The sequence below is a fragment of the Coffea arabica genome, chromosome 10c (genome assembly GCF_036785885.1).
Source record: "Coffea arabica cultivar ET-39 chromosome 10c, Coffea Arabica ET-39 HiFi, whole genome shotgun sequence".
NCBI lineage: Eukaryota > Viridiplantae > Streptophyta > Magnoliopsida > Gentianales > Rubiaceae > Coffea > Coffea arabica.
In genome coordinates, this window is record NC_092329.1 from 46944858 (window position 1) to 47089036 (window position 144179).

Consider the following 144179-nt stretch of genomic DNA (forward strand, 5'->3'; position numbering starts at 1 on the left):
TGGGCATAAACGAGTTAAGTCAGGCACAAAGACTATCCTGCTCAAGTTCGATACAATAATTTACTAAGAAATTGATTGTGACTTCAAGTCAACCTCGACTTCAACTATTTATAGGGCAAGATATGTAAATTATACAAAAAGATGAGCATTAATATTTGTCCATCTTCTAATACCTTTTTAGTTAATACTATTGCTGAAACTGAGGTTAGCAACTAAGAGGTTCAATAATCATCAGTTTGAAGCTGAAAAATCATAATTTTCAAACAATATTGGTGACAAACTCAATGTAGCTTATACTTTTTATTCCTTTTGAAATCAATACATGCTGATCTAGTTAATCAATTTCGTTGTAAAATAAAGGAATGCGGGATTGACAAATAATGGTTCTGTGCTTTCCAACCTAACACAGATATCAAAAAGCAAACCATACACAAATTCGTGCTGCAAATGCATGAATTCCACGTGAAGTTTATAAATAATATAAAAGATATCCACCATATGGAGAAAAGATTCGGTGGTTGCCATTAATTTCCATTGCTTTCATCAATAAAGCTTGGATCTTATCAACAAAAACTAAGAAACAAACATCGCATGTGTATATGCTTACTGCATTCTTTTGCTAAATATCAAGAGGTCTATGAGTCAATTTACTATATATAGGTGTGAGGACTTTCTGTTTATTTCCATGTCCTTATCCAAAATAAATTAAGTTACTATCGAATTGATACATATCCTAAGATGTCTTAAGATACATCCATCTCTAGGTAAAATTCCAAAAATCTGTATCCACTTAGTAATTTGGCAGCACTAAGTACAATGCTACTCCAAACTAGTATCTTCCTTAACTTAAATCCCTGATGTTAGTTCAATCTTACCAACCAGTTTCATTATGTATAATCACTTCAATTTAAAACCCATCAAAACTTTACACCATAATGTTGGAGTTTCAAAATTTTGAGGACATCAGCAAAAGTAATATCAAGAAACAAAGAAGCCACCATACATAGGAAAAAGAAAATATTGTCCCTATAAACTGATCTAGTTAATCAATTTCTTTGTTAAACAAAGGAATTCAAGAAAAGCATTAGGAGCAAAGAAGTGCCTCAAAATAGAGAAAATTGAGTGCCTCAAAACAGAGAAAATTACTGTCATTAATATTTACATTCTACTAAATTGCTTCAACCATAGGCAACCTATGTCACAAACAAAACAGTCAATTGAAGTACCATATATTTATTGCTATAAATATGTTTCTAAGAACCTGAAAGGTTAGGATTAATGGAACACGATTGCTATTACATGTCAATTCTAGTTGCTTATGCTTCTTTGCACGAAAAAATCACAATCTTCTTTAAGAAATAGTTGCTATAGCTATGCTTAGAAAGAGTTTCTATTAGTTATAATCACTGCTTTTGCATAAAACTTCCACAAGTCAGCACCAAATATGATCTTTGTCCATTATGCAGTTATACATAACCTTCAAATTGTTTGATTTGTCACAAATTAATAGGAGGGAAACCCTAAAATGCTAATATTCAGGTATAAAATTGCAAGAAATCGTTTTAAAAGAATGAAAAAAGAAATCATACCTAATGCAGGAATGCACAGAGCAAGCAGAGAGCAACGGCCTGTATTTTCTTTCTTTGAGCAAAAGTAGAACGATGGTAATTGGAAAACCCAGCAAATTGCACATGAAAATCCATTCTTTGCTTGATCCCTAGGTTAATCTATGGTTGAAATTTCAGCAAGTACAATTGAAAGGAAAGAAAGCTTGCTTTGGCCAGCAAAATTGAAGGAGAAGGGCTGAATGAGTCAGTAAAGTCGGTGAATTAGGGCATGATGAAGTCTATAACTCAATCACATGTCAATCGACTGGCATTTCTATAGCTCAATCACAATTAGGGCTTAATGAAGTCTATCCAATGGCTAGAAATATAATATAAACATAGTAAGACTAATCTAAGGGAGATGGATTTTTTTTTTTTCGTAGCGACACATCTAGTCTAGCCTAACCTACTCCTACTCCTAAAAGGGGGGACTTACTTTCTAAGAGAAGCGACTCTAGGGAGTAGGCCTATAGAGTCGGGGGAACATGACGGGGACTGAACCACCATCAGACCAGACGGATGCACTACTCACCCGCATGGATTTAGAACACTCCTCGTATTGGGCACAATGATGGGAGGCAAGGTTTGAACCCTTGACCTAAGGGAGATGGATTGGACAACATTGATTTTGATGTTGTTTGGGAATTTGGGAAAGGGAGAATGATTTTGGATACATATGTCATTAAAATTTTGTCCAATTGTGATTTAAGGATAGAATTGGCATTTCAGAAAAATTTACTAGGCTTTCTCAACTCTTCGTCCAAATCAGCCAAAAAACGAACAAAAAGTTTTTGTCAAAAGAAATCTCTTCAAATCAGACGATATCCTTTCATTTCTTGGGGTAATGAAGCTCGCAAAACAACAGAAAAGTTTCCCTTTATCACACTTCCTTTTCTTTTCTTATCAAATCCCATATCCCAAACTAGCTGTTAAAGAGTCTTCGTGCTCTCTCAAATATAAAATAAACTCGCCTTAGATAAGTTGGCCGCCTGACCATTTCATTTCTTAGGGTAATGAATCTTGCAAAATGATAGAAAAAGTTTTCCTTTTTCACACTTCTTTTTCTTGTCTTGTCAAATTCCATCTCGCAAATTAGCTGCTAAAGAGTTTTCATGCTCTTTTAAATATTAAACCAACTCGCCCTAGATAAATTGGCTGCTTGGTGAAACTTAAAATGCAGATCGAAACTATAACCTATGCACTTACAGTAAAATTCAAAAAGTGTCTCTTTAGTTTAGAGGTGGAAACTATTACCTCTGGTCCCTTGACTCATTTGGGCCTCCATTAGATAGGAGATCAGAGTTTCAAGTCTCTCTGCACCTGCAACAGAATCCAAACCCGAATGATGTATTTCTGATTTAGAAATGAGAACCACTATTTCTGTCTCTTTTGACTCATTTAGACGCTCCCTTACTCATTTAGGCCCTCCTTTAAATAGGGAGTAGTATAGAAGTTACCAATAGATAAAAAAATAAATAAATAAATATGAAACGCGCCTTTTACAAGTTCCCAAAATTTCCCCGATTGACCTTTTATTATCAAATTAAAAAGAAAAGAAAATTAATAACAAGTCCCCAAAATTTCCCCAATCGACCTTTTATGAATCGCGCTCTTTTGACTGATTTCCTAACAAATTAAAACGAAAAGAAAATTAATAACAGCCATTCTACTGTCTAGTCTCCCCGCTAAATCCCCAAGTAAAACCCTTCTCTTTACCCTTTTTTGCCCCATTTCTTGAATCCCTCTTTTCAAATCCCTAGCTTTTTAATTCTAGTTCCTCATCCTTCAGGTTATCCGGGTCACTTTCTGTTGATTTTATTTGTATATAGAGACTGAGGGAGTATATATTAGCGGCGACAATGGCAAAGGAGAAGCAGGAGGAGGAGGAGAAAGCGAACATGGAGGCTCGGATACTGGGCGGTCTTCAATCCCGCCTTCAGCATTTCAGAGACAACGCTTCGTACTTCTCTCTTTCTCTGCATATATTTATTCGTTGAAACTCGTAGAAACGCATCAGAAACTAATTCTTTGTCAAGCATCTTGCTTGCTTTAGACTGTGATGTTCAAGAAAATAAAAGGGTTTCTTTTATTTAGCGCTTATCGTTACTCGAATTCATCAAATATGGCTAGCTGGTTCTTGTACTGTTACTTGAAGTAAAAAGGCTCTCTCTCTCTCTCCAATGGTATGCTGTGTCACTTTTTTGTTGACATAATTGTTTGTATTAGGAGGACTTTTGGGTTGTCAGAATTTAGTATTAATCTCATTAGGCGTTTAGTTAGAAATTTTTGCTTGATTATTCTGTTGTTTTTGTAAATGTAGTTCCTTAACTCTGGCGGGTATTCGGAGGATTTTAGAGGAAGACTTGGGGTTTGAGAAATATGCATTGGATGTGCATAAGAGTTTCATAAAGCAGTTCATTGAGAAGGTAAATCTGTACTACCCTATTGGGGTGTAACCGGCAAATTGTTATCTGTTAACTATTCTTGCGTTTGCTGAACTGAATTTCATGGGAGGTTTGTAGCAATATTGGTTGGAAGCATTTTTATTTGCGTCTTTGAACTATTTGTGTGAGTTTCATAAGTATGTCAAAACGTCAATTTTCGGCTTTTCTAGTTTAGTTTATATTTATTTATTTTTCAGAGTTTACATGTATATTTGTTTAAGTCCACAAGGGTGGTCAGAGAGGAGAGGTGGTTGGTTTGGCTTATATTGTGTGATGAGATTGTTGGAATGAACCAACTGTAAAATGGTTAATGATGAACTGCACCAAGAGTCTAAGAAAATGGGGACTCCACGGTCCTAGTTGGCACTAACAAACAACCATTTGTGCATTCCGCTTTTTACCTCTATTGTCTGCTCTTGTTCCTACTTATTGAAATCCTTTCAGTCTATTCTGTGCATGGTTAATAGGTTTTAATTGTTCTCTTAATTTGCCTTGAATGTGTCCACCTCTTTCTTGCTCCCTATCTCTATAACAACATAACCATACTCTTGCAGAATATAAAAATAGAATGACATCAAAAGTTTCTTGCTGCTTCCCTACTAATAGCTGTTTTATTCTTCAAGTAGAGCTAGCTAAAAATACCCTTCTGCTCTCTTAGAGGCAACAGTCTACACTAATCAATCCTTAGGGCAAATTCCGTATGCAATTGGCCAGTCTTTCCAGTGTTAATTACATCTTACCCATGTTATGTACGCATTGTAACTAGGGCCTCTAGTTTTTGCAAATGACTTTTGACCCCCTGTAAATGGAATAAACAAGAAACTGAAAAATGAGAAAATGACCTCTGTTTCAGATTAGACTAACTACCTTTTTTTTGTTGGGGCGGGGGGTTTGTGTTTGGGAGTGGGAAAAGGTAACAATGAAATAAAAGTATAAAGAATCTTCTGCTTTTGTATCTATGTCATATATGTTACAAGTTTCTATTCTTGATGCAGAATCTTTGAGCCTTATTAAAATATCTATTGGGCCAAAGCTCTTTGACATTAATACCAACTGCAAAGGTAGTTTGTCGTTCAATTTGCTATCACACTTTATTAGCACATGTAGTCACTTCTAAGATTTCTTGGTAACCTTAAGGGTGAAGATCTTTCTATTGAATGACAAGGTGATGCAACCTAGGAATATACTTCATTGTGAAGTAAAATTGACTAGTGCATTACAATGTACACCATCTCTATAAAAGGAGACACAGCTTATTGTAGTAGAACTTTGACTGAATTAAGACTAGGTTTTGGGTGCCTTTGGGAGTTGAGGATTCGAACGGAAAAGAAAGGGAAAGAAGAGAAAGCCTGATTTTCCTTTGTTTGTGAGTGTTAAGTAAGAGAGAAAAGAAAGGAAATGGGAGGATGAATAGTGGGTAAAATTTTTCCTCCCAAATTGGAGAGAAATGAAAAGAAAGTTGGAGGAAGCTTGTAAAAATTTTTAAAATACCTCTTTTATCCTTAAAAATGCTTTGAACAAATATTTAATGACTTTCATATCCAAAATCATTCCACTAATTCTCCAAACTCCCAAACAACATAACAATCCTTTCTCCTCTTCTCTTCTCTCATAACTTAAGTTTTCCCTTCTTCTCTTTTCTATCCTAAACTCCCAAACTTAGCCTTAGATTCCATTTCTTCTAAGGAGTGATTCTTTACTTTTGCTACGTGCGACCTAGCAAATTCCAAGTGTAAGACTATGTCTCCCTACTTTGCTACAATTGTGTAACTTCCTTTATTTAGAATTGTTTTCTTGGTTATTGCTAAAGTTGGACCTAAATTCTCTAATTTAATGACTTGAATACTCTAAATACTAATAGTTGGACCCAGACGTCAATTGTCAAAATCCTAAAATTCCATTGGCAGATTTTTTTCATAAACTTGCTTGATTCCTACCTCCTTTGTAAGAGGATATACAAAAAACATTTTAAGCTACTGCATTCTCTTCAAAGTATGCTTGGCCCAATTATGACATCAATATTCCACTTCCCCTACTCCGTGTTACATTGCCTTGAATATGGTGTTGAGAATGGGTATGCTCCAGGTGTCAAATCCATTAAATTTCTTAAATTAGGATGTGATGACTGTAACATAACTTGGGAATGGGTGTTGGAGTGTGTCCTGGATTCTTATTTGCGAGTAACATTTATGCAAGTATGATGACATACAACTAGCTTTAAATGTTCTATGACTGATGTTTAAAAGTAAATTGGTATATTTTAAGTGTACAAAAAGAAGAGGTGCTTACAAGCCAAGGTAGCAAAAGAGATGCAGATATGGCCTTAATCAATATTAAATTCTAACTCTTGCATGGACGGTTGTTTCAAACCTTTGCACCCTTCTCTTTTTTTCTTTTTTTTTTCCCTTTTGTTTTCATTGCATGTGACATGTGCAAAACTTCATATGGAAGTATCAGAAAGAGATTCCTGACAACCTGTGTCATGTCTGATCCAACAATGGTACTATGGGAAGGATAAGAGTGTATGTGACTTAGCTGACTCTCCTTCTTGATGTACTTCTCTAGCCAAAAAAAAAAAGACCACCATGAAAAGAATAGATAGATAAAATTAAAAAGACTAGTAACCATATTAGCAACTTCATCTGCCTTGCTGCCCTCAGACTTTAATTGTTTTAATTATTATTGAATGTGTTTTATTTATGTCAATTTGTATAAATTGAAAGTTGTTGAAGGATTTTGTTTGCTGTTAAAATGCTAGAATTTGAATGATGATGATGATTATGAGACCAAGAATTCAGATAGCCACGCAGAAAAAGAAGCCAATTCATCTGTAGGAGAAGCGACAAAATCTCCTGAAAAAGAAGACTTGGCTAGAACAAGCCCTAGTGATGAGGCAGAAAAGAAAGAAGACTCCCCAATAATGGGAGTTTTGACACCCAAAACTGAGATGGTTGACTCTCAAGGCATTGAAATTAGTGAGAGCATGTTAAAGAACGCCATTTGGGAAAGAGCAGATTATATTAGATCACAGTCTGAGTATGTATCTTTCTTAATAAGTGGATAGGTATCCCATTCTGTACTAATTGCCAAATGGAGTATAGAAGTTAGTAGATTATTGTGCTGTACTCTGCACTTCTATTTCCTTTTTGTTGTTTGATGTCAATGATGCACTTCCCTAGGAAACTTACTTTGGCTGGAGCTCGCCGGTTTTTGGAGGAGGATCTCAAGCTTAGTAAAAATGCTCTTGACCCATTCAAAAAGATTATACGTGAGCAAATAGAAAAGGTACTGGTATCTTTTCAATGCCTCTCAAGCTTTGTGCATTTTTGGGCTCCCCATTCACCGAATTCCTTCATTTTATAGGTTTTTGATGCTAATGATGTTTCAACATCAGCAATGAGTGCTAAGAGGAAAAGTTCTGGAAATTGTCAGAGTAAAGCTGCAGAAAGCACTAGTAGTGAAAGAAAATTGGGCTCTATAGACGATGAAGATGATGATGAACAGCATAAAATGAAATCAAGTGGAAAAACCGTTCGAAGAGTTGAAGCTAAAAAACTTGACAGGGAAAAGAAACGTAAAAGACCTGAGAAGAAAACTGATGTTGCTGTCAAAAATCAGAGTAAGCTAGTGAAAAGGCATTCAGAGGAAAGCAGCGATGCTGACAATGAAGGAGATGTGTCTGAAGATGGTGAATCTCAATCTGCCAAAAAATCTGTAAAGGTGTTTTCCCTCCTCTTTTATATGCATTTACTTCAATAATCTTGTGCTCTCAAATTTATAATTTTCATAATATCAAAAAATATTTTTTTTGCAGAAGAAAGAAGCATCAACTCCTACATTTGGGAAACATGTTGAGCATCTAAAATCAGTAATTAAAGCTTGTGGAATGAGGTAGATATAATGTTTAGATTGAGATTAATTTCCATGTCTAGCTGAACTCTTAATGCTGTTACGAACTTCTGACAAACTTGAACTCCCCTGCTTCGTGGTCCCGCCACCCATCCAAACTAAAAAGCATTGCACCTACAGTTTATAAGAAAGCAAAGCAGGTACCTGATGGCAAACGTGAGGCTTTCTTGATAAAGGAATTGGAGGACATTCTCGCAAAAGAAGGGCTATCAAAAAATCCTTCTGAAAAAGGTGAAATTTTGTAGTTTTTTTCTTACTGACCTTGGTTATTATCTTGCATACGAGATTTCTTTGAAAGATCTTTTAAGGTATTTTGGCTGCAGAACTTGAACATGCAAAATCAGCTTTTTATGTTTGAAGTCATCAAGCATCATCATCACTGAATTTGTTGCAAAAGCACACCTTGAGGATGTAACATTAGATTGTGATTTGTATGTACCTACTAGCTTGCAACTTTGAATCTTTCTGTCAAGGAAAAACCAAGGAGAAGAGGGGGGGGGGGGATCACCTGTACGAGACTGAATGGCAGGGTGAGTGTTGCAGGAAAGGTGAATGTGTTGAAAACAGGGAGAAAGGGAGCTAGCTGCAGGTTGCGTTGGGTAGTTGTGTCAAGGAGGGGATAGTTGGAGGTTGCAAGAGTTGTGGGGAAAGTGAGTTTGACACCTGTGAGGAGCTGAGGACTTGAGGAAAGAGCAAAAACTACAAAAATGGGGAAAAGTGGAAGATACATCATAGAGAAGGAAAAAAAATGAAGATTGGCTCACTTGATTCTTTAATGATGGACGTATTGCCCCTAAACTTAGCAGAAAGAGGAAGGTTAATGAAGATGATTATCAGGATGACTGATATACTAAATTTTACAAGTTAGACGGTAAATTTGTTACAATAAATAGTGACTAGAAGAAAATTGCTGTAACAGTTGGACCTTTAAGGTCTTTTTCCTTATTTATTATGCTGACTTTTGTCTCTAGTTGATGACCTGCAAGCTACTCTAAATATAATTAGTGGATCTTTATATCTAACTTTCCAATTACACCATTTGAATTTTGTTGCAGAAATCAAAGAAGTCAGAAAGAGAAAGGAAAGAGCAAAAGAGCTCGAGGGTATTGATCTTAGCAATATTATTACTAGTTCGCGAAGAAGGTCAGCCATGAGCTTTTTGCCTCCTCCTAAACCCCAAAAAAAAGAAAAAGTTCGAGATGATGCTGTTAGTACTGATAAGGACAAGGATGCTGTAAGTGATGACAATGAAAATGAAAAGCAAGAACAAGAAAAAGATGGTGATAATGCTGTTAGCACTGATAAGGACGAGGATGGTGGAAATGATGACAAGAAAAAAGAAAAGCAAGAACGAGAAGAAGACGAAGAAGGTGATGATGAAGAAGGAGAAGAAGATGGAGATGACAGTCAAAGCGAAGATTTTAACGAAGGTATGCTCAATTGGCTATATGAGATTCTTTTGTGTCTTTGGTGCTGAATGTAGCTCAATGACGTAATAGGTGGGGAGGTATTTTCATATTCCTCTATTTGTCAGATTTATAGTTTGGCTACGAATCTTTCAAAAAGCCATTGCTATAAATTGTTACTTGCTTATGTTGGAAATACTGCAATTTACTCTGGATGCAATAGATCAGGCTGTCAACAAGAGCAATATAAGAAAAAAAAAATGTCCTGATGTTTGACATGGTAGAAAGTTTATGGTTTTCGAACAAAAGTGAAACTGTCATCTAAATACATGGTAAGTGCACTATAAGTTTGCACTTACCGTAAAAATGTTCTAATCTTAATCACCTGTAAGGAAACATGATAATTTATTGAAATGAGGGCCGTACCATATCCTTTTTGGGGAATGTACTGGATGACATACTTCTATATCTTTCTTCTATTATATACATGCAGTTGTGTTTAGAAGTCGAACCAGAATTATTTTGCTTGTCTATTTTATAAAAACATGCATAGCAAAAGATTAGAACTAAGTCCTTGGAGGTTTTTTAACTTGTTAGCTTTGGCACCCTGAAGTTGTGATGTTTTTGTTCCCACATGTTCTATTCCTGTGTGTTCTTAGCATGTTCACGTTCTTGGCTCCTAATGTGCAAAAATGTGGAAAATATTTGAGCGTCTCTGGTCCAATAATAATAAGACTAAACATTAAGTTCATATGGCAATGATTTAACAAGATAAGACCATTTGCGCATATGACTAGACAAGACTTTCAGGAACTGCACGAGACATTAACCAAATTTGAAACAATACCATTTATTGATATGGTGTGTTGTATTTGTTACTTGCAGGTGATGAGGACAGCGATTGAATAGGCATTGTTTACCTGTATGTAACTCTGACAAGAGCTGAAGATTGTAGAATTAGGAGGATCAAGGGGCACAAACAATGGTTAATAGTTGTTCGTGGTAATTTATGGCCAAGATTGGCCCGATATCCTTCTTTTATGTGCAGTTGTGATGTACTTGTGATATACAGTTATTCACAGAGAACATAAAGTCCCATCAAAGTGACGAATCGAGACCAAGTTCAGTAGCTTGTACAACTTGTGCATTGTTCTTTACTATGTGTGAAATACTTTGCATCACTATTCAGGACCATCCAACTGATGATTGGCCTTGCTCCGCTCCCTCACTCGGAGTATCCTTTCTGCTGGTTAATGTTTGCTCTAAGTTAGTTTCAGGTTTCGCAACAGGTGACCTTTGATCGAGAGTGCAGATATCTGCTGTAGGATTTGTAAGTTTATCTTTCTAGTGTATTGGTCAAGAAATTTGTGTGTTGTTGAAGAGGGTATGTGGAAACGTATTTGCTTTAGTTGGCTTCTCGTTAATGTGCTGGCATATTTCTATGGTTCTTCATCTGGGGGGCTGTTGTCTATCTGCATGTGGGAAAAAGTGTCATTTCCGCTCTCAAACGTAAAGCTGTCAATAGGCCTTATATGAGTTGAGTTTCGGGCAAGTCCAAGTTTGGCTCTTTTAGGTTCATATTCAATTTCCATGATATTTGGGTTTGGCACTTACTTGGGCTCAGCTCAAGTTCAAAAATGATACATAATTGCATATAAAATTTTTATAAATTTACATCATTAATACATGTAATTACAAGGACAAAATACACAAAGTATCCTTGTGGTTTGCTCGAAAGTTACGAAATCCCCCTAAGAAGCCTCTCCTGCTTTGAACTAATATGGAATGAAAATCATTTCGGTCCCGAATGGATTCGCAAGCCACGGAATTAACGAAGGACTAGCACCGTTACTTGTTACTCTGGGGGCCTTTCTTCTTCTTTTTTTTTTTTTTTTTTATTTTTGAAGCAAGTTGCCCTAGAGACTTATTGACCCTTGGAAATGCTTTGAACTAATAGCATCTTCGAGAATGGAATGGATTTTCCCTTTCTGAAATAAGTGTTATCAAGAAATACATAATTTATTGTAAACTATATATAGAATATATACATAACTTGAAGTGAAAGGTTACATTTATTTATATATGTTGGTGCAATATATATCACTTATCGGCAGATAGATAATTGGTCATATGGTATTGATAGGTACAATTTATAACTTATCGACAGGTAAGGTAATAGCCTAAATTGATAGATAGAAACTTATCGACTTTATTTATTTGAGACCAATACGGAAATAATTGGCTGTATCACAAAGAACTCATGAGCTGTAGCAGGTGAAGGTGTAAATCGACAATGAATATATTGGCCACTGTGCTTCTTCAAGGTTGAGAAAGCTGCTAGGTGTGTGTGGTAAGGGTTATAATGGAGATCGACGATGATGACCAACATTTATATGCTCATCAATACGTGCAAAGGCGTGCTGGCATATGTTCATCGACATAGGTACCAATACAAAAAGATGTTTGATATGATCAATCAAGTACCTATAAAGAGCTGTTGAAGCTGTTGCTGCGCCAGAGGAAGGACGTATGCATCAGCGAATGGCCCTACAAGTTAGGAAAGTGATGGTTACATTTAGAGAGGAAAGTGATGGTTACACTTACATTATCCCTAAAATCCCATGATGGAATTAACGTGGACCATGAAACTGGTGAGTTCATCAGAGGAAAACATTCTTGGTTTTTGAGGAAACTTACCATTATAAATACCAGAAGATAACATTAGATTGACACAAGGGACAGCCTATGGAAATCAAGCTTCAAGACCCAGTTGAGGATGATAAAGGATTGGGGGAGATTCACGTCATCAAAAGCGTCAACGCTTCTAACAGAGTGGTCTTAACAAGACTAGACGATGCTATTACCAGGCATTCACAGAAAATTTGATTGTCTTCTTTTACTTTTTATCAACTTTCCTAGAACTCTTAGCTAGATTTAGGATTTCTCAAAGCTTTCTTATTTTCATGCAATCATCTCTTTCTACTTCAATGTTTTTAACCAAATCAATTTTAGGTTCCGCAAATTTCCTCGGTTATATATGAATTCTCTCCTATTCCAAGCAATCTTCACGAGTTTCACCAGCATACTCTATATTTTATATAAGTTTTTCGGCTTTAATTTACCTCTCAGCTTTCATCATCAACATCTTTCTAATCGGTTACTCTTGACACGAATTTCAAGTCCTTGAGGCTATTCAAGACGAGGAGACGATCAGTAATCGTCATAGAAGTCAGCATAATCAGCGCACTCTCATTTTCACTAAAATCAGTTAGTTCATAAGATTTTTCTAGCATAAATCAGGTGGTAAGCTATCGACAACATGCTCATTGGTAACCACTGCGCGCTAAGCTCAGTGGTCACCAAGGTGGGTCTTAAGACTCTATTTGAGCTGTAGGTAGGAGTTTAAATTTCACCTGCAGCAAAAAAAAAAATTCAAAGGTTGTGTCAAAATACACCCTTGGTCTAATAAGGTCTGTGTACTTACTAACTCCTAACACAAAGTCTCTTTAAGTTCAAATCTCACTTGCAAAAAAAAAAAAAAAAAAATCTAAAAGTTGTGTCAAAAATACACCCTTAATCTAATAAGGTCTGTGTACCTACTAATCCCTAACACAAAGTCTCTTTAGGCTCTCCTTCTTTTATAGTTTAGAATAAATAGGTTATCTAATAGTTAACGTCTACCCGGGGGGGGGGGGGGGGGAAAATAGACAACATGCTCATTGGCAACAATTCGGAGGTCGGAAAAAATCAGTGCAAACAACCTTTCACTTGAATCGGTGCATGTCAACCTTGTAAGAATACAGGGGACATCATCTCAGTTTTGATTTTAAATTTTTTGTATCGACGACGGCCATGAAGATTACCATATGGATGGTTGTCTCGTGACGACCTTGCTTCCCTTGATAGTGGGACAACGACCCTTCCCCATTTTGCATCTGCTATCCTCATCATTTCTTTCCAAGAGCAACATGATTACTCTTAATAGACAATGTGCTGAATTCTCCAAGACAAATTATGGGGTGAATGATTGTTAGGCTTGTGTTGATATTGATTTCTAGGCTATTAGACCTAGTTCATTACTCTGTCCACATACTTGAATAATCAATTGTGTGCTCATAATCACATGAGAATATTGCACTTCGGAATTTCAGACAAATAAGATCACAAGAATGGTTAATGATGAGAATTTACTTAATCATGGCAGACTAGTAGTTTCATTCCATGGACAGGTGATTTCTCTTGAAAATCAAATTTATTCCCCTAACAATTATATCTCCTCCCTGTAATAAATCCTTGGAGTTCGATTCAGAGAAATGTTGCTAGAATGAAAAAATCCATGGGTGCAAATGAAACCAGAACAAATTGGAAAAGAATATTAGAAGAAAAAAAAAACCATAAAAAATCAAGTAGTGTTTTCTCACACATGAATTACGTTACTATAAAAAATTTTCATGCCATATAGATGGAAAATGTGGAGGATGTAATCCCATGGCTAATATAGGTGGAATTAATATGGGCTAAATCCATGTTGATACTGCCTCAAATACCCAAGAACTTCCATCTTTTTTTTTTAATCCCTGTTTATTCTTAATGCCCTGAATTTATTTTTTAACATTGTTTTATTTCTTTTTTTTTTTTTTTTGCTTTGTAAAAGCTCTATATTTCTCTTTATTCATTATGTATATGTTCCAAAGTAAACGTTTGTGTTGAATTTCACTCATCATTTTCCTTGTCTCATTGAATCCCAAAGATTAATATAGATGTTAATCTGTAGGCTGATGTAAGGGAAGCTATGCTAAACAATAAAAAAGAGTACAACTAAATTACAATTCATAAAAATTGGTAACTGTGTTTGGTGAACTGACATGCTATTTTTGCGCATAGTAAAGTAGTAGAGATTATCATGGAGAGCTTGTTGGGAAGTTGCCAGGATCTACAAGATTTCTTATATAGTAGCAAACATTAATATAGTAGCAATAGATATGCCTTATTGGAATCAGTCTTGTTTTTTCCTTTTTTTTATTGGACAAAAATACTACAAACTGCATATACAGCCTCATTCTAAAATATTTAAAACGGTTTGTCTAACGGGTGCCCTATAGGGCTCATTAAGATATATTTCAGGTATTATATTTTTGAAAATATAAAATTAATTAGAAAAAGTATATAAATGCAAAAGAAGATGATAATTGTTAGTATATGTATATATATAGTAGGTTACGTGAATGTTAAGTGTGTTAATATGTGTTTTTAGAAAAATTCGATTTAAAATATGGAGATATTTAACTTAACCAAATAGGTTCGGCCACTAATTAATAAAGCTTCTAGACTCGACAAAGGCAAAGCAAATAAGTTGGGTCCCATGGGATTTCCAATTTCCCAAGTAGTGCCCAGCTAAATCTTCTTTTTTCGGAATAACTGGATTTAGATTTAGCTCCCCATTTAGATTTAGGTCCCATCGTATAAATTTCAAGCCTGTCCCACCCAAATTACTTTAGACATGAGTAGTTTTGTTAGGAATTGAGATCCTTAGTCACCATCATATATCTGCATATAAAGTAGGGGTCTCTTGCCATCATTAAGTACTCTGCTAAGATTTGGGATCTCTTTTCATCATTAATAAGGAATGCAAATGAGTTGAATTCAATCGAGCTACTCATGATCTTGTTCGATTAAACCTCGAGATTGAGGGTGTGTTTAATAAAGGGAAAATCGTTCAAAACGTCCCTCACATTTTACAAGATGATTTTTTTCGTCTCTCACTTTTAAAAGTGTAATTTTACGTCCCTTACAAATTCATATTGACCAAATTTGGTCCTTACCTAGGTTTCCGACTAGTTTTTTGCCGGAATCCATCACGTGACTTGCATATGATTATTTTTTAAGGACAAAATTGTCAAATCAAATTTTTACATAATCTGATTCATAGCCCCTCACATTTCACAAAATGAATTTTTCGTCCCAAACATTTTACAAAATGAATTGTTTCGTTCCTCACATTTCGAAAAATGAATTTTTCCATCCCTCACATTTTTCAAAATGAATATTTTCATCTCTCATTGATCATGTGTATGAATAGTTTTTTTTTTCTATAAACCCACGTATATTTGTGACATTTCTCTTTTGGTAATAATTTATTTACTGAATTGTATAATAAGGTCATCTAATTAATGGGTCCTAACTCGAATTTTACTCGTTACTTTTAAGACCAATAGTTGAATTACTTGCCTTTTAATTGTCTTAAAATTTGAAAGTGCAAATCCTTTATTTCTTTTGTCATACTTTTCTTTTGTTTATTTTTTCTGTCCAAATTTAATTCAATATAAACATTCGATAATATTTAGGATTAACTGTCTTCTTTATTTTCAAATTTTGAGTAAAAAAATGAATATAAGTGAAAAACTAACAATTTTTTAAACTCATGTGTATATCTATTTGATTTCACTTGAGCAGTACGAATACTATGTAATATATCTCTATTTGATTTCACATGCTATTCGTACTGTTCAAGTGAAATCAAATAGATATATATATATATATATATATGTACATGGATTTAAAAAAAATTATTCACACACATGATCAATAAAAGATGAAAAAATTCATTTTGAAAAATGTGAAGGATGAAAAAATTCATTATGTGAAATGTAAGGGACGAAAAAATTTATTTTATGAAATGTGAGAGATTATGAATTGAATTATATAAAATTTGATTTGACAATTTTACCCTTAAAATATGATCACGTGCAAGGCACGTGGTGAATTCCGACAAAAAATTAGTCGGAAACCTAAGTAGGGACCAAATTTGACCAATGTGAATTTGTAAGGGACGTAAAATTACATTTTTAAAAGTGAGGGATGAAAAAAGTTATTTTACAAAATGTGAAGGACTTTTTGAATGATTTTCCCTTTAATAAAATTGAAATCTGAAATTTGAAATCTGAAATTTGAATCCATTAAGTTATTGAATTGTTAAGTATTAAATCTAATATATTTGAGAGGACATCATATTCAGTGATAAGTGAACATCACTTAATTTTGAGAGTAAGTTTTGCCTAGAAAATTCAGTGTCACTTAATTAATTCAGATGTTCAATTTTTAGTTATCAAACAGTTTGAATATATTAATATCTGAATCCATTAAATTAAAGTACCGAATTGGGTTATCAAACAAGGTCTGAGTTCATGTTGACCTCGAGCTTGAGTTAAAGAATACTCCTGATAAGTTTGAATTCAAACCTAATATGTGATATTCAAAAACTCATTGAACTTAACTGAATTCAATCATGCTGCAAATTTAAATTACATTTTTTATTTTTTATCTTTATTAGTCTCAAAGTATATCTAATCCATTGTTTAAATTTATTTAGAATATTATTTGACATCATTTATACTCGATTAAGCTTGGTTGAGCACAATTAAACTCAACTAAGGCCCTATTTGATAACTCAATTTAGCACTTAAATTTAATGGATTCCAATATTAATATATTCAAACCGTTTAATAACCAAAAATTGAACATCTGAATTAATTAAGTGCTACTGAATTTTTTAGGCAAAACTTGCTCTCAAAATTAAGTGATAAGCTATTCACTTATCACCAAATGTGATATGCACTCAAATATATTAGATTTAATACTTAACAATTCAATAACTTAATGAATTCAAACTTCGAATTTCAGATTTCAAACTTTAGTTTTTAGATTTCAGTTTGGGAAATTTGCCAAATTGGTCCCTAACATTTTCCAAAAACACTTTTTTAGTCCCTAACATATAAAATCAGCCAAAATGATCCTTCACATTTAAATTATGAGCCAATGTGGTCCTATTGCTCGTTTTTGCTCATTTCTCCGGCTAAAAATAGCACGCCCCCCTCACGTGGTCATTTTTTTAGGGGCAAAACCGGAAAACACATTTCATTACCGGTTGAAAGAAGCCATCTTTCCTTCATCTAATCACCTCACTAACCCTTAGAAATTGAAGAGGGAAAATACAGTAGCAAGAAATTGGGAAGAAGAAGCTGACCTTTGAAGAGTAAAATGGATCCAAACGAGCGATGTCTTTGTGGAAAGGAACCCATCATTGTGACTTCTTGGAAGCCTGCAAATCCGGGGAGAAGATTCTATGGTTGTCCAAATTATGGAGTAAGTTTTCTTGAAATTTCAGGTCAGTTTGGGTTTGGGATGTGGGGTTAAAATTTGGTCTTGATATCTGATGTTCTTCGTGCATTTTAGGTAACTCGGGCTTGTGGCTACTTCAAGTGGTGTGACCCGCCAATGTGTAGTAGATCTGTGTCAATAATACCTGGTCTATTAAGATCAATCAACCGACTACAAGCTGATCAAGAACAGAGAATCCGAAGAGAGAAATTGCTTTGGGCTGCTTTGGTTGCCTCTTGGATGTGTACTTTGCTGTTGTTAATAAGCTGGAATTAAACAAAAATTGGAAGATAGTTATTGGTGGGTCTAACATGTTGTTTTAATTCTGTCTGGGTTTATCGGAGGATGTGAATGCAGTAAGCATGTAGCAGCATCCAAAATATGAGGAGGCTTTGTTGTACCTGCTGCACTTTTGTTAATGGTTGTGTAATAGTAACAGCAGCACTTTTGGCAATTATTGTGTAATAGGAAAGGCTCATGTTTGTACCATTAACAATTATGAATGCAAAGCTGCTTTTTGGTCAATTGATTGTCGGAAAGGGAAATTTGCTAATGTAAAAGTGAAGATGATGAATGACCATGTCTCTTAACATTGAATTTGAAGACAATAAGCTGCAGATACACTCAAATTTAAACATCAACAATTGATAAGAATGGATGTAAAAAAACTGAAAATTTGTCGTCAAGACTGAGAATCAATCCCTTAGATAATTAAGGTGCCTTTTGCTCCATTTTCTACTGCGCATTGCAAATGTAATTCAGTGTATAACTCTGTTCGGAGATTTCTTTAGTAACTTATTGCTCATGACTAACAATTTCACAGGAACAAATATAAAATTCCAGAAACTGAAAATTCAAAACCTACAAGATATTGTTAATGAAAATTTACTTGCTTTAGACTAGCCAAGAACATAATTATACCTGTCCAAAATACTTAATAGAGGGAAAAGAAACTTGGCCAAACTCAGTTCCACAAAAGATGAGAAGCCAAGATGCTTTTTACAGAAGTGCCAAAAACTAACAGCAAAATATTTATAGCAAAAACTAACAGCCAAGATGCTCTTTACAGCAGTGCTAAAGTCTCAGCTCAAGTCGTAATACATGAACTATAATATCCCAAAAGCAAAATACAACATAAAAGTTGTAACTAAAGCCACCAAAAGATGCTTAAACAAGCCACCAGCACTTTAATTTTTCTTTTACTTTTCACTGGTCTTTGAAGATTCATGTGCCTGCCCTCGAGAAAGCTCTGCAACAGTGGAAGTGCACCTGCCTTTGGTGTGACCATATTGGTGGCAGATAGAGCACTTGTACTTGTACTTCCCAATATTCTCCATCTTGACAATTTTAATGAAGGCTTGTTAGATAACATAAAGGTAAAATATGAGTATTTGACAAGCAAAAGATGTTTATGATACTCACTGGAGTATTTGCAGCAGTAGAATGGTTTGATGTAGATTGTTGACTTCCCAATGGTGCATCTGCCATGAGATCCTCAGACATCTGAGTATTTGACGTAGGAACTGGAGGTGTAGGTGTAACAAATCCATGTGAATCAGTCTCAGCAGAGGCATTTTGTGTCTGGTTTGGACACTTCCTACTATTGTGGCCAGTCTTGTTACATTTTCGACACTTATACACCATCTGCCCAGTTCTAGACAGCTTTTGCTGCTGCTTATTTTGCTTTTTACTTGATGCTGGTTCATCTGGCTCCCTTCGTCTAGCCTTTCGTGGTCTACCAGGAAGTTTTATGTTCTCAGGAGGTAGCACGGGCGGCATGTCAGAATTTTTCCACATGTGCTCAGCATTCATTGGACTTATCATGGGTTCATATGCCCTCATGTAAGCTTCTTTGGAGTAGCAATTATGTACAAACTTCTCGGGTTCCTCTCCAGTGTCACAAATTGCAGCAATGGCATGTGCACAAGGAATGCCATTAAGATCCCACTTTCTACAACTACAACATCTACTAATAAGGTCCACAGTATACCTATCACCATACATGCACCTAACTTCAAATTTCCAGTCCTTGGAGTGGCTAGGAATGCAGTCATTTGCAGCAAGCTTATTTTTCTCCAACTTTTTCAGAATTTTAGGACATATCTCCCCAGTGTATTTCTTTATCCATTCCCTTTTTTTTTCTATCCTAACCATTAAGTAAAATCTAATGGTCTCCAACATGTCAAGAATTGGTTTCTGCCTAGCATCAAGGATTGTGGAGTTAAAACTTTCACACAGATTATTCAACAAAATATCACATTTCACACTTGTTCTAAAATGTGATCTTGTCCACTCCTTTGGATAAGTATGACTTACCAACCAATTGTAAGCACCTTCATCAACCTCTTTTAGTGACTCCATCAATCCAGCAAATCTGTCCCTATAAGAAGCTCGTGCTGCAACCCATATCCTTTCCTTGAGAGCTAGGCCTGGATGTTGTTTTTTGAAATTATTATACATGTGCCGTACACACATGCGATGCTCAGCCCCTGGCAGTACCTCTTGAATAGCTTGAATTAGCCCCTGTATAAATGAAATAAAAAATCAAACATATATTACTGTCACTAAGTATTATCATAACAACAATTGAAGATAAAATTAGTTATATATTACCTTTTGCTTGTCGGTTATAAATGTCCAAATGCTTTCATCAATAATTTCAAGGTCACCCTTTAGCTCTTCTACAAACCATTTCCAAGAGTTCTTATTTTCAGTCTCAACTACAGCATATACTATCGGAAATAGTTGATCATTTGGATCAATACCAACGGCTGTGAGAAGAACTCCCTTGTGACAGCCTCTTAAGTGACATCCATCAAGACCTACAACATATCTACAATCCTGCAAGAACCCTCTTTTACAACCATCTAGACACACATAGAATCTCTGAAACTCATCATCACCTTCATTATTCTCAGTTGTAGTCATGAACACATTAGAGTCAGGATTTGCCTTTTGAAGTTCTTCACAGTAGCTCCAAAGTTTGCTGTATTGGGACATGACATCACCATGTATCATCCCTTTAGCTTTTGCCCTTACCTTATACCCCACATTAGGTGTGATACTAACTCCCAAGTCCTTGTGGACCTTTATCATAAAATCACCTACATTAAAATTTGGGTTCAGCCTAATGTCCTCCAAATACTTGTTGGCCAAATATGTCACACTGGCCAGGCCATGATAGGTTGTCCTACCACAAGTGTGAGTCAGCAGCATGCTTTTGATTTGGAATGTCACTTTATCACTCCTAACTGAGCAATATATGTTCCACATGCATCTCTTGCCTCTACATATAGCTTTGCATCTGTTTGAATCATTTTTCTTAAACCTGATTTTTCTTCCATACTTCACTCCATGTGATTTTGCAGCATTGATAAAGTCAGTCTTACACTTAAATAACAACCCAAGTTCAAACTTTGGGTCATCCATCCCTGTTGCAGGATTGAATACTCTAAACTTCTTTTTGTCCATATCATTACTTCTTCCTTCATCTTCAGAACTCTCATTGCTGTGCAGCCCATCATGTGATGAATTATCTGACTCCTCCATGCTGCACTCATTATCTTCTTCATTAACAGCAGTTTCTTGTACCTTTTCTTTACCTTTTTTTGCTGTCTTCAACTGTTTAGCAACATTAGCCCAATCTGGAGGTATTTCACTAATAGATTTCATTAGCTCTTCCTCATCACTTATAGCATATTCGCTATCATACAAACTCTCGGGATCACTTGAGACAATATCCTCTATGATCTGCTCCTTATTTTTTTTGAATGACTTTTTACCTTCAGCCTTTCTATTTGATGTCTTCCTTGACTTAGTTCGTGCTCTTCTTCCTTGTCTGCTACTGCCATGTCTTTCATTTTCATTACCATCAATTTCTGTAGCTCCATCAGTTGCATGTTCACCTACATCAGTTTCTACAGCCTCAGCAGTCTCATATTCAGCAGCATCAGGAGTTTTATCATCAACAGCATGACTTTTTGTAGTTCCTCCACTCTCATGTTCAGCAGCATGAGATGCACTTTGGTATGATCCACTCCTGCCACTAACACCACTCTGAGCAGTAACATGTTGATGGCCAACATCCTTTCTCCTCTGCTGCATTTTCAATCTTTTTGCAGGTGAAGTTCTCTTCTTCGCAATCTGTTTCATCCTCTTACCAGTACGTGAAGGAGTTCCTCCATCCATGTTAGAGTCTTGAAAACCACCATCAGTAGCTGGTGTTGGTGTGGCCACATGTACAGATTTTTCTTGAACATTCTCTGGTGTGGCCACATGTACAGATTCTTCATTATTTCTGTTACTATCATGCCTTCTTCCTTCTTCATCAACAGCAAAATGAGGCAAATTATATGTTCTTCGATGAATGAAGAACACATCAACTAACCCATACATACTCCCTAATTTAGCCAATTCAGCAGCATCATCCTCTTGCAACACATACACTAATCCATCTGCCATATTCCTACCAGGAATCAGGTAGTAGTAACCCACTGTATAAGGCTCAAATCCAAGTTTATTAGCTACTTCGTCCAACTTACACAGAGACCATTTTTCTGGATTACAACCATCGACTATGTCAACCGAACCCCCTACATAGTCTCTATTTCCTGTATCTCTAAGTTCACCTCCAAAGTGTATACGAATAGAAAAATGCATCTCATTGGCCCCTGTCAGCCATTAAAACGACAATTACTTTGGACCATGACAGAAAGGTGGAGCCTTTCATAATAAAAATAGGGACCACAGCAAAACTAAATAAAAATTGGGGACCACAGCAAAACTAAGTAAAATAATGAACAATCTTCAATTAATTAACATAAAATACAGTTCTAAGCAAGATTCGTCAACAATTGTTAACCACATTGGTAAAAAAAAAAACTTACCGTAAGCCTTTGTGAAGTCCCATTTTCCCGATTCATTCTGCATCTTTTCGAAGATTTTCTTTACGATTTTGTGGCCAAACCTTCAATCTTTTCTCAATCACACCTTACAGGTTTGTCGTCGTCATCATCGGTAGTACATTTCCATGTTATGCTTGTTAATTTGGGGATGCAATTAGGGTTTCTTCGAACTGTAATTTTAGGGCCAAAGGTGAAATGTGTATTTTGCTAGTGGTCCCTTATCCTTTTACCTTCAACCGGTAATGAAATGTGTTTTCCGGTTTTGCCCCTAAAAAAATGACCACGTGAGGGGGGCGTGCTATTTTTAGCCGGAGAAATGAGCAAAAACGAGCAATAGGACCACATTGGCTCATAATTTAAATGTGAAGGATCATTTTGGCTGATTTTATATGTTAGGGACTAAAAAAGTGTTTTTGGAAAATGTTAGGGACCAATTTGGCAAATTTCCCTTTCAGTTTTATCAAATACACCCTAAGTCAGATCTAATTGATTTGAGTTTGAACTCAAATATGATAAAATAAAATCACACTCGAACTTAAATATTTTAACTAGAGTATAGCTCGAGTTGTTAACTATTCGAGTTCGATTTAACTCAACTAAGCTCCTATGCGGTAATTATTAGACACAATAAAAGGGCTCCATAAAATAAAACTTTTAAATGCAGTCAAAGAAACAATAAGGTATGCCATTCAAATACAAAGTAACATAAGGGTCATCAATATTTTGAAAATAGGATCGGGTTAGCTGGTTCGACTGTGGGCCATTCCTCCGGTCCAATTCAATGGTAAATCCAAAAATTCAATTGAATCGATTAAATTCGATCATGAACAAGTAAAATCCAATTACAACCAGGAGGTTCAATCGGATTTCACATTTTTTTTTTTATTTTTTAAAGGCATGCTTTCACTAATTATAAAGTCAGATTTTCACTAATTTAAAAAAAAAAATTACTAGTTTCTAACTCCCAAACTGGCGTAAGACATATAGATAATTTATAATTGTCTAGCCTTTCTTAATTACATGTCTTTTAAAGGCGTGATATTTGATGGCTTATTACATTTGGCGTTTCCCTTCATTTGTTTGAATCACGCACACCCCAATAAATACCGTCCTACGCATATGCACACAATACATATTCGCGTGGCTGGTCAAAAGCATTCATATATGAAATTTCGCGCCACTACTCAGAAAATCATCCCGTGTCACTACAATTAATCTTTTAAAAATTTTTTTATATAAGTAAAAAAAATTCAAATTTGTGATCTCTTACTTATATTCCCTACTTTTAAACCACTCAACTCATCCCTCCCCCCACAATTAATCTCAACACACTCTGGAAAGACATGGCAGATATTTAGCAAGAACTAGTAGAGAGAGAATAACTATGTATTCTTCTTGGATCAAGGCCAGAGCGTTGCATTGTTTAATTGGATTTCAAATTTTTTTTATTTTTAATACTAAAATAAATAAAATAATTAAACCTTTGAACCGAGGTTAAACTGGTCAAACTGTGAATTGAAAACTCTTTTGGTTCACTTTCCGATCCAAATTTAAAAACATTGAAAGTCATGGGTTTAAGTTTCATTATATCGGAGTTGTTTAGTCTAACTATATGTTAATAATTCTCGAACCATTTGTGAATTATTTTCCAATATTGTTCGGTTGTAAGTCAGTGTGTATTGATCTTACTAATATGAGCTAATTGCAATAATATCAAAAAATATAAAAATAAAAAAGTTAGAATTCGGATTTGATTCCTTCTAATTCAAACCCAATTAAATTTCCTTTCGAAATAAAAGGTTGAAAAATTCTATTCAAGATACCCCAATTCTAATTCTAGCCCTGCAATTTTTTTGCATTCTGTAGACCTACTGGGAAATTTAAAATTTTCAACCTAGCAATGAAAATGTATTTTTGAATTTTCAACCTTCATTTTTTTAATAACCTCCTATTCTTGAGAAAAGATGGATTGGATAATTTAAAAATAAAGAGTATAAATGAGAGATCTAAAGTTAAAATCCTTTCACTTGTGAAAAAAAAAAAAACATCGTATCCCTCCCTCATTGTGAGACCGGTAGGGGGAAGAACTTTATGGGGGACCGTAAATCAACCCCACTGGTTTTTGAATGTTGACCCTGACCAACACAATTCAGTCATTTCTGGTTCATGTTATGAAACAATTAAAAGTATGGATGTCCCTTTGTATTCCCAAGAGGATTAATTCTTGATTTATGGTTACATTATATATAGAAGTTACAATTCATAAATCCATTCATGTAGTGGAGAAACCGTTTCATAGGTTTCTTCATATTATTGTAGTAGTGGGTGTTTAATAGGATTTATGTACCTTTGATCTTGTAGTACCTATATATAGAGGTACATTTGACACCCTTTGGAAGGACTTTTGTATCTTGTTGAAATATAAGGATATCATTCACTCTTTCTCTAATACTTTCTCAATTCCTATTGTAGTATCTTCATTTTATTAGTTTTACAACACGTTATCAGCACGAGTCTTTATTTTTGAGGAAAAGGTGAAAACGGAGCCTCTATCTTGAACAAAAGTGAAATACAAGATTTTGCCAAAATTCTGTCTACATTTCTTCAAGTAACTTCTGAGGTAAATTTCTGATCCATAAACTTATTTCAATTTCTTATGGCTAATATTTGAATTATCGCAAAATACAAGTACCTACTGTTGAGCAACCACTAAACACAAACATATATTGTTTGACATCTTTGAAGTAATATTTCTCCTTTCAATTCTACTTATTTATCTTTATAATTATTTGTTATAGATACTTATATTCTGATGCAATGAATTTTGGAGATGCTATTATAGAAAATCAATTATATTTGAGAATCTACTTGTCCTTTGAAATACTTAAAGAAAAAGATTCGACCACCTGAAAATGGTCGTTCTTTAATGAAAAGATTTGGCCACTAGAAGATGGTCATTATTTCAAAGCCTGGTATGATAAATTTATTTATGGTTGCAAGTACATAATTCGTACATAATTCTGCTATGTTTAGAATTATTTCTTAATTGAAAATAATATTCTCTTCATATTTCTCAAATATCTTCTTGTAGTAGCAATATTGAGAGAAATTTTGAGAAGGATTTTGTACTTATTGCATGCTAATTCTAGTCCATTCCCAGAAGTGAATGCGACTAAATTTCAATTTATTAGTTATGGTTGTTGTCATGATTATGATTTTGGTAAATATATATTTTACCATGACAAGAGAAAAAGTTACCACTTGAAGTGGGATAATAATGATAAGGACACAAAAATAAAGGTCCTAAAGATAAATGTCCCGAAGTACATTTGACGAATCAAAATTATAATAGCATTTTCACATGGCCAATTTCTTTAAACGCCCTGAAGGTGTATGATGATTGATTTAATTTATGACAATAACTGACTTTTCTTCCTGAAGAAGAAATGAATGTTAAATATTTGGGATCAAAGGATTATGGTGATAATATTTGTCCCATAAGAATTATGATGACAATGATATGTGTCTCATTAATAAATGCTACTATATACACTATTTTTCAACAAAAGAGACACACAATCAGTGGTAGTGCTTAAGTGATTGAAAGCTCCAGAAGAGCCACTGATATATTTCTCTCTGTAAGAGAAAAGTTTATAATAAATGAAGCACTATTTTTTACCATGTCTCGAAGAATTTATTGAATTTGAATATCCGTTGAAATGGATATCAAATTGAGACATTAAATGAGACAATAATAAAGATCATATTTAGAAATCAAGTGAGATAAAGGTTAATTATATTATAATAACCATTCGAGAGAGAAATGGTTATCGATATAGTTGTCTTTATTCATATTTTGATTTATAATCATCAATTGCAGTAAACCAGAAGTTTACTGATCCCAATGGATATATGATTTGACAAAAGTGAGAATATTTGAGAGCCGACAAGTATTTATACATACTCCCTTTATATTATATATGGCTCCAAAAGAAATTTAGAATTTATGTCGGGTATGAATCACTTTTTACGATTAAATATCGTAAAATATTTGATGAGTGATCTATTAAATGATTTATTTATTCTGATGAGTTACGATTCCCGACATTAGGGGGAGGAAGAAATCAACCCGAAAGGAAATCACCTGAAAAATTGGATTTCCTCGATTCTCATACAAAATAACGTGAACTGGAAGTTCAAGAAATTATTCATTTGCAGAAAATTGCAAACCAGTTGTCAGATATATTATCGACTCCAGAAGAGTTATTAAATCAACTGTTCCTGCAGGAAATACCTTGATTAAAATTGATGTTCCTGAAGGACATGCACAAGTGCTACAAATAAATTTAAGGCCGGCCTACCTAAATAAGGTATAAATTGATTTCAAATATCTCCGGAGATTAAATGTCATGACAAAATTCAACCTCTTGAAGAGGTTGCTCCTGAAGAGCCAACTTATGAAGAGAATAAAATTATAGAAAATTTAATTGCAGTCTAATAAAATGTAGCACTTGATATTATAGAAGTTGATAAGGATCATGAATCTAAATCGGTTGATGAATGTCGGTATAGAAATGACTGGGCAAAGTGGAAAGATGCGATCCAATTTAAATTGGATTTATTGATTAAAAGAAAAGTTTTTGGACTTGTAGTCCAAACACTTAAAGGTGTAAAGTTAGTAGCTTAAGGATTTTCACAAAGACTTGAATTTGATTATGATGAAACGTATTCACCTGTAGTGGATGCTATCACATTTAGATATCTTATGAGTTTTGCAGTATATGAAAAATTAGATATGCGTCTAATGGACGTCGTTACTGCATATTTATATGGGAATCTTGAAAATGATATTTATATAAGAATCCCCGAAGGATTCAACATGCCTGAAGCATGCAAATCAAATTCTAAAAATATTTATTCTATTAAATTACAAAGGTGTTTGTATGGATTCAAACAATCTGAACATATGTGATATAACCGTTTCATGAATGTTTAGCTAAAGAAAGTTATGCAAATGATCCAATATGTCCATGTGTTTTTATTAAGAAAAATGGATCAAATTTTGTGATAATTGCTGTATATGTTGATGATCTAAATTTGATTGGAACTCCTGAAGAGATTCAAAATAGTGTTGAATATTTGAAAAAAGAATTTGAGATCAAAGATTTTGGAAAGACAAAATTATGCATTGATTTACAAATTAAGCATTTGAAAAGTGAAATTTTTATCCACCAAATTGCATATACCCGGAAGGTATTAAAGCGATTTTATATGGATAAGACACATATATTAAGTACTCCAATGGTCGTCAGATCATTAGATCCTAAAAAGGATTCTTTTAGATCGCAAGAGAAAGATGAAGAGATACTTGGTCCTGAAGTACCATATCTCAGTGCAATTGACAAAGAATATTGGAATGCGACGATTAAAAGATTTCAAATGATATTTGCATCAGGGGAAGAAATTAATACACAAGAATAGTGTACTCTTTTTCCTTCACTAGGGTTTTTGGTCCCACTGGATTTTTCCCTGGTAAGGTTTTAACGAGACATATTCTTTGTGTAATGGACATCCAAGGGGGAGTGTTATGAAACAATTAAAAGTATGGATGTCCCTTTGTATTCTCAAGAGGATTAATTCTTGATTTATGGTTACATTATATATAGAAGTTACAATTCATAAATCCATTCATGTAGTGGAGAAACCGTTTCATAGGTTTTTTCATATTATTGTAGTAGTGGGTGTTTAATAGGATTTATGTACCTTTGATCTTGTAGTATCTATATATAAAGGTACATTGACACCCTTTGGAAGGACTTTTGTATCTTGTTGAAATATAAGGATATCATTCACTATTTCTCTAATACTTTCTCAATTCCTATTGTAGTATCTTCGTTTTATTAGTTTTACAACAGTCCAGGCATTTTTGGTTCCTATTCGTGTAATTGGAAATCTACTTTCATGTCTCCGAACCACGGTTCATCACACTGTCTGCCTTTAGCGTCGTTTATAGAAAGTACAGCAGAGAGGAAAACCGCGACGAGGAGGACATCTTAGGTAATGTTTGGCAGCATTTTATTAATGTGGTGTTTCATTAAAAAGCCATGACATATGTTTTCATAACTTTATATGAAATTTTCAGGAAATTCAAACTTTGGAGGAGTACATTACCTGAAATTTGCTGGATAAACAATTTGCTTGTTCTCAATTGATTTTGATTTTGACAAAAGATGATTCTTGAAAAGCCAAAACTTAAAATCCAAAAAGCATGTATTTTGTAATTCCTTAGTTTGGTTTAAAAAAAATCGAAAACTAAAAGAAAAGTAGTAGAGAACATATTTTCTATTGTCATGAACTAAGAACAGATCTAACCAATTAATTGAGAACAGGTTCATAGATAACTAAAAGGGATCTTTTAATTAATTTTTTGAGAACTATATTTAAGATTTACTAAAGCAATTGAATAATATTAACAATTAATAAATGAATTTATCTAGCCGATGAAGCCTTATTTTAATGACTAAAATTAATATCTCAAGAATTAAATATTTTAAATTCAAATATCCTCTTTTTCCTCCCTACTTCTTAACTCTCACTAGGGGTGGCAATCGGGTTGAGTTTGGGTTGGCGGGTCGGATTGAGACTCGGATATAACAGGAAATCCATTGACCCGAACCTGACCCACCAACCTGAAATGGGTCAGGATACCTGACAAGAACCCGAAAATTTCGGGTTGGCGGGGGTCGACCCGAAACTTAATTTTAATTTATTAATTTATTACTGTAATTTCTAATAAAATCAATTTCTCACAAAATTAATTACATAATCAAGTAATAAAAATTTAAATAAATAATTCTAAACCAAATCTAAAATAAATTAAACACCGTAAAAGTGTTTTATTCCAAACCAAATATAAAATAAATTAAAACAGTATAAAAGTAAAATATAATATAATATATTATTTGTCCAAATATAATAATTTCAACTTCACACAAGTTAAATAAATTCATTTAGAATTAAGTAATTAATGCCTTTGAAAAAAAAGAATAACTTAGTTTAGTTAGATAACATAATTTTTATGTTTATTAAATTATTTTTAAGTCGTAAACGGATCATATCGGGTCATATCAGGTCCCCCACGGATTGACCCAAAATTGACCTGTTTTCTTTTCGGATTCGACCCGATTCTGATCCAAACCCCTGAAACTTCAACTCAAACCCATTAATTTTGTGTTATGTTTGTGTCGTATTTTCGAGTTATGTCGGAAATTGCCACCCCTAACTCTCACCTTTCCTTACTATTGTATTGGAAAAGAAAAATCTAGCAATTGATTTGATTGTCCTAGTTAGCTTATTTTGTGGTAAAAATGAAATTAAGTAAAGGAAAGTCTTAAATAGAAAAGAAGCCACAAATATGAGCATGTGCACTATGGATGGAAAAATGCATTCATTGATAATTCACCCTTAAAGCCTTGTTAAAACAACCCTTAGCTAATTATAGGCACTTTATGTCCACCAATATAGTTATACTGCCTACATATAAAAATACTCCCGAAATGTACATTTATCAAATTCTTCCCTTTTCTTACAAAGGAATGCCTAATTGCCCTTTTTTGAATTATCATTTTTTTCAAAAAAATTTTGCGTGTTTTGCGAGCTCATTTTTAGTTACTCTTTTATCTCGCATTTATTAAATTGGTACAATATATTTTTTTACAAAAACTTCAAAAATGGCAATCTAGATGGGCTCAATTCACCTTATAAATCCATATAATTAGTACCAAAGAAAATAATAATCTAAAAAAAAGAAAAGAATAAAGACATTGCTCTCGATTGCTTTAGATTTTATAAAATCTAATTATAGAGATAATCAGAATTAACAAAAACTATTCTTTGGATTATTATAGATTTTAAATTTCTTTAATCATTAAAAAATCAATAATCAAAATATAAAAATAATTAAGAATATTACAAAAACTAATTATTCAAAATTAAAATTTATTATCACTTAAAATAATCAAACCAAGAAGGAAGTCCAAAATGTTACTTGAAGTAGTACTTCCAAAATCTAACTTCGTCCGAGAAAAGCGAGGCCAAACATGCCTTAGTAAAAGGGCCAAAGAGTAGGACCATGTCCCGGAAATCGAGACCGAAGCCAGCTGACCACTGTCCCCTCCACCCAACTTTCCTTTGTATCCTTCCCCTTCCTCTTCCGCCTCCTCCTGCTCCATTACACCCCGAGCCAAAAACCCCCCAAAATCCTCTGGCCCTCTTCTTTCCCCATAGCCAAACCCACCCCAAGAAAATTGAAGAGAAAAAAGAAAACGAAGGCAAGCACAAATTCTTCCCTTCTCCAAGTCTCCAACCAAATCTACCTGACCTCTACCACGAAGCAACATCCCCTTTCCAGAACCAAAACTTACCCAAACAACCAAAAACAGCACTCAAATTTAGTTCACTTTCCTAAGCTATTTTGCCCTTTCAAAACAACCAAAAACCTATTTTACCATTCTAACAAAACCAAAGAAAAGAAGCCAAATCAAACTCAAACTTTCCAAAATCTCATCTCTCTTTCCTTTTTCCCCCTCTTTTTCGCCCTTCAAATAATTTTTACAGGCTGCGACGTCGTTTCAAGTTTCAGCTCTTCTGTTAATATTACCATTCCTCAGTACGCTCCACAAATGCCTACAAAGAAGCCCAAGTACGACGCCGTATCATCTCTGCTCTTCATCTTTCTAGTTTCCTTTCCATTTCTCGTCTCCTCCAAGTCTACGATAGAGCCTTGCTCAAACTTCGACTCCTGCTCCGCCGTCGTCGGCTACACGCTCTACACCGACCTCAAGGTCGCCGAGGTCGCGTCCCTCTTCCACGTCGACCCCATTGCCCTCCTCACGGCCAACGCCGTCGACATTTCCTACCCGGACGTCGAAAACTACATCCTCCCGGCGAAGCTCTTCCTCAAGGTCCCCATCACTTGCTCTTGCGTCGACGGCATCAGAAAATCCACCTCCACCATTTACAAGACTCGCCCTTCCGACACCCTTTTCAACATCGCCGATGATATCTATGGTGGGCTGGTATCGGCCGACCAGATCAAGGAGGCTAATGCTAACTCCATCTCTGACCCTTCTGTGTTGAATGTGGGGACTTCGCTTGTGATTCCATTGCCTTGTACTTGTTTCAATGGGACGGATAACAATCTTCCGGCGGTTTATATGTCGTATGTTGTCCGGCCGGTGGATACCCTTTCCGGAATTGCGTCCAAGTACTCCACCACGCTGACTGATCTCATGAATGTGAATGCTTTGGGCAGTCCATCTATTAAGGATGGCGATATTCTTGCAATTCCTCTATCTGGTAAAGATTTTGTTGTTCTGTAATTTTTCATTTTTATTTTTCTATTTCTTATTTTTTTCGTATTTTTTCCCTTTTTGGGTTGACGTGAAATGGGCTAGAGCTATTTTTATCTGGGATTTAATGCTGAGAAGTGAGGACCATGTGGGGAGAACAAGTGAATGTACAATCTTTAAAGCGTTAGGTACAACCTTTAAAATGTTGTACTTTTTGCTTGAGGAATGGCACCTCTAAATGGGGAATTTAGTGTCTTCGTGTTAAACTGGGGTTCAGTTAGAGACTTTCATGTCCTTTATGTCTATTTTTTTGTCAAATTTTAGTTGGGTTTTATGATGTTATTATCTTCTTGATTAGTATTGGAACTACTGGATGACCAATTAAGGATAGATTTTTTTGGGATTTTTTTCCTTTTCTTTATGTAATATGAGTGCCCCCCTACCCCAATATTCTTGTAGTTTTGTTATTTATATTTGTTGCAAGTTATATCCCACAGTATGAGCATGGAGCACCCCGGTAAGACCCCTCTTCACCCGAACACCCCCCACCCCCACCTCCCCCTCCCCTCAAAAAAAAAAAAAAATCCTTTTAATCTTTTATAATTATGATTATAATTATGACAATGGTAAGCTACTGCTTTCAGCTTGTTCATCTAGTTTCCCAAAGTACGCATTGGATAATGCCCTGTCCGTACCTAACGGGAGTTATGCTATTACTGCAAGCCATTGTGTTCAATGCAGTTGTGGATCGGGGACTCGCAAGTGAGTGAATGATTTTGGGACATAACTGAATATCTTTTGCCATTTCTGGGAATGTGATTTGATTTGCTTATGCATGAATCAACTTCTTGCTTTGGGTTTTCTGTAGTTTATACTGCACGCCAGCTTCATTAGCAGTTTCTTGTTCAAGCATGCAATGCAAAAACAGCAACCTCATGCTTGGAAATATAACAATGCAACAGACTAGTGCTGGTTGCAATGTGACTACTTGCAGTTATGGAGGATTTGTAAATGGAAGCATTGTGACCATGTATGTCTCTCAATTGGCTCCATGTTTCGGAGCATACCTTCCGCTTCCTTTTTTCTCTGATTCTCCATGCTTTTTTATATCAGATTGTAAAATTGTAGTTATAATTATTTGATTCCCTCTATTATGTTCTGTTGGCAGATTGTCCTCTTCCCTTCAGCCTCGTTGCCCAGGTATAGAATGATATGATACCCTATTGCTTTGCAGTGGTTTGGTTTTTTGGTCCAGTTTTGTATGTCAGTGCACAGAACTTTGCACAAATTCTTTCATTCACTGTGATTTTCATAGCCACGGCTCTCCTTATGGCAAACAGTAATTTCCACCGTATGACAAACAGCATGACTCTTAATAGAATGTTTATCATTTTGTTAGTTGATTGTATGGTGCTTAATTACATTTTTCTGCTTATATTTATGATTCCTTCTGCATACTTCATTTACTTCTTTGGGATCCCTAACATGTAGGACCACAGCAATTTCCACCACTCATAGATCCCTCATCATTAGTTGGCCAAGACTCTTCATTTGCACCAGCTCCTTCACCTTCTGAAATAGCAGGTGCTCCAACAGTTCCAATATCTTCAGTGGTGCCTTCTACTGGCTCTACTATACAATTTCCACCTGCTAATGGCCCAGCTGGAAGTGCTGGAATTGCTACTTCTGATTCCTCGGTGGTGAATCCTTTAGCAGGTTTTCCTATTACATTTCTCTTAGCGTTGTATCTCAGGAATTTGTTGCCACTTGGGTTGTAATTTTCTTTCCACCCATGAGCTATGAGATAATGAGATCTTATCTTTTCTGTCTAATGCACTGTGAGATCCAATGAACACTTATTCAAACCATTTCTTTGTAGTAAAACAGCAATTTTTGAATGACCAGTGTGCTTCTGGCATTTCTAATTTTTTACCTGCTTTTTATCTATATCTATTTGAGTGTTTTAATGGAATGGCTGTTGCTCTTGCTGTAATATGTTGTTGAAATCTTCGACCAGACAGGCACTTAGTTGATTCAACTGTAGTATAATGAGACTAAGCTGCGTCTTATTAACTGCTTGTGTTTGTTTTAGAAGCGTTTTCCATTTTTCTGACATGATTTTCATCAGACATTTGCTTTCTTTTTTTGTTTTCTTCTTTTTTTTTGGGTTGTCATGTGTGTGTGTTTTTTGTTTTTTATTTTTGGGAGCCCTGGGGGGGCGGAGAAGGGCAAGAGAATACACAAGTAACTACAGGATTTAAATAAGTTATTCTGGGAAACTTTGCACCCCTTACATGACCGAAGCAAAATATCCCAACTAAACTAGGTGCGTTGAGAAACTCCGAGCTTGGCCATGAACGTGCAACGATTGGCCTTTCTAAACTCATGCCTGTACACATCTGATATGCCCGAACACATGCTCATATGGCATCATTTCTTCACTATAATCCTCCATTTTTGTACCAGAGGTCTCAACAGCCAAAGAGTCCAACACTTGAAAATGTGCGGTTTGCTCGATCCTCAGTGTATGTATTACTGAGGAATGAAGAATAGTCCGTTCTGTATTCTTGGATCCAACGGTCCATTGGCGAACATTTCTGTTTACTGCCTGTGGAGCCGAGTCCAAATTACTGAACATCTTGCATTTGATTCTGCATTTGGCTTTCTAATGTTTGGTGAAAAACCAACACTTGTCTTGGTCTCCTGCAAATTTCCTCCTGTCCTTTGGTAGAATAGTGCAATTTGTTAGTCTGATTTGCCATTCTACCAATAGACCAATAAAATCTCTTGATCCCACCCACCCACCCAAAAAAAACCAAACCACCTTCTTTTTTATTTTGAAATGGGAAATAGTTTTGATGTTAGGCAGCAACGAAAATTAAGTTGAGCCATCCTTTGCTCATTCTTTCCCTTTTCTTGTTTGAAAGGGAGTTGGTTTTTCCGGAAGAGGAATTGGGCGTGCTACACTGTCCAAAATCTAGGGAATGCTGATTACCATTCTTTATAAAGAGCAATTTAGCTGGCTAGTGGATGACACTTGACTGCCTCTAAATTTGATGTCATTCCTTATTTTGAATGAATCATTCACACCGGACGAGTAATTCCATTAAACTGTGGATCCCATGTGCGAGAAAGGACTTGTTGATCTTGTGATAAAGAATTAGCTAAACTAATCTATTATTTACAGAGCCTAGTATCCTGCATATATTCCTTTCAACCAAGCATAATAATAAAATGATGACTAGTTATCAGAAAAAATGATTTATTTCAAAGACATCGCGGTAAAAGGAGACACCAGTTAGGTTTTTCTCCGTGTATTCTTACCAGCAGCAACGAAGCATACAAAACTACCTTTCCTAGTTTACATCAATGGATTTGGGGCCCTTTGCACATGCAGAATGTAGTCTGCCTCTGCCTGAGCAAACAAGAAAAAGAAAAATGGGGCTATGTGCATTCTGAGGTTTTTTATTTTTCCTTTTTCTAGGACTAAGTTCTTACTTTTAAACATTTTTTTAGGTAAATCTTACTTTTAAGATTCAACAAGCAAAGAAATATTTGTCAAATTGTTCCCTCCACTAACACGATTCCTCATAAAGGCCAGCTGATCCACGAGTAGAAATACTGCCAAGGCAAACAATAGTAGTGTCTCGAAATCCAGATGTATAATTCTTATAGTAAATATTTCACATCCACACGCACAAAATGGAGCCAGAATAGTCTGACAAACCATGTAGATTTCTCCATGACGGTTCATTGACACAATAAAGAGAGAGCCAAATGACATTGAACATTGCAAACTTACAGAAGCAATCAAATTTACAACATACTTACATTTTCAAAGTCAATTGAAGAGAGCCAATGATCAGTTCCTTGTATTTACAGTTGTTCAAAGCAAATCCAAGGCGGATTCTGTTCCCCTTAAAGTCAAGGAAACAAAACAAACTTCAGAGAGCTTTAAGGACAGCCTTGCTTGTCGTGTGAACCCCCATTGCAGCTAGTTTTAGTACAGCTCGAGTTCTGTACAACCTGTTACAAGAAGTTCCGATGAGCACATCTTCCTCCACAACATAAAAGTTGCTTCCAGTTGTTCAAATAGCATATCTAGTATGGGCTACCATATATGCCATATACAAGAATCATAAGGCTTCAGCAGATAAAAGTGCCCATGATATACACAATCAACACAGCATTTGTGAGTGGCAGACTTCAATCAATTGATTTACATACACGTAAACATACCAGGCTTTGAGAAGCAAAAAGAAAAATAAATTTACTTTTTTCTGACTTTCACATGAAATTTACTAGAGGACGAAACTAATCCTTAATACCCTTAATGGCAAACATGCATGAAGCAGATGGAGATGGGACTCGCACCCAGCGATAAACTGGCTGAATGAGACATGCAATGCAAGTGGTTAGTGGTCTAAGGAAGATGTTCAGATGGCCAATTGTTTAACTAGATAGACTATGATCTTCTTAAGCTAAAAATTTAGTTTGCCAATGTACCTGGAGGCTAGGCTAAAGTCCCTGCTCCGACAATTTTTTTTGTTGATTTAATAGAAAATGCGGTAGGAGTCCATGCCATACAGCCCAAACCCCAAACCATCTTTGAGTAATTCCCCCCAATAATGCTTAATTAAATTTCAAGGAGAACAAAAGCTATTTAGCCTAACTTCATGACCGGAACCGTTCATCAATTCTGATCACAACCACTCCCCCCCCCCCCCCACCCCAAAAAAAAGAAAAAAAATTGCTGACCAGAAAGTGAACAAAAGAAAACCACAAACAAAAGAAATAAGACAGATTAACATTCTAATTAAGACCTCACCCTACAAGAGCAAGTCCCCAGGTGGAGAGGGCATAAAACATCTTTGCAGCAGTCCATATGTGTAACATCTTATCCACCTTGTTGAAGCCTCCCAAAGCTTTTGTGAGGGCTGCAAGTAGTTAATTGAGAACCACAAAAAGGCAGCTGTTACTGACAAATAAAATAGCAAATAGCCAAGAGGGGAGCAAGACAAAAAAGAAGACCTTCAAGCAAAATGTTGAAAATTACAATAAATGACAAAATCAGGACAGGGATTCAAAATATACATAACAAAAGGACCACAAAAATAAACATCAAAATATCAAGCTACTGCACAAGGAGAATGGACAACAAACTACAGCAATAAGGTGCATTAGACAAAAAATTACTACCAACCAAATAAAATGCAGATGAAAAAACATAGGCCAACTGATCGAATACTTCTAACCAACTGAAACATCTACAGTCCCACTAACAAGGAGAATGGACAACTAACTACAGCAATAAAGGTGCATTAGACGAAAAAATTACTCACAAGCAAATAAAACACAGATGAAACAACAAAGGTCAACTTATTGAATACTTCTAATCAACCGAAACGTCTACAATCCCACTTGCTTCCTATATTCAAATTAACCTAGCAAATATTACAGTGTGTGAAACCTCCATAAGGCCATGATTCATGGTTAAACTAGATACATGCATCTATCACTTGTCCTTGAGAAGAGCAAACTACACAAGTCTTTCTCAGCACTTGTCAGCAAACTCATTGTTCTTTATTTTCACTTTTCCTGGATCTATTGCCCTCTCCAATTAGAAAACAGTGTTGAATCCCTTTAGAATAACTTCATCCATTCTTCTACCAAAGATAAAAGTTAAAAAAAATAAGTTCAAGAGCTTTTCATTCTTCAACAGCTACAGCAAAAGCTGTTTTCAGGGCCAATCTATTCTTTTTAAATGCTTTACATGCATTCTCAACAGACGGCTAATACACAAAATCAAGACATTTGCCAATGCCCTAAATCCTACTGTTCAACAAACAAATAAAAAGTCACCAGTTAAAGGTTTAGTTAAATAGCTATAAATTCATCACAGACTCCTACATGTTTAATCATGGCAAGAACACATGCATAGTATGACAAGCAGCTGAGCCAAAACAACTAACAAACGTAGCAAAATCGCAAGTAAACATAGAAATTAGGATACAGAAATATACCTTTCTGCAGCTCCTGAGGAGTCAAGTCCTGCAATTCAAAGCAAGACAAAACAAGTAAAATCAACTGTACCATCAAATAACATACCATTCGACAACTAAAATTCTAACAAAAAAAGTTTTAACTAAAAAACCTTAGCTTTTGGATTCGAAAGAATGCATCTAGCCATGAAATTCGCAACTCCATCTACAACATGTTCCTCACTAACAATTACATAATTCTCATTATCAATTCCACTTTCTTCTTCAATATTACTAGGAGTCATCTCGTCGGTGACCCAAACCCACCAACTTGGCTCCTTCTGGTCTATATTTATTAAAATCCCAGCTGCCTCCAAATCCACCTCTAACAAATCAATTCCAAAGTCAATAAAAATTCCAAAAAATACAACAAAATCCTCAATTTAAAAAATACAAAGAAAAACCTGAAGCCTCATCGAAGGGAAATTTACAACCAGTGCCCCCAGATTTTGATTCAAGCTTATTCAAAAAGCTTTCAGAATTCACAGCAGATATAATTCGATCATGAAGCTACCAAAAAAAAAAAAAGAACAAAATATAAAAATCAAAAAGTTCAAAAATAAAACACAAGATTCAATATACGAAGATAATTATATACAATTTCAGACTTACATCGGAAGGACAATTTTGTAATAAAGAAGGGGATTGGGAGATATTCTCCAGAAGTTTGAGATTCCGTTCGAGTAAGGATCTAAGCCGCCGATTTTCCGATTGTAAAGATTCCAATTCCTCTTCTTCTTCTTTGAATTTTTCTTCGCTCAATTGAGGGCTCGACCGCGTCGTTTCGTCGTGGTGGCTAGGGTGGTTGTGGTGGTGATGACAACATTCCATGGCGGTAAACGCCACGTCCGCCACTTCCAACACCGTCTTCGTTACCTCTAACGACGGGTGACCAACCATATTTTGTCGTTTTGGCGTTTTTTTTTTTGTTTTTTTCAGAATATAAGCTTTTGGCTATGGAGTTTAGGAACCCTTTGATCTAATAGCGTGGAGAGTTAATCAATCATTGAGGATTGTAAGCTTGTTAAAGGCGAGGTATTATTTGCACTTCCATTCCCTGAGCTTTAGTAATATTACGTTTGTCCCTCGAAATTAAGATGTACACATTTGCAATCCATAAGGTTTTGGAATTTATCGTCTGATCCTTAGTCCTAACAATTAAATATCATTTTAGTCCTCTAAAAGTAGACCAAAGTGTCAATAGAGTCCTTGAAAATAAAAATATCTCAATTGAGGCCTCTAAAGAAGAAATTTTGTTCCAATTAAGTTATCCCAACTAACACTGTTTATGCATGTGTTTTAATAATCTTATGAGGACTTTTTCCCGGACTATCCAAATTAGCATAGCCAATTTTTCAGACATTTTGAGGAAAAGTGAAGAGGTTGGAATCGAGATCTAATTTTAGGATTCATGCTCAAGACAATTTTCTCAAGAAAAAGTAAAATCTTGTTATTAACAAATGAAAATTTTAATTAGCATAGCATCTAATTTCTTTATTAGTAAACTCATAACATACCCTTACGAATTTAATAATGTTACTTTTCCTTCAATTTAACTATTATTCAAAATAGTTCATGTTCCTATTGTTTGGGACAAAGGGGGAGCAAAAGACCAACCTAGTGAAATGTTACTAAAAAGGGTGAATTCCTTCGGTCAAGATTCAGGTTGGCCATGTAGGTAAGTTCTCGTAACCAACTACTCTTAGAATAGTTAGCCACCAAAAGAATTTTAAAACTCTACTTGGGTGTAGGTCAAGGGATCAATTCTCTTGCCTTGCATTCTAAAAAATCCAGATTTTTTTGGAAAAGTTTGCCAACAGGTGCGTAGGCACCAATCTAAATCCGTAGTGGTTTAGTCCTCTCCGAATTTCCCTTAGACCTCTTTAGATCCCTCTCCCCCTAGTATAGAGTAGGAGTAGGTTTAGAAAAGATTTTATCGTCTTTTGAATATATATATATATATATATATATATATATATATATATATGTATATATAGGTATGGTCTCGTGGCTTTTTTTTTTTTCCTTTCAATGACTAATTGAATGTGCAAGTTTAATGGATTTAAACCTACTTTGTCCAATTCAAATCTGAATTGGAAAGGATGAATGTGGCAATAGAGCTGCTTTTGGATGATGGTATTGCTGCAAGAGGTAATGGCATATTATGTGTGTGATTAGGAACATTAATGGGGCCAGGTCCGGCCCACTTGGCCAACAAAAAAGTTTGTTAAGTGTGAGGACCCAAAATTTATTTTCTACTTCGTCTTATTTTTGAAAAAAAAGAGTTAATTTATATTTTCTTTTATTTTACTTTACTTGTCTATTTACTAGCCTTAATTTGATGGTGATTTTAAAGGTTAAGTCAAGATTTTTCTCTTTTTCCTTTTATAATTTTGAGGCATGTTAAGTTTCGTAGGGTATTATGATAATTTGACCGACTAGTGAGATGTGCGTGCTATATTTGGTGGATAAGAAGGAGTGTTGTGCAAGAGAGATTATGTGATTATAAGTGTTAAGAATTAATTGGAAAAGTATAATATATGATTAGAAACACAAGAGAGACAAAGAGATGGGAATGGAACCTTACCTTGCCATTTGTCACTCATCCCTCAAAGTTTGACCAAGACCAAGTTTTTTTCTTTTCCAACTTGAACTCTTATCATTTCACTATTTTTTCTTCTTGTTCCTTGACCTTGGACGAATTTGGGGAGGAGAAAGAGGGAGAAAACCACAAAAAAATTCAGCCTTGATTTCTTGAGAAAATCGACGTGAAACCCTAATCCACTCCGATCAATCTTGAGGGAAGCTTAGAGGTGAGCCTTGGTGGAGTTTTTTAGGAGGAAGAACAGCTCTTGTCTTGCCATTTCTCTTAGAGTTTGAGGTATATCACTAACACGTATCTCTTTTCCTTCTTATCTTGAAATTTAAGCAATATATGACTTGATTGTGATGGATTTCATGGGAGATTCATGGTTTTGCTTAGTAGGTTGCAATTTTCAACTTTGGAATGTATTGGTCAGCCTTGATATGAATGTTTTAGTTTTGATATGAGGTTGGATATGAAATTTTTAGCTTTGATATGAGGTTTTCTAGCTTCTATATATGATTTTTCAGCTTTAGTGGTAAATTTCCAGCTGTAATAGGAGATTTATAGTCTTGGTATGCAATTTTCAGCTTTGAGAGGCAAAATTCCAGCCTTGATGTAGTTACTTGAAACTTTATATATATGTGGAGTTGTGATGGATTTGCTTGCCAAGAATATATGTAATATGTCTCATGACATATTAGTTAATATTAGTTATATGATATAGTGCATTTGCCAGAAAGTGAAATTTTTGATGGAGATTTTGCTGGAAAATTTCTATTATGGCTGGCCGAGAGAGAGAGAAGGAATTTTAGCTTTCTTTTTAGAAATTTTGTGGTGATTTTGACATAATCTTGTTCAAGACATTTGATCTTGAGCTAAAACAAAGAGGTTTAAGAGGGAAAAAACCTAGTTTTCCAAACTATTTGCTTGCTGGAAATTTTCATAGGAGGCTCTGCGCAATTTTGGAAAATTTGTTATAACTTCGTATCGAAAAGTTAGAATTGCGTTCCGTTTGTTGCGTTTGAAACTAGACTCATAGAGCTTTTAATGGTATAAAATTCAGGGTTTAGTTCAATTTTTATAAATACCGACAAATCTGCAAATTTCTTGAAAATCATGACTGTTCTATTTTTTTTTTTTTTTTGTCGAAACGATAGATGTCCTATAACCTAATCTAGCCTAGTCTAAGGGGGAAGGGAAGGGGATTCGATGTGAGTACAGACTCCATCGATGAAGGTCAATTAAGACCGCCACAAATTGTGGCAATTTTGTGGGAGGCAGGGATTGAACCCCTGACCTCCAGCATCACCTTTAATGGTGATGACCACTGGACCAAATGGCCAGTGGCATGACTGTTCTATTTCTTTACTTGTGATAGCAGTGAGTTTTGAACTGAAATTTGACTAATCTATGAACTGAATTTCATGAAGATGTCTTCTAAAACCTCTTAGTGATTCGAGTCTATTTTCTAACGGTGTAAGTTTTGTGCTTTTTCGACCTACGAAACTGAAGGTATACCTTTTCAAAGAATATCACCAAAATTGGGAATTTTATCAAATGGATTGAGTAGGACTAGGAAAACTTTAGAAAGCTTTTCTGGGTTTTAAACCTAACTTTCTTTGATTAAATCCTGCATATTTTGAATTGAAATACTTAATGTATATTAACCTTAGCATACATGAATATTTCACTTGATTTGAACTTGATAAGAACTTGATTTAAAGAAGAAACCGTGGCCTTTTTGATCTTCCAATATTAGGATTAAACCTGTAGCTTCTGTAGTTGCTAAGTGAAGCTTCGAATTTCATATTTTCTCATCATCTTGGCTTTGAGTAGCTAGATTCATGATGGATTACATGATCATAGGATTTGAGCCTATCCAAGAGGACGAACCAGGGTTGAAGTGAAACGATTGCGATTAAGTGGTGAGTGTTCCTTGCATGTTGTGCTTTCAATGACTATATGGAATGTTGTGAATGTTTGCTTGAATGTTAAATGCTTTTTAATAATTGTTAAATGAATTTTTAATGGGTGAGTGTACTTTATTGCACTCAACCTAAGTGAATGTGAATTTTCAATGATCAAATGATTGAATGTTTCTTGTGTATAAATGTAAGTCTTTGGCTGAACTGAGCCCTTGCCCTTCATTGCCAGTTGACTCGAGCTAGAAGCGGACTCAGTCGGACGGCTGATGACCCTGGGACAGTGTTAGGTATACTCGAGTATGACCACAAAGTACTTACCAGTGAATGAAATGTAATGACTGAATGATTAACTGAATGAAATGATCACTGAAAAAGTTTTCACTTTCAAATGTTTTCAAATGTTGGAGGTATAAGGAGAAATGGACGGCGACTAAATGACTGAATGAATGAATGGCTCCAAGTGAGCATGTATCCTTTCAATAATTGAATGTTTGCTTTTTGAATGACTGCTTATTACTATGCAAAGTGTGTGAAGTGTTAAATATAATATTTCCGTGCTTTACCTACCTGACTGCTTGTTTAGGAACCTCACTGGACTTTTAACTCATTCTGTTTGTTTGTTTTCCTTACAGAAGTGGAGGTCCGGAGCAAATAAGCTTGAACTAGCGTGTATAGCCCTCTTGTACTTGTACTTTTGGTAAATAGAATGTATTTTGGATATTTGATGTTGTATTTTACATTTTACTTTTGGTTTGTAATTAAACTTGAATTATTAGTTGAATTGTAGAACTCCAATATTCATATGAAGGTTTGAACGGTGATATTGAGAATTGATTGTAGTGAATATAGTGAGTCCTGACGAGACTTTGGTAGGCGGTCTGCCAAACCCTTGGGTTCGCCTTAGAGGGAGGTGGAGTCGGACATTAAGCTTACTCTTTGATTGGGTCAAATAGAAGTTGAATGTAGATATTAGTTTCTTTTGGGTCTTTTTCAATTCTTTACCTCTAATTACATTACCAGTCAAGTGTGTTGTTAAGGTGACTAAAGTTGATGTTGGGTTTAATTTTCCCTTTCTTTTTTTCTACTTCTTAAATTCCACTATTCCTCTACTAATGAAAAATTAAAATAAAAAAAAAGTGTGTTGTTGAGATTAATCACATTCTTGTTAAACTACATAACTATTACATCATTTACTTTCCTTTTCTTCTTCCCACACTTTAAACTCTTTTCTGTTATACTTTTTCATTAACTTTATATGTCTAATTCCTAGGGGTGGGCAAAATTATCCACTAATCTGAAAACCCGCCATATCCGATTCGATCCGATCTGAAAATTAGGATATCTGATCTGTATTATTCAATTGGGTCAAAAGAGGGTCGAGTATCCGCTAAGATGTGGGGCGGGTTTGGATCACAAAATTAAAAATGTAGATACTCGACTCGCCCCCAGATATATATATTTTTATTTTTATACGTATACTGTAAAATAATATTTTTAGAGCTAAATAAGTAATTTCATTAAACAAATTGCATTACAAATACGAAACTATAGTTTATTTACAAAATTCATTTGTAGAAATCATGATCTTATGTTTTATAGAAAATAATTTAATTAATGTGGAACATATATTTAAAAAAATATGCTACTTATTTCAAACATTTATTGATTTTGAATTCTTTAATTTTTTTCTTTTCTTGTATTCTCTTCGCATGCTTGTTCCTTCGTCAGAGACCTTTTTTGAGAAAAAATCTTTATTAAATTCTAGATGAATGTGTAAAATATAAAATTAAATTAGTATAAATTATTTTTAAAAAAAATTTAAATGATAAATGGAGTGGAGTGGATACCCGTTGACCTGACCCTATCTCAGCGGGTACCCTATAATCGGGTACTCACAGATATGTAGGGCAGGTGAGGGTCAGAAAATGATTGACCCGCAAGATGGAGATTGAGTCAGCCAAATGATGGACGGGGTGGGTACTTAACCCACGCCCACTCCTGCTTGTGCTATAGTTTTGGCAATTTAGAATACCAACTTTTCATGTGGTCCTTACAATACTTCTTCCATTTTTTCGCTAGTTTTTGTAACTAGACTCGACATAATATCATTTTAACCATAAACTGCTTTCGATTTGGTGCCATACTATCTTGCTTTAGCACGCAATCATATGTCACACTTGAATGGTTTATTTCCACTTTAACACAATTGTGTTAAATATCCATTTTTTTAAACAAATTAAAGGATGTCGAGACGACTTGATGTTTATATAATCTTTTTTTCTTTTCTTTTTCTTCAAAATTATTGTCATGTAGTTATTAACTCCACAAACAATAAATGGTGAAATTTGGACTCTCATATCACATATAAATTTTTGTTGTAACATGTATAGAATTACTTATACTATATAAAATAATATAAATATTTAAAGCAATTTAGTTTATAGAATTAGATCTATGTAAACACAATTTCCTAACAAAAGGAGTCCATCGATAGTTGAGCGGTTTAATGGATATGTGGCAATAATAGTAACAACAAGAGTTCTTTTTTCTTGGAAATTATTCTTTTTTAGAGAATTTGTAGAAGAAACGAGGAAATTATTTTATGATACCTTTTTTAAAGTGGAATATTTTGGATATCGACTTCAAAACCATTTCTCTGATACACACAAAGAATGGTAACCTTTTTAACGGCGAGGTTGTACTTGTACTCCCCTCTCCTCAAATTTAGTAATATTATATTTGTGCCTCTAGTCTTAAAAATAGTAACCTTTTTAATTATGAGGTTGTATTTGTACTCTCCTCTCCTCAAATTTAGCAATATTATATTTGTGCCTCTAGTTTGAGATATATATAGTTTACAATCTTTAATGTTTGAGAATTTACAATTTGATCCTTGCATGTGACATTTATATCTGACCCTTTCAAGTTAGACCTAATAATTATATATTCTTTTGTAACAAGCAAAAATATGTTGTCAAATAGTTATTAACTCCATTAACAATGTGTCTCTACAAATACCATACACTTAAAATTAGTCTCTTGAATTATGAATCGTTATTTTTTGTAAAGTGCATAAAAATTTTCATTCCTTGCAAATTTTAATTTACAAGTTTGGATTCGTGTAAACATAATCCCGTAAATACAAGGATTTAGTCAATCCTTGGATGCCAAGATAGTAACAGTAGGAATTAGACTTTTTAATGTTTTTCAACTTTTATTCATCAAATTCAAATTCCATTTGCTAAGAAGATTTATTTTTTCCCTAATCTAATCATAAAGTTTCTAAAGCTATAGAATATGTGATTAGAAATTTTTGAGGAAAAGAGAGTAAATTTATTATGGAAAATATGCTATAATAGTAGGCATTACATCAAAATGAGCCTCTTCTAGTTAATACTAGGCTCTAAACAATAAAAATCATGTTTAGCAAGAAAAAAAACCATCCACATTGACTTAGAGAATTTTTGTACTCTTAGAAAGAGGTGGATGCCATACTTCATTACAATAACTCTTAGAAAGAGGAATTTTATATTTATATCGAGTTTCATAAAGTTTAATCTAAATAGGTCCTAATATGAGTCTTGGTGGCTTTATGAGAAAACCCTCAAAAGTAGCTTTTTTTTTTCCTATAGTTTAGAAGCTACAAGCAAATCTTTTTTTGAGTTATACCATCTTAACATTTTTGTTAAAAAATGCAATGGATCATATTTTCAAACAATTGAAAAAAAATCTCTCAAATATTATCAAACTATCAAATAACTCTCATGTAGTCCTTGCAAATTTATAATAAAGGAGGCAATCAGTATTATGTGTCTTCATTCCTTTGCACCTGTAACAATCATTGTGGATGTTTGACATTCATTTAGTATGAATTTACGTTTTTGGCAAGATATTCTAACAACCTTTCCGAAGAAATAATTTAACCTTTGGGGGAAATTTTAGACTCTAGAGATTTTTTTTTTTTTTGAAAATAGCCTTTTCTGTATCCTAAATAAAATGATGTTGTACTATTTATAAGTTGATTTATTTGCATCAGACTCTACTATTCAAATTGGACTGAGTAATTACTATTTGAATTGAAATGCATATCAATTCTTCAGCCAAGATGGCAGAAAGGTATGCTATAGATGGCAGAAAGGTATGCTATAGGCGGCCTCTCTATTTTGCCCTAAAAATAAACTTTCAATTAGTTTAGTTTTCCCACAACCTATGCTTTCATGATCAATTAGATCCTAAACTTTTCCATAAGTTGAAAAGACTAGTATGTTTGTGATCATTTGAAATCATAAGGTCCTGGGATCCATGAGTTTGTCCAAACTTTTATCTGATTGTCATCTTCTATTCTCCAAGGAATACTTTGCATTAATACTTCTTTGGCCTCTCAAATATATTTTCATCCACATGAAACATCAAAACATTCACCAATTGCAAGAAAAAATGATTAAGAAATATTTTCCCCAAGCCTTGAAAAAGTTGGGAAGGAGGGGAGTATAAGTGAGGGGTCTTGGGTTCAAGAGCTTCAACTTACACTAAAAAAAAACTATAAAAAAGTTGGGACAAGTTTGGATTCTCTAACCTTGCTTTCCGGTTAGAGAAAAGTTAAGAGTAGAAATATTCCTAAAAATGAGTCATCCGGCAATCTTAAACCTATAAACATTTTTTTCAATTAATTCACCATAGAGCACGATCACTCCCAGTATTGTCATTTCACCAAAATTGTCAAATAGTGAAAGTATACTCTTTAGATGTTGCATTTGGCCAAAGAACATAGATATCAAGTGTTGCATTTGACAAATGAACATAGTCAAGTAAGTTGAATTGGCTTGTGCAATTCCTTTCATTAAAACTTCTTTTTCAACCAGCGAAAGTATTATTTTATAACCATTAAATCACTTATAAACTCTCTCCTAAACAAGGCTAAAATTTTCTTTTTTCTTTTGATCATATAAGGATGGGTAAGATACTTTTGAATCTCATCATTTAACTTGAACTGTACACTTGTTTTCTACCACTAGGATACAGTTGAGGAGGTTTTGAGAAAATTAGATTTAATTAACAAACGTTAAAAGATTTGCTACGAAAATTTTGAGAGCAATACTCACAACATGAGTGATCAGTGGTTTCTCCTTCTCCATTTTTACTTTGCCTTTTCCTTTGATCTCCCTTAGTCCTCCCTCATTTTTTGTAGCTAAGGTAAACCAAAATAGCATTCTTGTTGTCTCCTTTGACACAATCTTAGTGGACTAGATTGGGGGTGATTATGAGCTTTTCTGACAAGGTTAGTCAAATTTAGGTGTTTTAACAAAACCAACAAACAAATAAAATACAAGAAAAATTAGCTTAATAAAATAAAATTACATGGTAAAAAAAGAACCAAGTTAATAGCGTCTTATGCTTTTATTTTTGTATTGCTTCAAATGATTCATGATTCAATGTTTGTGGGTGTTTACTTGAAAAATCATATTTGATTGTCCCTTTTTTTTTAATCTTAAGCCTAACAAACCTGGGCAATGGTATATTTGTTAACATGCAGGTTTCTCATTGCTACTTTGGAGGAGCTGGTTTGCCATTATAACTTCATGCGTAGAAAGGATTATGGTCGCCAAGGGAATTATTATTGCATTAAGTATTTGAATCACTTCAAAAATAGTGACCATAAGTGCTTGTGCCATGCTTCACCTAGTTCAAGGAGTGGCTATTACTTGGGCTTTACCTATGTCAACCTAGTTAAGTATCTTTAGTTAGTCTTAATTTAGCTTTCTGAGATTTATTATTGTGCTTTTCTTTTTTGACGAGTGTTTCTAAGCTTATTATTGACAGTGCTTTCCTTTTTATAAGTGTGCCTGTGTTGAAATGGATGGAATTTAAGTTCAACAGATACATTTGTTGTTTGGCGTTTCTCAATATGTAGCAAGTAGCTTTCACATACTATAATGATTATGATAGCTTTAGCTTCTATACTCTATATCAAAAGGAACTAATCAAGTTCTCGATCTTCCTTAAAGGAACTTTGGATATGAAGGTAGTATTTTTGTGACGACCTTACCACCACTTAGGGCGAAACCTAGGATTTAGCGGATCATCTGCTTGGCTCTCGCCAAGACTCACTCACTCATATTAACTTCAGAGATAACAATTCATTAACTAAAGCCATTAACAATCTATCTTACTTAAGCACATCCCAAAAAAAAGTAAAGTTATTCAATCAATTCACTAAGTACAAATAGGATGGCAATTTACTTAAAGCAAGGCTTCAACTCTCGATTTCACTATTCTCCAGTTCCACATTTCCAACCCTTATTAAGGAAAACAAACTAAATGAGTGAACTTATGCCCAGTGAGATTCTAAGAAAACAAGTGATCTTAAACACACAATTTCACTCATTCAGTAATATTAGAGGAATAACCAATCAATTAATAACAGGATAATTCGTGAAATAATTCTCAACAAATAGCACAATTAATATCAAAGGATACGATACTGATATGGACTCTAGAGGTGGCTCCCGTTTGTTTCCAGATGTAGCACTTAGCTCCATTCAGTAATTCATTGTACAACTTCTTACAATCACTTCACACTCCACCAATCTCCTCCTTATATCCTCCAGAACAATAAACAATCCCTTACAATCATTAATCACTTCATAACTCCAATAGGCGCCTCAATAAGGGTACCAAACATTTCAGTGCCCAAAATCTTCCAGTCTACTCGACCAACCGCTACTAGCTCGAATAAACTATCCAATAGTGGGGTTTAGACCTAGTTCAGCCATTCTGATAAAGTACACAATCGGCTTACATTCATGCACAATTCCAGTAACAATTAGGCATTTATCATTTTCACAATTTACTTAAGTCGAGTGCAATAAAGTATACTCTCGCCTTTTAGTAAAATAGTAGCAATTGTCAATTTTCACTCTAAACAATTCAAACATCAATATTCCAACAAGTATCCGTCAACTAGGCACATAACATTTATCATTCATCAAATATTCAATCATTACAAACAAATGTAGAACACTTACCCAAAGTAATTTGAATTCACTACTCGGTGCTTGGACCCTCCTCCGGTTCTTTCTCAGTTCCTGAGATAGTTATGAACTTATTAGTTTATTTATTATTTTCCCCAATGGTGAAGTTAATGTTCACTTGATGATTTTAGCTAAATGTATATAGGGGCATATAGGTATAGTTCGAGATGTTTAAATGCATACTTATATAGAGGGTTTTAAGATGATCTTAATATTTATCTTATTCTACTACATCAAAGGTTCAAAGTTCAGGTAGCTTTAATCTTTCAAGCCTTAAAGTTCCATATTTTACAAAATAAAGTAAAGTATACTAGTTATATGGCAATTTACATTTTATAATGAAGATTGTGATTTAGGTTCTAAGGATCATTTAGAAATAAAAGGATCATTTTAGAAATCAAAGTTCTAAATTGATAAATTTTCTAGAGATTGGCAGCTTAGTATTCCTATGAACTTCCTTGATTTCGTCCTATATTTTGGATGAATTTTCACAAGTAAAACTGTTAGAAGATGGTTTGAAGGGGTTTTGGTCAGTTTTGGGTTCAAGTTCCATTTTTGAATTCAAAGTTAAACTCAAAACCTAAGCATTTGTTTAAAATGGTTAGAAATAGTTTTCCAGCAATGGGTAATCAAATTTCTTACTTTAGTTTGCTATTTCCTTACTTAAACTTCCTCAAACTAAATGTATATTTTATGATCATTCAGTTATAGATCGTTTTTGGTTAAGATTGAGTTAAAATTTCTAAAGAAACTTAGGAATACAATCAGAATCACTCAATCAACCCAAATCTGCCAAACAGTTTTGCATGCTCAACCAGCTCCCATTTCTTTTCTAATATTTAGTCTTTTCCTCCCAAATCAGGACAATCACAATGTACAGAGTAAAACGGAGGAGTAGGGATATTTTTTGATCAATATATACATAAATTTCAGGTTACAAGATGAAATCTAAGCTTGGGAAAACATAACAGCATTCTCAGGTTCAAATTTGAAGTTTCCAACCGTATATCTTCACCAACATTTCATTTAATGGATCAAACATCAACCAAATTCAACATGTATTCACATAAACATTGTAATAAGATTATGTAGCTTCGAAATCCTGCAAAACTTCTCATCAAATTCTAGTTTTAGACCAGAATCACGGTTGATGCTCCATCGGACCGGTTATCAAGCTAGTATATAGTTTATCAGTCATTTTATCCTCAGTTCCGCCTCATTAATCGAATTTTCACCAAAGAAAACTTGCATACAACTATAAGTACAGCATACATAAGGTACATAACATGATCTTCCAGTCAATTTCCACCAAAATACCCAGGTCAAAACTAGAAGATTCATCATTGGCTAAGCTGAAAATTTTCCAGCAGCCATGCAGTCCTCCAAACAAGAATTCCAGCCACAAAAGTCAAGTTTTTCACCATAAAAACTGATATGCTTGCTAAGATTGAAGTGTTTTAAGATATATGGAGTTAAAATATGTCAATTTACAACCAAAGTTTTAGATATAAAATTAGAAAAATCACAACTTCTCTCCCACGGGTTCCAACAAAAAATTCCAACAAGTTTCTTCAAGTTTTCATCCAAAGTCACCAACTTTCCAGTAGATTCAAAGTTAAAACATACTATATATCATATAAAGAAAGAGATAAGACATATATCATGAACTCTTAGTAAAATTCCTCCAAAATTTCAAATGAAAAACTGTGAAACTAAGCTCTCTTTTCCCCTCGGGCAAAGCTGGAAATTTCCAGCAAGAAATCAGTCTTCAAGTAAGGTTTTCTCTAGAAAAACTCCTCTTTTCTTCACTCAAATTCAACATGCAACACGTACCTAGGTATATTGAGAGAATGGATGGTGTGGTTAGCAAATTTTACCTCTTTTACCCTGCAAATAAAAGCTAGAAATGCAGAATCAGCTTCACCCCATTCCCTCTCAATTTTCAAGCAACAAGTTGCCCAGAAAGATATCCAGCTTTTGGATGAACTTTTCTCCAACTAAACCTCTTTTTATTGGTTCTAATTCAATCTAAGACATCACTAACTAAAAGTAGAAGGAAAATGAAGAAGAACTTAGTAAAGTACTGCTTATTTCTTCACGGTTTTGGGCTAAAAAAATTTCTGGTCTCTCTCTCTCGGTTCCCTTAGTTAAATAAGTTGAAGTTGTTTCTTGTTTCTTGGATAGCGTTTCACGGTTGAAGAAGGATGGAAGGGTCTCTCAACTCTCTCTTTCTTTTTCGATTTTAGAAGTGGTCAAGACAAGAAGCTTCCAGGTTTCTCTCGGTCTCTCAACTCTCTCTTTTTCGATTTTAGAAGTGGTCAAGACAAGAAGCTTCCAGGTTTCTCTTGGTCTCTTAACTCTCTCTTTCTCTCTCGGTTTTGGAAGTGGTTAAGACAAGAATGAAACAAAAATTGGTGTTTGGGAGGTTTTGTCTTGACATATCTTACATGGTAGTTTAGGTATATTCACATGGCAATTTGGTCATTTGGCAATAATTTTAACACTTGGCAAGAATATTGACATTTGTCAAATACATGTATTTTGTGTCAAGACATTATTCAAATATGGCCAAATAATTTTTAGTGGTCACGCTGTTGCTCCATTAATTTGTTCTAATTAGTATTATATCCCTAGGGTTTAATCTTGCAATGAATTAGAAACACGTATGTCGCGCCCCATTTTTTGAATGAAAAATAAATAATTACGATTACGAATTTATAAAAATGAATTTTTGATTGAAAAATGAGTTTTTGATTTTTAAAAAATAAATAAAGAAAATATGCCTAAATGGCACTTTAAAAATGCGACGATTTTGTCCTCAAAATAATAGTTTAAAAAGGGTTTTTAATGAAAAATAGGAGTCACCACTTGGTATTGAGTTAAGGTGTACCAAGTCACCTAAAATGAATTTTAAAGAAAAAGTAGGAAAAACCCTTTTTAAACGACTCCAAGTCTGCGAAAATCAAAAGAAAAAGACTCGGGAGTCACGGTTGAAGAAAAGGAAGGCAAGGATAAAATTCAAGACACCCTTTCAACCTAACCAAAGCTAGTTGCATGATTTAGTCAAAAATTTTCTTAATTTAACCTAAAAAACTTATCACATTTGGATGTTATTATATGAATGCACCCCTAGACCTAATGGATATCAAAAGGGTCAATATGTCTCTTCGAAATTTAGTTGGTGCAAATCGCATTAATTGCGACGCCCAAAAGTGATTCTTTGAAGAGATCACGAATATGCAACAATGAGATTTAAAAAAAATAGCAAAATTATAATATATAAATATACGTGACCTAAAAGAAAGGGATGCAACATAACGGGTGCGGGGAATAAGATTCGTGACTCAATTTTTTCTTTTATAGAGGGAATACGAGTGTGCTAAAGTTAGAAAGTCATACTCGTCTATATTCCATATTCAAGGGGTATTTCCTAATTATCTAACCTAATTCTAGTTTTTTTTTAAATGGAATGCACATCTAAAATGTCATTTTTCGCAGATGGGGTAAGGGATATATATATAGAGGAAATATGGGATAAGGGATATACATATGGGGGAAAATATCATGCAAAAATGGTAAGGATCCTAAAAAGTAAAAAATATGCATGAAATGTAGTGATTTGTCACACAAACATAGTCTAGCACGTGGACGGTCCCTAAGGGTTTAGTGTTGAAGTAGTCCATATCAATAAATTCTCACTAGTATTGGACTACTGAAAAATCGAAAAAGAGTGTCACAACTAGCGTTAGACTAGTGTGGAATCGGAAAAAGAGGCCATAACTAGTTTTGAACTAGTGTGGTGACGTCATGCATTTATTATAATTAAATAAATCATATAAAACATAATAAAAACACATAAATCACATATAGCACATAACACATAAACATGATATCTAGATGTAAATATCCTAAAAAAGCGAGTAAACACATAAACACACAGGCATGCAAACACATAAGCAAATAAAAGCGAATAAAGACCTAACTGTTACATTTTGGGGGCCCTAACTACAATTTAAAAGGGAAAAGAATGAAATGAAATAAAATAATAACCTAACTATTACAATTGGCATTTAAATGCCTTTCAAATAATCAAGAATTAAATAACAAAATAAATATACAAAATTAAAACAAATAAAGTGAATAAATAAATAAATGAAATAAAATAAAAAGTATTCAAAAAAACATGCAATTACACACATAAAATCACATAGGAGCACATAGGATCAAGTAAAATCAAAATAAAGAGTAGAGTATACCTCCCTTGAATTGGTGACCTAATGAAATGACGGTACTCTCTTTCTACCTTCCAACAAAAAAAAATGATTAAGGTACCAGTTTAATTAACAAATAATCATAAGAGATGAAAATAAACATGAAATTGAACAATTAAAATATTTAAATGAAAGTAAACAACTTATATTCAAGAAATTAAAACAAGCAAGGACCTAATTGAAACAATTACGAAACTTTGAGGGGTCAATTTATTATTATTACAAATATTAAGGGTCTAAAAATAAAAAAGAAATTAAGGGCTTAAGATGAAGCTTACCAAAACCAAATGCTAAAATTAAAAAAAAAAAATGAAAACCCATTTGCTATAATTAAACAGCAAAGTTACCCAAAATTTCACTAAAAATCCAAATCAAAACTATAAATTTATCAAAAATTAAACCTTCAAATTTCATCCCAAAACTCATGAATGCATTAAAACATGCCAAAGAAAAATAACATTTTGAAGGGATAAAATTGATTAATTTTTCCAATTTTTTGCCATAGTAGCATTAGATAAAAATTAAGGGGTCAAAGTACAATTTTAAAAATTTGCATGCAAGCTTCGTGCTTTCTTCCTCATTCATTGGTTTCTTTCTACAACTTTGCAATTTTCTACTGCACTCTTGCACCTCAATCCCACGCACACATTTCATACAAAAATTCCAACAAAACCCATTATTTTATCAATCAAACTCACATAAACCCCAACTCATCATTTTCAACATAACCCAAGCATGATCGTCTATCTTTAGCAGATCCAACAGAGAGAATCCAGATGAAGAGAGCAACAAAGAATAGATGATATTAGCTTTTGTGTGGAACCATACCTGAAAGCATTTGGGAACTGGATTTGCGTGAAGAAAATGAAGAGATGCCACCTGGAGTGTTGGTCACGAAGCCAAGAAACTATCCACAGATGGAGCAGCGCTGATGACTGCGCTTCTTTGGGCTTTGGTTGGATCACCTTCGAGACGTTTTCTTCAACTAATTTCTGAACAAAAGTTGTTCCGGTCACTCCCAAGAAAGTGCAGAAGCCAAAAGATCTCATAAGATACTACAATCGAAGCAGAAATCTGGCCCCAAAGAAGGCTGGTTCGTCAGCCTGGTTAGAGTTTTTGCAGAAAATTTTCCTGCACTTTCTCCTCTCTTTTCTTTCTATTTTTCTTTCCCTTTGATCTCTCCAGCATCCCCGTTCTCTTTTAGACCTTTTCCTCCTTTTTTCTGGTTTCTCTTCTCTCTTTCTCCTTTCTTTTCTTTCTCCCGTTTCCTCTTCTTTTTTCTATCCCCAGAAACCCTTTTTTTCTATTTCTTTTTCTTGCCTTTCTTTTGTTTCTTGCCCACCGTTTCCTTTGCTGTTTTCTCCTCTGCTTCCCTCCAGACTCTCCCCAGATTTTTCTTTGTTGGTTTCTTCTTTTTCCTTCCCCCTTTTTCTCCTTTTTTCCCTTTTCTCCTCTTTTCTTCTTGCCCGAAACCCTATTTTCCCTTTTTCTGTTTTTTTTCCAGATTTTCTTCTGACTCTCCCCATGGTCTCGTCCTTCCTTTCTCACCCTTCTCAGATGCTCTCCTCCTTTCCCTTCTAACCCTCTTTCTTTGCAGTCTCTCTTCCCTTGCTCTCGGTCCCTCTTTTGTCTTCCTTCGTTTTTTTCTTTGTTGCCCGCAGTTTTGCCTTCTTTTCTTGTTTCTTGTTTCTTGTTTCCAGATTCCCTTTTGTTTCTTCAGTTTTTTCCTTCTCCATCCTCCATAGCTCTCTTTTCTCTTAGCCGCCAAAAACCCCCTCTCAATCTCCTCTCCTTTTTCGGTTTTCCTTTTTTTTTTTTTTTTTTTTGCTCTTTTTCTTCTTCCCAGCCCTGTAGCCTCTTTTTTGTTTCTTTCTTGATTTCTCTTTTCCTTCTAGATTTTACCCGAAGCTCCCCTCTTTCCCTCTCTCGGTCTCTCTTTTTCCCTTTCTTTTCTTTTTCCTGCGCTCTGTCGAAAACCTCTTCTTTTTCTCCCCTTCCCGTAGCTTCCTCCTTTTGTTTTCCTTTTTTGTTTTTAACTTTTCTCCAAATTTTTCTCAAATCAACAAGTGTCTTGCCACCTAATCTAGCAAGTGTTACGGTGTCAATAAAAAAATAGGGACACGTGTCTAATGCCTATCCATCACACTTAACTAGTTTGCATGGCCTCCACCTATCTATTATATATGTGTTCCACATATTTTTCCTTTTTAATTTTTTGTTTTCCAAAACAAATTTAGGATAAATAACAAATGTTACATTCTCCCTTCCTCTTTTTTTTATTTTACCTTGCAAAAATTCATTTTATTTTATTTTACCAAAAATTGAAAAGATAAAAAGATTGGAATTTTTGTAAGAATTTTCTTTTTCCGAAGTTTAATGCAAAAATGTTTTAAAAGAAAATGATGAACCTAATTTACTAAAATAAATAAAATAAAGACTAACTATCATCTTGGCAAACTTACTCAACTAAAATGAAATAAAATAAAACAAGAATAAAAAATAAAAAATAAAGCTAAAATTGAATTAAATAAAATTGAAATTTTGGTTTCTACAATGTAATTAAATCGATCGATAAGTAACATAACATGTTCGAATTTTTTAAGTAAAACGTGAAGAGTATGTATATAAATTTTGGATTCTCACACTACAAACTTCTATTATTCACCTCCCAGGTGGTAAAACAATTAAACACTTAAATTCATCAATAATAAGGTATATATATATATAATTAAAATAAAAGCATGAAATTTACACAAAATTTTAGGGTCCTCACAATTTTAGTGTATCTTAGTTTTATGTGTTTTGTTTCGAATGACTACATATCTTTGGATTTGTTGTGATTTTTTTTTTGAAACCTTTGTATAGCTATGTTTACAAGCATACTGTAGACAACAAATTTTTAATTTAATTTTATTTACTATTATTTTTATTTTTATTGATTAAATGTAATTATTATTCATTTTTAGTCCCTTAGTTTTTATTTTTAAGACATTTTTAGCATAAAATTTATCGAAAAAAGAAAATTATTCACAAAAATATGCTTTATTTCTTTTAGATTCAATTTATGAAAGTTTATTGTTTGTTTACCTAAATTAAGAGAAAATCAGAAGAAAAAAAAAAGCCATCAATCAAAATCAACAATTTTTTTAGCATTTCATTTGATTTGATTAATCTTGTTTTATTTTTATTTTATCTTTGTGTGTGTGTGTGTTTTTTGTTGTTAAAATTATTTATTATTATTCACAAAAAAAAATCCAGCTGCAATATTCTGCTCCATTTTTTTCACTCAGATTTTTTCTCCTCCGTTTGATCATTCCAACACTAAGCTAGCTGGCTTTAATCTCAATACCAGGAATATCCCAGATCAAGAACCAACAGACGGCTCTCAAAGTAGGATAAAAATGCAGCTTCGTTCTACGCCATTGCTGTGAGGGTTTAGGAAGTGGAGTACCCTATAAAAGGGTCATAAACGTAGAAGGGAGGATAGGGAGTGTGACGGCTAAAGGGCATGGAGAATCTGTTGGCGGCTAGAAAAAGAAAAATCGAGAGTTGAGGGTTTCGTCTGAGAGCTTGGGGAGGCTGCGGAAAAGGAGCTTGAGAGAAGAGGATAATAGAGTAGAGAGTGTTGGCGGCTGGAAAACAAAAAGAAAGAAAAACAGCAAGGAAGGAGCTTGCGAGGAAAAATTGAAAAGGGAAGAACCACAAGGCAAGAAAGAAGGGAGATCGAGGTCTTTCGTTACTTTCTGGGTCTGCTCAAACGAAGCTCTTCTTCTATTCCATTCATCTGTTGGAGGATACTGCACATCAAGGTCAAATCGTAACTTTCCTTGCATTTTTAACTGTAAAGATGCTTCCTTTCTCTGTTTCTTTTGCTTACCATGGATGTTTGATGGAGGAGCTGGAAACTTTCTTTTGGTTTCTGATGATACCATCACTGGTTTCATCAGAAACAGAAATCCATTACCTTTTTTCTGTTCTCGTGTGTTCTTCATGCTTTTCCTTTGTTTTAATCGTCACTGGTTCGTGTATTTATTTGTTGTGGCTGACTTTGATGTTTTTCTTGTGAGTATGGCCTCTTGCCTTTGTCCCTAGAGCCATCATGATAAGCAAAGCACAAGGCTGTTAGGGTTCTTAGAGTTAGACTTAGAGTTGGCTGCAACAAGCTTCAAACTCTCGGCTTGTTGCAGCAGCTTTTCCTTTCTTTGGTTGTCGAAGTTGCGGGTGGTTTGACATGTTTGATTTTGTTCGTTGCCTGACTATGATGCCATGAACAATATCTGCTATTAAAGCTGCATCTTTGACATTAAGGGAACATGAATCATGCATTTTGTGTTTATCAAGTCTTGGTGAGGTGAAGTTGTCTTCTGGAAAAATGTGTGTGGAAGTTTTGGGGGTTTGTTTTTGAGAATTGGGTTGGATTTGGTGCCTGGGATCATGCTCGTTGTCTCTTAAATCTCTCCTTCATGGCTGTTTTTCTTTTCAGTGGGTAGGATTGTGTCTTACGAATCTGTTTTCTTCATTAAAAGTTTGGGTGTAACCCATGTTCCTGATGCTAGTTCATGTTAGGTCCACGGTAGAGCTTAGAGTTGTTTGAAGCTTATGATTTCTTTGGTGTTCGGTTGATTGGTATATCATATGCATGTTCGCTGCAACTTTTATTTCTTTATGCACCTTTGCTGCATTTTTCATATGGCCGCACTTTCAAATCTATTAGAATGTATTTCTGAGGTAATGGCATCAATGGGTTGAAAATCATTACACTTGGAAGGTTGGGTTGAAGTTGTTTCGTATGAACATGCTTGATGAGTAAGTTGCAGTAAGATCGAAGTGAATTGATCTGCACTTGTTGAAGTATTATTTTATTCCCTCGTGAGTTAATTGCTTTTTCTCGTTCCAGAAGTGTGTGTTCACCAAGAACTAGGTGATTGCATTAATGGTTTGGTATGATATTGTTCTTTTACCTCACGAACCATGAGTGGGTTTCTGCTGCTGAAACTGAATAGCATAGGAGAATAAGTTGCAGAAACATTCTTTCGGTTGCAGAAGCTTATTTTTTGCATGAAACTTGTATGAAAGTCTTCCAAGAATTCCTTTATTAATAGGTTTTAACCATGCTTAGTTGGATTTAGCTCAAAGTGTTGTGTGAATTTTGTTTGTCGAAAGTTTACTTGGAGTTGCAGAATCTTGCGCATGAAAATATGCAGCAGAACATTGCCGAAAGCTTCATAAGTTGCTGAAACTTTGTTGCAGAATGTTTTCTCACGTTAATTTGCATGGAGTGTGCATGAAAAACTTTCAAAAATTGCCTCTTAACCCCCCAAGTCCCCCTTTGTTCTACTATGGCCCAAGCAATCGGAAAAATCAATCAATTTGACCCCTCTAACTTTTTTTTTCCTTCCAATTGGATCCTTGTTTAGTGAATATAGGCTGTTTAGTTATTTAAATGCTTTTAATGATTCCATCTCGTAATCATGTGATTACTTGCGATGCTTTGACCTTTTCTTTGTTTTTTGAGGTAAATAAGTAATCTCACCTCATTAGGACTCCATTCCAAGGGAGGTACACCCTATCCCTTATTTTGACTTTATTTGACACTATGTGCACTTATGTGTTTTATGTGTGTAATTGTATGATTTTGGATGTTTTACTTCATTTTGTTCATCCATTTCTTCAGTTATTTAATTTTACTTTAATTTATGTGCTTATTCTAATGTAATTATTTGGGGGGCATTTAAATGCCATTTTTTGTAATAGTTAGGATTTTACTTTCTAAATCTTCCCCCTTTAGATTGTAGTTAGGTACTCCCCAATGTAATAGATAGGGCTCATTTGCTTGTTTGCCTCGTTTGCTTGCGTGTTTCCTTGCCTATGTGTTAATTGCTTCCCTAGGCTTCTGCATCTAGATGAGCATGCTTATGTGCTACGTGCTATGTAAAACTATGTGCTTTGCATGTCTATTTACTTTTAGTATTATTATCTGATTATGTGGATGGAATGCACCTTACCGTGGCTAACCCAATGCTAGTCATGGTCTTCCCCTCGAGCTCTCATAATATCCAATGCTTGTGAGAGAACGTTAGTTAAGGGATAGTCCAATGCTAGACCCAATAAGGCCGCCCCTCGCTAGTACATACTCGCATGCCTTCACTACATTTCATTCATTTTTTCCTTTTAGTATTTTACACTTTGCATGAACCCTTACCCTTTTTCCGCATTTGGAACACGATCTTTAGGACTTTGCATTTCATTCTAGTTATTAGGGTCATCTGCTTGATTAGGTTAGGGAGTTACCTTTCTGGTAAGGAAAACGGACGAGTGTGGCTACACATAGCCTTAGCACGCTCGTTTTCTTTCTAACCAAAAGGCAAATCAAAAGTCACAATATAGGGTCTTCCCGTACCCGTCTTGCTTGCATTCTTCTAGGGCTCATGCATTTCTAAGGCACATTATCATTCGTACTCCCACTTTACACTATCATTTTTTCACATTATCACTTCGCACATTACCACTTTACCCCCTATCACTTCACACATTTTCACTTTATATATTCTCACTCCGCATACTATCACTTTATCCACTCTATCATTTTGCACACTATCACTTTACTTTACATCTGAACATTTACACTTTACATACTCATTTGCACACCTACACCTTACATTATCCCTCATATTCATTTGCACCCTTGCACTTTACACACTAATTTTTTCACTTGCACTTTGCACTTTTGCACCTGGCACTCGTTTTACACTCAAAGACATTTTCACACACTCTCATTTTTCCTCGAGCATTCATTTGCATTTATTCGTGACCTCTTTGAAGGTTCACCATTAGCTATCACAATTCATGTGATTAGACCAATCGAGCCTCAAAAGAAACATTTTGTCTCATTCGAACCAATCATTAGATTTAGGTTTGCATTAATGTTAGACACATCCAAATATGATACATCTTTTGGTTAGAAATTAGGAGAATTATGACTAAATCATGCAACTAGTTTAGGCTAGGTTGAGAGGGTACCTTAGACATTGTCTTTGCCTTCCCTCTCTTCAATTGTGACCCCCGAACTTGTCTCTTTGATTTTCGTAGACTATGAGTCATCTAAAAAGGTTTTTACTTCAATTTTTCAAAAACTACTTTTTTGATGACTTGGTACAGCTCAACTCAATACCAAGTGGCGACTCCTACTTTTTTGTTTAAAAACCTTTTTAGATTATCATTTTGGCCAAATCGTCGCATTTAAAAGTCCCTGGCCTTTTCCTTTATTTCTCACATTCACACACTTCACATATTTCACGCACACTACATATTATGACTTCAAACAACTTTTTCCATATTTTTTTCAAAAATGGGGCGCGACAGTTTGGCGACTCCACTGGGGACTTCTTAAGTGGGTCCGAGCACTTGATTTGTTATTCTTTTTCTTTTTTACCCTTTTCATGTATCGCATTTGGATGTTTAGGGTTGCATTTTTTCTTTTTTAGGATTTTTGCATTTCGCACGTATCAACTCACTCCCTCACCCATTTGCGTATGATTGATTTGATGGATGGATGGTTTATTTATGTGATCCCGCGCTTTGCATTGCATTTGGGTAGGGGGATATTACCCTAGAGTCTCGCGTCGGTTCTCGATCCCTCCCCTCTAAACAGAGCACTAGCATACGTGCATACGCTTTATTTTTTATCTCTCATTTATTTTTCTTTTAGTGGCTTGTCACGCCACTCTTCCTTATTAGGATTAGACGACCCACTTGGACGTGTGATCACGACACGACGTGTGCGTAGCATGATCCGAGGGGTCACTCAATCTTCCATTTTAATCTTTGGGTTGATAGCCTTTAGATTTTAGTCGAAGGTTGAGGATTTTGATAGATCCACTTGGACATGTGGCCGTGGCACGACGTGCACGTAACAATGTCTGAAGGATCACCCAAGCCACCGACAAAGAATCTTGGGATTGATTACCTTTAGTTTCCAAGTCTGAAGGCTCGAGGACCTAAAACCTATCGAGTCTAGATGCATTAGTGAGCCAATACCTCATGCATCCATGATAGTTTACCTAGGGTAGAGTCTGTCTTATCCTATTAGGGACATTGTTCACGAGGGGTGGGATCCAACCCCTCTTCTTCTTTTATTGCTTTCTCTCTTTGTATTGCTTTGCTATAATGTGTTATGTGTATTTGTCTGATTGAACTAACTTTTCTTGGTTTTTGTCTCCATTGCATTCATAAACACTAGAAAATAAGAGATCTGGCATGATTCTCTTTTAGAACCTACCCTCTTAGATAGGTTATTGCACGTTTAAATTTTAATGTATTGCATTTGTAGGTGCACATCATTCTAGGCCTAACCTGGCATACAAAGGGTCCTTTTTGGTCATGATATAATTGCATGTTTTATTGCTTTAATAAACTGACATCATACATCCACCTTAGAAGGGAATGTCATTTAGGGAATCCCGTGTTAGGAATAAGCCACCTCGTGTCTCGGATACTTAATCCAAGGAAACTTGCACGTTTACATTTTGTATCATCCAAAGGGGTAGTGCATGAGGTAAGGTAGGATCCGATCTTTTCAAAAACGGCAAAGCAATTTTTGCACATTAGAATATGGGCATCTAACAATCATCTCTTGGCCATTTTAACATATTTGGTAAAATTCCCTTGCGTAAAGGACATTAATTTGAAGAAATTCACAAATAATTTCTCATTGTTGAGACGATAAATAGATCGAGGCCGAATATTGATTTTAGAACACTCATAGACTTGTGCATTGTAATGATTTTTTGAAATTACCAGTGGACAGACAATTCAATCAATTTTTTTATATATATCTTCAATTTCATTCAATCCATTTGATCAATTTATTCATTTCATCCAACCCATTTTATCCATTTATTTATTTCTAGGTCAATCCGGTCAATTTTGAATAAATCATCAATTTCATTCAATTCATTTGACCAGTTTATTCATTTTTATGTCAATCCGGTCAATTTTGAATAAATTATCAATTTCAAATAATCTGTTTAGCCAGTTTACCCATTTTTAGGGTGATTTAACCAATTTTGAATAAATCATGAAATTCATCAAGTTTATTTTATCAATTCATTCATTTTTAAGACAATCTAGTCATTTTTTAATAAATCATTCATTTGACCAGTTTACCCTTTCTTAGGGTGATCCAATCAAATCTTTAGATAAATCATCAACTTCATCCGATCCGTTTGACTTGTTTATCCTCGTTTAGGGTTTCGGTCTAAGGTTCACTAAATAACCTAGTCGAAACATTGCAATTCTGTCAAGAGTAGGCTCTTTCTCACATCATTTTATGTGTCGATCAAAACAAGCAATCCATTCAGACTTTGTCCTCAGCTTTAGGACAAATGTCTCTTCTCATTCCAATTGGCCAAATTTTTTAAATTATTTTTCACTCAATAAGTTGGTCGGATTCATCAGGTATTGTATGTGCGTACCCTAGAGGATTGCATTCTCATGTTAGGTCTACCCTTAGCACAAAAAGGGTTCCTCATAGGACATGCATCCGAATATTTTGGATATTTACTAACTCTTATCTTTTCCTTTTTCTTTATTTTTGTTGGAAAAACTAAGCGATGGCTAAATCTAATGGCAATTCCTTTCAAAATTCTCAGGTAATATTTAAACATAGCTTCTCGTCGAAATTCCATCATAACACGATCTCACAGTCAAGCCCAAAAGAGTCGTGTAAACATGAACGTACAACCTGAGCCAACGGAGAAGACTCCTACAACAACCCAATCTAAGCCTACAAGTTTGATAGCTCAGCTAACTGAGCTGCTTGCTAGATTCAATGAGATGTCTATGGAGATGGCAGCCCAGAGGCAACTAATCGACCAACTCATCAATGGTGGCATTCAGCTCGAACCAATACCTGCCAAACAATCTGAGTCTGAACTTCCACCCCCTACCCAAACTACTTTCAATCCATCTTTCACCGTTCCACCTCCAATGATTACCAGACCACAGACCCAAACTGCCTTCAGTCCCTCTTTCATTGGTCCACTTGAAGAAATCTTTAATTACACTGTTGCAAATCCATCATACTCTTACCCCTCTAATCCTTCATTCAATCCTAGTCATGCTCAAATTTCACTACCCCAAATTACTTTCAATATTCCCCCTGAACCACAGACATTTTATCAAGCCACTGCAGAGCCTTTCCTGTTAGACAACGCTGCCCAAGCAAAACCAGAGATAGGGGAATCTTCTGCTCCTGTTGACATGAAGTTACTCAAGCGCCTCGATCGTTTCAATGAATTCATGAGAAAAATTTAGGGTTTAAGCAAGCAAGGAGTACTGGACTATGATGAGATTTGTCTTTTTCCTGATGTACAATTGCCTTTGGGGTTTAAGACTCCGAAATTTAACAAATACGATGGCACAGGCAATCCCAAGACAGACCTCCGATTATTCGCCAACAAGTTGGGTAGGCCAGTAGATGATGAAAATCTATCTTTAAGGCTATTCCCAGAAAGTCTGGAAGGCGACGCACTTGATTGGTATTCAAATTTGAAATCTGATGAGATAAAGATTTGGCTGAACCTGTCCAATGCGTTTATAAGGCAATATGAATATAACTGTGAACTAGCACCAACACGGACCACACTAGAGGGGACAAAGAGAAAGCCATCTGAAAACCATAAAATCTATGCTAAGAGATGGAGGAAAATAGCTGCAAAGGTTGAGCCGCCAATGACTGAAGACGAAATCATTCGCACCTTTATTAAAGCACATGATCCCCCGTATTTTGAGGAAATCTTTCGCATGACTGGATGCTCATTCGCCGCTATTGTTAACAAGCTTGAAAAATATGATGATTTCGTGAGGGTTGAAAAGATTATTAATGTGTCTGCCCTGAAAACTCAAGTGGAAACTTTGCAAGGGCAAGATAGTAGTGAGAAGAAGCAATAATTCAAAAAGAAAGAAGGGGAAGCTGCCTATATCTGGGATTGAAACCTTGTCCCAAGACCGAGACCTCAACAATACCCTGCCTACTCAAACCCTTACCCTACTATTCAAGCCCTCATCCTATTTATCATACTAATATCACTCATCCTCGATCTCGCCTTAATTACACCAACTCGTCTATAACCCCTTTCCAAATATCTCAACCTAACTTTCAACAAATTCGATCCCGACCTCCCTACAATCAACAATTTCCTCCACCAAATAGACCCACCTATAATTACCCCCAACCTATTGAACCCCAAAATCAGAACCGTTATCGCACATTTACCAATCTTTGTAGGCCCATGGACCAATTGTACGAACAATTAAAAGTCGCCGGTAAAATCGGCGTAATTCTCCCTCCAACTTACCCTCATAGTGTCCCTGTCGGATACAATTCACAGTCTATTTGCGCTTATCATTTGGGAGCACCTGATCACCCAACCACCGATTGTAAAGTATTTAAGCACAAAGTCCAAGACATGATCGAGACAGAGGAAATAGTGCTAAGAAAAAAGGGTGAACAAGGACCAAGCATAAGTACAAATCCCTTTCCCGAACACAAGGACGCCTTTGAGGCATCCACCCCCAATGAAGAAATTTGAAAATTCTGAAGGCGGTTTGCACAATTGGATTGCCGAGTATCTTCCCTCTCGAAGGGAATTTCGATAAATTTAAGGATTGTCATTTGCTAAAATTCATGAAAATTGTCACTATTTTCTTTTGCATAAATAGTTTTATCATGTTCAATCAAGTTTTGGCTAAAACAATTTTTGCATTATCAAGTTCCTGTGTTGTTTTTTGCATTTTTCAATAGAGTGCATAGTTACATTTTTTTCATTATTTTTGTTTGTCTGATATCATTTTGTTTATATTAGTTGATTATTTACTGTTTTTAATTTCCTTCTAAATTCTTTTAGATGGTCAAAAATAAAATTATTTGATCATTTGGATATCACCGTTCTGGAATCCGATGATGACAATCTCGATATCACTCACGATTTTGAGATTATGGAATCCGAAATTCAAAATGAGAGTTATATGAAGAAGTATCTGATTCTTTTTCAAAAGGTCTCGAACAATATGAAGAGAAATCCAAACCGAACCTAAAAAAGACAGAGATTGTTAACATTGGCACTGAGACTGAGGTCAAAGAAATAAAGATCAGTATACATTTGAAAGAAAAGCAGAAAAAGAAGATGATTGAATTTTTGTCCATGTTCCAAGATGTGTTTGCCTAGTCGTTTGACGATATGGAAACAAAGTGCTAAAGCGAATTTTGCCAATGCAAGATGAAGCCAAAAGCAAATTTGCCCCAAACTGGCAAAACCCATTTGTCGTTCAAAAGGTGCTATCGGGCGGAGCACTTGTTCTAACGGAGATGAATGGGCAGACATTCCCTCAACCTATCAACTCAGACATGTGTAAGAAATTCTTTATTTGATTGTGCAAATTTCTTTTAGAAGTCACGCAAGGGACGAGACAAAAGTCAGGTCATCTTCCTTTCCAATCAAAACATTTCATCCCTAGTCATCCCCTTTAAGTTATCAGAACAATAATTTTCGTTTGGCAACCCCTGAGAATTGCAAACCCCACACTGGGACAAACTTATTTTGATAGAGAGATGATCGAAAAAAAAAGAAATCAAAAGAAAAGAAAAACCCCACACTAGGGCAAATTTAGTTTTTAAAAAAATATAAAAATGAGGAAAATGTAATAAAGAAAATGCAAAAAGAGAAAAATCCAATCAAACTGGGGGCAAGTTTTCCCCAGTTTTGTTCAAAAATTGGAAATAATTTCAAAATGATGCAATTTTAGGATATTTCACACCTTTCATCAAATCTACTTTCAAGATTCAACCTTTTTCAAAACACCCCACCAGACCTCATTGCAAAAACTCAAAATCCTGGTTTTCGTCACTTGCTATATTTCTATTGAAAATTTTCTAATCAACTGGTAAGTGATGTCCATAACGCTTTCACCTAAATTTATGAGAGAAAAGCATTCTACTGATACCAGAAATCTTCAATTCACATTCTTGAGTCGATGATGATCAAAGCTTTCCATTATTTTTTAGGTGAAAACCCGAAAGGGTACCTCAAAAAAAGAAGAAAAAAAAAGGGCAAAACAAAAACAAAACAAAAAGGGTGGGGGCGACCTTAGCGAAAATCTGAAAGGGCACTAATGTAGGATTTTCTCAAGAGCAAGCATAAATTGAAGCAGCTGGTGACTCAGTTTATTTGGATTTCTCCTCATCTTTATAGTGCTTTCGCCAACACCGAACTCCGGAGTAGAGATATTCAAAAGGACCAAGGATGACGTTACATGTCAAAGGCCACTTTATTTTGACTTTCTTTACAACGATGTTTTGCAATCATTTGTTCAATAAAAGTTTTGCATTATACATTGTTAGTTTATGGATAACGTAATTATAATTCAATTTGTTTCTTCTGCATCTTGCATCATGATATCAAAATAGGTTTTGCATGATCATTTTATGTCATAAAATAAGTCTTGCGCACAGTGTATGATCATAATCATTGGATTTGGGCAAGTGACAATCCCTTGATTTACTAAAAGAGTATTTGGATCTGTTCATCCCTGAGAAAGTACAATGGGACAATGAATAGTCGACAACCTTGATTCAAGACAGAGAAGTTTGTTTTAAGGGTTAATCACATTTTATCCCCTTAAAAAATACCTCATTTCTCAGTTTATCCCATAACCTTTAATTTTACTCACTTAACCCCCTTTAGGACAAAATTGCCCTTGCATTATTTTGACTTTTCATTTACCTTGTTATCCTTTCTTTTATTTCTTTTTCTCTTTTTTCTTTATTTAATTTTTCCTCTTTCCCACGAAAATCTTTACCTTAATGATTGAAATTAAAAAAGAGAAATTGCAGAGATCTATCTTCTTCTTCAATGATTAAAAAAATATTCAAATCACTTCCCTAAATTATAATTTTTTTTAGCCTTTCAATTCTTTTAATTTTGGATTTTCCTCTTTCCTTTCTAGTTTCTCATTTTATTCTCAAGAAAATATCATAATATGAAATTGCTTCTCTTTCTTTTATTTATTTTTCTCTTTCTTCTCTTTTTCATCCTTCCCAATAGAAATTCCATTTCAACGAAAATTTTTATTTTGAGTTTGTAATTACATATTTCTGGGTGAAGGTTTAAAAGGTATCAAAAACTAATTTTGATTTTTTGTATGATGCAACGTGTCACAAATTTCAATTGATGGTTATTAATTAGGTCACAATTTCATCTTAAGATATTTTCTTGGGAATAAAATGAGAAACTAGAAATGAAAAAGGAAAATCCAAAATTAAAAAAATTGAAAGGCTAAAAAAATTGTATTTTAGAAAAGTGATTTGACTATTTTTTTTAATCATTTAAAGAGAAGATAGATCTCTGCAATTCCTCTTTTTTAATTTCAATCATTAAGGTGAAAATTTTTGTGGGAAAGAGGAAGAATTAAATAAAGAAGAAAGAGAAAAAGAAATAAAAGAAAGGAAAACAAAGTAAATGAAAAGTCAAAATAATGCAAAGGCAATTTTGTCCTAAAGGGGGTTAAGTGAGCAAAATTAAAGGTTAGGGGGTAAACTGAGAAATAGGATATTTTTTAAGGGGATAAAATGTGATTAACCCTTGTTTTAATGGAATGTCAAAAATCGAAAGTCTCAAAACAGTTTGCCGAACAAAAAATGGACATCATGGATGATAAGATTGGGAAAGGTCACACGAAAACTCATATTTACACGATTTTCAAAAGCGAGCGGATACAGTGATGGTGGCAACTTCTTTGTTTTTCTCCTTTGCAGGAAAGTTTCAAATGAAAATAATAATATATCACACTGGGACAAATCTTTGGATAATTTTTCAAGTAAGTCTATAACAGTTTCTTAATACATACGAGCATTTCATTTACACTGTTACTAAACATGGGTAAGTCCCACTAGTGAGCATTTCATTTTCATCGTCACTAAACATGGGTTAGTCCCACTAGTGAGCATTTCATTTTCATCATTTTATTTTCATCGCCACTAAACATGGGTTAGTTCCACTAGTGAGCACTGCATTTTCATCGCCACCAAACATGAGATAGTCCCACTAGTGAGCACTTCATTTACATTGCCACTAAACATGGGTTAGTTCCATTAGTGAGCACTTCATTTGCATTGCCACTAAACATGGGTTAGTCCCACTAGTGAGAATTTCATTTACATCGCTACTAAACATGGGTTAGTCCCACTAGTGAGCATTTAATTTTTATCGCCACTAAACATGGGTTAGTCCCATTAGTGAGCATTTCATCACATTGCCATTAAACATGGGTTAATCCCACTAATGGGCATTACATCTTATCGTTAGACATGGGTCAGTTCCACTAACACTTCATTTCACTCCACTTCATCCTGTTGAATTTGAATTTTGTGCCACCAACCTCGGCAAGATTGGGTATGTCCCACTGACCGTTCTATTATGATGAATTTGAAATTTAGGCAGGTTTGGGTTGTATCTTACTGACCATTTTATCGTATCGAATTTGGAATGTCGGTAGGCTTGGGTTGTATCCCACTGACCGATGTCATGGTAGGTTCGGGTCTTATCCCGTTGACCTTTTTTTACGTTTACAGGTTTTAGTTCAAGGCAGAATAACCACAGGTGAGTATTTGGTGTCTATGTCTTTGTTTCAAGTTTCGAACACAGGTGAGTATTTGATGTCTACGTCTTTGTCTCAAATTTCTTCGAAACTCAGACAAAGAGCGGCAAGCTGTAGACACCAAATTTTTAATTTAATTTTATTTATAATTATTTTTATTTTTATTGATTAAATGTAATTATTATTCATTTTTAGTCCCTTAGTTTTTATTTTTAAGACATTTTTAGCATAAAATTTATCGAAAAAAGAAAATTATTTACAAAAATATGCTTTATTTCTTTTAGATACAATTTTTGAAAGTTTATTGTTTGTTTACCTAAATTAAGAGAAAATTAGAAAAAAAGCCATCAATCAAAATCAACAATTTTTTTAGCATTTCATTTGATTTGATTAATCTTGTTTTATTTTTATTTTATCTTTGTGTGTGTGTGTGTGTTTTTTGTTGTTAAAATTATTTATTATTATTATAAAAAAAAATCCAGCTGCAATATTCCGCTCCATTTTTTCACTCAGTTTTTTTCTCCTCCGTTTGATCATTCCAACACTAAGCCAGCTGGATTTAATCTCAATACCAGGAATATCCCAGATCAAGAACCGTCAGACGGCTCTCAAAGTGGGATAAAACTGCAGCTTCATTCTACGTCCTTGCTGTGAGAGTTTAGGAAGTGGAGTACCCTATAAAAGGGTCATAAACATAGAAGGGAGGATAGGGAGTGTGACGGCTAAAGGGAATGGAGAATCTGTTGGCGGCTATAAAAAAAAATTCGAGAGCTAAGGGTTTCGTCTGAGAGCTTGGGGAGGCTGCGGAAAAGGAGATTGAGAGAAGAGGATAATAGAGTAGAGAGTGTTGGCGGCTGGAAAACAGAAAGAAAGAAAAACAGCAAGGAAGGAGCTTGTGAGGAAAAATTGAAAAGGGAAGAACCACAAGGCAAGGAAGAAGGGAGATCGAGGTCTTTCGTTACTTTCTGGGTCTACTCAAACGAAGCTCTTCTTCTATTCCATTCATCTGTTGGAGGATACTGCACATCAAGGTCAAATCGCAACTTTCCTTACATTTTTACTTGTAAAGATGCTTCCTTTCTCTATTTCTTTTGCTTACCTTGGATGTTTGATGGTATTCCCGTGTGTTCTTCATGCTTTTCCTTTGTTTTAATCGTCACTGATTCGTGTATTTATTTGTTGTGGTTGACTTTGATGTTTTTCTTGTGAGTATGGCCTCTTGCCATTGTCCCTAGAGCCAGCATGATAAGCAAGGCACAAGACTGTTAGGGTTCTTAGAGTTAGACTTAAAATTGGCTGCAACAAGCTTCAAACTCTCGGCTTGTTGCAGCACCTTTTCCTTTCTTTGGTTGTCGAAGTTGCGGCTGGTTTGACATGTTTGATTTTGGTCGCTGCCTGACTATGATGCCATGAACAATATCTGCTATTAAAGCTGCATTTAAAGAAGTCATTAGCTTTGACATTAAGGGAACATGAATCATGCATTTTGTGTTTATCAAGTCTTGGTGAGGTGAAGTTGTCTTCTGGAAAAATGTGTGTGGAAGTTTTGGGGGTTTGTTTCTGAGAATTGGGTTGGATTTGGTGCCTGGGATCATGCTCGTTGTCTCTTAAATCTCTCCTCCATGGCTGTTTTTCTTTTCGGTAGGTAGGATTGCGTCTTAAGAATCTGTTTCATTCCTTAAAAGTTTGGGTGTAACCCATGTTCCTGATGCTAGTTCATGTTAGGTCCACGGTAGAGCTTAGAGTTGTTTGAAGCTTATGATTTCTTTGGTGTTCGGTTGGTTGCTATATCATATGCATGTTCGCTACAACTTTTATTTCTTTATGCATCTTTGCTGCATTTTTCATATGGCTGCACTTTCAAATCTATTGGAATGTATTTCTGAGGTAATGGCATCAATGGGTTGAAAATCATTACACTTAGAAGGTTGGGTTGAAATTGTTTCGTATGAACATGCTTGTTGAGTAAGTTGCAGTAAGATTGAAGTGAATTGATCTGCACTTGTTGAAGTATTATTTCATTCCCTCGTGAGTTAATTGCTTTTTCTCGTTCCAGAAGTGTGTGTTCACCAAGAACTAGGTGATTGCGTTAATGGTTTGGTATGGTATTGTTCTTTTACCTCACGAACCATGAGTGGGTTTCTGCTGCTGAAACTGAATAGCATAGGAGAATAAGTTGCAGAAACATTCTTTCGGTTGCAGAAGCTTATTTTTTGCATGAAACTTGTATGAAAGTCTTCCAAGAATTCCTTTATTAATAGGTTTTAACCATGCTTAGTTGGATTTAGCTCAAAGTGTTGTGTGAATTTTGTTTGTCGAAAGTTTACTTGGAGTTGCAGAATCTTGCGCATGAAAATATGCAGCAGAACATTGCCGAAAGCTTCATAAGTTGCTGAAACTTTGTTGCAGAATGTTTTCTCACGTTAATTTGCATGGAGTGTGCATGAAAAACTTTCAAAAATTGCCTCTTAACCCCCCAAGTCCCCCTTTGTTCTACTATGGCCCAAGCAATCGGAAAAATCAATCAATTTGACCCCTCTAACTTTTTTTTTCCTTCCAATTGGATCCTTGTTTAGTGAATATAGGCTGTTTAGTTATTTAAATGCTTTTAATGATTCCATCTCGTAATCATGTGATTACTTGCGATGCTTTGACCTTTTCTTTGTTTTTTGAGGTAAATAAGTAATCTCACCTCATTAGGACTCCATTCCAAGGGAGGTACACCCTATCCCTTATTTTGACTTTATTTGACACTATGTGCACTTATGTGTTTTATGTGTGTAATTGTATGATTTTGGATGTTTTACTTCATTTTGTTCATCCATTTCTTCAGTTATTTAATTTTACTTTAATTTATGTGCTTATTCTAATGTAATTATTTGGGGGGCATTTAAATGCCATTTTTTGTAATAGTTAGGATTTTACTTTCTAAATCTTCCCCCTTTAGATTGTAGTTAGGTACTCCCCAATGTAATAGATAGGGCTCATTTGCTTGTTTGCCTCGTTTGCTTGCGTGTTTCCTTGCCTATGTGTTAATTGCTTCCCTAGGCTTCTGCATCTAGATGAGCATGCTTATGTGCTACGTGCTATGTAAAACTATGTGCTTTGCATGTCTATTTACTTTTAGTATTATTATCTGATTATGTGGATGGAATGCACCTTACCGTGGCTAACCCAATGCTAGTCATGGTCTTCCCCTCGAGCTCTCATAATATCCAATGCTTGTGAGAGAACGTTAGTTAAGGGATAGTCCAATGCTAGACCCAATAAGGCCGCCCCTCGCTAGTACATACTCGCATGCCTTCACTACATTTCATTCATTTTTTCCTTTTAGTATTTTACACTTTGCATGAACCCTTACCCTTTTTCCGCATTTGGAACACGATCTTTAGGACTTTGCATTTCATTCTAGTTATTAGGGTCATCTGCTTGATTAGGTTAGGGAGTTACCTTTCTGGTAAGGAAAACGGACGAGTGTGGCTACACATAGCCTTAGCACGCTCGTTTTCTTTCTAACCAAAAGGCAAATCAAAAGTCACAATATAGGGTCTTCCCGTACCCGTCTTGCTTGCATTCTTCTAGGGCTCATGCATTTCTAAGGCACATTATCATTCGTACTCCCACTTTACACTATCATTTTTTCACATTATCACTTCGCACATTACCACTTTACCCCCTATCACTTCACACATTTTCACTTTATATATTCTCACTCCGCATACTATCACTTTATCCACTCTATCATTTTGCACACTATCACTTTACTTTACATCTGAACATTTACACTTTACATACTCATTTGCACACCTACACCTTACATTATCCCTCATATTCATTTGCACCCTTGCACTTTACACACTAATTTTTTCACTTGCACTTTGCACTTTTGCACCTGGCACTCGTTTTACACTCAAAGACATTTTCGCACACTCTCATTTTTCCTCGAGCATTCATTTGCATTTATTCGTGACCTCTTTGAAGGTTCACCATTGGCTATCACAATTCATGTGATTAGGACCAATCGAGACTCAAAAGAGACATTTTGTCCCATTCGAACCAATCATTAGATTTAGGTTTGCATTCATGTTAGGCACATCCAAATACGATACATCTTTTGGTTAGAAATTAGGAGAATTATGATTAAATCATGCAACTAGTTTAGGCTAGGTTGAGAGGGTGCCTTAGACATTGTCTTTGCCTTCCCTCTCTTCAACTGTAACCCCCAAACTCGTCTTTTTGATTTTCGTAGACTAGAAGTCATCTAAAAAGGTTTTTACTTCATTTTTTCAAAAACTACTTTTTGGGTAACTTGGTACACTCCAACTCAATACCAAGTGGCGACTCCTACTTTTCTGTTTAAAAACCTTTTTAAATTATCATTTTGGCCAAATCGTCGCATTTAAAAGTCCCTGGCCTTTTTTTTTATTTCTCACATTCACACACTTCACATATTTCACGCACACTACATATTATGACTTCAAACGACTTTTTCCATATTTTTCAAAAATGGGGTGACACATACCCTGTTGATGAATAAAGGAGTTGCTTTCATGTTAAGGAAGAAAGAAGGAGAAGGAATTTGGGGAGACTTATCCCGTGCTGCAAATGTGAAAGTGAGGATTCATCAATTTAGTGTTGAAGAGAGATATATCAAGTTGAACAAATTTACAAGTTGTCAGATCTCCCATTTTGTAGCAAGACTCATTTCTCTCTATCTTGGAAGTTATGAATTTTCTTTGTCTTTTAACCTAATTTATATCTAAATGAGAAATAAACATTAGACCTATTTTATATTGTTCATGAAGTCCTATAATCTACAATGGTTTAATAATAGACATATGTTAAAAATCCATAGGTTCGTTTGAATGATGTGGTTTTTGAGAATTTATTTAAACTTTTACTATCTACAAGTTTAAAATCCTTGGTTCATTTGACTGGTGTTTTTTTTTTTTTAGAATTTGTCTAAAATTTTATTATCTACAATGATTTAATAATTGATGCATGTTTAAAATCTATGGTCCATTTGGATGGTATGTTTTTAAGAATTTGTCTAAAATTTTACTATAGATTGCTGTAGAACTTTTATAAAAAATTTTGTGTGTTTTAGTGTTTAGGGAATATTTGAAAAACTTTCCTATTTTTTTCCCTTTTTTATTCTTTTTTTCCGCTTTCTTTCCTGTCTTCTTTTTCCTCCCTTCTTTTGAACCTCACACAGCAGTAGCAACAATAGTAGATTCCAACGACGGTACTACTGTCAACTACTGCTCTCCACCTCCTCCATTTATCAAAATTCACTAAAAATACACTCTCACTCAATTTTTCATATAGATTTTGTTTCCAATATTAGTTTTCATAGAAAATAAATGAAAAGTGATAAAAATGGCAAAAATAGCCAAGTCTTTTCCCTTGCCCTTCCCTGCCATCAACGCTACTCTTTCTCCTCTCTTCTTCCTCATTGCTGCCATCCCTATCCTTCATTTCCTTTTTCTCTCTCTTCCTTTTGCACTTCCCTCTTCCCCCTTCTTCTTTCTCCCTTACTCCCTCCCCCTTCTCGTGAGTTTTGCTTCCCTTCCCCACCTGATTTGGACTAGATCGTAATCTACAGTAGAGTTTTGGTTTATTGGTTAAAATCAAGGTTTCAAGATTTAGAGGTATGAGTTCAAATCTACTCTTTTTCATTTCTTAAATTCTATCCACTCCTGTTAAAAAAAATTTTAAAAAATCAATCTACAAGTTTTGAAATCATTACTTCTACATTGTGACTAGATTCCATATCATACACTATTATTTTCAAGTTTAAATTGCTACATATAGTTTTGTAATAATTGAGAAATAATTATTTTAGCAATATATAAATGATTGATTAAGAGTTTATTATTTAGTATGATAAGGAAAATGTTTCAATATTATTCTTTATTTATATATAAGAAGAAATGAAAAAAATAAGCTAGATGCATGCAAATTTTTTCAAGAAATCACCAATTTGAGAATTAAATAAGAAAACTTTTGACTATATGTCAAGAGTTTTTTTTAAAAAATAAGATAGCTAGCACAATAAATCATGAAATAAGTTTATGAGCAGTACTTTGAGAATGGAATCATAAACCACAAAAAGACAAATGCATGAAATCATATAAACAATAAAAAAAATCAACACAATATTCTAACAGATTATCATCCTCATTCTTAATATGACAAATTTGAATTCAACCAACAACTCATGAGTATTTATGAGCTCAATCTTGATCTAAAACTTCAAAGTTTCTCTTGCACCGTGTAATCAATAAATAATTTCTAACAAATCCTCTATAATGCTCCTTTCTTACTAATCCTATAAGTAAAAAAGTTTATATTAAGCAAATGAAATTCCAATCATCAAATGAGATGCTCAGTCTATTGCTTTGTCACACTATCCAAAGGCATCAATAATTGTATTCAACTCCTTCCATTAGTGAGTATTAACTTCGTTCATCAACTGAACCTTTTTCTTGATATTTAGATGAAGTGCAATTTGGCCGATGCCATGTGGTACACCAAATAAAGTCTCTATACTCAAATTTAGTTTCTCTAGTTTTGAATGCATAGAAGTACCACCTCCCTATTCTCTTTCAAGTTTTAACTTCTTGTATCTCCTCAAAAAAATATGAAGCAGAAGTGACAACAGTTTTCCTCATTTCTTGCTTGTGATAGTGAATACTCTAAATAGTGTTTGACTAAAGATTTCTTCATAGTTGTTGTTAATAGCTCTATGTAAATGAAATATTTCCAAAACATATTTTCAAAGAAAATGAAGTGCAAACTAAAATCTTTAAAACAAAAGCGATTTGCAAGATCTAATTAATTATGAAAAAATGAGAAAGAAGACGAATAAGAATGTTTTAGAACAATTAATAAGATTAAAGTCCATCAAAGTAAAATTATTATTTCAACTAATTTTGCTATAAGTAAAGGAAGTATAAATCATGAAATAGTATTTGTTTAAGTTCAATTGCTCCACATCAAGTAATATTGCTATTAATGTGAACCATATAATTTTTTTTTATCATTTTACTAAGTTTAGATTTTCTTCCTATTATGAACATTATACAAATACTTCGCGCTTTACTCTATTTTTGTAATGGGTAAGAAAACAGAAGTTGTAAACAATTCATGAGTATGATTCAATCTATTTTAGAACATGATGAAATCTACTTATAAACATTTTTTAAATTAATTCAAAAATGATATTGCACAAGCTGATGGGTTTGAACTCTTTTGAGAATTTTTAACTTTTAGAACAAGTACTACATAAGTATTATTTATACATTTAATATCCAAATCACTAGTTAGAAATAATAGGGCAAACCTAATTACATCATCTCCAATGCTGATCATTTTGTGAAAAGAAATGCTTGGAATTCATTGTATCTTAGTGTTTTCGATGGATGCATTTGTTTTTATACTTGCACAAATTCTATATCAGTGAATTGCTGGTCTACCTCCTATAAAGCACTACTTGGTAATCTTCTTTCTAGTCTCAACAAAAAAGAATTGATCATTTCAACTCTTAGAAATTGCTTCAAAATAACTAAGAGCAATCGGTCATTAATCTTTTATGTTAGTCATTTGGTTATTGTTAGCATCAATAATTCCTTTGATAATATTGTTAGATTTTCTCTTACTATCCCTCTAACACAGGAAATTGGCACCTCTATCTTCTACAAGAAGCTAGTATCTCCGCTAGATTGTTTCTTCCAATAATCTTGCTTGCAAACTAGAAAGTGATCAATATTCATCATAAGTTTTGATTTATCAATAGCAAAAGAGTTTTTGCTAATCTATAAGCCTTCTTTTTATGGTTCTTTGGCAATAACCCAAAGGACCATATTTACCTAATCCTTTACTATACAATACTCATTTATTTAAAGAAGGCTTATTCAAAATATTATCAACTGGATTTGAAAACGTCCAAATATTCAAGATACTTATTCCATTTAAGCTCAAAGCCAAAAAAAACTTTGATTGAATTGCCTTATTGGATGATTGATTTAACTAAAACTCTAATAGAAATGGGACATGATCAGAGTGCAAACTACTAAGTAGATAATTATTATAGTTGAATAGAAACCAAGCCAATGTACATTTTTACTAAGCACATTATGTCACATGTGTAAAATATAAAATTAAAATTACTTACCATGATCTATATTTGTTATGGGTAAGATTAATGAAGATGACTATGAAGCTATAATTAAATAATCATGGAAAATAACTCAATCAAAAATGCTTATAATAATTTATTAAGAAATATTAATGAATGTCGTTTAGGTTTTTGCGATTGAGTAAATCAAATTTTGATAATATATGTTTTACAATAAATGAACTTAGAAAAAAGATTGCCAAATTATAGTAGGGAATTCTTAAGGATGTAAACAAGTTTTAGATTGGATCTTTAACCAACCAATTGGAGAATATTTTGGGTCAATAAAATCTATTATAAAAACATCAGAGTAAAGCTCAATGGTACTGAGAAAGTGATCAAAATATAGTGTTTTGCCATGCACAAGCATCTAAATATGGGAAGCAAAATCAAATCAATGGTCTTTTTTTTTTTTTTTGATCTTATAGAGGGTTTAAGACTTCAAACTAATACATTATGTAGCAACCAATCTAGGTGTAGTTACACCCATGACATCAATACTCAACAATTTCCTAAACTCATTTGGTGGTGTGTCAAGGAACATGGCTGTAGGTTCCAGTGAGAGACCTAGCTTTGTCAAGAAATCTATGCACATGTTGCCTTTTTGGCATTCATGTTTCTACTTCCACTGCCATGATTTTCCTAGCCAACACTTTATCTGTTCTATGAGAATGTAGTGGTTTCAATCCCATAAAGTATTAAAAACCATTATTTAAAGACAATTTGGAGCCATTTTTTTAGTTCTAAGCAATTAGCCGAAGCAATCAATGTAGTCCTAGTAATGGTGCTTGATAGGGTCACTAAAAGAATGAATGATTCAATTGTGCAAACTTACTCATCTATGGAGGTAATAAAAGTTTCAACTCAATACACTCTTTTGAATCCACTAGTCCTAATTGTATGCCACTAATGTTTTATAAAAAAATTCTAGCTTGTTGTTAGACATGATGTTATTCATTAGATCTTACTCCTTAATAATGGTCTCTTTGATTATAACATTATTAATTTTATGTATGTTATGTTCATTCCTAAATACCAATGTCTGTCCAATATTTCTCAGTTCCATTTTATTAGTTTCTATATCGTTGTCAATTGGTTAGCTTCTAAGATCATGACTAGTAGATTAAGTAGGATTCTTTGGATAATTCTCTCACCCTTCCAACCTACTTTTATCCCAAGATATCTCATTATCGATAATGTCCTTATGAAAGAAATCATTCTCTTATATCAAAAATTACAAGTAAAGAAGGATCGATATCTATTAAAGTAGACATGAGTAGCGCTTTTGAAAAGGTTGAGTGGACTTTTCTTTGATAATTTTTTTTGATAAGAAGTTTTTTCTTTGATAAATGTTCTAATTTTAGATTTTCATCAATCTTTTGTTGATCTTATTTCTCATTGCATTTCCTTTAATTCCTATTTTTCATACTTTAATGGTCACCAATTTAGCCATCTTCATCCACATAGAGGTATTTGACAAGGTAATCCAATTTTCTCTCACTTATTTCTCGTATGTGCTAAGGTTTTTTTCTTGCTTACTATAGGAGGCAAAGAATTTGATAAGTCATCAAAAGTTCAAAAGAGAATGGTCTAAAAATATCTCATTAATTATTTGCAGATGATATCTTATTATTTGACAAGGTAACCTTAGAGGAAGTTCAATATATTCATACTCTCTTACAACTATATAAGGCTACTTCTGGGCCTCTGGCTAAGAGATCAATCTTAAAAAATTTGCTGTGACATTCAATAGCAATATTGAATTATCAACTCAATAGAATATTACTCAAATTTTCAATTTTTCTATTGTGGGTCCTCCTAAATGTGAAGTTTTCTCTTTTATTAAGGACAGAATTTGGTAGAAATTTCATGGTTGGAATGAATAAAGGTCGTCAAAAAGGTAAAAAGAGATTCTATTGAAAGCTCTGGTCTAGGCAATTCTCACTCAAATTCACTATTAATGGATAATCAATCAATAATTGAGTAAGTTTTGGTGGGGCAATGAAAGCAAACTAGAACCGTTTATTAAGTCAGTGTAGATAACTTTGCAGGAAAGAGGGAGATGGAATGGGTTTCAAGCAACTTAAATGTTCAGTTTTGCATTATTATCCAAGCAAGCTTGGCGTGTCGCCATGCAACTATTTAGACTTCTCCATAAGGTAAACAAAGTTAAATATTAACCTAATACTAATTTTTTTCAAACTCATGAAAGATCTTGACCATCTTGGTCTTGGTAAGGGTGTGTGAAGGCCAAAAGTATCAAATGTCAAGCAACAAAAACTCTATTTGGAATGGACAATCTATTAAAATTTGGAAAGATAGATGGCTTCCTCAGCCTTTACATTTAGAATTGTGTCACATTCTACCACTCTAATTGATTATTTTATGGTCGAATGTTTAATTGATAGCACTAGGAGAATTTGGCAGATTGATTTGTTATACAATCTTTTCTAGTGAGATTAATAGAATTGATTCAAAGTATCCCAACGGGAGACTCTCACAATAGAAATAAACTAATTTGGCATTGCTCCAAAGTTAGAGCTTGTGTGATCAAAAGTGTTTATTATTTGATCAAGCAGCAGTTTTCTAATTGGCAATCCTTAGCATCAAAAGTAGCAGTGGTATTAGTAGCAATTGTTGGACTCATCTATAGCATCTAAGTCTCCTTACCAAATTAAAATTTTCCTATGGTGTACCCATAATGATATTCTACCAACTAGCATAAAGTTTAGTACTAAAGGGCTTAATCTGAATTCCTCTTGCTCTTTGTGTCACATGTTGGTTGATAATATTAATTATACTTTTTTAATTGCCCAATAATTTTAGAATCTTAAGCTCTAAATGGGAAAATTCAATTGCATTTAATTTATCATGTCATTTGCTGGCTTTCTAATCTTCTACAATAGCTTCTTGGAGCTAGTGATTATTATTTTATAGAATTTATGGAATAATTAGAGTTATTTTTTGTGGATCCTACAGAGACGCTCTCAACATAGTTTCCCTATTTATGATGTTTCCACACCAATTTCATGAAGCAAATGTGAAAGAGAAAAATAAGTTGACTTCTTCGATTCAGCTCTATTTCTTTATAACTCATTGGATCAAACCTCGCCAAGGCTTTGTTAAAGCTAATTTTGAAGAAGCTATCTTTAAAGATGATGGAGCTTCAAGTATTGGTGTCGTAATTAGAGATTATCAAGGAAATTTTTTAGTTGAATTGTCTAAGGAAGACAAGGGTGGGCACCAAATGTGATAGAGTCGTATATGGCTAAATGCGCTATTGAAATACTGCTCAAGTTAGGACTCTATAATGATCAACATCGAATATGATTCTAAGAAGATTATTCAGATGTTATCACATAGGAACTGATGACTAGGGGTGGACAAAAATATCTGCTAACATGAAAACTCAGCATATTTGATTCGATTCGAAAATTAGAATTCCCGATATGTATTATTTGATTAGGGAAAAGAAAAGGATCAAGTATCCGCCAAGATGTGGGGCTGGTTAAAGTCACGTAATTAAAAACCCGCGGATACCCGACCCACCTCGCATATATATTTTTTATTATTTTTTATTTTTATGCGCATACTGTAAAATAATATTTTAGAGCTAAATAAGCAATTTTATTGAACAAATTGCATTACAACTACGAGAGACGATAGTTTATTTACAAGATCATTTTTAGAGGTCTTGATATTATGTTTTACAGAAAAGAGTTTAATTAATGTGGAACATATATTTAAAAAAATGTGCTACTATTTCAAACTTTTATTGATTTTGAATTCTTTTAATTTTTTCTTTTTCCTGTATTCTTTTCGCATGCTTGTCTTTTTTTAAGAAAAAAAATCTTTATTAAATTTTAGATGAATGTGTAAAATACAAAATTAAATTAGTATAAATTATTTTTTAAAAAAAATTTAAATGATAAGTAAGGTGGAGCGGGTACTTGTTGACCCGACCCTATCTTGACAAGTACCCTATAACTAGGTACCCACTAATATGCGGGGTGGATAAAGGTCAGAAAATGACTAACCCATAAGATGTAGGATAGGTTAGCTAAATCATGGACGGGGCAAGCACCCGACCCACGCCCACCTCTTTTGATGACTCACCATGTAGTCTGCTAGTTGATGTTACCCTTATTTATATTTGCAAGAGTTTCACATGTTAGGAAGATTCATGGGATCCGTTAATATTATTGTCCACTATTTTATTAGAAATGCTTTTAATATTTTTGGATAGTTATGTGTGGAGAGACTTTCCTCCGTATTTTGTAAACTCTGCACTTGTTTGTAAATTCAGTTTGATATTAATAAAATTGCACCACTTCATTATAAAAAGAAAAGATTAACCATTGAAATATTAGGATTCTAAGATTTCTCTACTAATAACCTTAATGATAAAGTTGCTCTAATTTAAAATGACTTTTACCATATTTTGCTACCTATTAAAAAGTCTGATATCATTCTTTGGAATAATTTTAGAAACTTCCCATCAAGTTTCTGACAACTTCACTATCTCCCTTAAGATTTAAGAAATATTACAAACCTCCCATAATTCATACGTTTTTAAAACATGTCAGTCCAAGTCAGAAAAATGATAATAAAATATTATTAATTTTAGACAAATGCCTTTTAGACGTCTAGTATCATTAATTTTCTTTAAATATTATCTTTGACTTATTATAAGTTAAATCCTTTGATTAGGCTTTGGTAATAACTTATTCCAAGTACTAAAGACATACGCACGTGCCTCTTGATGGTTAATCATTGATCAAATTTCACATATGAAGGCTATAAAAGACAATTATACCCTCAAATAGTTAATTCTTTTCTTACTATTGTGCTGGCAAATACTTGCATTTATCTTTCTTATTTCTTCTTTTTTTTCTTTTTTTTCCTAAAAAATAATTTATTCTCATGATGTTTGCTATTGTTATCTTTTGAAAGGTGTTTAATCATTATCTAGTATTATAAGAAATTTTAATCTATTTAGTAAAAATATTTAATATAATTTATATTTTATATTGAACACCTATTATCATGCATTAATTCTTCATAAAATGAATATTAAAAGTTTAGTAAAACTATTTCACTTATAACTTTTTAATTTTTTTTCTTTCTTCTTTATTCTTATTAGTAATTTTTTTATGCATATGGATATTTTGTTATGAAAAATATATTATCATTAAATATCAACATATGAAATCAACAAGTATATATTTTGAAAAAATAGCTTATACAATTTCTATCTTGTTATCAATGTCTAATTAGTATAACAAATTAGTAAATTTAAGAATCATAAACTATGAAGAATAAGAAAAGAAATTGCAGCATGATCATTCACTATCACATCATATAACCTCTATGTATTCAGAATAGATTATATCAACTTGATTTTTCTGTGATGTCAAATAGTAGTCTAAGTGTCTAACTACATAACTTCTATTGTTTTGTTTAGCTATAGAATTTTTTTTTGCTTTGTCTAATTCGAATGATGTAAGGTAATGCCTGCATATATAAATGTTTGAAATTTCAATGTTTATCTTATTATCGATGCCTCTATTTTTATTCAAAATTAATACATCACCCAAATTTGAGTAATTACATATTAAACAAGAAAACAACGATAGGTGCATTATTCTTAATAAAATAATTAGAAATTGGGTTGCATCAAGGAAGGAAGAAGAAAAGAAAATGAAAGAGACACAAAGAAGAAGAAAAAGAAAAATAATTAAGAGCAGGAAGTTAAAAGAAATAGATAAGGTAAAGGACAATATATTAGTAGAGCGCATTAATTAGTTAACAAGGAACAAATAATTTAGATAATAATTACTAACTCCTAATTATATGAGACCAACTTGTAATCAAGTCTAAATTAGCTATATCAACTTAAGGTTGGGTATAAGAGTGCTTTTTACCATTGGTGATATCAGCTCCTAATTGATTGATAAGAGAGGTATGTGATTATTTTAAAAGTTAAGGGGGGGAAAATAAAATTATTAAAAATATCAGGGGAGCTTTCTGAAATTATCCCTTATTCCTTTTGTATCTCCGGCATCCAGCGGTGAAGGCGGGAACAAATCGCCCAATTCCCTCCATTTTCTCTCTCTACACAAATAAAACAAATAAACCGCGATGGATGTGAAGAAACAGAATCGGGTTTTCTAAATCTTTTCTCTAAACCCCCAAATTCCAATTCTAGAAACCCTAATTTCGTAAATCTCAGAATTCATCTATCTGGTTGGCCAATTCAATGGCGGATCAAGCTGAAACAGCCGCTGTCGGGGATCTTCCGCCGGCACCGTCGCCGGCGATAGCATCATGTGTACGGCGTAAGTTGGTGCAATCTACACTGTTCCCAGTCACCCAAAAAGAGCAAATTTTGAGAGATGATGAGTGTAAAGGAGAAGAAGAAGACGATGGAAACGAGGATGATGAAGAGGAAGAGGACTGGGGTAGTAGCAGTAAGAAAAGGAAGGTAAATTCATCAAAGAAAAAGGCGAATAATAGTAATTCGAGGACTACGCCGCGATCTAGAGCTTCCAAGAAGGTTCAGATTTTATTACTTTAGTTAATTTCACTCGTGATATTGCCTAATTAGGTAAGTTTCTGTAATCTGGGTGGAATGCATTTCAGAAAATTAGAAATAAATGATTTCTACTTTCTACTTGAAATAGAAAAGATATATAAAAGCATTGCTGCTTTTTTTTTTTTTTTTTACATATGGTTGAATTGTAAAATATAGTGATGCTTAAGTTGATTTTAAGTTCAATTTGATATATCCAATTGAGAATTCTAAGGAAATTAGAGGAAATTTGTGGAAGTGCAATTTAGCACTAAGTTTTATTTTCCCTTATTTTTCCAAAATTGAGGATTTTGCAGTTAATTCTGGATGTACTTAGTCCAAAGAGTTATAAGTTAGTCCTACTCGGCTAGGCATCACTCAGGCGAAACTTAATTGGAATTTGAGAAGGGTAGGGGAAGAGGAAATTCAAGAATGTAGATTATTTACAGCGTTTGATTTGTGTTAACACCTGTTATATTCAAAATTTGGGTTGAGGAATATAGGGGTTTTATAACATCTAATTCATGAAAAAATGCACAAGAACAGAATGACCTTTTGGTCAATCTTGCTTGGTCAAAGACTGACCTTTTGGGTTCGGATGCATCTTTTAACAAATGAACAAATGATTATGTGCATCTATAGATTGTTTATTTTCACAGTGCTCATAGTTTTAATTCTATCTTGCGAGGGATATCTAACTTGGGATATATAAATGTGTATATATATAGTTCTTAGAAGTTTTGTATTATTGGAAATATCTACCTGCCTGTCTTTGTTCTTTTTCTCTTCATTACATTGTTGCAGCTGGTTATTTCCAACCTTTTTGCTGAACTTATTTTTTCTCTTATACTTGTTGAGTCCTCATTCTTTTTCTGGCTAATATTTTTTTGGAAATCTATGTTTTCACATGTATGGTAGTTCTTAAGAGAGTTAACAGCAAGTGATCTGTTATGGAAGAGCTGAGTTTGTTGTCTAGATAAGTGACTTACGTTTTTTGTCAAGTATCAGGTAATCCAAACCTTTTGGTTAACTTTTTTGAGAATTAATTAGAATTGTGTATGACCAAGAAATAATTTAGAAATTTTGATATTGGGGTTTCTCAAAGTGTTAGCTTGGGAAAATTCTTAAACAATGTGCCTATTTGCAATACTTAGGCATGCAAAGGAACAAATTATGGTTTTTTCTTTTGGGCTTTGACATATACTCTTTGCGACGTTGAATTAGGGAATATACATAGAGGAAAGCATGTCTTTCTAGGAATTTATGTAATTTCAAGGGTTGGTACTGAAAGAAAAAATTATCTGATTTTCTTCAGTATCTGATATTTTTTCCTTTCCTCACGTGGAAAAATCACTTTTAAACTTTTTTATTTTGAGGGTAAATGAGAATCTTCAGTTTACTTGTAGTCCTTGATATGAAGCTTATGATTTTTGGTCAAATTTGCATCTCTTTATCATAAATTTTTATGCCACCAGTAACTGACATGGACTAATCAAAATCTTTAAAATGAGGGTGCCCCTATATCAAATTGTTGTTCCTTCTTTTATCAGCTCCTACTATTCTGGAAGAATTCATTAGGCATATTAGTTTCAGATGAAAGTGGGAAACATGTGGAGTCACCAAATTTGGTTTGAAGTCAAGGAGGCAGTATGGAACATTACGGTGGACTACCTTTCTTAGCTAATGAATTGCCTAAGAAGAAGTAATGCTTTATGTTTAAGGTTTTCTAGATACAGAGAATGGACAGTTTTTGGCTGTGATCATATGGAAAAATATTGATCTTTGTGTAGATCCAAGCATTTGGTGTCAAAAGTACGTCTGCGGAAAGGAATTAAAATTTTTCTTGTAAACAGTGGATCACTAATTTTTAGGACAGGGATTGCAAATTTCTTACAGTTTTTTGTTCCTCTTTAAAACCACTCCTCTCCTTGGGGGAAGGACCAAATGAAAAAGAAAGATTGGGAAGAAAACAAAAATAAATTACCCATTACAGGAATCAGAAGTACAAAAATTTGAAGAATACTTTAAGAATTGGTATTCAATAGAACAAAGCAAAAAGCATATTCTCTTGTGGTTTTCTATTAGTCTTCATTACATGTTTAAGACTCCATCTGAGCTTAATTTTACTTGGCTTACATGATATTATGCTAAGCAAAATCTAAGGTAATAACATTTCACTCTAATATCTCTAGTTGAAATCAAGTGATGACATTCCTTTTTCCTCATCTTGTTTTAGGTTTATTATCTTATGTCATTACTTTTTGCCTGTATCATGACCAAAAAGGCTGCCTTACTATAATAACTTTTGTATAAGTCAAGCTGGTATTGGCTTCTGCTATCAGGTAGTGCTAAACGGAAAAGAAATCTCAAGTAAGAAAGTAGATGATGGAGATACTCCAGTTACCATTAGTAAGTGGGTACTTTCATATTAATTAGACTAATCTTTATTTTCATGTCCCATCCCCTGTCAGAAAGAAAGAAAGAAAGATAAAAGAATATACAGGTCACTTGTTTCTTTTTAGATGATGTTACGCATTCTTAAATATCAGAATCTGGAAAATATAAAAGCATTAGAAGTAATGCCATACTTTCTACATTTCTTGCAGAGTCTGACTTCTTTATGAAGAGCTCAGAGAAAGTGAACCAGAAGAAACAGCAAGACGAGCGGCTCTCTGATTTTTCATGTCAAGAAAATGATAAACCCTCAAATTCTCCTAATAGTATGTTCTACAATTTTTGTTATATATCATCTTACTTTCTTGAGCCTGGAAGCTGTCTAGGCTAGGCAGAAGATATTGTTAACATTTAATCATTTCAATATGTTAGACTATATAAGCTTTATAAATATAGTTCCTGTCGATGCTAAAGTTGTGTAACAATTATTTGCAACCTCAGGGAGTTGGAGAGGTTCATGTGAATGAGTTTTTTTGGGTACTAAGTGTAGATCCCTAATTTTTACAATTGAGAGAGGTGGTTATTCTGAAATTTGGGCTGATTTTGGAGAAGAATGAGTTTGATAGGTTTTGGGCAAAACCTACTGCCTACCCTTTATAATGTGAGGGTAGGGCTTTTCTTCTGAGTTTAATCTAATTTGGAGAGTAATAATTCTGTATAAGTTTTCAGACCAATTGAGAAAACTGTTATGGTGCAGATTCTGATTTATAACAAAGGGGGAAAATATCATATTTCACTAAGGTTGTCAAAGCTAGCTACTTGAAGTCACAGATAGAACTCACTATGCAGTCAGTTGGTTAGTGACTCACATAGGATTGAGTTTGGGCATTTGTTTTCCTTACTTTGAAATTTTTGTCCAAACCACATTGCCTCACAAAACAGTTAAAGTTTTACAAACTCTCCTTTCTAAAAATGCATTGGACATATTTCAAATCATATGTCTATAGATGGATAAGTATATTTTAGTTGAAGGAGAACAAATTTAAAACAGACATTTGAGGTTCATATTAGATGCACTTCTAAGATGACTATCTAACTTGAAGAATGATGCCACAAGCAGCCACAGGTTTTGGCTCAGCCATTAGATACGGTATAATGTCTAGTGAGTGTCCTGTACATGGCTGGAAGTAAGGCCTGACTTGTTCCATAGCCTGAGATTGTCCAGATGAAAGAAAACTGTAATTCAGGTGGCATCATTTACCAAAAATCAGAGGCATTCGTTCACTAGTCTGCTGGTAGAAATTTCAAGGTAAATGACTAGGAATACTCATCCGAAGGCAAAGGTAAATGGTCGGGATTCATTGAGAAAGGATTTCATTCTGTTTTATACACATCGATATATGGTGATTGTTGCATATCTTCAATAATTTGTGGCAAAAGTTTGAAAGTGATGTTCACGTGTATCATGAAATAATCCGATCACATGCTGGTGTTTTCATTGCAATGATACTGGGATTATGTACCTTGTAACATCTTTTAGAGAATTGTAAAATGTCTTTTGCGAGTTGAATGGCAGTTTGCGCTCTCTCATTGCATCTCTTGAGTGGTCTGCTTTTTTTATTTTTCCCTTCTTTATTTGAAGATGACTGCACTGTGAACTCTAAATTGGTTCTAAAAGTAAAAATATAGGAACATTGAAGGACACCAGGATTCCTATTTCCTAAAGAAGAATAGGAAGGTAGATGAATGGAATTGTTTGAAAAATGTTTTTTTGACGATTAGTTAATTTTCATTTTCTGTTCTTGCAAGTTTGATGCAGTAAAGGTAATGGTGGATAAACTAGAGTTTTGTTTTAAAGATGAGCAAATTGGATTTTAACCCGCTTTGTGAGGTAATGAATGGATTGAAAGTTTTTGACCATCATTTGTTTAAGTTTTCAACCCTGCAGAAGTAGGACTAGTTTAATCTTGGTCTTTGCTTGAGTTAATGGTAATAACATATCTTACTTTATCATGGAAAATTTGCCTCAGCAAATGGCTAATGACTGTTCATTGAATATTTTTGTAGAAGATGAGAGAACTCCTTCAAAACTTACAAGGCAGAATGGCTTCATCGTGGAGAAACCAAAGACAAAAAAAACTACACCAAAGAAAAAATTGGCGAACAGTGACTTGATTGAGACATTGTCTAAGAAAACATCTTCTGATACTATGTTAGATGGGCCTACACTGCAATCCATTCCCAATCTTAGATTAGAGGCAAAAATGACCGCTCAGGTTTGTCGAAGTTTTTTATCTGTTTAATATATAAGAATGGTCTTTGTTCTTCTTTTGTCTGCATTAACTTTGCTTTTCCTCATATGTATCATTTGCATCTTCCTGTTACTACATTGTTCTATCCAAGTCGTTAGCTAGCATGTCTAATCAATCTTTGCTGGCTATTTTGTAGAAAATTTTCCTTGATAGAATTATTAGTAATGAACACTGAAAGAAAGTTCATGCACCAATAAATGAGGAGGCCAATGGATTGTTTTGGTAACAGCATCACCCAATAGCACGCGCATTGATAAAAAAAATCCTTTCATTTCATTTTCATTTGTCCTGTTTGGCTATTGTTTAGTGGTATGTGAATGATTACATGTACTGTCACCTATTTATTGTAACACAAGTTGTTTAGATTCTAAGTATGTCCCCTTTATTTTCAGGAAAATTCACGTTTATTTGCAGGAAAGCAAATACATCCATTTTTCTCATTACATAAGGCAAGTAAAAGAAACCAGGAGATAATTGATCTGGAGGGTCCATGTTGTTCTTCTGAAAGAAAGGACGCTAACCTTAGTTTCAACCCTATTCATGTATTTGACATGGTTGAGGTATATCATTCTTTTTTTGCCATTTTTGAAGTAGTTTTAATGTCCTCAAATCAATTATGTTATCCACCTACATGGATTTAAGACTTTGGATGTATGCAGGATGGTTCCCACTGCCTTGATTGGAAGAATTGGTCGTTTTCTGAGGGAAATCTCAGCAGCATCAATTCTCATCTGGAAGATAACTTGTTATCACTTTATGATCAACGTGTAAACTCCTTACAGTTTGATGACTTCTCAAGACATTCTTTCCCAAGCAGTGGATTGACATGCCAAAACAACATTTCTCTGGATAAATGCCCTATTACACTCGATGAGGTCCTTAATTTTCTCTTTACATTTATGTATTATCCCAATGCCTCTGATAAACATTAGAGATTGATAGGTGGAAGGGGTGGATATTGGAGAGTTTTGATTTCGAAAGTCTAGCTTCCTAAGTTGACAATATTTATACCAAAATTGCAGAGTTTTTCTTTTAAACCACAACTTGTGCATCTCTAACCGTCCTCTTCTTTCATTTTAAAAGAAGCCCCTTTAGTTTGGCAGATGAGAAGGAAATTTTGTGATATTTTGTTTAGTTTACTACAGCTTAAATTCATTATGTGTTAATGAATGGTATGCAAACTCTCATGACATTCACGAAATTGGCAGGAGGGTGAAGTTGGCAGAACTAATTGTGTCCAAGCATCTTCTAGTTGTGTAGCATTCGGAGCTGAGTGGCAGGGCAAGTTTGTTCAGCAAGGGTGAGGATCTTATTTCTTTCTGCAATTTATATACTGGATATTTCTGAAAAATATGCACTTATATTGCAACTTCAACTGGTTGACTAAGACTTATTTCTGGATCAACTAGACCCACCAACCCCTCCCCCCCCAAAAAAAAGGACTCAGCAAAATGGATAATGCTAACATTTTCTGGTCATCACAAATGTACTATTTTTAGGACAGCTCAATAAGATTTCTAATTTCTAATCTAGTTGGATGTAGTACATGTGTCTGCATCTCTACGTGACCCATGTTCTGTATCTTGTCTTCACTTGTCTCTTAGTTAGGTCCAATTTTGATCTTATGATTTCAAGCCATCGTCTTTTTACCCCTTGTGTTGTTTTTTTGTGTAAACTTGTTCTTTCTTGATTAGAAATGCTAACGTTTTCTGGTCATCACAAATGTACTATTTTTAGGACAGCTCAATAGGATTTCTAATCTAGTTTGATGTAGTACATGTGTCTGCATCTGTACGTGACCCATGTTCTGTATCTTGCCTTCACTTGTCTCTTATTTAGGTCCAATTTTGATCTTATGATTTCAAGCCATTTTCTTTTTTCCCCTTGTGTTGTTTTTTTTATGTAAACTTGTTCTTTCTTGAGTTTGCACGGTTGTTTAGAGGCAGAAAAAAGGCAAAGATGTTACTGCTTAACTGATAATGCTATTATTAAACAATGGAGTAGCTTCATGGTTGATGTCAAGTATGGCAAAAATAAATTAAAAAAAATAAAAAACCGAAGGTTGTATCATCTCATGTATGATTTTGCTGTATATTTGTGCTGTTGGATTGGCACTGTTGTCTTCTTGTGCTATTTCTATCATCCTCGATGAGTTTTTTTTTAATCATAGTATCAGATAAAAGTGCTTACTTGGAATGTATCTAATTATCACACAGTTCTTCCAATTGGCCAGAGAATTGCTTATGGACAGACAAATATCAGCCTAGAAGGGCTGCACAGGTGAGCTATCTTATAAATTGGTGTTTGTGTCATTATTGATTTCCTGAAACCAATTCTGTTTTTTGAACTTCAATGATTTAATTTCTCATATTATGTTATACTTTACAATGTCCCAGTTCATTTGTCTGCAGATATGTGGCAATGATGAAGCAGTTAAGTTTATTAGTCAGTGGCTATATCTATGGCATGAGAAAGGTTCTCAAAGTGGCAAAAGTTCTTTCCATGATGAGCAAGCAGTTGGCGAAGACATTGATTACTCCTCTCATCAAAGTGACACTGATTCTGAGAATATAGATGAAGAAACCTCTTTGAAGAATGTCCTCCTAGTTACGGGGCCAGTTGGGGTATCTAACTTTATATGCAATGAGCAATCAGCAATGATTTCTTTTGGTTGATTACCACCCTGATAATCATATATGGAAAGTAAATTTATGAACTATTATAAACTTGATACCGCTAAAAGGGAATCAATATGATTTAAAAGTCCTCTTAGTGGTCTGATATCAAGTATCACATGACATCCAGTTGAAACATGTTAATACTAGATTTTTTTTTGTCATATTTTTTCTCAAACACCAATATCCTTCTACGTATAACATGTATGTAATACGGGGAGTATCACATTAGCCCGGTCAATTTATGTGTGAATCATTCTTGTGCTAGCTACATGTATTGCATCCTCTTAAACTGATATATTATTGCTATTATGTTAGTTACATTTCTTATTTTGCAGACATCAAATGGGAAATGAAATCGAGCTGTCATTTTAGAAAGAGTCACTTTTAAATTTTCTGTTCTTCATGGGTTGTTTCATTGAGAATTTTCCTTATCTTGTACATTTTCAGAGCAAAATTTTTACATGAAAAGTACCTTTCTTCTTGCCAACATGAGTTTGCATAAGATCAAACAAGTACAATAGCATTTAAATGTCGTTGTAAATTTGTTCTACAACCTTTCTGAAGTTAAGAGAAAGATTGCATTCTATTTGAAAAAGAATTTCAGTTCTGTTTGTTCGTGAGTATCATTTAGTATTGGAAGTATTGCCCTTTGGAACTATTAGATTATTTTTTAAAATGTTATTTTCCTTACCATTAGTCATTTGATTTGGCATGGATTAAGTGTTAATTTCCATCTGCATCTATTTTAAACTCCTACTGTTTCAGAAGAAAGCATAATGAATCTAGACTTGGTCACATGATTGCTGATGTCTGTTTCAACTACTTACACCCTGCCTACAGAATTCCTGACATTGTTTTTCTCATGATGGCATCCACTTTAATTTTGAGGATTTCATGTGAATCTTGAGGAGAGTATCTATTATGATATGGCCCATAATGATAGGTTTTATCTCCTAATGCCCTTTTCTGTTAAATCCTTTCTGTAACATGATAAAGTGTTTCTAAAATCTCCCTGTTGTGCTCATTTATGCTTTTTTGAGAAATTGGTGCATAAAGTGGTATACATTCATAGACTCGATATCTATGTATTACATAATTGTGGATCTTTTCTTAATTGAAGTTTTCGTTCTTATAACCTAGAGTGGGAAATCTGCTGCCATCTATGCCTGTGCGGAAGAGCAAGGTTTTCAAGTTCTTGAGGTACTTTTGTAAATATATTAATCTGATGAAAGAAACATGTCAATTAAGTTATTGGTGGTAATTACTTGAATTGTTAAAGCATTTCCTGATACTCAGGCACAGATCTTTCTGTTATTTGTGTACGGAGTTTTAATCATTCTCAAAATTCAGTGCATGCATGAGGCAACTGAATCTCTAAGATATTAAAGCATCTTAACAGACTCCTCCTAGTTAGAAACTTAGAAGCTCACAATCTAGATTGCCAGCTGATTAGAACCAGACTTTAAATTGGAACGGCTTTTGTGCTCCAATAGATTGACTGCCTGATACTTCCATTTATTATGTACACATGGAAGTCCATCCCAATTGCTTGTCACAGAGTTAGCTGAAATGGTCTCCTTTTTGTGATCTATGTTTTGCTTAACCATTATATATAAACTTAAAGTGAGAGTCTTATGGTTGACATCTGCCGATGACAATATCAGTTTAAAATTGAAAATCCATCACTTTTGTTATCTTTCCAGGTCAATGCATCAGATTGGCGTAATGGAGCCCTTGTGAAGCATAGATTTGGGGAGGCTCTAGGGTCACACTGGCTTCAACAGTATGTCTCTCTTACATAACTGCTTTTAAACTATTCATCTTGTTTGTCTAAAGCACATTGTTCTTTTTTTAAACTATTCATCTTGTTTGTCTAAAGCACATTGTTCTTTTTGTAAGTTCTTGAACTGGGCTTGCATGCTTTTCTTGCATTTGAGATGTGCTCTAGTACATTGACATGTTTTATACCAATCCCTTTTATGGTTGATCTCTGGATATTTTGATAACCTTTCATTGTTCATTCAGCAATGGAGTACCTGCTTTCACTCTAGTATTACAAATTTTTATCTCAACCATCTGGAAATGATAGCTGTACTATTATCTTATGCATCTGCATCAAAAATTACTGTGATATGTTGTATATCCCCTCCATGGAGCCAGAATGTTGTGGAGATTAACTTCCACTTGGAATGGACTGAAATACTTGGTATGGTGGGTATCCACTGGGTAAAGTTATATTTCGAAATTGGTACTGCAATTCTAAATTAGCATTTTTGTTTTTAAATCTGTTAGCATGCTTTCTTTTGCTATTATTATCTATTTGAATTTGTCTTTAATATTTTACTATTTCTCGTAAAAGCTATGAATGTCCTGCTATAGTTGTATAGTTTGATGAAGCTATTCAGAATTTAATAGTTCAACAACTCTTAAATAATTTGCCTTTTGTCTCAGTAAAGTGGATAATACAGCTAGTTCGGACAAAAAATATCTATCAAAGTCTTCCCCGGAAATTATTGAGGTGACAAAAGGGTCTGAGGATGAAGTTGTAGAACTGATACCGCTATCTGATGAAGATGATCCTCAACTAATTTGCAGTGGGAATAGCATTCTTGACTGTCAAAATGAAATTAAGACTTTGATTCTTTTTGAGGATGTGGATGCTACTCTCAGTGAAGATCATGGTTTTTTATCCACAATACAGCAACTTGCACAGACGGCAAAGCGCCCAATGATTTTGACTGCTAACAGTAAGAGAGCTTTCTAGTTGAACTTTGTGTTTTTTGTTCGTAATTTCTTTCACAAGTTAATTGTATTTCTTGTACACACATGCCAGATTACAATCCTATCCTGCCAAACAATTTAGACAGGTTGGAGGTGTCTTTTAAAATGCCTTCACCAGCGGAGCTCCTTGGGCTTGGACACATGGTATGATTGTTATCATTTTCCTATGATCTCCTGTAGTTAATATTCTTTATTGAGTAATATTGAATGTGAATCATGTTGATTTCCCTGTAGGTTTGTGCAGCAGAAAAAGCTGAAATTGAACCTTGGTTGATCAATCGTTTAATTGATTCTTGTCAAGGCGATATTCGTAAAACCATCATGTATCTTCAGTTTTGGTGCCAGGGTCAGAATTCAAAGAAAGGTAGTTGCATACATATGCACATGTTCCCCACATGTTTGTCATACGGTTCAACATAGTGACTCTGTCAAATTGATTAATCTTTCCTTGACCAAGCACATAGTTTAAGAGAAGTGCAGATACATCTAGACGAGGCTTGAGTGAATATAAACCAAAAGTTCCTGCACCGGACCTTGGGACTACAAGTCTTGATAAAAAATGCTAACTATATTTCTGCCAAAGAAGTAGGAGCATACGTTGTCGAATTTGGTAGCTAATGGCCATTGACTTTTAATAATGGACAATTGCTTTGATGTGAGAGAAGAAAGGAAATGATGTGAACAGAAATCCAAGAGAGGGAATTTAATACTATATATTAGTTGCTCAGGTATATGCACAATCAATTATTATACTTGCAAGAGCACATGGATTTCATTTTGCTCTGGATGTTATCCATTGATTAGCCTCATGTGTAGAGGTGCATTCTAAATTAAATGGTATAGTTTCATCAATTGAACAGAATCTCTTGATTTGTTTTTTCATCAACCATAATTTTCTGGACAAAGGAGGTGTTTGGTTAGACAGTGATCAGGTTAGTATGGAAGAATTAGATCCCAACCACGCCCCTATTAATGTGTCTTTTGGCAAACTTGGATATCCATAAAACGTGACTGGGCTTGAAACAATGTGTTTAGGAGTGTTCTTTAACAGTTAAAATGGGATCTGCACTAGCATGGGTTATAACATAATAAAGATGGCACCTTGCCACACTCCAATTAGTGTTTTCTGAGGTTTAGGCACTCAGACCATGCTATCTTTAGTTAAAATGGACATCTCTATTGGTAGTCAACTGCTGTGCACGTTAGATTGCAAAAAAGAACAGAATGACAAGATTTCATGTGCAAATGTTTTTGTTGTATAATTGTTTGATTCATGCTAGTTTAACCGTGATAAAAGCTTCATTTTGGCTCATGTCCAGGTACTGGATCACAGATAACATATAGTCCACTTCCATTTGACCTTGAAGCTGGGCATGAGGTACTACCGAAATTAATTCCTTGGGGCTGCCCTTCTCGGCTATCTGAAATTGTGGAGGAGGAGATTACCAAGTCGCTAGTGATGATGGAAGATAGGTATGGCTTAGTGGACATAATTGTAGAAGAAGAGCTGAACTGTGGGAAACCACATGCTAGTTCAAGGATTCAAAGTCATAAACTGGACCACATTGAGGTCAAGAAAGAAGCAATATTGAGCTTGCACTCTTCCATTTATGATGAAGATGATTTATTAGCTCAGCCTGATTGCAATTGTGAACTCTCCGATTTCTCTGGATCACCAGTTGCATTTTCCGGAAGCGTTAGGAGAAAACTTGGTGCTGTCATATCATCTGATTCGGAAGAGGAATATTTAGGTGATAATACTCCCACTCTTCTTGGCAGAGAATTTGGTGATCAAAAGAATGAAATTCAAGTTAGGAGAAAACTTGGTGCTGTTATATCATCTGATTCTGAAGAGGAATATTTAGGTGATAATATTCCCACTCTTCTTGGCAGAGAATTTGGTGATCAAAAGAATGAAATGCGAGTTGTGAATAGCACATCTTCTCCACACTTATTTCCTATTGGAAGTTGCTGCCATCCAACTGATCAACTTACTCATGTTGAAGAAGACAAATTGAAGCATAGTGGTTCTACATGCTTAGAAAATGTTGTTTATTCGCATATGGATGGGGTGTGCAGGTCAGTTGACATGTCCAGTGTGCCAGAACCATCATTTGTCCCTGAGACTGAGTTTGGTGATCAAACAGACCTATTTTCTGTAGCAGTATCTTGCAGCCTCATGGAAGTGGATTCGATGAGTGAAAATTTATTACCAAGGTTCTCTTCCATTAACGATGCAAAGTGCTGTACTCCACCATATGAGAACCAGGAAATGCTGAGCAATGATAGTGATATGCATAAGAAAACATTGAAGACAGAGGAGATAGGTGATTCTAACCTTGAACATGTAGAAGATGGCATAAGAGGACATCAAATGTTGGATGAATGTAGCCGCGTTGAGTTCAGTGGAGCTCCTAAGACCTTCAAGACACTAAAGCCTCATCAACAGGTTGATTTTGTAGAAGAAACATGGAAAAGACTGCGTGAGCGTAAAACAGATTTACAGCAGTATGTTACCCCTCAACAGAAAGAAGCTTTTCAAGCTCTAAAAGTTGCTTCCGGAATGAGTAAACTAATTTCTGAAGCTGATTCATTAGTTACTTTGTGCCAATCACAGATATGTGTAAGTATTGCACTTAATGCGCACTTCTTATTATATAATAGATCACGGATTCACTTTCCCCAGCTAATAATTATACAGGACTCCTTGGAGCCATCACTCTCGCCATGTGAGGAGTCGCAATTAGGTAGCTGGTATGATGACCATCTGCATATGTCATCAATTATGGCTCAACATGGCATGTGCTTCTATGCTAAGGAAAGTCTTGCAGTGGGATCAAATCGTGACTCAGTGGATAGAGTGGATTTGGCTTGGGAGATGTTGTCATCCTCTACCAATGCAATGGCATTAGGGAGACTACTGAGTGTGGACAGGAAATTGACAGGAGGGACAGAAGAAAGGTCGGAGATGAGTCGCTGTTCCTTTAGAAGGTATAAAATTAGAAGGTCAGCCTTCCTTTTTATATAAGAGTGCTTATAGAATTTATTGTGATCAATAAGAAAATCTGGACAAATATTACTAGGCCTGCTGTTTAGAATGAATCATCCACAAATTCTTGTATCCTTTGGCTCTTGCACTGAGATGTTATCAATAACTAATGGCCAATCAGAGAGTTAATACTGGATATCCACATAGTGACAGAAAAAAAAGGGGGGAAACGAACTCCTGGCCGGCAATACAAGTTAGTTGCAACAGATATATTCGTGTGCTCTCCAGACATAGGATAATCATGGGGAATTATCTGATTAAAGCAAGTTATGCAGTAAACGATGATGTGAAGGTCAACCAGAATCTAGTAGAACTGTCAGCAATGAATGTCAGTTACCTTTATTGTTGTCTGGGCATCATTATACCTTGTAAAGTAATACTTGTTTAGTGACTGCATAGTTTCAGCAGTAGCACCCATCTCTTCCTTGAAATTGAACTTCTTTTTTTTTTTTTTTTTTTTTTTTTGCGTGAATCATCATTAATGCAACATTTTTCCTACCAGTTTTCAGAATACATTACTGGCCTAACGTGTTTTTTGGTGCCTCTGAAGCAGGAAAATAGACTCATGTCTTTACAATGTACTTGAGTCTGTAGTTCCCCCAAGGACGCATCTAGCCCTGCATGGTGATGCCTTTCATGAATATCTCTCGTCATTGAGCAAGGTCTCAAGATTGGAAGCTGGCCGTCTGGCTGAACTTGCTTCTAAGAGAGAACAAAGAAGGTATTTGCTATATTTGTTAGAATGCAACTTCAGACCTCAAAAGAAAAGATACAGCAGTGGCTTGATAAAGACATGCTCATATGGTTTGGATTGGTATGTTGCAGGGCACGTATCGCGCGGCATTACTTGAGTTCTGGCACATTTGTATTATCCCCTGAAGATATTTCATTGCTAAGTCAATATAACAGCTACAGAAAGTTTCTCCCCAACGGGGATATACATGGTTCAGATAAAGCTCTCTCTTGACAATAACCTTGCTGACATTGATATTTTTCTCTCGAACCTTTAAGTAGCCACGGCTCAGCACAGCTGTTGAAAATATTTAACAATTGGAGAGCAGTGTTCCATTACAAATGGAAAGGATGAAAGAAATCAGGCCATCCTATAGTTGTTATTAATCTTCTGATTTTTTGTAGGGAAAGTCAAAAACTGTTTAAAATAGCCATAGGGTACTAATTTCGCAGAAACAAGGGCCAAGTATCCTCCTTGTACATCTTTATAGATTTAGATCGTCATTACTTACAGATATCTAATATTCATCTCTTATCCCAAATTTCACGTTCCTGATTGTGGCTCTAGATGTAAATGATGTGTTCTGCTCTCTCTCTATTGTTTTAATAGGATCATTCCTGCTGATTTCATTTTGGAGCACCCACAATGTTAAGTTGTGCCACAAATTGATACGTAGATTTGTTCTGAAGATTTTGTCAGATGATCAGAGGCTGTATTCTGCTCCAGGTTGAGGCAGATTTAACTCAGATGGATCGAGTATTTGAAATCTTGAGCTCATACTACTATTTCTTTGGAGCTTGACTAAATTAGTCACAAACTTGAATTACCCGATAACCACCTAAAAATTAGAATTATGCTCATCTTTTTTGTCTACAAAAGCTTGGGAAGAAGATCTTGTGATTAGCCTCGTTTGTTTTAGTGAAATTGCCAGAGTTATTTTACACTTATTATGCAATATGATGCAGGCAATTGGTCAAAACTACACTCTTAAAGATCATTCAGTACAACTCTTTCAATATGCAAATGCCTGGCATGTCCTCCAAAAGGTATCATTTCTTTTTTTGGTTTTTTAATTCTCACGAATCTTAACCAGCCCAACTTAGCTCCCCGTTCTTGGATATCAAAATACGAGAATTGAGTTCCATTCCTATCCTCTAATAAACTGTTCAATGTTTTCTCAAACTATTGGCAAACGGAAAAATTAAATTGCATATTTTTCATCATTTTAGTTACTCTAATTCCATTTTATTTATCTTTATTTCTCCAGCTCCATCTACTGCAACCTAGCACAAAAATGTAGCAATGTTGTAGAACCAGATGTTGCTTTCTTTTTTCAATTTTAATTTTGGACAAGAAATGAAATGGGCTAACAACGTAGGTTGCTTTTTTTAAAAAAAAAAAAAAGAAAAAAAAATTGAAGGCTTTCAATCATGATGAATCTCTGGTTACAGCGTCAATCATGAAATGGGCTGACAATGCTATTTATTCAACTAGAATCCAGAGATTTAATGCATGGTAGTACTGTAATAATATGAGAAGAAGCAAAGGTCATATGCCTGCCACAATCTTTGGATAATCCTACAGCTTATGTTGGACTGCCAAATTGATTTGATTCAGATTTCACGAGTCTTCTTACAGCCGATTAATGATGTTCTGGCCTACATGGCTACAGTGGAGCAGAGGTGACAGAACAAGTTACTTGCGCAAATAACTTAGTGCAGCCGTGAGGATTGGGTGTTCTCTCAATGAATAGGACGGTATTATTGAAACGTTTCTTGGGCGATGGGAGAAATGGCCTTTTTTTTTTTTTTTTTTTATCAACAACGATATATTTATATAATCTGCTCTATCCTAATCTAAGGAGGCTGTTATAGAAACTAGTAGATATACAAACCCAACTAAATCAAGGGAGTGTTATGGCATAACCTTTGAATTTTTTTCGCTGCTGGTAAGATTTGAACCCTCACCAACAATACAAGGAGGGACCTCTACTAAGGAGGCTATTGTAGGGACTAGTGGATATACAGGAGGCTGTTGTAGGGACTAATGGATATACATACCCAACTGAATCAAAGGAGTATTATGGCACAACCCTTGAATTTTTTTCGCTGCTAGTGAAGTTTGAACCCTCATCAATAATTCAGGGAGGGACTTAAATCCCTCATTGGTAGCCACTGAGCATTGGCCCAGTGGTTGGCCATTTCCGCCATTTATCTTTTGGATTTTGACCAATTTAGTCTATTATCTATCGTACGATCATTTAGTTCCTTATCTTCACAAAAGAAGGCCAATTTAGGATCTCTAACGGAAAATTGAAAATATCTAATGGAATTAGTCACATACATGGTGTTGGCACTGTTTGAAACGACGGTTTTAGTCCATTATATTTAAGATCATATCCAATTTTGTCCCTTATATATCCATTAGGTCTCCCTAATTTCTCTTTAAAAGTCCTACATTAACTTTATTTTATGAAAATGAGAATATAAATTATTGAAAGGATAAAATGAGGTACGATCTTAAAGATAATGGACCAAAACAGGTATTTTTAGTGATTCACATGCCTTGCACTTAATTAATTCCATTAGAAATTCTCAATTTTTTGTTCAAGATGCTAGATTGACCCTTTTTTTGGGTTAATATCACAAACCTTCCTTCAAGTTTTTCTTATTATCACCTGACATCTCTAAAGTTTTAAAAATATCACTTATCTCGCTTACTTTTGTTATTTATATTACAAAATTTTTATGAACCCAAAACTACCATTTTACTTGTTAAATAAAAATATTCCTAATCCACTATGTTAATTTCAAGAAAACTATCATCTAAAAAACAATATTTTATAGTACTACCACATCATAATGTTATATCCCATAAAAATATAAATTTGAAAAATAAAAAAAAATATTTGAAAAGAAATACACTTGCACCAATTTAACTCTATATGCTCAAATCCGATTTCTTATGAACTTTTATATATTTTTTTTCAACATCTTCTGAACCCTTGCCCAAACCATTAAATTGTACCAATCATTATAAAAATCAACTCAAAATAAACAAATAAATCATACTCCACTTTATTACAATTTAAAAAAATAAACGATAAACAAAATTCAATTTATTATAATTTACAAATAAAATATTGTATGGTCATCCAAAAAAAATGAGTAAGAGAGATTGATGGAGAAAAAAGAAAGAGAAAAAAGTGACTTTTTTCTTAAAATTTTTGAATTCCATTTATTTGATATGTGAATTATGTGTCAAATGAGGGTCAATATAGACTTTTTTCTTAAAATTTTTGAATTTCATTTATTTGATATATGAATTATGTGTCAAATGAGGGTTAATATAGTCTTTTTACAATTATTAGAGAAGATAAGTGATATTTCAAAAACCTCAGAGGTATCAAGTGATATTAAGAGAAATCTCAAGGGAGGTTTCTGATATTATCCCTTTTTTTGGGTAAAGATAAAGGCCTAAATTGACCAAAACCTTAAAAATGAGGGACCAATATGACCAAAACTTAAAAAAAAATGACCAAAACCTTTAGAATCTTTAAGTGATAGTTAAGGGACTAAATTGGTCCAAATCTCAAAGACAAGGAACCAAAATGACCATTTTCCCTTTGAGGTATTTTCGACGGGGCATGATAGAAGCCAATTTTTGTAATATCACTTCAAAATTTTTAAATGGTTTTTGAAATTTTTTTTTAAAAAAATTACAAAGAATCCATAATGTTGAGAATAAAACCAACAAACTATGCTCGAAAAAAGTACAAATTATTTTATAAATTGTGGAAAATATAACTCAAATTTAATAATACAACAAATAATCAAAATAGAAACACTCATATAGTGAGTTCTGAATAGGTTTTCTAATTTTTAAAAGATTTCAAACTCACATACTCGTGATTGCTTAAATATGGCTATCTTTGTCGTGATACTTAGCTCTGTGTCAATCATTACTTTTTTCTGATACAGAATTTAGCATCTCAAAAATCTTGTCTCAATTGCCAAACAAACATTGATTTAGTCAAGAATGACTTGGTTGGTCACGAGTATCCATCGAGCCCAACAATGATGGTGGTCTTTCCGGGACACAAAAGATTTGTTAGAACCATGTAAGCAAACCATTCTCTGGTAATAAATTCAAATTTTTTTTTTAAAAAAAAAAGGCTCTGGAACTGTATATATTTCTAAATATACTCAAAATACTCTTTCTGTTGAAGAAAATTTACATAAACTAAATGATAAGCTTTTCCACGTCTTACTTTATGATTGATACTGTACTTGGTGAGAAAATTTCAGAATAGCACTGTAATTAACATAATTACAAACCAAATTCTCCTTTGTTCATATAAAGCTAATTATTTGAGAATACTTCCATGGGTTTAATGTCTCATGAACAAAAGTAAAATTTAAAACTAATATTCGCGTATAACATTTCAAAAATCACTAAAAATCAGCATATTTTCTTACTCGGTTTAATTTTTTTGTATTTGCGATAGAAAATGACATATGTACTTTAGCAGAATATGTATACCCTAATTTCTTTTCGTACACAAAATATATACACACACAGATACATACATACATACATATATATATATATATATATATATATATATATATATATATATATATATATTTTTTCCACCTAGCTAGCCCTACTAAAGGATCACGGAAAAAATGCCATTGATTAAAGCATAATCCCAGGACACAAGAATAACGGTTGTGTTTGGATTGTATTTTTCTAAATTTTTTGTAAAAAAATTACTGTAACGATTTGATATATGTGAATTAAAAAGATGATTGGAAAATATGTTCACGAAAAACGTATCAATTTTTCTTTGGAACATGACTGTCCAAACAAGGTCTAGTTCGTGAATTCCTGCCCTCCCGCATTCGTTTTTATTGATCAATTATTGTTTTGTTTCTTGGTTGTCGGGAAAAACAAATGTAACTAAAATTGTTAAGGAAATACCTTAGCCTGCTTTTGTGGTAAATACACCAATTCCTAGTTGTTCAGACTAAAGACCCCAGAAAATATTATACTCCCTCCGTCCCACTTTGATAGTCCTGTTTTCCTTTTTCGTCCGTCCCAAATTATAGTCCACTTTTCAATTGAAAAATGTAGTTGTATTTTAATTTTTCTAAAATATGCTTATTCAATGTAAGTTGTTATTACTATAAACCTACCCGATTTAATGAGAGTTGATTCTTTTTTTGCCATCAATTCAAGTTCCCATAAAGTTGTACTCTAATTAATGTAAGGGTATTTTAGAAAAATAGCTACCTAAATTGATTGTTCTAACAAAGTTAACCACTTTTTCTTAAACTCTATAAAAAAAAGAACCAGAACTATCAAAGTGGGACGGAGGGAGTATATTATTACGAATAATTACAACTAATTAAGAAGCACAAAATGCATTTATCAAACCCCCTATATCTGATTGATTAATGGGCCCAACAGCCAAATTTTAATCTGCCAAATACAACAAAATAATGTTGTACATTTTAGCATCTACTAAAATGTTTATGGGTGCAAAAGTAAAATATTATTATAGGTTCACGAGAAGCCAGGAAAGGTGTCGCTGAATGCTAATTCGTCTGTTACTTGCTGTTTCATCAGTTTTCAAATTGCTCACAAGCTTCCCCAATGTCATTCCTCGGCTTGCTTGGAACACTCAACTTATTTTCGTTCTTTTAGAAGCTCAGATTCCCAAGAAAACCTGATCTCTGACTCCACGCACTGGTAAACGGTTGCGTATACGTAGAGGGCATAGATGTGGTCCTATGCACAGGAAAGGGTTAATTACAATAAGGGATAATTTCAGAAACCTCCCTTGAGGTTTCTAATAATTTCAGTGAGCTCCCTTGAGGTTTGAAAAATTATACAAACCTCCCTTATTATTTAAAATGATAATTTTACCCTTAAATATTTTAATAAAATTTCCTTATTTGGTATGCTTATACTTGGAACGAGTTTTAAAATTATTTTTTTTCATTCTTATTCCTTTTTTTTTTCTTATTCCTTCTTATTGTTTCTAGTTTCTATTGTAACTAAATGTCGAGTTAGTAATTTTTTTGACGAGCTAATTTTATATATAATCTAGTATTTTTGCTGATATTTGTTTTCTATTTTTTTAGTACTAAAATTAACAATAAATCAAAAAAAAGGCCCAAAATCACTACTAAATTATGATAATCCCACTATTCAAAAAAATTCATAAACTCTAAATGAATTATTTCAATATTTTATTTTCTATCTTGTAAATCTAAAGCCATAATAAAGTACCATCAAAAGTATCCTATCATAATGATAAAGTTGTTATTATAGTTGTTTATCAAATAGTAGGTATGAACATGATTGTACTATATAATCTTATAATTGTATAGAAAAATAAATTAAAACTCATTACATAAGGGTATTTTTGGATATTCATTTAAAAAATTGACCAAGTTAATATTATTTTAAGGTTTTGTTACTAAAATTATCAAATCAAGAGAGGTAAGTGTAATTTTTTAAACTTCAGGGGAGCTGAGTGAAGTTGTTAGAAATATCAGGGAAAGTTTCTCAAATTATCCCTAACAATAACCACCCTAAGATAGGCCACTCTGATAAAAATTTCCCTGCAATTCTTGAAAGTACACTCTTATTATCATGAGTATTTTCCCTGCATTTCAGTTCTTTCTAGACCTTGCAATGGGCAAGATTAGCCTCCTTTGATTTTTATCCATTATATACACATACCCTCGTTTCGGTAATTTGATTTCATATTTTGCATAAGCCTAAGAAAGAGTGTGTTTAAATAGAAAATTATTCAAAATATTATTTAAAATAATTATTATAGCACTTTTTGTAATGTGACGTGATGTATATAAATAAATAGATAGTAAAAATGTGATTGAAAATAAGTGAAGTACGACTAACAATTCCCTCGGAAATTATAGGAAAGTTTGTTGATTGTGGGAAACCTTTTGGAGGGTCTCGATAATTTACTTAACAAAATCTCAAGTCAAAACAGCATAATAGGAGAAGAACAATAGCATTGTAATCAGCCCCAAGAAACGGACTTTAAAGACCCGATAGCAACGGAAACATCGAGTTTTGCGAGTGCTTTTTGGTTGCTACTCCTTAAACCTAGAAGCATTAAACAAATCTTCCCCTGTTCCTTAATCAATTAATTGTCTTGATAATGGTAACGGGGAAAGCTTTAGGAATTAACCTTGTTTGGATTACATTTTTCTGGATTTTTTTAAAGAAAAAATATTTGTGAGATAGAAAGGCGATTGAAAAGTGTGTTTACGAAAACGTTTGAAAAATTGCTATCCAAACAAGGCCTTAGAATTTGAACACAAATTATTTTCCGTACTGTTTAAGGTCCAATATTATTCCAAAAGCAAACAAAAGACAAATTAAGAGATAAAAACAAGTGATAATGAAGGGATGATCGAAAAGTTTTCAATGATTTTTCTACAAGGATTGTGTGAAAGTTTGTGCAAAATGAGATTTATAAGACTGAGAGCCTAGAAAATTTAGCTAAAGATTTGGGTGAGTAATTGTGAATTTAATGTATATTATCAAGGTTACAAAACGCGTGACAGATTAATCATCTAGATATTAAATGCATTTCCAACAAAATTAAGCCCTTTTTAGTATTCAAAGTAAGGCCCAGTTTGATAATCCAATTCAACACTTAAATTTAATGGATTCAGATCTTAATATGTTTAGACACGTTTGATAACAAAAAATAGAACATCTAAATTAATCAAGTGACACTGCATTTTCTAGCTCTAAAATTAAGTAATAAGTTATTCACTTATCATTGAATGCAATATACATTCAAATTTATCGGATTTAGTATATAACAATTTAACAACTCAACGAATTCAAACTTCAGATTTCAAATTTCAGATTTTAATTTTTAAATTTCAATTTTATCAAACGCACCCTAAGTACAAACAAAGTGTAAATGACTTTTTAGAAGGAATATATCATTGTGTCAATTTATATGGTTTCCAAAATATATTTCGAAATTAACCACTTCTCTTTTTTTTTCTCTACATTTATACGCATCTAACCCACATTAGCATCTTTGATCACAGCATTGATTCCTCTTATCTATCAAAAAAGAAAAAAGACAAGAACAAGAATATGCATTTTTCTGGCCAAAAATTGGCTCTACGATGTGTAATGTTTTCTTCAATTGAAAAGAGAAGGTAGTTGTTTAGTCATGTTTAAAAAGCTAGTCTTACTTCAAAAGTTTTATTCTCTCTTTTTTGTTGTGGGACACAAGAAAAATGGTTTTTTGCTATGGAGCTTTATGTTTTTTTGCTAAACTACAAATTGGCCCCTGAACTATCTTTAACATGTAACTTACCCTCTAAACCATCAATCCCTACAAACTAACTTATGCTTCCAATTAGTCGCATATTACTCAAATCACATAGGTTAGCCCAACTTTATTGAGGGTAAAGGAGTCTAATGACTAATAAAACAAATATTTTGACAAGATTACCCATTGCACATGCCATCTGTATAGTTTCTTCACATAATTTTATTCTAAATCACCTCCAAGATCATGTCAAATATTTCTACAACAAATCATCATCCATCCATCGCCGCTTCAAAAATCTATTTTGTTGTTTTTTTTTTTGTTTACTTGCCATTGCAAACAATCAATATAGTGGTTTACCATCAAGCAAAATTATCACAACACCATTATCACGCACTGGCACAAAAATCCAACTTTACTCTGAAACGAATAAATGCAAGAACAACCAAAACATAGGAAACAATGGGAGTGTTTGGATACAAAACTTATCCAAAATAATATTTTGCTTGTATCATAAACATATTTTCCAACCCACTTTTTTATATTTCCAACCACCTTTTTATCTCACATATATCACATCACAAAAAATGTTACAGTAATTATTCCAAATAATATTTTAAATAATACCCTATCCAAACAAAATAATTATTCCAAATGAAAGAATCATTTGAAGTTTCTGCATTAGTCCATTCAAAGATCACAATTAAGAAAGAAAACATAGAAGGGGATTAGAGATGTATTGGAAGTTTGGAATGGTGAGAAGAAAAAGAAGGAGCTAGATTGGGATATTTGATCACTTTGATGTAAAATAGTCATTTCAATTTCTTTTGAATTAGTTTTCAATCAATTGAAGGGAATTTTCCCAAAAAAAAAAAAAAGAAGTTTCTAGTAAGTGCTAGAATTAATAGTTCAAGGAGTAAATCTCAAATAGGACTACAAAATTGTAGTACATGTTTCCATGATAGGACTAATATTGACAGGATTCTTCTGTCATGTCATGTCGAGTTACAATATAAATATAAGAGTTGAGTTTGACGTAACCTTTTTCCACAAACATGTGTATAGAAGTTAAAATGCTAATGATAATTTTCGAGGTTTTTTTTTTAGTTTTTTTTTCAGAGTTATAAAGTTAGTTAATTAAATTTAATTTCAAATTTAATCCTAAAAATCGACAATTCTTGACACAAACTTAGGGACTTAACTACCTAACCCCTAAAAAACGACGTGGGACTACGGAAAAATTAGTAGGGCAGTCTCTACTAAGCCTTAAAGAATAACCCACCATCCTAGATACCTTCCTGCTTTTGCGTCTTTTTTTTTAGGCCTTAAATATGAGGGTTTTTTTTAGTTGATCCACTCAAATTTCGGTGTGCTTTTTAGGGGCCTAAAAGAAAAAGATGGGGACTATCATACTAAATATAATTATCATACTGCAACATTAGTGAGATATATTCATTTAAAATTCTCAATTCGAGTACCTCATATTTAGTTGACCTTATGGTTTATTTACGAATCCCAACTTAAAATGTACAACTCCTACTCAACTTGTATCAACTAAAAGATTGAGGGGGCTTGTATAGCAAAATTTTCAAATTAATGATCTAAACACTCTTTGGAAAAAAAAACTTCAAAATGAGCTCAATGAAAGAGATCTAGAGGCAATAATGAAATGCACCTCTTATAACTATAACTGTGATTAATCTTCAGTTACATAAATGTAGACTGAGTCTTTTATACTCCCTCCCTTTTTTTATAACTGTCGTTTAAGGAATTTGCTCCTAAGTACTTTTATCTGTCGTTTTACTATTCCTATGCAGCATTTATTATTTTTTCACATTTTTACCCTTTTATCTCTCTTACTCCTAGTAATTATTGCTTCTCTCTGCCCTTCCATATTCTTTTCTCACCCTTTTGTTCTTCTTACTCCTAGTATGTTGAACCATTTAATACAGTGAGAGAAAACATGGGTGAATGGAATAATTAATGAGGGTATAAAAGGAAAGTGGTGTATAGATTTAAGCAATGAAAACTTTTCTTAATTGACGTGCAATTCCTTAAACGCCAGTTATAAAAAAAGGGAGGGAGTAATACAATTTCACCGTATCAACATGTAAATAGTACTTAATAATACTTGATTACCAGTATTATGACATTTTCTTAATATTTACTCTAAAGCAAATAAAAAAGATTTTGTTTAACCAAGAAGAATATTCTAATGAGGTAAAGATATATATACTGGTTAAGGTAAGAAAAAAAAATCATTTTATCATGTATATTAATCAAAGGTTCGAAAAGTTTAATTAACTAAAGGACCATAGCCATTTTCAATTACAAGTATAAATTTGTAAGTGGAAAAGAAATAAAATCAATGATATACAGATGAGCAGTAAAACTCTTCTAGTAGTAAATGTCACAACATGGAATTTCTTGTAAAATCTTGTGGAGATTATGTAAATAAAGTCATCAATTGACCCACTAGATAAATTAATTTTACTCAATTCTAACCTCTTATCCACTTTGTCACCAAAAACAAAAAATAAAAAAAATTATATATATATATCCAAAAGCAAAAAAAAAATTATTAATAGTAAAATGAAAATTACTAAATTATCTGACGAGGGATGTTCCAGCATCGAAAGGATGAAATGGTAATTTTGAAATGGGCGAGGGTGAGCTGAGCTCGGCGAATTAATCGGAAGCAATAATTTGGAAGTACGACCTTTCTGACTCGAAAACTCCAAAACTCAATTCACGAGGGGTCCCTTCTGACATTTTCTTTAATTAATTATTTACTTAAAAACTGTTCATTTAATCTTCTGATTACTTTATCAGTTTATTGTCCTACTCGCTATTATGGATTGTCTTGAAGGGCTCAGGATCTTTTATTGCATCCTCTGATTTTTCCTGATTTTTACTGACCCAATGAATGACCAGTAAAGAATGCACTCAATGCACCTACAGGCTACAGCATTTACCTCTAGGGAAAAACATTAAGTAAAAGTTCTATTACAGAGGTTAATTTGTAGCCCTTCGAACAATGGAACGGAGTAAGTTATGAAGGACTTCATTGATAAAAAAAAAAAAAAGTTATGAAGGACTTCAGAAAACACAGCTCTTTTATGAGATAATTACGAATTATTTCACTAACTTGTTTTTGCATCGGCAGCAGAAATGAAACACAAGGCTTATATAAAAGAAATGGTCTATCCATATCGACTAAAATAACTTAGGGTTAATTACATTTTCCTCCCCTGAGGTTTGATCATATTACCAATCAATTTCTGTAATTTGTCCAAATAACGGTCTCATCATTTGAATGATCAAACATTTAACAAAAACCCCCTTAATGCTGAAAATGCCCTTTTTGAGGCCATATTGCATTAAAAAAAGAACATATTTTTATTTATTAACCTTCAAGTAATCCAAAAAAATAGAAAAAATTTTTGCTTATTATTTTATAAAAATCATATCTTTGCTTCCATAAATAGTTTGAATCAATAATTATTTTAAATCTTAAAAATAAATATTAAAAATTAGATAAATTGAAAGAAAAATAAAAAAAAAGCAATTATTTTAAATCTTCAAGTATGGTTCGAATTTGTGGTTCAAGGCATGTTGCGGAGAGCACAAGGCATGTTTTCCTCAAATTGAACCATACTTCAGGAATTAAAATAATTTCTTCTTTTTTTTTATTTTTCTTTCAATTTATCTAATTTTTAATATTTATTTTTAAGATTTAAAATAATTATTAATTCAAAACTATTTATGAAAGCAAAGATATGATTTTTATAAAATAATAAAACTTTTTTCTATTTTTTGGGATTGCTTCAGGGTTAATAAAATAAAAATATGTTCTTTTTTTAATGCAACATGACCTTAATAAGGGCATTTTCGGCATTAAGGGATTTTTTGTTAAATGTTTGATCATTCAAAGGGTGAGACCGTTATTTGGACAAATTACAAGGATTGATTGGTAATATGGTCAAATCTCAGGGGAGGTAAATGTAATTAACCCAATAACTTATGTTGGCAACATGGATGCAATAGAGTCGAACTCAATCAAGTAGTTCGTCAACTTGTTCGATCAAAATTCAAACTTGAATACGCATTAATCGATTTGAGTTTGAATTCGAAGAGTTCTAACAACCTATCAACCTTAACAGAATTCGAGTTCGATTTCGAATAACTCTAATAGCTTTATGAGCTTCACCTTGATCCAAGTATGTGAGGTTCGAAATTTTATTGAACTTAATTGAGTTCAATTGAGCTTTACATATAGACGCGTGCGGGCACACACGTACACGGACACAAATTTTGAAAATTTTCTGTTCAAAATCACGAGAATCATAACAAACATCAAGTTAAAAAATACAACTAGTCTATTTCGCTGAATCTTGTAATCATTAGTGTAGTTTTGTTTCTTATTTGTATTATCTAATTGATCAAATAGAACTTTTTGAGTGGTTAAATGTGTGTATTAATTGTTTTTAACTTTTAATTATTTGTATTCTTTTATTAATATGACTTATAAACATGCATAAGGGTATTTATCAAATAAAAGTTTCATTTCTCTCTTTAAAGTACTTTTTTAATGTTATTTTTTTTTATTGGACTAACTTTGTTATCAAAACCTTAACCTTAGAGGAGATTTATGCAATTTTATAAATTTCAGAGGAGCCTAATGAGATTGTTAGAAACCTCTGGGTTTCTAAAATTATATCCCTAGATAATTTGAACGCGTCACATAAAACTCACTACCTCATTAGTTGCCCTATATTTATTAGTTGCATCCACATCCCACAAAATTGCTATCTTATCGAAACCGAAGTACATGAAAATTTTTTATGTTAAGGCTATTAATAGAAAGTTAAAGATGAAGCACTTTTAGGAGTGAAATGAATTTTTTGACACAAAAGAAGTAATTTAATGAATGAAGTGAGAAACCTGCTGCTTCAACATATATTATACTAGCTTATTCATAATCTCAGAAGGGGTGGTAACAGATTGGAGCTTCGAAAATCATAATCAAAATTTATCTTATTCAATTTGGGATTATTGCAATCGTAGCGGTGATTGTAGAGTGGAATTAGTGGTGGGTATTAATTGATTTAAAATTAGAAAATTAGGTGGATGGGTTAGATTAGACGTGAGATATAAAGTTCGGCGAGTAGCAAAATTTGTCGTGATTTTTTTTATTACAAAAAAAAAATTCTATCACACCATAAATATGATTTTTAATTACATTTTTATTTCACATAAATCAAATTACAAAAAAGTATTACACTACTACTGTATTTCAAAAGTTTTTTGCAAATATAAAATCTTTTATCTAAACGCACATGCAATTGCATAATCCCAACTCGTGAGACAGCTGATGAGTTAGCACAATAGCCCGAAATAAAAACAAACACAAACACAAAAAGGCTAATACTTGCTGACACCTGAAATCCAAAATGCATTTGCCTATAATTCTAGTAGCTGCCGAATTGGTCTGTCCAGATATGATTGTACTCTATTTCATGCACACATCTCAAAAACTTAATAACAAACTAGTTTAGTCTGAGTTTCTAAATCTAAAACAGTAAAAAAAACTACTTGGAGCTGTATCTGAGTTTCTACTTTCTAGGACCTAAATATTTAGTACACTTTCTTTGCATGGTAGACGTATAAAAGTGTGTTCTTTTTATTTTATTTTAATTGGTTTGGAATTTTTCAGCGCATTATAACTTATGCTTTTATATTTTTGTCTTTGGAAAGACTTATCAAAGTATTTTTTCAATTAATTGGGACTTTACAAATACCTTAATGTTTAACAATATTTCTCTTTTGTTAACAGTGTTAACAAGTTCTTGTTTGAATTGTTATTTTTTTTAGAATTTTATGGAAACATATATAGTAATAATTTAATATATATGAGATAAAAAAAATGACTGAAAAATGTATTTATAAAAAAACATAAAACTTTTAAAGAAAAAATGACAATCCGAACAAGGGTGATTTTGGTTGGACGGCTTAATGGCCCATTACAAAGGAGGCTAAGCTTGGCGTTGTAACACCTATTACATCATAAGCAAAAAATTCCTAACTGCAGCCCAATACTAGAATGAACAATATATTGTTTTTTCTTTTCCTTTTCCTTTTTTGATAGTAGAATCGAGTGAGACTATATTAGAAAGTACAAAAAAAGGAAGAAACTAATACATGTAACAACAATGATAGAACAATAGACATTTTTATAGTTTTTCCTTAATAATGAATTGACACATTTTCGCTTGCAAATTTTCGCTTGAATTGAGTAAATAGATGAATGAAAGAATACTAATAGTAGGAGAACTATCTGTGCTAATACAAAGAAAATATATTCAGGGGAGTAATGCCACATGGGGTCTACACTAATTGGCCTTTACATCCTTAATCTTTAATTAGTATAAATCCTTAAAATATATAAAGCATGAATTTCTGCAGTAATGCACAGTATTAGAATCTAGTGGTCTCATCATGCTAACATGGACCATTTCCTCAGAAATCACCAAAAGATTCTGATTTCTGGTCTAATGCTAGTGCCTAATGGAAAGGGATGGGTAGTACCTACAAAAGAATCCCCCATTTCATCATCAATTCTGACAAACTTTGATTTCTTTAGTGTTTCTACTCGTACATAAAGCCACAACTAGCTCAGTGATTCCCGTGACTTGGTAGTCATTTTCCACCGTACTAAAGTTAAATAAAATCATAACATTGCATCATCAAAACCTCCCCTGCCCATTGCCCATTCCCCTTCACACCTATTCCCTGCTCTTTTTGCTCCTCTTTTTGTACCTCAGCAAGGCTATAATATAGTATCAATATACCGGCCCAGAACCTTCATCCCCCCAAGAATACACTAAAGTGAAAGTGGTTTGTCAGGAAAAGGAAAAAAAAAAAGAAAACAAGAATGCCAAGTTCAGCTTCAATCTTGAGGCAGATAAGTAGGAAAGAAGGCTACACATCAAGATCAAGAAGATGGGCTAGTGGCAAGAATGCTGATGTTGGCGATGAAAATGGAAGAGGGCTGTACAGGTATGAAGCTAGTTTGAAGCAAATGGAAGGGTTTAACAACATGTATGCAAGTGCTGGATGTGAAAATGGTGGATTTGTAATGAAGAAAAGAGTAATGGTGGTGGTGGATCAGAGTTCTCATTCTAAGCATGCAATGATGTGGGCTCTTACTCATGTTACCAACAAGGGTGATATGTTAACTCTGCTTCATATTGTCCCTCCTTCGCATAACACTTCTGAGTCATCTTCTTCTTCTTGCTCTCCTTATCTTGCCAGTTCTCTGGGATCCCTTTGTAAAGCTTGCAAGCCTGAGGTAAGAGATTTATGTATACATAAATCGATGTCTTGGTTGTTGCTTCTAGTTTAGTTTCTGATATTTTCAGGCTTTCAAGCCTGAGGTAAGTGATTTAATAATAACATTACTAAAGCTTGCTCATTTGTATGAGTTTATAAATTCATGTCTAGATTGCTGATTAAGTGACAAACTAAGGCTGATGAGTACGGTTTTTTTTTTTTTAAAAAGGTTTTATGTTGTGGGATGTTTTTCTGTGTTTTTATGTCATTCTTTAGTGTCTTGCTTTTTGGTTTTTTTTTTTTTCTGACCAAATGAGAGTGACTCATGATTTTTCCTTGTTTGCCTTCACTCAAAAAAAAAACAGAATATGTTCTGATTTTTCTTTTTCTTTTTTTCCCCTTTACTTGTTTCTCTTTTGCCAGTTTTTCCAGAACAAAAAGGAAATGAGTCATGATTTTGTTCACTTTAGCATGTTGGGAGAGATAATCATTTCTGAAAATGCTTTCTCTTTTTGTCATTTTCCATTGTTGCAACTTTATGGGCAAAATGGAGACAGTTTTCGGATCTGTGCCATTTTTTTTTTGGTGTCCAATATCCTTGCTACATTAATTTCATCTCTACTGCCCCAACTACTCAGGTTGAAGTGGAGGCACTTGTGATTCAAGGACCAAAACTGGCCACAGTGATGAGCCAAGTGAAGAAACTGGAGGTGTCTGTCCTAGTCTTGGGTCAGAAAAAGCCTTCTTCAGTGCTGCTTAATTGGTGGGTATTATTACTTACTTAAAAAGCCAATTTATCATTCATGTCTCTTGACTAGATCCCATTTCATTCTTCCATACATGTGTAAAAAGTTTTAAATGTATGTGACAATTTTCATCCTAAATGTTGTTACAACAAAAATAATGCTTTTACTTCTTTTGGGGTCCAATTTTTTTCGATAATAGGCATTTAACAGGGAAAAAACTAAATTACACTCAGACACACCAAAGAGTCTTTTGGGGTCCAATTGGTCATTGGTTTTTCACTAGGAAATTAGTACCATTTGAGTCTTATTTCAACTGTTGCAGCCTCTGTGGAACCAGCAGCTCAGAGGAGTTTGTGGAACAATGCATCAATGCAGTGGACTGCTTAACAATTGGAGTGAGGAAGCAAAGCAAAGGCATGGGTGGGTACCTCATCAGCACCAGATGGCAGAAGAATTTCTGGCTTTTAGCTTAAATCTGAATTAGATGGTGGTATATTGTTAGTGCTGTGCTTAAGCAAGTTATTAGTAGTAAGTTATTGGTATGATTAGTATGATGATACATACATGGAGACTAATAACTTGTAGAAAAATGAATTCCAGCCTCGTTTGTGTAATATTTTAGAATATTGTGGTGTATTACCTCATTCTAACTATTACTACTAACTAGGTACTATAATTTATCGTGTTAAATTGTACCATGCTTCACTCCTTTTTTTTGTTGGTTTTTTTTTGGGTAAAATTTTCACTATTTTTTTTTTTTTTTGGTATAATGAATTCATTATGCCGCCCTTCAATTCCTCCATGAGATCTTTTGTTTGGATTGTGTTTTATTTTCTCAATTTTATCTGCTTACATCATCATTACAATTTTCAATATACCTTTTTATCTTTTCAATTATTTTTTTATCTCACACACATCACATCATAAAAAGTGCTACAGTAAAAATATTTCAAATAAAACACAATTCAAACAAACCCGAATTCCTAGTAAAAGCAGGGGAAAAAAAAAGACGAGATCCAAAGAACTCTGTACTTGTTGGATCTAGGAGGTCAAACATCACAGCTAGTTACGGACTAGGTACACATGAGAACAAGCATTTGATCCCATTTTAGCGTGTGAATCAGAAGAATTTAGCCATGAGCCATTAATTGCTTGGCAGCTGGATTGACTACGAGGTTTTATCCATTAATTAAGGTTTTGAAGATTTTCTCCCCACAGGTACCAATACAAGCTAGGCCTATTGAAGGGTCAAAATTCCAACCTACGGGTACTTAATCAGCATCACATCTCCTCTTCCTCAATTTCTTTCTACATTTTCTTTTCTCCTCAAAAGATCTTTCTATTCGAAGAGAGGGAGAGTATCATTTGTTTTTACTTTGTTTTTTAATAAGGTTTGTTTTAAAATTTTTTTAGTGAGGGTTTGCTTTTCTCTTAAAGGTTTCTAGTGAAAATTTATTATTCCTTTGTTCTTAGTGAGATTTTTGTATAATTTTTTCTTATTTCGTTGTTAGATTTGAATTTATTTTAAATTTGATTATCAGATCAAAAATTTTTAGATCTTTGATCTATTTTAATAAATTTTATCATCATTATTAAAGATTAAAGCAATTGATTAACAAATCTACTGGCAACATGTACAAAAGGGGGTCATAGCGCTTTATTAGAAGACTTTGAAATTTCTTTGTGTTTTTAAGATCTGTTCATAATTTTTCATATCTTTATATCTATTAAATTATAGATCTATTATTTCTAGTGCATATTTATTTTACCATTTCTAATTATAACGATTTGTTAATGAAATTCATTTTTTGATGAAAAAAAAATCAAATTGTATAAGAAACTTATGACCCTTATCTAATCGAGCCAATAAAATTACCACAAGGGGCATTCAATGGTCATAATGTTTGCCACCATTATGGCAACTGAAATATATTCTTAGCATAACTAGATTTGTACTCATTTGCAGAAGTCCAACGACCAAAGAAATAAATTTCAATGGCTGGTAGCTGTAATTATTCAATCATGCACTTCAATGAGGCTTGGAATTCGAAGCTGTACAAGAGTCATAAATCATAAGTCCCAATGGATATTGATTGTGTTCAACCATTTTCAAGTTACATGCCAACTACTCTAACTGCAGCGTGCCTCTCTATTTCACTTCCTTTTAATGTTGGTAGGGGTAGGCAAAAATACACGTTAATCCAAAAATTCGTAATATCCGATTTGATCTGATGCAAATTCGATTCGTATTATTTGATCGGATCAAGAGAGGGTCAAATACTTGTTTAGATGCAGGGCAGGTTAAGATCACATAATTTAAAACTCGCGAGTATTCATCCCGCTCCGCATATACTCCCTCCGTTCCTCATTAGATAGCCTGAATAACTAATTCTCTTAGATTAAGAAAGTTGGTTATTTTCTAAAAGTCAACAAAAGTTTTACTTTACTTCTCAAAATTACCCTTTATCTCTCTTCAACTATACCTAATTAATACTACCGGTCATTTACTCTCTCTCACATTTTTCAATCAATAGATTAAATCTGAAAATCTGAATAGTTCCCACCAAATTTGTTTTCATAGATCTCAAAATTTGAATATTAATTCCCACCAAAAAACAAAAGACTTTGACATTATAAGTATGTTGGATGTTAAATCTATTCAAAACAACATACTTTATCCATGGGTTCAAGGCAAAGATATCAGATGCCTGTACTTGAAATCGATTTAAATAATTCATGGGCAAATTCTAACATTCATAGTGAAGAGGCTCAAGAAGCTGCTACAGAGGAATTGCAATATCAATTGCCAGATCTTAATTGCATTATTGAAGAAGGTTTTGTTCTTGACTTCAACCTTAATCAAAGTCCTCCAACAACTGAGATATCCTCAAGTCAATTCCTTTTTGACTTGAACAAAGAGCCATGTGCAGAAGATGAAACAGAAGCAAATCTCGAAGTGATAGAATTGGCGGAACCAAATTTGAATACTGGTATTACAATTTCTTTCCATATTATTGACTCCTATTTACCTATATGTACCAGTAACTTCTTATTTTTGTTTTATTCTTAACTAGATAACAACGTCAGTGATGACAATCCAAATTTCGAAGTGGTAGAAGCACAAAGTAGTGGTCGCACAAGGAAACTTAGAACTTTGACCAATGAAGAACGCAAAAGAATACATTGTGCTTTGTTGAAACAAAGTGTTGCTGGAAAAGTGAAAAAGGGTACTCTCTTCACATTGGCATCATCTTATTCAGTTTCATTGAGAACTATTCAACGTATTTGGAAACGAGCAAAGGACAGTGGTGATGTGTGTCATAGGAAGACAAAAAATTGTGGACAAAAAAGAGTTCAGATTGACATGGTTGGATTTCGTGAGACCCCCTTATCAAAGAGGACATCTATTCGATCTTTAGCTTCCGCTTTAGACACAAATCAGACCTCATTGTTTAGACTTCTAAAGATTGGAGTTATATGGCGTCGCCCAAATGGCATAAAACCATATTTGAAGGAAGAAAACAAAAGATGTTGACTGCAATTTTGTTTGTCCATGCTAGAAAGTTGCAGCATATCACATGATCCAACTTTCATAGTAGGGGTGTTTCGTGAATCGAGCCGCTCGCGAGCCGATCGCGAGCGGCTCGAATACGAGCTCGTCTCGAGCTCGAGCTAATTAAGTTTATCTCGAGCTTGAGCTCGAACTAATTAAGTCGATCTCGAGCTTAAAAACATTAAGCTCGCGCGAGCTCAATTATATATATATATTTTTTATTTTTATTTTAATAGTAAAATTACATATATATCCCTAATATTTTATTATTTGTTAAAAAATTATTGTTTTATTCATTTTTAAAAATAAATAATTTTTTTATTTTTTAAAAATAAAATAATAATAATTATTTTTTTATTTTTTAAGCTCGAGCTCGAGCTTGATATTTTGAGTTCGAGCTCGAGTTCGAGCTTCACAAAATTAACTCGAGCTTGGCTCGATTAGCCAAAGCTTGACTCGAGCTCAGCTTGTTTGCACCCCTATTTCATAGGTATGCATAACATTATTCATATCGATGAAAAATGGTTCTATATGTCAAAGAGGTCTGAAAACTATTACTTGCTACCAGATGAGGAAGAGCCATTACGCACTTGTCAAAGTAAAAATTTCATTCCAAAAGTCATGTTCTTAGCTGCTATAAGTCGTCCAAGATTTGATACACAAAGGACTGAAATCTTCTCTGGAAAAGTTGGTATCTTCCCATTCGTCACTCAAGAGCCAGCCAAAAGAACTAGTGTTAATAGATCTGTAGGTACATTAGAAACAAAACCAATAACTTCGATAAAGAAAGAAGTTATAAAATCGTTTCTAATTGAAAAGGTGTTACCTGCCATCAAAGCAAAGTGGCCAAGAGATGATCTAAGGCAGCCAATATTTATTCAACAAGATAATGCAAGAACTCACATTGGCATTGATGATGCTAATTTTTGTCGAGCAGCTACAGAAGATGGGTTTGATATTCGTTTGATGTATCAACCAGCAAATTCTCCAGATTTAAATGTCTTAGATCTTGGATTCTTTCGTGCAATTCAGTCATTAACACACAAGGAAGCACCTACAACAGTTGATGAGCTTGTTAATGCTGTTGTGAAGTCATTTGAAGCTTTCTCCACTGTGGAATCTGACAAAATATTCTTAACACTTCAGACATGCATGATAGAAATCATGAAGGCAAAAGGTTCCAACAAATATAAGATCCCACATAGTAAGAAAGTAGTGCTAGAAAGATATGGCCAACTCCCTACTCGGATGAAATGTAATCCCACATTAGTGCAAGAAGTTCTTGATTATTTAAGTTTTTGATAGCCAAGTTAATTTTGTAATGATTAATGACTAAATATGCTGTTTTGTTTTTTCTGGGGTTTTGGTTCAAAGTAGCACGTATTTGATGCTTCTCTGGTGTCTCTATGCTTTGTTTTTGGTATTTTTCTGTGGGAATTGCAATTCATGTGATAAGTAGCCATGACATCAAGTAAAAGCCAGTAATTTTTTTTTTGCTTGTCCATTTTAGTTTTACCTATTATATGGTGTAAGCAGCCATGACATCAAGTAAAATAATAGTAGGCCATCATATGAAGCAAAATAAAGCCGAACAAGAAAGGACTTTGAAGGAGACATGTCTTATTGGCCTTGAGTTAATAGAATTTGGGAAGATAAACTTTTAACATGATCCTAACCACTTGTTGAAATTCTTCTTTTGCAAAAGCTTCACCTCCTTCGTCTGGCAATTTGTTCAAGTCGAACCCACGATCTGCAGGTACATTCAAGTCAAAATTTAGAGTAACTGTCTTTTTTTCTCCACTGAACACTACACTTGAGTTGGACAATTTTATAGAATTTGAAACATTGATATCTTTATCGATCTCCATTTTCTTTAGATGACTATGTAATGGAGTTGGTCAATCCCAATTTATAGACACATTTCAATTTAATTCTTCATCTCTTCAACTACTTCTATTGTTAATGCTACAAATACTGCATTTAATTATTTAGAGTTCCGATTCAAGAAAGATGAAAGGGTAAGCAAGGGTAAATTTGGAAAAAAGTTCATAAATGCTTTCTTGATATCATAAAATGACAGATAAAAAGAAACAATGGATTAGGAGATCTAATAAGGAACTGGGGGAGTATATATATATATATATAATTTTTTTTATTTTTATACACGTACTACGAAATAATATTTTCAATGCTAAATAAGCAATTTCATTGAAAAATTGCATTACAAATATGGGAGAGAATAGTTTGTTTACAAGATTCATTTATAGAGATCATGATCTTTTATTTTTTAGAAAAGAGTTTAATTAACATGGAATATATATTTAAAAAGGTACTATTTATTTCAAATTTTCATTGATTTTGAATTCTTTTAATTTTTTCCTTTTTATTGTATTCTCTTCCCGCGTTTGTTTCTTGATGGGAGATTTTTTTGAGAAAAAATCTTCATTAAATCTTAGACGAATATGTAAAACATAAAATTAAATTAGTATATATTATTTTTTTTAAAAAATAAATCATTAGCCAGGCAGGGCAAGTACTGGTTGACCCAACCTTATCTCAGCGAGTACCACAGATATACGAGGCAAATAAGGGTTAGATTGCGGATCGAATTAGCCAAATAGCATACGGGGCGGGTATCCGACATGTGCCCATCCCTATTATGCAATCAAGTGGACATGCACATTGACTTGTATGTTTACATACTTCAATTTCATTCTTGGCACATTGACTTACATGTTTACATACTTCAATTTCATTCTTAGTTTGTACAGGTCTATACATAATGACGAATACGTTTGCTTGCATTATAAATATATTTTTAATCATTATTTTATTATCTTTACATACATCACATATTAAAAAAAAGTGCTAAAGTGATTATTTTAAATAATCTTCTATCCAAACACACTCCTTGTTAATCGTTAGTCGTTGATTATTTCGCATTCCAATAACTTTTAGGCAACAATAAATCTTTTTTATCTTTAATTGTTAGTGCACATTTGATGTATTTAACTATTTATTAGCTAACCCACTAAAAGTAAAAAAATGTTTTCATTGTTAACGAAACACTGAAAAGCGAGGAATTTATAGATGGCTAGCTCAACGCATCTTTTATGTTGTTAGATAATGCTGATATTCTCTATTAATAAATGAAACCAGCATATAGCTACCACAAACATCATGGTAAGGTTATGGACTTTAGAAACATAAAAAACACAACAAAAGTTTTTGCCATAATACCAAACCTCTAAGCAAAAACAAATAGCTATTACTCATAAAAAACCTCGCATGTAAATGCTTTACGATAATAAAGCAACTCATGAACCTTAAACAATCGCTTGGATGGCCTAAATATCAAGAAAATAAATTTTGGCGACTGATTACATGAGAGAGGATCTAATAGGCGTTCCTTTCCTAGCATGCCTTCTGGGAGAGTAGACTTGGTTGCTTGGCCCACTAGCAGAGTAGATTTCCTGGCTTGTGTAGACACCAAATTTTTAAATTATTTTATTTTATTTTTATCTATTTTTATTTTATCAATCTCATGGTTTTATTTTAGATTTTTTAGCATTTAGATACCAAATCTTTTTAATTTAGCTTTATTTGTTATTATTTTCATTTTTATTGATTCGATACATTTATTATTCATTTTCGCTCATTAGTCTCTTAATTTTCATTATTTCTTTTAAATTCAATTTTATGAGAGCTTATTTTTTGTTTACCTAAATTAAAAAAAAAGAGGTTCACGCGCATGTGTGTGACACGCGCGCCATTTTATTTTAAATTTTTGGTTTCGGCTAGAACGGAAATGAATTACAGCTACTTTTCCCGGCTGTTTTTCCTTGGGTTTTTAGCTCCGTTAGATTATCCTAGTACAAGCCATCTGCCTTAATCTAGAAACCTCAACGGTTTGGGCATCAAGAACCATCGGATGGTTCCCCAAATACCGATGGCTTCATCCAAACCATGGTTGAGAGGGTTTAGTTTATGATGCCATATAAAAAGGTAAGAGGGTTTAAGAGAAGAGAGGTAGGATAGCTGTGAGGGTGTGTATGACGGCGGAAAAAGAAAGACAGCAAAAGGGATAGAAAAAGAAGAGAGAAAATCTGGGATGAGGGCTGATGAAAGAAAAAGGGCGGTGGACGGCTGGACAATTAGAGTGACAGCGGGAGAGTGAAAAAAAAAAGGACCGACAGCTAAGTAAGAGGGAGTTGCAATTGGACGAAAGCTTGGAGATTTCTGGCCAAACAGAAAAGAAGGAAAGGAGCTGCTACTCAAGTTTTTGCTGCCAAAAATCCATCAGAAAATAGCACTGTAAGGTTCCTTTCCCTTTCCTATAGATAATTTTATTAATAAATCATGAAACTATGTTGAACTATGAGCCGATGAATGTGGTTAAGAGTTGCGATGGTGGTTTATGGTTATAGCTCAAAGATGTTGCCTTCTTGCTGTCATTGTGTAAGATGGGTATGTTAGGGTCTGAAATTTGTCTAGTGTAGATTATATTTCGTTCCTAGGCTATATTTTAGTAGCAAGACCCCAGCTTTGAAAAGAAAAGACCTTTACATGGCCTGTACGTTTGAAATGCTGGATAGGTTGTGAAGAAAGGTGGCCTGTTTCATTTCCTTTTTGAATCTGTCTTGGCCTGTTCGGATGTTGGAGTCTTGTTCTGGTTGTTGCTGAAACTTATAATTTGATTGAAATCTGGGATTTGTTGTTCATTTGATACACCACATGCATGTCCAAACCAAGTTTCATCTTCGTGTATCTTGGCTGCACCAGAATTGCAGAAAGTATTATTGTGAATAGGAAAGTCTTCGAACCATTTTGTATGAAAGTCTTACATAATTTCCTTTGAAGTTTTTGTTTGTTTGGATTGTGGTAGCTATGTGTTTTGTTGCTTAGTTTAAAGTTATGATTTTTGGTTGAAAAGTTCGATCAAAGTTGTGTGCTTGGGTCCGAAATCTGCATTGGAAACGAACGGCAGCAGGCTTTCACTTTGGTTACAGATTTTCGGGTTTGATTGAGGTTTGTGTTTTGTATGTCTTTCAATTGGTATACCATGAACAAGTTCATTGCAGGTCCCTTCCTTGGCATCTTTGCAGCATTCTTCATAGTTAAGTTGCTTTAGTGAACTTAATAGAAATAGATAATTGTGTTCGAGCATGGGTTGAAGCCTTGCATTTCGGTTTGGATGCATTTATCTACTTCATTACAATGATTTGATTGTGTATAAATCACCTTGCTCATGATAAAATGAATAGCACTGATCCTGGTTGCTTGAATAAGAAATTGAGAAAGTTGCAGCAGCTTTTGTTCTTCAAATGTTAGCACGTTTTTTCCGGATCGTTTTGTTGTATTTCTTGAGTTCGAAAGCCTACTAGATCTTCCCCCTACCTTTGTTTACAAGTCTTTGCATTTTGTGTTTGAATGAGTGAGGATGTGTTTGGGTCATTTGCATGAATGATTTTTGCGGCCGAATGAGTAGGAAATTGCAGAAACTACATAGCCGAAGAGTTGCAGAAGCTTTGCATGGAACTTGCATGCAAAATAGCTTTCAAAAATTACACTTTGGTCCTTGTGATTTTGAAGCAATGCTACAAAGGCCCAATTATGCTCGAATTTCTTGCAATTAGGTCCTAGAGTAAATCGCAATTTGAATCATTACTTGACCTTTTCATTACTTATGGACCTTTGAAGTTCCCAAAATATTTTAATTGGATTTGAATGATTGGTTAATGTTTGCTATTGGGCCCTTAGTAGTTTCTATTTTTTGGAATTTTTGATTGATAATTTACCTTCTTTGTGACTATGCACTATTTGATTACATTTAAGTTGCAAATTGGGAGGGATTCGGTGATTTGTTGATTAATTTATTTTTTTGCTTATATTTTACTATTTGTGATGCCTTGACTTTTTCTTTTATTTTGGAGGGTAAATACGTAATTTCACTCCATTAGGGCCCCAACTCAAGGGAGGTACACTCGATCCCTTATTTTTACTTTATTTGACCCTATGTGTACTTATGTGCTTAATTGCATGTCTTTTGAATGTGTTCATTTTATTTATTTGTTTATTCGCATTATTTGTTTTAATTTGTGTATATTTATTTTAACTTGTAATTATTTGGGAAGGCAATCAAATGCCACAATTATAATAGTTAGGTTGTTATATCATTTTATTTAATTCTTTCCCCCTTTAGATTGTAGTAGGGCCTCCCTAATGTAATAGACAGGGGTTCCTTTACTTTATTTGCCTTGCGTGATTTGCATGCTCACTTGCTATGTGTTACCGCTTTCTTAGGATTTTGCATTTAGATATCATGATTATGTGTCATGTGTTTATGTGATATTATGTGTTTACATGCTTTTATTATGTTTTACATGATTAGTTACTTATCATTCATGTGTGACGTCACCACACTAGTCCAACGCTAGTTGTGGCCCCTCTCTCGACTCCACACAAGTCCAATGCTTGTGAGAGAGCATTAGTAAGGGCTAGTCCAATACTAGACCCTTAGGGACCATCCACACGTTAGATCATGATTGTGTGATAAAATCACTTCCTCTCATGCACGTTTTTTTTTTTCACTTTTTAGGGCTTTGCCATGTTGCATGACACTTTCCTTATATGTATAACCCTTATCCCGTATTTACCCTTATATGTATATTCCTTACCCCTTTGTATGAAAACATGACATTAGACTTGCATTCCCATTTAAGTATTAGAACTAGGCTAGTACATTTGCATGATTAGATTAGGAAAATTACCCCTTGGATATGGGATATGGACGAGTTTGGTTTCTCTAGCCTTAGCACGCTCGTATTCCTTCTATTAAAGGGAACATTGAATCACGAGCATAAGTCCCCCGCATCCGACATGATGCATTCCTTTAGGTCACGTATATTTGTATAGTTATTTTTATTTCCCTTTTTATTTGCCTTTTCTTTTCTTAGAATCTCATATTTTTGCATTATTCGTGACCTCTCCAAAGAGTTTACATTGGACATCACAATTATGTGATTGGCACCAATTAAGTTTTGAAGAGAAATTTTGACCCCTCCGATACCCTCTTAGGTCTAGGGTTTGCATTCATATAGTACATCTAAATGTGATAAATCTTTAGGTTAAAAAATAAGAAAATCTTTGACTAAATCGCGCAACTAGCCTTGGCTAGGTTGAAAGGGTGCATTGGATTCTTATCTTTGCCTTCCCTTTCTTCAAATGTGACTCCCGAATCTTTTTCTCTGATTTTCGTAGATTTGGAGTCATTTAAAAAGAGTTTTTCTACTTTTTCTTTAAAATTCATTTTTAGGTGACTTGGTACAACTTAACTCTATACCAAGTGGCGACTCCGATTTTTCCAATCAAAAACCCTTTTTAAACTATTATTTTGGGTCAAATCGTCGTATTTTCTTTTTAAATAAAAAAATTCATTTTTTGAATCAAAAATTGAATCAAAAACCATTTTTCTAAACTCATCTTTTATTTTTCTTATTAAAAATGGGGCGCGACAGCTTGGACCATCATCTTCAAGATCCAGATTAAACTGCAAAACCAATGTAGTTTTCGATCATAATTAATTGCCTATACTAATGAGGATTAATTTTTTCTGACGGGTCTAGATATATGCTATATTATGAACATCAAACTTTACATATATGGTATGTATCTAAATTCACTGTACACTATCAGTGTGTTAAAAGATTTATCCGACTGAAAAATAGCGTAATTCTTACTTTGCAGGCAATGGAACAAAACATGTTTGAGAAGCCCATGATATCTGCTTTGGCATCGCTCACACTTGGGACAATCCCTTAATGTTTTATTTGCTCTTGCACGAAGATGGACAACATCTCGCCAGGCACACTTGCAGCACTCTATAGTGCCGATATCAATGCCTAACTTTTCCATGTGAGAAACTCGAACTACCTCTTGTCCATGTAACCTATTAACTTGAAGAATTACAAGACCAATAATTACATTCACAAGAGGATTTATGGTGCATTTGATAAAACTGAAGCTTGAAATTTGAAATCTGAATCCATTAAATTATTGAATAGTTAAGTACTAAATTTGATGTATTTGAGTGTATATCACATCAAATGATAAATGACTAGCTTATCACTTATTTTTGAGACCAAATTTTGCCTAGAAAATTTGGTACTATTTAATTAATTCAGATGTTTTAATTTTGGTTATCAAATGCAACTGAACATATTAAGATTTGAACTCATAAAGTTTCGGTACTTAATTGAATTATCAAATAGAACCTTAGATTCAAATCTGCTAATGTAAAGAAATTCTATACTATATATTTTCATTGAAAAAGACTAATTCAATTTGAACTTACTTGTAGAACTTGATAGCGTGCATGAGATTCCTTAGCAGATTTTGACAAATAGGTCCATTAATACAAGTTACGCAAAACCTTGTCCTCGTGTGATGCACATGGAAATGATTGCAGCATACATTATTGCTTTCATAGAAGTTTATTTCACAAATTCGCTTCAACCATCTCCGTTGATTCAAATCGGACATCTTGACGAAGTATGAGAGATGATCGATAGCTCGTGCTCTCACAATTCCTATAAGAAACTTGATTTTGAAGGTATATATATATATATAGTGTTTTGTGAGAATATAATCATTGCAAACTAGGAAATTTTGTAGTACTTTCTTTGTTGGTTTGTAGAAATAAATTTTTATAGTAGCACGTAAAATTAGAAATCATAGTTGCTATTCTACACACGAGTAAATGTTTATGGTGCACAAAATAAACTAGGAAAGTTCATACTCCCTGCTGATTTTTAGTAATATATGTTTATACTAGCATGTAAAAAACGAAATATGCTTCCTATTCTTGACCATTTTTTGCTTCCTTTTTGCTCATAGAAATAAACGCACGTGTTAGAACGAGGTAAAGGAAAAACATTTAAAAGAAGAAATATGGTCATTGGAATTATGTTTTTACGGCAGCATGTAAACAAGAAATCATACTTTCTATTCTTTACAAGTTGAGCGTTTAGGGAGTGTATAATAATAGAGGAAACCTTGTACTCTTTTTTTTCCGCTTCTAGTGGCGTGTAGTGGAGGAAAAGGAGCACAAACAGCATTTAAAACAAGAAATTCTGAGCAGACAAGGGGGAAATGGGCCTCTCTAATTCCAGTTCTATCTAGTTCCATAAATTGACAAAATTTCAGTGTAAATTGATAAAATTTTGGTTTAAACGTGAATTATAAATGATTTAGTTTAAAATTCACAATTGTATCAAAAATATATTAGTTTGTATAGAAATTGTGCCGGTTTACACAATTGGACGGAATTGGACAAAACCTCAAATAGAGGGAGGTCCAGATCCAAAAAATGGCATTACATATATATCATTAAAAAGGTAAACAAAGTTTATAGATAAAAACTAAATTTGTCAAGACTTTCTCATCTAATTTATCTTTTTGTTAAAACTAGACTTGATAGTTAAAACTAAGGATTAAAAGCATTAACCGCCCTGAACTTTACTCTCAGGTGCACTTAATCCCCCTCAATTCAATAAATAGGGATTTTGCTCCCCTATTTCTTGTTTTGGGACAAAAGTGGTCATTCCATATGGATTATTATTTTATTTCCTTTTTGTCATTTTTCTCCTTGTCCTTTTTTAATATTTTAAAATTTTTCTTTCTTCTTTTAGATGATTAATTACTTTTTTTAATATTTTTTATTATTACTCATATATTAATTTAAATCTTCTTAAAGTTATTCTTTACTTAATTCTATTTTTTTAACTTTTTTTATTTGAAGTAATAATTGTCAAAAAATCTACACTATTACAAAGTATATTTTATCTATGCACAGAGACTATGTCATGTGTTACTTAAAACAATACGTCTAGAGTTTAAAATAAATTACTTTTTAATAACAAAAGTAACAATTCAAATCGTAATAACATAGTGATTAATTAACTATTCATAAAAAGTAAATAAAAATAGTGGTTACTTTATTTTTTGGGATATACTTTTATATAATAAATAATTTAAAGTTCTAGTTTGCTAATATTTTTTTAAATAGTCAAATTGCTAGTAATATATACTTTTTTTAATATGACAGGAATATATTAGTTTTTTACACTATACAGTTTGTCTTGAATATTCTAATAGTGTAAATAAATAAAACAAGAATGAAATTATAAGTAAAAGATAATTATAATATTATAATAAGCATACAAATTAGTAATACTAATAGGAAAGTAAAACAAAATAGTGATGTTGGCATATTAAATCAAGGTTTAAAAAAATAGATGTTTCTATATTGTTATTTAGCAATGTTTAGTTATGTCAAGTTTTTAGTAGCTTTATTGAAGTCAAATTGGAGCAGTTTTAGTGTTTAGGAACTTGTATTTTATTAGAAAATTTTGTATGATTGTAAAACTTGTTTACCAAGTGATCTAGTCTATAAATAGGGAGTCATATTATTTTTTTTTAAGGAAATAGTAATCTCATTAACCAAAAAAAGTACAAAGTTCGGGACCACCCCTTCCCTAGGAATACAAGGACAAACCCCTTGCCCACCTCTAAGCAACCCCTATCGTCGGGATCTACGAAAATTTGGAAATCCAGACGCATTTAAAGAAATATCCCCTCTCACCAACCTAGGTAACGCAGTATAGGCCTCATAAATTGGAATACATCTAGCCTTCACACCAAAATTAGCTAATCTGCCCGCCGGCCTGTTTGCCTCCCGAAAACAATGAGACACAGCCTCAAAATACCGTCTATATTGCTGCAGATCTAGTAACTCCCTCTGCAACCTCCAAGGACACTTAACCTTCCCCTAAATAATACGGACCAATACCAAGGAGTCAGATTCCAGATGCAACTTAGCGAAACCACGGGACACACCTAATCGAACACCCAAAAGAAGAGCCTTCGTCTCCACCTGAAGACTTATAGTCTCTCCAAACCAATATGAAAAACTAATCAGGAAACTCCCATCATAATCCCTGAACAATCCCCCACCGCCACTCCTCCCCGGATTACCCCTCGAACAGCCATCTGCATTCATTTTGACCACCGCCTGAGACGGACATTTCCAACAAACTTCCTGTATGATAACCTTGCTTCACAACCTAGCTACCATATTGAAAAAACCAACCTGAGAATTACCAGGTAGTGATATCTCCCGAAACTGAAGACAGAACCATTCTCTTAGCTCCAAGAAAATCCGATCACAAACACGCTTCACTGAGTCTAGCTTACCATAAAAAACCCACATATTTCGCATCTTCCATAAGTTCCAGCAAATTAACGATAGCAAAGTGTGGAGAACAAAACCAAGGTAAGGATTACGAGGAGGTTTTACCCACCAACTCATGACCTTATGTCTAACCGTGAGAGCCTCACTAGACCCGCCAATAAGACCCTCAAAGCAACCCCAAACCTGCTTATCCACCTCCCTCGTACAAAAGATGTGACTAATAAATTTTGAGGACAGGTTCAGCCTACAACAAAAGCATCTAGAGGGGCCTAGAACTCGAAACCTGTGTAACACCTCCATCAACGGCAACCTACCATACATCAATCGCAACATAAAAAAGAAAATTTTTGAAAGCAAAGCCTGATGCCACAAAGAAGCAAACAGTGTAAACCTCTACCTCCTTTACGCACTGTCTGATAAGCCGATGAAATAGTAAACTCACTCGAGTTATTGGAGGCCTAAAGCATTTCATCCGCCTCCACTGCAGTAGGGGGAGCCACTCCCATCACTTGCTGGACCCATCCCGCCGGCAAAATCCTATTTAAGCGCTGCAGGTCCCACTTGCCTTCCATGATAAAGTCTGCAACCGAGCACTCCTGAAAGGATTCCACCTGCCTATACAGTGGCCCTGTCCCCAACCAATTGTCATGCCAAAAGCTTGAAGTCCCACTGCCCAACGACTATCTTATATGTCTCTCCGCTACCACTTGAGCGTCTAACATCCTCTTTCAAGTATGCGATTGCCCTGAAGAGAAATCCGAATAACACGGATGCACATCTGGGCAATGCTTCGAGTGCATGAATTCAGCCCATAACGACAGTTGCAGCTTGAAGTTCCACCATAATTTCAAAGAAAGGCATCAAACATATGCTGCAGAGACCGAACACCCACACCACCCTCCTCATAAGGTTTACATAGCTGACTCCATTTAATCCAATGAAATCGTGGACCAAACTCAGAAGCCCCCTATAAGAACTCAGCGAAAATCTGTTCCAGCATATCAAAAATTCCTCTAGGATAGTTGGAGGCAGAAAAAATATGGATCAACATATTGCGGACCAGCACCAACTTCCCTCCTGCTGACAAGAGTCTCTCCTTCCACGACAAGACCCTGCTTGCAAGTGAAGTACAAATTGCAGTAAAATAGCTCTTTTTCCGTCTCCCCGAATAAAGTAGGCAACCTAAATACGTCATCGGGAATGACTAGGAATGAAACCTCGTGACCTGGGCTACAATACGTTTCTGCACCTCCGGCAGCTTAGCATGGGATAGGAAACCACTTTTTTGATAATTCACCTTTTGTCCCGATATCGACGTATAGTCCTCTAACACCTTCATAACCAACTGACGATCTTTTCATACCACTCGAGAAGATGATGATATCGTCTGCATAAGCCAAGTGCATGACGACCGGGCATCCCTATGGGACCCTAAAAGGCACAAATCCTTTCCGCCCACTCAAGGAATTCAGATGACGGGAAAGCACCTCAGCAAACAAAACAAAAAGGCCTGGTGAAATCGGACCCCCTTGATGAAGCCCACGACTAGACTTAAAGAAATCTCAGGGCGACCCATTAACAATAACTGAGAACCACACATTTGAAAGCAATCTCCAAATCATGTCAATCCAAGCCTCACAAAAACCAAACCGTTGCAAGAACGGCCATGAAACCCTATTGTAAGCCTTGGCCATGTCGATTTTTAACACCACATTACCCCCTCTACTAGCTTTCGCAATATCTGCTATGAGTTCCTGAGCCAACAGAATATTATCAAAAATCTGCCTTCCCTTCACAAAGCCGCTTTGCTGGGGTGATATGATGTTAGGTAACACCTTGGCCAAACAAAGCGCCAACACTTTGGAAATCACTTTATTAAGAAAATTGCACAGGCTAATCGGTTTGAATTGAATAAAATCTTGAGGAGAACCAACCTTGAAAATAAGTACCACCCATGTTGCCGTGAGACTCTAGGGCAATTCTTGCCCACAAAAGAAATTACCTACCGTCTCACATACATCATCCGCCACCACCTCCCAAGAAAAAGTAAAAAACCTCTCCGTGAAACCATCTGGACCTGCTGCACTTTCCCCATCCATCCCAAACACCACCTCTTTAACCTTCTCCATCTCTAGGACCTTCACCAACTCCTCGTTTTGTGTGTGAGAAACCATGTGGGGAATCACATCCAGTGTATCCCATGAGCCTGACGAAGTTTCCACCGAAAACAAAGATCTAAAATACTCAACCACCTCAGTCGCAATCTGATCATCTTCTGCTATCCAATCCCCAGTTGCATATTTGATCCGATGGATAACCACCTTTACCCTACGCTCTGTAACGATAGAGTGGAAATATTTTGAGTTTTTATCCCTATCTTGAATCCATATAACCCTTGCCTTTTGCCTCCAATATCTTTCATCTACCATTAGCGCATTACTCAAAATCACCCACGCTTCTTGAAGTGCAATTAAATTTGACTCCGAAGAATCATTATCAAAAAGACCCTCCAGCTTTAGCACCTCCCCCTGCCTTCCTCACCCTCTCACAAATATCTCTAAATGATTCCTTAGACCGCAATTGTACTTGCCATTTCACCTCCCGCAGTTTGACAGTCAATTGCAACAGGGGATGGCTCAGAAAAGAACCACCCCAACATTGGTGAATGACATCTAATAATTCTGGTTTAGGCGTTCACACATTCAGGAATCGAAAGGACTTTGGCTTATTATCTAGTCTAGACAACGCCGTCAATAATGAAAGAGCGTGATCCGAGGGGTCCTGCCCAAGATGTTGCATCTCGAAATTATAATCTAACCCAGACGCATACTGATTGTATAACATTCTGTCTAGTCTCTTCCAGATACGTGCGCTTCCCCCTTATTATTACACCATGTGAATTTTGATCCTGAAAACCCAGCATCCCGTATTCTAGCTGTAGCCATGAAACCGATATAGTCCAATCCCTCTCCCAGACGAAAAGGTAACCCACCTTGCTTCTCCTCCTCACTGACTATGACATTAAAATCCCCAACCAGAAACCATGGTGTATCCACCGGGTTATCAAGCAATAGTGAAGATCAAAGCGACCTTCTTTTCTGCTCAGTACACTTTGCATGCACAAATGAAAAAAGTAAAGGGCCATATACCATTTGCGACTGTATTGTAAGTGACAAAAATTGACTCGACTCACCTAGGCGGTCACATGTAAGTGAATTTCGATAAAACACCCATATAGAACCCTCACTATTGGTAATGCATTTATCCATCCTCAACTTTAACTAAATTCAATGAATCTCTCTCACAGACAGCTTAGGTTCACATATAGCAACTAACTGAATAGAAGACTCAGAATTAAACTTTTTAATCTACGCAAATTTGGGGCACGCGAGATACCATGAATATTCCAAAATAAGAAACTAATCATCAGAGAGCGCAGCAAAAGAGTTATTGGAAAGCTTTGCTTTAAAGCGTAAATAACGATCAGTAGGAAGTGGTACACGCGTACCTCTACGCTTGGATTGTGCAATCATTTTACCTCCCTCCTCTCCTTCCACCTTATCCTGGACTTGCTATATAATGGGATCCAAATTAAAGATATCCACTACCCAAGAGCCAACCTCCCTCGGCACAGCTCCAACCTCACCCCGTGGAGACAAATTCCGAGCACTTTGCTCTGCAGAAACCACCTCTTCCTCTCCTATTGCTGCGCCCAGCTCCGCTGTGATTTGGTCATCGCACTCCTCTCTACCTATCTTAGGGACATCAGCCACTGTCTTCAGGGGAGAGGATGGCAAACAGCCTTCCAAACCTAGTGCGCAGCAAGGTGCGGCATCAACATTGCACACTCACTGCAGCTGTTGGCCGTGCATGGCCCCAAGTGTCCCTGCATCAGCCTTTGCCAGCTCCTCTACAAATGCACGCGAACACTGCCCAGCCTGACCAGCTGCATTGCCACTTCCTTCTTCAACCATTAGTCCCGTACCTACGGCTGGAGGCTGCGCCATTACAGTCATAGGAGCAGCCGACACTGGTCCACCAGTCCCTTCCATAGTAGGAGCATGTCTCTGCGTTTCAGCAGGCTCCCCCATTGTCTTAGGCTGCAATGTAACCTGCGACTGTCCCTTTTCTATCCGAGACACTGGATGTAGGAGACGACAGTCCACCTCATTGTGACCTTGCCGAAAGCAATGGGCACAATATCTGGGGACATTTTTTGGAATCAGATGCTACCAAAAGCCCTCATGATCCCCATTGCGAATCAATATTCTACCAGGAAACGACTTAAGCAAATCAATTTCCACACAAACTCGCGCTACACTTGGACGAGAACCAGAAGCCGTGGCTACATCAACAAAAAGTGGCTTGCCCACATAGCAAACAATTTGAAACAAACATTCCTTGTTAAAGTAGTGGATAGGTAACTTTGGCAATTGAAACCAAACCGGAGCTATTGATGGTTCACGGTCAACGTGGAAGTCTGGCGACCACCGGAAAACTAGCATTGGCAGCCCAAAAACGTACCAGATACCTCTCGACCAAATTCTATGAAAATCCACCTTCGTGTCCAACCGAATCAAGATGTGTTTGGAATCCAGCAAACCAACCGAAGCTTCCTTTTTCAGATCAAGCGAGTGGAAAAACTTCCTCAAGTCCTCCATCTTAGGTCTTCCCTTCGAGAATTTTACCACCAACGCAACCTTGTAAGGCATAGCAAACAACTCCAGGTCTGCCTGAGCAAACAATATCGCTGGTTCACCTCTATGAGACGATACCTTGGCATTGATTGAGAATGCAGGCTGCGACGTTGCCATATTAGCAAACAGCTCCGAGAAAGATTTTTTGTTAAATGTAAGAGAAGCCAAATCAGATTCTGACCATCCGGAGGGCAGCCATGGTAGCCATTCACGTAACCCTACTCAACCCTCGCCAACCCTACGACAGCAGCGGCGCCTATTTTTTTGCTTCTTCTCTTAGTTGCTTTCTATTACCAAGGTAATTATGTTTTAGACTTGTAAGCATCATATTATTATGTTTAATTGAGAAAAGTGAAAGATTTGAAAGTCTTGTTATTATAGAATGTGATTAATATCTTATTATTGATATTTATTCCTTTTCAGCCACACATACTTATATATGTGTAAATTACCTCCCCAAATACATGGATTTTATGAAATTTAACTCCTGTAAAGTTTTGGTTGATTTTTTTGGTTCTATATCTGGTATCAGAGTTCTAGGTTCAAGAAATTGGTTATGGTGTACCAGTGAATATTGAAGAATTCTCCTCACTACGAAATTAGTCCTGAAAGTTTTCGCTATCAGAGAGTTGGGCACAAAGTTTGCTCAGAAGAATTCAATTGATTGAGTTAGACCACAAGGTTGGTCATAAAGTATCCAGTCGATGACAATTCGACTATAAGATTGGTTCAAAAATTGTCAAATTGATTGTGATTGTGAAAATTAGGGGTACTAACGAGTCGAGTCGAGTTTTGACCTAATTGAGCCAAGTCTCAACTTAGTTTTATAAAACTCAAACTCAGGTTCAAGTTCGATGAGCTTAAAATGTAAAACTTGAGTTCGACATCGTCCTGAATTTGAGTCGAACTCGAGCTCGAATTCAAGTTTAAAAAATAAAAATAATAATTATTTTGTTTTTAAAAATGAATAAAATAATAATTTTTCTTAACAAATAATAAAATATTACGGATATATATATGTAATTTTATTATTAAAATAAAAAATATGTATAATCGAGCTGGCTCGTGAGTTAATGAGTTGAATATTTTTGAACTCGAATTCGAGCTTGAGTTCGAACTGCTCGCAAGTGGTTCGATTCGTTTGCAAACCTATTGAAGACAAAGATCAGAGAAGAATCCTGTTTGTTGAATTGTGATTATAAAAATCACAAAGTGATGAGTTGTCAATGAATTGACATCAAATTGTGCGACGATAACAGTCTATCTAGGTGCGTGAATTATTGCAATTAGAAAAGTATTTGAAGATGAACTAGTACAAAGTGATGTTGATATAAATTGCAAGGGAGATTATTGTTTGAGATGGTGATGAACCAGATCCAAAAGAGAGCTTAATTTAAGGGAGGTAATGTTGGCATATTAAATGAAGGCTGAAAAAATAGAAATTTCTATTTTGTTATTTAGCCATTTTTAGTCAAGTCAAGTTTTTAGTAGTTTTATTGAAGTCAAGTTAAAGCAGTTTTGGTGTTTAGGAATTTATATTTTATTAGGAAATTTCATGTGATTGTAAAATTTGTTTACCAAGTCATCTAGTCTATAAATAGGGAGTCATATTATTATGTTTAGTTGAAAAGAGTAAAAGATTTGAGAGCCTTGTTATACAGTGTGTGATTAATATATTATTATTGATATTTACTCCTCTTTTCTCACACATACTTGTATATGTGTAAATTGCTTCTCCATATACAGGAATTTATAAAATTTATCTCCTATAAGGTTTTGGTTGATTTTTTTGGTTCTACAAGTAATATAAGAGAAGTAAAAAAGAAAAAAAAAGTAGTAGGAAAGGAAGAATAAGGGAATGAATAAACGAGAGGAGAAATGAGTTGTGTGGTACGGGAAGAGAGGGTGTAAGTGAGAGGTCCCGGATCAAGACCTCCCCACTTGCACTAAAAAAATGAGAATAAATAAACAAAAATGAAATAAAATAAAATAACTAAAATAGGGAGCAAAGTGCTTATTTGATGAATTCAAGGGGGCAAAGCACAACTGAGGGTAAAGTTCAGGGGAGTTTAGTGCATTTAACCCTAAAACTAAATTAGTAGATATTAATTGGCCAAACCCTATGGCTTTCCAAAGTTTGCCAGCCGGCTGCCTTGAAGAGTAAACTATTGGTAGTCCAAAAGCCAAATAAATATTTAGAACGAAGTATTTACAAACCAAAATTCAGATACAAGAGGGTGTGATTAAGAAAAAACGTGCGATTGGGTAGAAAGTCCCAAAACTTCAACACCTTAGCTACATGCCAGGACTTCAGCCAGAAAAGACATGTTTTACCAACAATAATCCGTAATAATACTCCTATTTTTTTAAAAAAAAATTTGGAGATTAAAATAACGAAATTTATAATAGATGATTTACTGAAATCTAAAAGTGAGAAGGTCAAACCATTGATCTTCGATGATCAAACCACAAAAGGCAATAAAAAAAATTCTACTAAATCGGAGTCACAAGTAATATGTACAGTGCAATTGGTGATTTGGGTTTCCACGATTTGTTAAGGGAAAAATAGTCTTTTTTCCTAATTCTTCCAATGCCTAGTTGAATTTTTAATAGATCTCTTCTCATGGACTAGGGGTGCAAGTGAACCGAGCTACTCATGAGCAAGATTTTCAAAATCGGGATCCAACCTAGGATCGTTTTTTAGTTGGTAAAATCGGATTGTAGAATCGGTAGATCCTACAAAAAATATAATAAATTGTCATGTTTATAATTTTTAAGTTTGTAATTCATAAATATAGTGACAAATAATGTAATTCATGTGCAATCAATATAATTGTATTGTTAATTAAGGTTAAAATTGTTCTATATAAAGTATTTCGGACAATTTGAAAAATATAGAGAAACTTGTGACTACTTATAATATATTCAAATTGTATTTTGATTAAACTAAACAACTTGTTCTTTCTTGTTGCGAATCCAAATTCAATTATGGAACAATATACATGGAAAAGTTGACTTTATATGTGTATAAATCATCTTATTAATAAAATAGTTAAGCACAATACATTTAGTTAACTATGATTTAGTGATTGATTATTACATCATTTTGTATATAATAGGATAATTAAATATTACATATATAATAAAATGTTTCAAATATAATTTAATTGATAGAAAAATTGGTATGCAATAAACAAATAATTAAAGAAAATTTTGAGAATAGAATTTTTTGCTAAAAAACGTGTATTTTGCGGTCAAATTTATAACCCACCACTTATCCACTTGGAATTAGCAAAAGTATTAATTCATTTTTAAAGACTCTAAACCATATTAATTTATTATAATAAAGAGCTCCATGTGATAACCTATAACAAAGATTATCTATTCACTTTAGTGAATTATATGAGTCAAATTTAAAGATTCATCAAATTTTCTAGGTTTGGAATTGGGGTTAGTTATTTACATGGATTTAAAGCACTTTGAATATACTTTACAACGCAACAAACGACACTCAATTTCGACCTTTCTACACAAAGATATGGTCAAAATACTAAAATTGTTACTTAATTTATTAAAAATAATAGAATCGTATCAGAATCGTAGGATTATACGATCCTATGTACGATCCTACGATCCGGATCATGATCCTATTAATCTTGTTAATTTAAGGCTAATTTTCGATCCTACTTATGATTTGGATCGTTAGCCTTGATCCAGATCGTACGATTCTATGATCCTATGATCCGGATTGCAATCCTAACAACTATGCTCATGAGTAGTTCTTTGCTCTACCAAAAAAAAAAAAACTATACTAAATTTGATCTTACCAAGCTCGAGTAGCAAATTGAGTTGGGCTTGATTTTCAAAATGCTATGCTAGAGGGCCTAATTGAGTATTATTTATTATTTATATTTTTAATTTTTAATACTATTTATATTTTCTTTTTAGTTTTGATGTTTTCAATATTTTTGGCTTTAAATTTTTAATTTTTTATTGATGGAAACACTACTTCCTAAATTATTTTTCTCATCTGAATACTAGTTTAAGCATTTTGGCTTTAATAATTGTTGATGGATAATTGAAAATTTGTAGTTCAATTTTTTTTAAATTTAATCAAGAAGGCATTGATCTCAATTTTAAATTTAAGTCAGCTTGAATTTAGATGACCTACGTATTTTAGTCAAGTCAAACTTGAATAAGGTGGTACTCGAACTCAATTCAACTTAATTATACCCCCAATATTATTCTGCAGAAAACAAAGGAGGAGAAGGGCTCATTGATGTTGGTTTAGTGCTGCCACTAAAGTCAACCCCCTGGATGAATGTTATCACTAACAAAGCTCTATTCATAATTTTTTTTTACATAATTTCTATTTACAGTTTCAAATTTTTATGAATTCATGTGCAACTTATGGATGTTTTGTTATCATTTGGATTGCTATATTTTTGAGTTATTGCAAAAAAATATATTATAACGATTTGATATATGTGAGAAAAAAAATGTGAGTGAAAAATGTAACCACAAAATGTGTAAAATTTTCTTTAGAAAACTGTAATCCAACTATGTAGTCTTTCGTAAAATTGTCCCTTATCGATTTCTTACCACCACAACTCTGGCATTTAGCTGCAACTTTCATAGCAAAAAGCCGTAATTTCGTAAATGAGTCTTTAATGACCACAATTTTGTAGCTAGTTTCGTCAGCAATTCCACGTTGCTAATAACATTGGGCCGCAAAAGTCAGAATTTCGGGGCCCAAAGGCGATCCATAGGTGACGAAGGCTCTTCTAAGCCTGCGGTGGACTTCCAGTCAACCCTAAATGTGAAAGATATAAATCTTGCATGTACACAATCATTGCTGTTCATAAAACTGAAATTTGCAAATTGAAATCTAAAATCTAAATCTGAAATCTGAATTGGTTAAGTTACTAAATTGTTAAATCTGATATATTTAAATGTATATCACATTGAATAATAAATAAATAGTTTATCACGAGCAAATTTTGCCTAAAACATTTAGTGTTACTTAATTAATTCAAATATTCTATTTTTCGTTATGAAATGACATATTAAGATCTGAACTCATTAAATTTAAATGTTCAATTGGGTTAAACAGGGCCTAACAGTGCTTTTGATACAATTGAAATAATTCACTTATCAATCAAGGCCTAAGGGTGCATTTGATAAAATTAAAGTTCGATTAAACACATCTAATCACATTAAGATTTAAATTCATTAAGTGCTGAATTGAATTGTCAAATAAGACCTAAGTCACTGATCCGGCAAAGAAATGCAATGAATGGTAAACCAAATAGCTCTACCATTTAGCAGGGTTATTGTAACTCATTCCCCTGGTTTGTTATGGGCTACTTAAAGGTATCACAACCACTTTCAACCAGGGAGAATAGTCAATTTTTGGTAATCACAAGTTCACTGGACTCCCTCAAAAGTACTTTTCAACCCTCCTTAACAAGCAAATGATCTACAGCACAATAAATTCAATTCAACAAGAACATGTACTTGCTGATAAAAAGGTTAATTGTTCTAATAAATAAATGTGTCTGTATAGATCTAATCCTCAGAAATGAGACCAAAGAAACAAAAAGGCTATGATAACTGAATGGAATTTTACAGACAAAGAAGAGAAGCAATGTTTTTTTTTTTCTTGTGAATTCATTTGCTAAATCTGTACTCCCAACTAAGCAGTGACACTAAAGCTCAACCACTAGTATCAAACTTTGTCATCCAGTTTGTCATTAACGAGAGGAAGCAACTCGACTTTGTTCCTTGGAGTCCGAGGTGTACGAGGTGTTCCTGGGGTCTGTTGCGATAGCTTGTGTCTCACATACCCATAGAATGTACATCCTACTAACGTCACCGTGCATCCAACGGCATTCATAAGTGAAATTGGGTTCCGAAAGATGAGCCACGAAAATGTAATAGCAACTGCAACCTACGGGGACAAAGTTCATGTTAACAAACTTTTAGTAAAATATCTAAAAGATATAGACATGTTTTTAACCCATGCAAACAAATCATCACAGGAAAGGGAAGAGCAGAATGGTTTCAAGAAGAGATTGGTTCAAAATGTGCATGTAATCAGTTTAAATTCGTATCAATTGCTGTCATAGGCACCCTAGTGCATATGCATGGATAAATAATTTCCCTTTCCAAGTTTTGCACTTGAAACCGTTTTAGTGTTACACCGCGAGCATATTAAGTATGTGTGTGTACAAGTTAGAAGTCAAATGGTATTTTCATTTTCATGGATTGCTCAAGTTTATATATTTGGTATTATAAGATCTCCAAATTTAAATGCTTCAAAAGGCAGTAATACAATTTCCAGTCTTCGAGATTGGACGTATTGAATGGCTCTTGCATTCCAAAGTAAAGCTTAAAACTCATTAGCAATTAGGCAATGACCACTGCAAGTAACCAAAAGTTTCATCTAAGCAACCATAATTACGTGATTTGTAGAAGCACAACTGCTTAGTTCAAAACCTGAACCCAACAATTGGAAACGACAACTCCCCTCTTCTCCCCACCTCCACCCTAACCCAGAAAAAAAAATTGGAAAAAGTAAAAGAAACAAAAAATATATATATGAAAAGTTTGATAATTGAAGTACTAACTAGCAATGTAATCATTCTTTTTATCCATGGTGACCTCACAACTGCCAAGTAAATTCCCTGCCTGTCAAGCCACATCATTCAAGTGAAGCAATGCATAGAAACCCAGTCAGATTAATTTCAGATAAAAAATGTGGGATATTTAATAGTTGTCCTCAATGAAAGGGACATCAACTTCATGAGCAAACAATGTGTGTTTATGTTAAAAGATTATCCCCCCCTCTTCCCCCCAAAAATGATGATGCTTGCTTATGTTAAAAGAATTCTAATATTGCCATTTCTTAGTCATAAATGCTTCAGGTACAATAGCAGAAAAACTATTATAGGCATTTAAAAACTAGTAATCACGTATATTTTGCATACACTTCTCGAAAAATTACTTGCCACATTTGCAAGAATTTAGGGTGGCATAAGTCATTCCATGACAACAGATGATTCTAATGATATGCCAGTTGTCATTAATTGTTATTATTAACAAATTTATGCATGAGGATGGAGATTTTCGCTCTCACCTTAAGATTTCCAGCCACATTAAACGTGACCGCAGTTGTAGAGTGAATGACATAAAAGATGGAGAAGTTGAGGCAGAACGCTAACACTCCAGAGCCAAAGATAATAATTAGTGGTGAGACAAGCTCAGTATGTGTGCGGAACCATTCCACCACTCCGGATCCTTCAAGCACTAGAGCTGGTGCAGCCAAGATCATTGTTGCAAGAGGTGCCATGTAATATACTGTGTTTATGCTAGAGATTGCATGGAATAAACCTCAATTAATAAAAACTCAAACTTGCATCAAAAGAAATATAAACTATCAAATATCCAAAATACATCTTTAGAAAGGGGGGGTGGGGGGGTGGGGTGCGTGTCCAGCAAGGTGTAATGAACTAAAAAAATTCAAAGATTAGACAAATAGAGCAACAACTAGTAAAAGCTGTTATCATACACCCTGAATGTTGTCAGGGGAATACTCACGTGTAACTGGTTTTGACAACAGGACCATCTGTGAAAAAGACAGATGTTCAGATTTCCCAAAACTAAATCTCACCCCTCCACTAGTTCACCAACCACCCCGTGGTCCACCTTAGTAGGGGCAGCCACAGTGCAACATTATCCTTCCTTCCAAACCCAGTCAAGCTATCCCAAATCATCTCGGTTAGAGAAGGGACCAGGTTTTATAGAATTGGAAAACAGGTACCCATGCTCATTATCTAGATGACTTGACCAAAAATATAAATTGATCTGGTTCTCAGCCTAGGCTGCCTGATTGGTACAGTGCATGGACCACTGCTCTTGAGTGAATGTTTTAAGATATTTGGAGACTAAGATCCTTAACAGTTGTTAATTGAAGCACTTGACAACTTAACTAAACTGGTCAGATTTCCCAAAACTAAATCTCACCCCTCCACTAGTTCACCAACCACCCCGTGGTCCACCTTAGTAGGGGCAGCCACAGTGCAACATTATCCTTCCTTCCAAACCCAGTCAAGCTATCCCAAATCATCTCGGTTAGAGAAGGGACCAGGTTTTATAGAATTGGAAACAGGTACCCATGCTCATTATCTAGATGACTTGACCAAAAATATAAATTGATCTGGTTAGGCTGCCTGATTGGTACAGTGCATGGACCACTGCTCTTGTGTGAATGTTTTAAGATATTTGGAGACTAAGATCCTTAACGGTTGTTAATTGAAGCACTTGACAACTTAACTAAACTGGTTTTCAAAATAAGGGGCAAATCATGGTAGCCTTGACATGCATTTTTTGTATTCTTCTATTCAAATCATCTTCAAATAAGTACCAATAAGAATCTGTGTACTGATGATAACCATGAATAATCTTTACTGTGCCACAACTATGTAAGCACAAAATTTTTACCTCTTCCCTTAAAACTCAAATAAGCAAATTTAAAGGCCCATCAATTGGAGGATAGATGACGCATAATAGTCCAATATTAGGAGAAGTGGAAATCAAATAAAGGAACAAAATGAACACGAGGAACGACAGCTTATCCATGTTCGACAAATATCAGTCTGAATGTACGTAGTCGATTGTTTCCTTCTACATTTAGTCAACAGCAGAATCTTAGCTTCATTTACAGCTTTTTAAGATTTGGATAATTTAAAATCCTCCTTTTCAATCACACTGGTTGGATGTATTAATATTTTCTAATGAAATATCAATCAGGCAGGAGTTCAGATGACCAAATTAACACCGTAGACATCCTCATACTATTAAATGAAAGCCCCCCTTACTGACTATCAGGAAGATCCTGTATTGAAAAAGACTCACAGATACCACAGTGTTCTTATTTGAATTTTCCCTGTAGCAGCAACCCACGTGCTATATCATCATTACAAAGGTACTTTTAAAGCTTTTCTGAAACATGATCTGCTTACTGGTGGTATTAATCAACAATATCCAGAGTCAAATATAGGGCATAGGAAACATGTGGCTGCACATTTACAAACAAAAATTTAATGATTAAGATCTAAATCTATAAATTCACCATTAAGGCTGTTCAAGCATAAAACTTGGGGCCTTTCCTTTAGTAAATTGCAGCTTCATAATTGGATTCCTCATTGTGCCATGTCCATGTTGGAGTAGTAGGAATCAAACCAGAAGCATACAACAAAGAACTTTGTGGGATTTGACATGCTGTAACAGCAACTACTGGGAGTGTGGCTACCTCACATGTAATTATAAACAGTAACTCCACATAATGGTAGAATTTTATTGTCACAAATCAATTATCATCCATGAATTTCTAAGATAAGGCATCCTCATAAACAACAATAACCACAACTAACAACAACAGCCACAACAAAATGATGAAGCACCATCAAATGCCCAACAATTTAGTTACTTCCTAGAATATATACTTTCCTTTCCCCCTAAGCAATTATTTTACTTCTTGTTCACCCACCGCAGGAAATTGACTATCTAGTCTTCAGGGCAGTATCTATAAGCAAGCTTATGCAACCCAGAGAGAAACATCAATATATTATTTTTTATTTTTAATATCAATTATAACATTCTCTGTATTGCTCAGAGTGTTTTTTGTTTCTTTTCTTTTATCTTTCTCTTTCTCTTTTTGGCTCTTTTTTTGGGGGGGGGGGGGTGTTGTAATGAGATGGGACTGTAGGATACCTGTCAAATTTGTAACCATGAAGCAGAGATTCTGTGAGGATAGTTTTTGTAGAGGTAGCAAGACAGCCTAACAAGGCAGCGAAGAAGCCGAAGACATTGAAACTTAGCTCAGTGATAGAAGTAAGAAGAATTCCTCCAACAATGGGAACTAATGATGCCCATATTCTCCAGTCAAAGTATTTTCTCCAAACTAGCCACTGCAGAAAAACTAGTCCCAATGGATGGAATGTGACGCAGCATCAGTTAATTTATAAGTTTTACAGGAATAAAATACAGAAGAAATGAATTAATACTTATGCTTTTTGATATCATCTGAAGAAGAGCCACAGGGTAGGAAAGAATAGTGTATGAAAAGCACAAGGTCTTGCCTAATTGAAGACTTTTCCTATTTGATATAATGAATACTTTTTTAAAAAAGCTTGTCATGCTAATATTCTGAGCTTCCATTATATAGTAGACTGTTTTCTCACCTGTTGTTGCCGGAGTAAAGGACTTTATGGTTTGC

At 34.2% G+C, this 144179-nt stretch overlaps 8 protein-coding genes and 1 long non-coding RNA gene across 19 annotated transcripts in view; 5 read left to right on the forward strand and 4 right to left on the reverse strand.

Annotated features, from left to right (window-relative positions):
- The first annotated feature begins 3164 nt into the window (after nucleotides 1-3164).
- LOC113714847 (uncharacterized) lies at nucleotides 3165-10505 on the forward strand. Of its 2 annotated transcripts, XM_072069112.1 has the most exons (10): nucleotides 3165-3304; nucleotides 3397-3567; nucleotides 3928-4033; nucleotides 6810-7087; nucleotides 7231-7336; nucleotides 7415-7771; nucleotides 7866-7942; nucleotides 8067-8191; nucleotides 9016-9390; nucleotides 10252-10505. In XM_072069112.1, exons 2-10 carry the CDS (start codon nucleotides 3467-3469, stop codon nucleotides 10269-10271), a joined length of 1545 nt encoding a protein of 514 aa, XP_071925213.1. In that variant the 5' UTR covers nucleotides 3165-3304; nucleotides 3397-3466; the 3' UTR covers nucleotides 10272-10505. The 2 variants fall into 2 exon arrangements, with proteins under 2 accessions (XP_071925213.1, XP_027094765.2); XM_027238964.2 differs by having other exon boundaries at nucleotides 3239-3567.
- A 20066-nt stretch (nucleotides 10506-30571) lies between these two features.
- On the forward strand, nucleotides 30572-33695 carry LOC113713584 (lysM domain-containing GPI-anchored protein 1). Its single transcript, XM_027237338.2, has 5 exons — nucleotides 30572-31784; nucleotides 32422-32539; nucleotides 32646-32807; nucleotides 32946-32977; nucleotides 33269-33695. The coding sequence occupies exons 1-5, from the start codon at nucleotides 31109-31111 to the stop codon at nucleotides 33553-33555; spliced, it is 1275 nt and encodes a 424-aa protein (XP_027093139.1). The 5' UTR covers nucleotides 30572-31108; the 3' UTR covers nucleotides 33556-33695.
- Nucleotides 33696-35420: 1725 nt separating this feature from the next.
- LOC113713585 (uncharacterized) lies at nucleotides 35421-38825 on the reverse strand. Its single transcript, XM_027237339.2, has 6 exons — nucleotides 38431-38825; nucleotides 38223-38328; nucleotides 37932-38143; nucleotides 37801-37828; nucleotides 36606-36714; nucleotides 35421-35803 (listed from the first exon to the last, which is right to left on the reverse strand). Exons 1-6 carry the CDS (start codon nucleotides 38716-38718, stop codon nucleotides 35722-35724), a joined length of 825 nt encoding a protein of 274 aa, XP_027093140.1. The 5' UTR covers nucleotides 38719-38825; the 3' UTR covers nucleotides 35421-35721.
- A 9692-nt stretch (nucleotides 38826-48517) lies between these two features.
- Nucleotides 48518-55624, reverse strand: LOC140015581 (uncharacterized). Of its 2 annotated transcripts, XR_011822227.1 has the most exons (3): nucleotides 54461-55624; nucleotides 51239-53664; nucleotides 48518-49415 (listed from the first exon to the last, which is right to left on the reverse strand). It is a non-coding gene; the product is annotated as an uncharacterized lncRNA (long non-coding RNA). The 2 variants fall into 2 exon arrangements; XR_011822226.1 differs by having other exon boundaries at nucleotides 48518-53664.
- Nucleotides 55625-83543: 27919 nt separating this feature from the next.
- On the forward strand, nucleotides 83544-98524 carry LOC113715122 (uncharacterized). 8 transcript variants are annotated; one of them, XM_027239299.2, is made up of 18 exons: nucleotides 83544-84021; nucleotides 86379-86445; nucleotides 86643-86756; nucleotides 88498-88706; nucleotides 89135-89302; nucleotides 89402-89617; nucleotides 89951-90042; nucleotides 90959-91022; nucleotides 91139-91366; nucleotides 92561-92620; nucleotides 93124-93203; nucleotides 93872-94167; nucleotides 94254-94345; nucleotides 94436-94565; nucleotides 95521-96824; nucleotides 96903-97192; nucleotides 97804-97971; nucleotides 98076-98524. In XM_027239299.2, the coding sequence occupies exons 1-18, from the start codon at nucleotides 83725-83727 to the stop codon at nucleotides 98215-98217; spliced, it is 4017 nt and encodes a 1338-aa protein (XP_027095100.1). In that variant the 5' UTR covers nucleotides 83544-83724; the 3' UTR covers nucleotides 98218-98524. The 8 variants fall into 8 exon arrangements, with proteins under 8 accessions (XP_027095100.1, XP_027095096.1, XP_027095101.1 ...); XM_027239295.2 differs by having other exon boundaries at nucleotides 83545-84021; nucleotides 96903-97207; XM_027239300.2 differs by having other exon boundaries at nucleotides 83545-84021; nucleotides 91154-91366.
- Nucleotides 98525-113078: 14554 nt separating this feature from the next.
- LOC113714307 (uncharacterized) lies at nucleotides 113079-115097 on the forward strand. Its single transcript, XM_027238093.2, has 3 exons — nucleotides 113079-113672; nucleotides 114292-114416; nucleotides 114722-115097. Exons 1-3 carry the CDS (start codon nucleotides 113256-113258, stop codon nucleotides 114870-114872), a joined length of 693 nt encoding a protein of 230 aa, XP_027093894.1. The 5' UTR covers nucleotides 113079-113255; the 3' UTR covers nucleotides 114873-115097.
- Nucleotides 115098-118444: 3347 nt separating this feature from the next.
- On the forward strand, nucleotides 118445-119254 carry LOC113714138 (uncharacterized). The gene has a single exon (XM_027237934.1). It carries the CDS (start codon nucleotides 118445-118447, stop codon nucleotides 119252-119254), a length of 810 nt encoding a protein of 269 aa, XP_027093735.1.
- A 14178-nt stretch (nucleotides 119255-133432) lies between these two features.
- On the reverse strand, nucleotides 133433-134017 carry LOC140015970 (uncharacterized). Its single transcript, XM_072068806.1, has one exon. It carries the CDS (start codon nucleotides 134015-134017, stop codon nucleotides 133433-133435), a length of 585 nt encoding a protein of 194 aa, XP_071924907.1.
- A 5377-nt stretch (nucleotides 134018-139394) lies between these two features.
- LOC113714963 (UDP-galactose transporter 1) overlaps nucleotides 139395-144179 on the reverse strand; it is a 7041-nt gene continuing 2256 nt past the window's right edge. The window contains exons 2-5 of one of the 2 annotated variants that reach the window (XM_027239106.2): nucleotides 144145-144179; nucleotides 143675-143882; nucleotides 141039-141270; nucleotides 139395-139850 (exon numbers count right to left, since the gene is read on the reverse strand). The exon at nucleotides 144145-144179 is cut by the window's right edge and continues 215 nt beyond it. In XM_027239106.2, the coding sequence (XP_027094907.2) occupies nucleotides 139629-139850; nucleotides 141039-141270; nucleotides 143675-143882; nucleotides 144145-144179 (697 nt within the window). In that variant the 3' untranslated portion in view covers nucleotides 139395-139628. The remainder of the gene's footprint in view (nucleotides 139851-141038; nucleotides 141271-143674; nucleotides 143883-144144) is intronic. The other variant, XM_072069243.1, reaches the window with a different exon arrangement.

Coding starts and splice junctions, on each gene's coding strand:
- LOC113714847 (XM_072069112.1), top strand. CDS start 3,467: ATGGCAAAGGAGAAGCAGGAGGAGGAGGAGAAAGCGAACATGGAGGCT. Junction 7,337..7,414: donor TACGTGAGCAAATAGAAAAG/GTACTGGTATCT, acceptor TTCATTTTATAG/GTTTTTGATGCTAATGATGT. Junction 9,391..10,251: donor AAGCGAAGATTTTAACGAAG/GTATGCTCAATT, acceptor TGTTACTTGCAG/GTGATGAGGACAGCGATTGA.
- LOC113713584 (XM_027237338.2), top strand. CDS start 31,109: ATGCCTACAAAGAAGCCCAAGTACGACGCCGTATCATCTCTGCTCTTC. Junction 32,808..32,945: donor AATGGAAGCATTGTGACCAT/GTATGTCTCTCA, acceptor TTCTGTTGGCAG/ATTGTCCTCTTCCCTTCAGC. Junction 32,978..33,268: donor CCTTCAGCCTCGTTGCCCAG/GTATAGAATGAT, acceptor CCTAACATGTAG/GACCACAGCAATTTCCACCA.
- LOC113713585 (XM_027237339.2), bottom strand. CDS start 38,718: ATGGTTGGTCACCCGTCGTTAGAGGTAACGAAGACGGTGTTGGAAGTG. Junction 38,144..38,222: donor TCCCTTCGATGAGGCTTCAG/GTTTTTCTTTGT, acceptor TTGATTTGTTAG/AGGTGGATTTGGAGGCAGCT. Junction 37,829..37,931: donor TTTCGAATCCAAAAGCTAAG/GTTTTTTAGTTA, acceptor TTTGAATTGCAG/GACTTGACTCCTCAGGAGCT.
- LOC113715122 (XM_027239294.2), top strand. CDS start 83,725: ATGGCGGATCAAGCTGAAACAGCCGCTGTCGGGGATCTTCCGCCGGCA. Junction 84,022..86,378: donor GATCTAGAGCTTCCAAGAAG/GTTCAGATTTTA, acceptor TTCTGCTATCAG/GTAGTGCTAAACGGAAAAGA. Junction 90,043..90,958: donor GGCAAGTTTGTTCAGCAAGG/GTGAGGATCTTA, acceptor ATTATCACACAG/TTCTTCCAATTGGCCAGAGA.
- LOC113714307 (XM_027238093.2), top strand. CDS start 113,256: ATGCCAAGTTCAGCTTCAATCTTGAGGCAGATAAGTAGGAAAGAAGGC. Junction 113,673..114,291: donor GTAAAGCTTGCAAGCCTGAG/GTAAGAGATTTA, acceptor CCAACTACTCAG/GTTGAAGTGGAGGCACTTGT. Junction 114,417..114,721: donor TCTTCAGTGCTGCTTAATTG/GTGGGTATTATT, acceptor CAACTGTTGCAG/CCTCTGTGGAACCAGCAGCT.
- LOC113714138 (XM_027237934.1), top strand. CDS start 118,445: ATGCATAACATTATTCATATCGATGAAAAATGGTTCTATATGTCAAAG.
- LOC140015970 (XM_072068806.1), bottom strand. CDS start 134,017: ATGGCAACGTCGCAGCCTGCATTCTCAATCAATGCCAAGGTATCGTCT.